We start from the raw sequence: 143403 nt of genomic DNA on the forward strand, positions 1-143403 counted from the left end.
CAAAGTAGGTTAAAACTATGCACTAGCTTTGACCATAGATCAAAGCTAGTGCGTAGGTAGATCAGAGCAATAACTTTGATCTATGGTCTTACTCACACTGGCCTTCTCTCTCTTTCTATCTTATCCGGTTTCTGAGTGTACAAATGTTTAAATTTGTCCCTTTGCCACCTGAGTAATCTGCTTTTTGTTTCATATTTCTATCTGCAACGATTGCAAAGATATTTGGTGGACGTACTAACGGACGAACAGACGAAGACACAAACACCGACAATTACAATACATCACCGCTTTGAAACGGGATGTAATAAAAGAAATATGGTTCAATTTATAATAAAAAGTAATTTTATTGACATTATTTTTTAGTCTATAACAGAAAAGTATTAAGTGCATCAGTCTGCCTACAATAAAAAAAATCCTTGTTTAAACTGTTAACATTTTTGACCAACTTATTGCACCATTGATTGACCAACTTATTGCACCAAAAATACAATTAAATAAAATCAATAAAAAAATTTAAAAAATTAATTCAGTAACATTAACTGAGGAGCATAATATATAAAACACCTTAACCTACAAAACAAAAATGAATAAAACAATTTGTTTGGACTTTTTCTTTCTTTTTCATCTCAATGAGGAAGTCAGGATTAAAGGCTACAATGAGCTTGTTTAGGCAGTTCAATACACCACTTTATATGATGCTAACAGAGCTCGCTGGTTTACTGAAGTAACATTCACAAAGTAGGATGATTGTTGGTAATATTTGGCACGTTTTCGGTGAAAAAACTCCAGCAGCTTAGCAGCGTGATTGGGGTGCAATGTCTTTAAATGACGACTTAATTTATTAGGCTTCATGCTGTCTGCTGCCAGTAAACACACACTGTAAACACACCGGCCTCTCCTTGTCTCCCACTGTAGTCACAGTGACGCCCATCGCTGTGACTCCCAACACATACCCGACAATGAGAGCCCACTGCTAACTACTGTAGTGGATGTGCAATTACACTTTATTCTAGTACGGCAAAAAAAAGCGTGTTCCCCAGGGTCACGCGCCCCCCCCTGGCATCGCACCGCATCCCACTATTTGAGAAATGCTGTGTTAGTGTAACACGTGTAACGTGTAACAGGTAGCACGTAGCTTATCTTTAGAGTGAAGGGAGAGGAGGAGGAGGGAGGAACTGTAGTCAGTAAGAGGCAGAGTTGTCATCAGAGAGATGGTCTGATGACAACTCACACACATACACACAAATACAATTTTCACTGGCCTTTTGCTTTATCATCCAGAGACAAGAACAAACGAGAACAGGATGGGTGGGGGTGGTGGGGTGTTGGAGATGCACAAATGCAGCGGTGCTGCTCAGGAGGGTTGTGGCAGAAAGAGGAACTGCAGTACAACAGTCGGACATGGCGCTGTGGGTTTGTTTCTGTCTCTGAAAGTTTGTGAGTCGAATGTTCGCAAGTTGAGGACTACCTGTACTTTGAAATATTGTGCTCCGCCACTGGTGCATTTCATTGAAGGAAGAATTCATATAAGTTGTGCTTGTAAACCAAAAGTCTTATTAATTGTATAATAGAATAAAAGTTCCATTTCCCACAAGGAATATGTAACAAAAAGCTCAAAATTCACATCAAAAGGCAGCTCTCAGAACATGGGAGATACATTTATGAAGATTTGTGGAAAATGTTTGAAGTGTCTGCCAGAATCCTTCTGCTGAGAACTCTCTCTCAGAGTGAGTAAAATTCAACTGGAAGTAAAGGACAAGAGAACCTAAAAAGCAAAAGGCACCATTTCAGTACTTGATTGTCGTGTGTACAATGTTTTTTTTAACACTGAAAGCAAAATTTGGCGATCAGACATATGAATGGATAGACAGAAGGAACAAATTTGTCCGGCCCTCTCCTTGTTTTGTTCCCAACAGGATGGGAGATTCACATTATGAATAAAACCAAGACGGTGGGTCTAGTTGGATGTATCAAACAAGGACATGAAAAGACCAACAATTTTGGCAGTTGTGAGAGAAGTCACTAAAAGTTTTCAGAGATTTGTCCAGTTTAGACAGGAGTGTTACAGGTCTTCCAGGAAAATGTTAGGCTTTTTTACATTAAAAGATACAGGATGTGCTCTTATAACTCACCATCTTACTGTTTGTGCCGATTTCAGTTTCATGTAGTGTGTTTTTGTTTTTTTGATGTGTCACCATATGTGCGTGTGTACAAAGCCTCAAACAGACAAAGCCACTTGTGCCCATGGCGTCTGGTAGAGCTTGTGACTGTGCCTGTTTAACTCTGCTACCAGAGTGCCGCTCCACAAAGCCCATCACGCAACTCACAGATGTCCGACAGGAAAACTGCTGCAACCAAGAAGAAGTAACAATACCCCCACCCCACAGCACCCCACCCCCCAGCCCACACACACACACACACACGCACACATACACACAAATACTGCATTGAATTGACAGAACTGAATTTTAAAAGTAGCTCCAACTGTGGTCAAAAATCTTCTCTTGAGTGACTCTAACAGAACCCTTATATACAGATATGGGTTTTGTGTGCGCACTACTTTTTAGATGTCCGTAAGTGGCATTTCCTAGAAAGTAATTCCAAGCTCAACTATAAATCATGAATTCAGTAATTAGCCTTGAGAGAGGGAGAAAATAATTTACTATTCTGTTGAAAGTTTTGAAATGGTCTTTTCGGTTAGACGACATGTATAAAAAGATGCCTTTGATCGTCTTTCTATCCAACTATTTTCTTTTGCCCATGTGGGGTCAAGTCGCAGTGGCAGCAGGCTAAAGAAAGGTATTCCAGATGTCTGTTACCCCAGCAATATTTTACAGCTCATACTGGGGTATCACAAGATGTTATTTTTCTTACAACCATTAATTTTCATTCCTACATTTCAGCAAAAATGTCTACACTTTGTGCTCCTTGTTTTTATCGCAACATACTTATGATTCACTTTTGTTTTATGATTTTCACATCATTGCAAGATTTACAAACTGGAAGATTGATTTCAACTTAAATGGAGAGGACCTTAACACAGAAAAGATGTGGATTACATATTTGCCAATCATAAAACATGTGAGAAGATGAAAGAGACATGAAATGTGCAAGAAACCCTCAGGGTAGCAGAGTTAGGAAGTTACCGTAGTTTGAGCCCAGCTTTGTCAAGCCCCATGGTTAAAGCCCTCATCACTAAATGCTTACTCACGGGCTCAGCTCCAATCCAAAGGACCCCCCCCCCCACACACACACACACACCTGGAATATCCTGGCGTTTATAAGATTTAAGTGATGATCCGGGAGGGCACGTTATCATTATGAGACAGGGAAATTATCATCATTTTGGAAACAAATTCTATTCCTTTCTGTGTGGAGTTTGTATTTTCTCAAGGTGTCTGTGTAGGTTCTCTCCAGGCTATCTGGCTTCCTCCCAGTAAGTAATGAATTATTATATTATTAGCTTAATCATCAAGACATAAAAATAATACATATTACAAAAAATACAGGTACAGGTCATTTTGAGTTAAGTCATTCTTAATTATACAATATGTCCATTTAAAAAAAAATACATGTAAAAATAAAAATCGGGTTTACATCATTTCTCTTGAACTATTTTTTTATGTCCTGTTATTGCTTCTGCTCCTTTCAGATTTCAAAGTGCAAAACTAATACCAAATTTCTTTGGGTTTCATACATTTCGTAACGTACAAAACAACTCTTCCACAAAAAGCCCTTGAACTATGTAGAATATAAACTCCATTGCAATAATTTTGCTTCACTGTGCTGTGCATCCTTAGAATTATCCATCATCAGTTTTTTAACAACTTTTGTCCAAAGAAAAGTAAGATAAACATCATGGTCCTCCTAAAAATTTAAAAATAGCACACTGACAAATCCAATTATGGGATGCACAACTTTAGATCCCCTACAAAGCAGGTATACGATTCCACCGAATTCTGCCAAGTGTTTTTTTGAGGTATTGATAGTCCATTCCTCACTATACATGAACATATATAGACAAAGGTAACTCCATACACCCCTATTTTTCTGTGCCACTAAAAAAACATTAACTGGCCACCGATTGGTCCTTGAGAGCATCTAGAGCAGTGGCTGTAACATTTAACAACAACGAATAAATAAAACACATTTTTCAAGAGAACACAGTGACTTTATTTGTCGGAAGCAGAGTTGAAATAAATCTTTGGTGTCTTTATGTTAACAGTTACTTTCAGGACTTGCCTGAGGCTGACAGGCAACACAGGCTCTGACTTCAAAGTCTTTTAAGAAAATATATAAATACAAGACCATTAGACTGCTTGTTTTCTTAAGTTAACATTTCAAACACACCACAGAGTGGATCATGTTTTCAGTGTCCTCTCTTTAACTTTGAATGTTGATGCTGTTTTTCTGATGGTCTTGGGGTAAACTGCAGTGCCACAGCTGGAAAGTCATACAGCGCCCTTATAAAATGGTTGCACAAACACACTGGAGTCAGGCAGAACGCAGCCACCTTTGTCCTGTGTGGACATCCCTGCCAGCTCCCCACTAGGATACAATTTGCATTTGGCCCTCAGGGCAGTAGAACCTCAACTATAGGCTTCAATGTCAGCAATGGAACATACACAAACACAGAGGTGGGAGCATCACAGAGGAAAGAGAACAGTAAAAATACATGGAAAAAATACACACATATAGTACATATCTGAAATACATCATTATTTGGGGTATACCATTCACCTGCACAGAGGAGCAGTGTAAGAGACATTTTTATTTGAGACACTAAGAAGTTTATAAACAGAGCCACTTGACACAGTGAACTTTGGATCCAAGGGTGATCCTCTATGTAGACAGATTACCACTTCATTAAACAAACCAAGGCCTCAAAGAGTAACAGGCCCTTGGACACGCATACCACAGCGAGAGAGCAACCCGGATTCTCCAGCCACATGAGACGGTAACAGGCTGTCTGTCCCAGAGGTTATTACAACTCCAAACATTTATTGGAAGGAAATCAAAAAGTGTGTGTCTTTTTTGTCTTTCCTTCTTACTCCTGCCCACAAAATTACATTTGAGCAATAAAAATGTTTATATGTTATGCATATAAATGCTTGGGAATAGCACTTTGCAGCTATTTTTGAACCTGCTCAGAGCTGAAATAACACCATAAAAAGACACTTGAATCAGTAAAAATAATGTTCAGAAGTAAAATAAAACCTTCTTCTGTTTCAAGTAGCTATTACAAAAACGCACATGCAGTCGTCGGGAGAACAATTCCACACTAGTCTCTGTTGCGCAAGTGAAACTGGAATAGTCTGTGTGTGGATTGTGAAACAAAACTTTTGCAGACTTCAGCAGCATGAAGGCATGCTTGACAAAATCCAGTGAAAGAAGATATTACATTATGGTTTGAACGGCTGACTTTAAGGGGGCAACGTATTCATCGGTAAAGGCATCAGTTGTTTTAAGTCTGAGCCATAAAGCATTATGAGATTAATAACATGTTGGGATGTAATCTCATTTACTCACTTTTTTAGTCAATATTTGGCCAGTTACATGTTAGCTTCGCCTAGCACAAGCCTGCTTTATGTAACTAAAGTTTATATATGAATATAAGGACTATTTTGTTCCAATAACATAAGAGCAAAACTCCATAAGAGTTTATGGAGGTTTTTACGTTAGACAATCGTGTCAGATAAATTATACTTATGCGTTTGCTTAAAGATGGTCCAACAGAAAATATTTTATTACGTATAATGTAATGAAAATGCTGTTTCTAGTCTTCATGCTAAGCTGAGCTAACCAACTATGGCACGTTTCCCAATATGCCAAAAATGCATCGAGGCTGAAGTGGAAAGAAAATGTTTTAAGAGTCCAGTCTTTTGGAAATCTTTGTTCTGAAGCAGGTTTTAGTTTAGTCCACGCAGTTTGGACACTAACTAAAAAATTAATCAGATTCAAACAGACAAAAAACAGATGAGCAGTGACACAGCGACACGGCTGCAGAGGAAAAACAGACCCATTCTCACTTCAAAGAGCCAAGTGGATGCTTTTAAAAATCACACCGGCAATAAACTACAACAGAAGTTCATCACTTTTCCACAACATGAAAGGGATTTTCAAAGTTACATCCCTTCAAGTAGTTTTGTCTGTCTGCCCAGACTCTACCCCTAAACAAAGTTCATATCAGACGAGGGCTGGTGCACGGTGCTGAGGCTGTTTAGATGGGAGAGGTTACCATGGGAGCGGTCAAATTATTTACATTTCAAAGACAGGGGATAATACACTGATATTTAATGCAAGGAAAGACGAGAGCCCTGGTCAACATCACTGTTCTTTTCACTTTGAACTAACGCCTTTTTTGTGTGTTGCTGCAATTTTTGTAAACCAGAAGTTAAATGAACTACATTAAACAAAACATCAATATATGTGATGACAGTAAAAATGGGAGTACAAGAAGACCTGAAATACTGGTCAAGATTATATCAAATACCAAGCAGGTTGAGGAATTGTCATCTGACAGCCTGCAGTTGATCGCTGTGACATAAGGTGGATCAGAATCCTGAGCAGTTGCAGCTCCCTCCTGAGGTAACTGTTTGAAACAGCATAGACGGTAACGCATCTTAAAGTTTCTGTTAAGTTCAGGAGTCAGGCTCAGCTGCAGCTGTTGATGGGGAATTGATGGGGAAAGACAAGCTCTTTCAGACAGTATTCTCCGGGTTTGCTGGTCATATGTTAGTGAGTGTGTGTACGTGTGTATGTGTGTATTGTGTGTGTGTCATAAATAAGTACTGTTACCTTGTGCAGAATTTAGGTTCACTTTTTAATGCTGACAGGCAGACTTATCATTCAACCATTTCACATTTTCCAAATCTCATACTACCTGCTGCAAACCAGTCCATTCCCTGATCCAAAGTGAACTCATTCTTGCTCGGGTGTAGAATGAGTAGCAGTGATGCCAGAGACCAGCAGTCTGAGCAACTGTCATTCTTTTTTTGTGTTCATTTTTACCCAAATGCATTCCACGGCTTCCTTTTGATTCCCTTTCTTCATATGTGGCACTCTTCCTGCGCTGAAAGAGAAATTAGAGGTAAAGATGACAAAAGCATTCTGAAAATTACAAGGCTTTGTGTTTACTATTCTGAGCTTGCACACGGCATTCTGTCCAGCAGCATGCTAGTTGCTTTTTGGCTTTTATTTTCCTTCAAAACAAAAAGGAGAAGAAAAAAAAAGAAAATACCACAGCCAACTGCAAATACAGAGTGAAAAAAGAAAGACCATAATTACAGCAGAGGATGAAGAGAGTGAGTCCCCATCAGGAACTCTCATCTGCTCATCTTCATTTGTCCCTCACATGAGAGCGTAGTACACTCTGGCCCTGTTTAGCGCAAGATGTCAACATTCATTCCTGTAATGAGTGTGTATGCTAATGTCAGAGAGGCTGAAGACTTTGGTCCACTCACGCAGGATGATTTAAACCAAACATGACTAGAATAGCTTTACAACACCATTGTTAGTGACTGAATCAACTAAAGAGTGGCCCTGGATCAGGGACCAAATGCAGCTTCAATATTTGCAACTGTTTGCATTTTTACGCATTCGAGAATGGATATTATCTGTGAATTTTTGAGATTTTTAGGTCTGCCATCTGGACCCAGATGAAAATGGACTGCCACATTTATTAATACTTATTTCAAAGATAAAAGCACATCGGCAGACAAAAAAGGAATGCAAGAATGAAAAAAATCCACTGTATCACATAGCAGACTCCCATCGATGATGTATGTATTGAATGATGAGCACAAAAAAACAATTTCTGCTGTTCTTTGATTCATGTGTTGTTAATATATTTCAACAAGTGAGTCCTGCTGGTAAGGTAGTATTCGCAAATGCATTTTTGTCTCAATTTCTCAAAGTATTCATCACCTTAAACATTATTGAGTTTGTACTGGCTTGCAGCTTTCACTCAGAAAAAAAAATTTTTTTCAAGTGAGTACAATCAGATAACACTTATTTATGTGCAAATTTAGATGAAAAAAAGAAAAGTGCTATTTAAGGGTATTTAATGGAAAAATTGGAAATGGAAAAGAACTACAAGTTAACTAAAAAAAAGTTAACTAAAAAATGTTAACTAGAAGAAGTCAGGGTAAAGACTTCTTCTACTTAACACACTATGTGGAGTTACGGAGTTAAACAAAAGTGATAGTCCCCATTTCAACCACTTTGTCAGTTAATTACTGTGCTTTTGTTGTATTTCCTTTTTTTGGGGAGACATTTTTTGTTTGTAGTTTAAAAAATGCACTAAATCATTTAAACAAATGCTGATGCTGCTGTTTTATATATCTTGCCTCTTTTGCTTGCAGAATGGCAGCTTGTGATGTAAAAACATGAACTAGACGTTGTTTATTCCGAAGTTTGTTTATTCGGTCTTTGTTACTTTTGTTGCCCCTGTGTGGGAAGAGCTTTTGTGCTAAGCAAAAAGCATTATATTTAATGGGCAGATATGTGAATGGTATTCATTTTCTTTATTAAGATGAAGCTCATAGACATATTTCTTCAAAAATTCCAATTCCAAAATTCTTAAAAGTATTGGTGGTCACAATAGCTCTTGCTTGGTTTCCGATACATACTTTCTTCAGTCATCACTGGGAGGAAGATTTAAGATGAAGATTTAACTAGCAGTGTCCCACAACTCTGGGACACTGGGTCTGGGTTCATGAGATTTGAATATCATTATGTCACAGCTTTGATCAGGAAGTTGTACCCGTGTTTCATTGACATCTGTCTTGTCTGTTTATCTGTGTGTGTGCAGACACATGCACACACATGCTAAGATGCCTGACCATCATTGTATTTCCCTTCAGGCTAAACCTCCTGCTCTCAAGTGGATATCAAAGGCCTGCATTTACAGTTATCTCTGCTTGGCTGCACCACGGAAGTAATCACTGCAGGTCAGGGGTCAGCGCTCTGGCCCAGGACAGAAACACAACTGACTGACATCGACTTCAAAGGAAAGGGATCCTCTGACAGACTGTTGTTTTAGCCGGGAACTCTGGATGTCATAATCAGGAGGGTGGAAATGGACACTAAGAAGAGAAAGAAAGGGGACTTATGTGTCAGAGGAGAACTGGAAGAGAGAATGATTACCTTTGAATAATTAGAGCGAACAAGATCAAAGAACAGGCTCGAGTTTGGTCTGCTTAACTTCTCTAACACAGCATCAACAACAACAAAAAAGCATCATTTTATTCTGTCCTGTTGTTATTCCTCTGGTTGGCGAAACCTAAAACCATGTCAAACATAATGGAAAGTATTTGAGGTCTTCTTGTTATTAACCAAGAACAGCTTTGATGGTTGATGTCTTTATTTGTTTTAGAAGAAGAAAGGGAAGGGGCGATATGGCATGCAAGCGATCATTTGGAGAGAACACACACACAAAAAATCAGAGGAATAAATGATTTGAGGGCAAACCATGCTTGTACATTCTACATAATCAATTAAACATCATTATCGGCTCTTTCAAGACGGCTGAGCTCAAAGACTGGAGGAAACGATCAAAGTGGCAGCATTTTGTTTGAGCACTAACCTTGGCTACTGAATCCTGCTCTCATGCTAGTCCACTGATGCTACGGTGGTGCTCTAATGAAGCAATGGAGTCCATGCTGTCATGATGCAGTGTGTTTTACCACCATCTACTGATGTTGCAAAAAAGATTAACACATATAATTCTTTAAATGCCCTATTGTATTTTCATGCAATCTGTACTTTGTTATTCCTTTGCATTGCAAAAGTTTAAATACTTGCTGAAATTTGGAAATTGTAAAATCAGGAAATCTGACAAACTGTCTTCAATAGCAACGACTCTCAGGAGGACATCAACTGGTCTTTTCTTGCAAACTTTCCTCTTAAATGTGATTTTCCCCATAAAACGAAAACATGAAAATACTCTCAACTTCGTTGCGGTGCAAATTTGTCTTTTTTAATCATTTAAATTTGATGTGCCCCACCTCTCACTGTACTCAGTTGGGAAAGGTTCCAGTAACCTGTATTTCAGATGGGCAGCCAAAAATTAGACAATTACAATTGTCTCATCTTCAAGATGACGAATGCATGAATGAATGAATGAATGAATGAATGAATGAATGAATGAATGAATGAATGAATGAATGAATGAATGAATGAATGAATGAATGAATGAATGAATGAATGAATGAATGAATTGTTATTTTCGGCTACTCAATAATAATGAGTACACTACAGCTACAGAAAGACTCTTACTATAAATGTCTATGAAGTTGGAAAATAAATTGGCTTTTGAGTGAGTTCATTTTGACTCATAGCTGTGGAAGAAGGTCCAAAGCAGCATTCCTTCTATCAAAGGCATGAACCACAAACCATCTTTGAGTCAATGTGTTCAACGGGACACTTCAAATGCACAGCAACGGCATGAAAAGGAGCCTCTTCAGCTTGCTTGGTGTGAAAACAGGTGGTGGGGGCAAGAGGGAGTCTTTCATGAACATCCTGTCAAGAGGGAAAGGCACGGGTGGAGCAGCATCACAGGGAGCATCAGACGTCAGCATTTCATGGTGGTCAGCTAGAGGGTGCAGGTCAGAGAAACAGTGAACTATTCTACACCAGGCCACACCATCCAGGTCTTATCACTGCATCCTTGTTGGCTTCCAGTTTCCTCACAGATGGGGGGGTTGCGGTGGGTACATGAGAACATCAACACATGGACTGCAGAGTAGTTTGCCATTGGTGTCAGGCTTCCTCATCACTAACTCACACTCTTTTTATTTAGTGCCCTTAGTTGACTGTGCTTTTCACTGGAAGATATCACTGGAAGATGACAGAGCAATGTCTTTTCAAAAGATTTCCAGTAAACAGAATGGTGCATTGTGGGACGGATCTGTTTCTATCATTCTTTGCATGTTTTAACAGAAGCCCAAACTTCTTTATTATTAAGGTACAATTTATTATCAGGGATCTTTGGTAAGAGGTTCATAAAATACTGAAACTACTGAAGCAACAATAATCAACGTGGAATGTTTTTTATATTGTCTCAAAGAGCACATGGTTACCTCAGTCAAACTACTGTACATGAATGTCGATTGGAGCAAACAATAAGACGAGAATTTTTAATAAATGTACGTAGGGACACATAATAATATAGTGACGTTTGAATCCTGTAATCATTTTTATTTTTTTATTAACTCTTAATAAACAGATTTTTTTAAAATAACGTTTTACATAGATTCATGACAGTGGTTCAGTTTGAGTTTTCTCTTTGTATAAATGGCTTTCACCTCAGCAAAGAAAATTAACATGTCTGTCCATTGATCTGTATATGTTTTTGTGCATGCAAGCCTCACCTGCTTTTACACACACATTAACTACGGGAAGTCATTAGACATTTTTACATTTTGAATTTTGTACAAAAAATTTTTTTGGTTTCTTTAAAATATTCTTTATGGCTGTCATAACCATTGAGAAGTTGTAATTCTATGCTGTATGCCAAATGATATTTGATTCAGATCTAGCCAAATAATCTGTTGTGTAAACCTGTCAAAATACAAGGAACAATGGTGCTTTATTACTTTATGTTGAAGCTTGCATATTTAAAGTGCTCAAGAGAGAAGACAGTTGATATACAGCTCAGCAGGTGGTCTGTTTTGTCTATAACAGTTCACACTAATACAGATTCATTCACAAATATTCTACTAATAATGTTTTTGAGAAATCACACCAAAAAGCCTGTTAGAATGGTGTCAAACTGACCAAAAGTGACTTCTCATCCAATGAGATTCACATGCTCCACACTCTTCCTGTACAAAAGGGCAGAACAACAATATTATGGTGTCCACTGAGTGCCTACCCCTAGTAAAAACATTTCAGTGAGAGTGGGCTTGACCTACGTCTTCTCTCGTATAAAAAAACAAAGCTGAGCATATTCCAACAGCTGGTGCCTGGGCGCCCAGTGGAGAACAGAAGGAGAGCTTTAAAGATCTTGACCTTCTGGAACAATAAAACGCAATCATCAAACACTCTCCTGAGACAGACTGCTGACCCACAGACCCAAGTGTCTGCTTGAGATGATTCATATTAAACTGTATGCATGTGCCTCTGCACATGTATGTGTGTCATGCTTGCAGGAATACATTAAAAATAGAACTGGTGCGTTCTGATGCTACTTATTGACAACACATGGAGAGAATTGCTTTATGAACATAACTGGCCACCGGCTGATAAAGTATTTACCCATTGATGCCATTTTTATTAACATATTACATTATATTCATTGGTGGACCGAGTTAGTTAGCCTTAACCCACTTAAACTCAAAGTTTAGGATTGATATTTAATCTTTAAAAAGTACACAAACAAACAAACAAACAAACAAACAAATAAATAAATATAAATGTAATATTTTGATATCAGTGCTATGTGAGCAGAAAATTTAGAAAATGATCTGAAGAAAGAAAAGTCTTTGATGCTGAAAATTTGTGATCCACCATCCTGAGGACGTGACGATGCTCGTATTCTGTCGGGTTTCACGCATTTGTGCTGAATGAGAAATGGGTTTCATTAAATACTACCAGTGGAATCCTCTTGTTCAGTCAAACATTGTATTAATTTCTCAAGGGATTATATATTATGTGAACATATTTTATAATAGTGCCTCTTTGTTTGTGTGTGCCTGCATGCATTACACAAGTTTTGAACATGGAAAAACATGACACTTCCTCACCAGTTTACCAACACAACAAAACTATTGATGCCATTCAGCCAAAAAGACTTTCTAAAAACCCATAAGAAAATATACTATGGCCATGAAGCTGAAAATTTGTCTTGAAGATATAAGCCATTCTACTGACTATAGAGTAAAAAGAATTAAATAGACATCTATGTTAGTTTAGACTAAAATCCTTAGGACCTGAATGTGTTAATTGTACTGTAGGTGAATTTGCCCACTCGGTGACTTTAGAAAAAGCCAAGCAAGTTGTTTACCCCTGTTTCAATTTTTTTTAGCTAGCTTCTGGCTGGTAGTGTCTTAATTCATGTACTAAATGTACGAAAACTAAATTAGCCTAACTGTTCTTTCAATGTTAAGAAGTTAGTAAAAAAAAATTAGCACAGATTAAAATTATTGTAGTATTGGCTTGATGACTCAAATTACACCCCTACCCCTACCCGTGATGCTAGACAGAGACCTTGTAGTGACTGTACTGAGAAAAAGATCAGAAGGGTTGAAGGTAATGTGGCTTCAAGGTCAAGGCAAGACCTCCTTCCCTTTGATGGCAACAGGAGGGACTGCTGCTATTTACCATCTCAGAAAATACACCAGGTGGCAGTTTTTAGTGCTAAGTAAAATAGAAACTCTGGATATTAGAGAAGATCAGAAACAACCCCACTGATGATGATGATGATGAAAATCATTTCACACATTTCTGATCGACAGCTTCAGGGTCTCTTGATGTCCACGCTAATTTCTAATCACAAGATACGAAAAAAAAGAAAAAAAAACGGATTGGAAACTTGGCAAAAGGCATTTGAGGGTAGAGATGCCAACTGGGTCCTCTTGTTTATCATGTAGGCCCCTTGTCTCAGTCCACATGTTAATCTTTACAGGGCATTCAAGGAAGTGGTGTTGACAGCCTAGATTTGAGGTCAGGGAGGGGCCAGGGGTCAAGCACTTCCTGCTGACATGAAAGCCCATCCAAAGCACACCTTTCTCTTGGTATCTGTCATCCGGCCCCCTGACCATCTGCACCTACATAATCTGGGGCTCATCGGGCCCAAACAAAAGCCATGTGTTAATTACCTTTGAAGGTGTAATGACTTCAGGGCCACAGCCGATCTTCATCTGGTTTCAAAGTGAGGGCTGGAGAGCAGGTTACGCTTCAGACCTCTACCTGCCCACCAAGGTTTCCATTTGAATTGTTCGCCGTTACTTTTAGTTTCCCCAATTCAAACCCTGTCCCGCATGAAGTCCAGAGGAACACAACCACTTCACTCTCGCCTTTGCACTCTTAAATGAGTAAATAATGGAGAAAGTTCTGACACGTGGGAATTAGGCCGACACCTGTCCACCAGATGTGAGCGCATTCATTTAGCTGGAATTTCAACTTATTCCCATGATGTTTGCCTTAATTGTGTTTGTAGCCCTCATTTTATGGATATTACTAAGACGGTAGCATTGGCTCTACTTCTTCCTTATTTATATCCTCCCTATTTTATTTCCAGACCTACAGTGAAGAGAAGAATGTGGACTTACTCATACATTACTGATTTATCTATATATAGTTCAAAATTATGGACTTACTCACTCCGTTTTGGGTAGTATTCAGTAGGAGCTCAATCCCTTGATTCGGGTGAACAGCACAGATCAGAACCAGATGAAAGTAGTGACAGGTGCTCACAATAATCTGTCCATTAGTCATCACAGAAAGGTGATGTGTCCAGATGATGGCTCTTTATGTATTCTTGATGAGTAAAGCCTGACTAACACTTTCTTTTCCCCACAAATGACCACCTTCCTGCCGCAGGAGAAAGGGAAGTGGGCGCCGCATATTCCCAAACAGATATGTTACCTTGTTTTGAATAAATGTTTCCACTGGCCGACCACAGGTGATCTCACAAGCAAAGAGGGGATCTTTGTGGGAAGACACCCAGATTTTTAAGGCTTACGGGGCTTTGTAGGAAGTAGTGCTGCAACTCTGTTAAACTGACTTCAGTATATCTCAGTCCGTGTTTCTAATTAGATCACATGATTATAATTATACACAGTGCTGTTTGTAAAAGGATATGCGCTGTATGCATCCGAATACATCAAAGAGCATTGCAGACTTAGAAGCCACATGAATTATGTACTGTCTATCCCACTTCAGCCTGTTGAAGATATGGAGTCATTCTCTACATCCTCTCTGCCCAGAGTAAACAAACACTCTAATCCTTTGAATTTTTTTCTGTTTAAAATCCCTAATTTTCCAGTCAGAGATTGCCGGTGGCACCGCAGACACCTCTTGATCCTCGAGGCATCTACAAAAGACTGTATGATGTGGGAAGAAGCCCCAGTCTGCTCCTGACCAACAGGTAAAAACGGGTGGTGTTCCCGTGAGGCTGACGCAGAGCAGAATGGCAAAGCCACCAGCCGGAGACGCTGGTTATAAATAAACCACCTCGCACGCTTCCTCCGAAAACAAACACTTCAAGTTCCGCCTAGTAATTTATCATTGCTGTCAACCACATGCGGGAAAATAAAGGCAGGGAAAATTTTTAATTGAAAGATAACATTGTGTACAGTTATTCTTATGTTCAATATGCTTTGGGCTGTCTCAACAAGTTGCCAATCAATTAATTTATTTAGGTTTATCGGAATTCTCGAACATCGATAAACACACTGTACTCAAGAATATTCACAGGAAGCAAACCAAGCTTGTCTTCATCATCTTGCAGAGCACCAATTGACAAATTCAAAGCTCAATTACTCAAAATAGTAAAAGTTAGCTGTGAATTCAAACACTGAATGTACGCCACATGGGCTTATGTGTGTGTTAGATGAGACTTCTATTTCGAGACCAAGGGTGTAAAGGCAGGGATGATGATTTCAGATTCCTGGGAGAAAATTCCCAGGCCTGGAAGAGTTCATGGAAAGTAATCACGTAGCACAGTGATGTCATGGTGATGAAAGGCATCTTGTCAGACAGTTGGCAAGTATGGGTGCTCTTTGGCAAGGGTGACAGCCCACTACACACCAAAATATGACATCAAAGCAGGTACCAAGCCAGACCAAGAAGCTGGCACGGATCATTGTCTTCTCTGATTACAGTAGCCTCATCTCCTTGCTTGGAGGATAAAAGAAAATGGTTGATGTTAAAAGAGTGTCAGAAATAATGAGGCACATACTCTGTGCCACTGGAATCCCAGTGGTTAATCTCAGTCTGAGAAACAAGTGCTAAGAATTATGACAGAAAATCTGATTCACAATCTCACAGCTTCATACATGTTTTTTTTCCATTTGATAGCCAATCAAAGCAAAAATATTCAAAAATAATAGCAATCGTCAACTATTCCTGCGTACCTTCTTTGAGGTCTCCAACCGCAGAAATTTTTCAAACACAGCCCTCACGTAATTGAATAATGACTGTGTTTTACTGCAGGGTGTGGATTTAAAAAAGAATTTCCCCAAAGAGACTACCAGGTTAAAGGATAGAAAATGAATAATGTGTTGTGGCTCCACTGTCATGACCTGTAATAAAGGCTTTGCCATGTCCTTTGGCAAATCTGTGGCATAAATAAACACTTCCGAGACAAAAGAGTGAGATTCTCCTTCTGTCTCGCTGGAGATGGGAATAAGCACAGTGGAAGGATGGCTGCCGCCTCTCTCATGGTAATAATAGCAGGTTTCAAATGGTAATTGGTCTCCTCTGTCTACCTGGCAGTGGACATTACACAGGGTGATTCAAGCATTAGGTATGAATGGAAAACTCCTGGAAGGAAGGCTGTAAACTCCTGTACTGCTATCTCAAAGCTGGATCCACCCCCTGTACAGCAAAACACATAGTCAGACATGCAAAAAAAATGTGTGTGCCCCCACCCTGATGGCTGAATAGTCATGTTTCCAGGTATGAATGACGTTACTAAACTGTTCACGTGCATGAGCAGCTACTTTGTGGACATCATTCAGATGAACAGTTGACCTACCAGTTGAACTTTTTGATTACCCTTTGGTGCCAGAGAGAGCCCTAATAAGAGTTGCTCTATCTTGAAAGAGTTCATTTTATCAAACAGGGCATCATCTGTAACTAATAGACTGCTTCATCTGATGAAATGAGAGCCTGTTCGACAGATGTCTCGTGCCTCTTATTCTCTCTCACTCCCCATTTACATCCACATCTTAGATGACACTTCTTGATTTGAGTAGAGATCAAGGTTGTTTACTGATTCTCTGGATAATATCAGTAACATGTGGTCAGGGCACATGAAAGGAACTCCGCAGTGTGTTAACACCTAAAACCTCTGTACATGTTTGTTTTGGATTTAAACAATGGTTTCAACATGAAATTAAGGGGGTCCTGCTTCCGGAGGTTTCACTCAAGGTGACACAGAACAGAAGCTGAAGTGTTTTTGCAGGGTTGGGTAGCTTGGAATGTCAAAGCTCAAAGCATTACAGTCAGATCAGAGTAATATGTACAATATTTCAACAGCAGAAAGAAACATTACCATAATATGCCTAAAACCTACGGAGCTTTCAACAACTTATGGATTAATTTGTAAACCTGAGCTGTGTCTTGTGTATTTCCACTTCCCTTCCTGTCCCAGGTTTTGACCGGTTTCCACATGTAAACACCTCGTGGCTACAATACTAAAAGATTTTGTCTCAGATTTTGTCATGACCTTCATGGGATTTTGCGTTACGCTTGAGTCCCACAATCTCTAACCTTATGCTGGTGCTGTGAAGTTTGCACGCTCTGTGTAGAGGAGGGTGGTAATTTTAAAAAAAAACCTCTTCTATGATATATAAAAGTTTTATAGATGGTGATCCCTCCTTTGTTCTTCCAATGAGGACCTCCACCTGTTTCTGATGATGTGAGCCAAAGCCTGTCCCTTTCAAGAGGCTGATCCCTCCTGATCTCTTTGATGTAACCTGACCTAACAGTTCCAAATAGCAGGATTTGATGATCACGGATGGACCCTCGACAACAGCATGTGCAAATCAAAACTAACAGGCACAGGGAGACGAACGATGAGGACGTGTGAGCAGAACTGGCATGCTGCACGGACAGGGAGCGCTCACAAAGCTATGATGTGTCTAAATGCCATGAAGCAACGGTCACATGATCAATGCTGCCAAGCGCAGACTTAAGCAGTAAAACCTGTGGATCTGTGAGGGCACATGCAACTGATCGGAGATGAAAGACAGGCTTTAACTTTCACAGGAGGCCTGGAGTCGAGGTGGGGGCTTCAGGGGCTACGGGGGCACTTATGAGGGACTGCCATCAGAACAGCTCGGTCATTTTCAAGTGACCTAAATCTAGGATTAATCCATTTGGACTTGCACGGTTAAATTTGTGTCTATGCTGCACACAGACGATGGGAGGCAAAGAAAATCAGTGAGTGAATTACCACTGAAAGCCTAAAAGGCTTAGTGACTGGAGTTCAAACAAGGTGTACAGTAAAGAACAAACCACCCCGCACCAACAGTAGCGAGGGACACCAGTGTTTGCAGCTCCGTCTCATACTGTTAGGTGAATTTAACAGGGAAACCTTCATGTTCACTCACTGGACCCGAACATTCCAATGGCTTGATGTTTCAGCATCTGCAGCTCATGCGTCTCACTCGCTTGGGTCAGAGGATGTCTTGATGCATGGCTGTGGCATCTCTTCATGGTGGTGTGTGTGTGTGTGTGTGTGTGTGTGTGTGTGTGTGTGTGTGTGTGTGTGTGTGTGTGTGTGTGTGTGTGTGTGTGTGTGTGTGTGTGTGTGTGTGTCAGAGGCCAGCGTCCATCTGAGAGTGATTTAAGGGTTACATTTTTGGGGATGATGTGTGATAAAACAAGGAGGTACAGGTCAATGTGGCTATAAGCTCGGTCTGTGTCAGATGCCTCTCCTCCTGGGCCCAACCACATGTTTCAATCTATATGAGCATTTGTTTGAAGTTCCCAATGAATACCATCAGTCAAACTGGTGACTTCTTGTCCATCTTACCTGTGTCATCCTTTAGACACATTGACCAATCACGGAAAAAAAGATTGCTTTGTAATTTAACAGTTGTAATGTGTTCTGGACACATGAAGGCATCCTCTGAAATGTCAAGTTTTTTCTATTCTAGATAGGATTGAAATACATTGAATGAATATTTTAATTATACTACATCAATAGTGAAAACTGTTCTTGAATTGATAATGGGTGCACTAATGAATAAGAATGCCTATAAATTGATGACATGCTTCTGCGATGTTCTCATGAATCCTATTGCTGTCCTACATAGAAAAAGCAGCCTTTAGTCACAAAGATGTTGCTTTTATTTCAGTATATGTAATTAGCCCGTTAAAATAGGCAAAAATACAAAGTTGATCATTTGTATTACAAAAACTGATAGCTATTCTTCCAACACCTGAAAGAGGAATCACAACATGGGTCTGTTTGATTTGGTAAGAGCGAGCTTAATCAAAGGCAAAGCACCAGCATGAAGCGTTAACTTGACGATTAATCACTTTGGGTCTGCAGGCTACACTTAGACTTAAATGTGTCTTTAAATGAGAGGTTGTTTGAGGGAAGCCTACATCAACCGTAACAAAGAATGCCTGTGTTAAAAAGCTGGTTTCCCATCAGGATGCTCTGCTTGACTTGAAATATACAGTAGACCAAGAAAGTTTGGAAGAGACTGAGGAGGGGAGGAGGGAAGCGAGACTGGGGGGTGGAGAAAGAGTGATGGTTACTTTGATCTTTGGAGGCCCCGTCTGGATTGGAAAAAAAAAAACAACAAAAAACAAGTGTCCAAGTTTGCTTTTTCAAAACCTAAAGAAAACACAAGGAACTGAACAGAATGAAGGACGATTCTGGAAAAAGAACTTTTCATGTTTTTGTGAGGGCTCATCATTTTAAGTGACATAAATACAAGCGAACTCTTCTTCTTCTACCACTTTGACAAATGGTAATAGTCATTCTAATACTAATAAAATAACTGTAATATTGTTCCTTTGTCTGCAAGGCAAACCCACTTTACATTCAAATTATTTGAACTATAATATTAGTTTTTGTTTTTTCCCACTAGTTTCAGACAAGTGTAACAAGATGCGTATTCTCACTTCATAAATTTGTGGTGGAATGGGAAATGGGCATTTCAAGGCCAATAAAAGCCACCACATCAAATAAAACTTCGTGGATCAAAAGAACCAACGCATGGACATTTTTTCCCCTCTATAAATTAAGGCGGGGAGTGGGAGGTGGGGTGTTGTCTGCCACGCTTGATCATGCCCCGAGTCCTGCCCCGCGTACGCGATTGGCTGGACGGACACACAAGGGGGGAAAGTTTGAATAAAATACAAGCGCATGGCACGGATGTTGTCGTCCGAGCTTGTGCGCTTCGTCCAGCAGCGCCTGAGTTGTGGTATCCATAGATCATTAGTATACATTCATACAAATACAAAGAATTGAGTGGATGACTGTGATATATATTAAAGGACCTTAAATTTAGTTGACATCTATGCGTTTCTTGGAGCGAGTGACAACTGTTGAGCCATTTCTTGCGTAATTGTAATTTTTCAGCTCCATCAGTCATTAAGCGTTTCCCCCGGCGAGGCGTTCTGTTTGGAGGAAGGACATCTGACGAGAGGATAACATGACAGCGATCAGAATGGTTTCATCAGTGCTGCTGCTGGTGCTGATGCAGTCCGGAGCTCTTTGCGCGCGGAGGTATCGGGGTGGCCGCAACTCACAATCGCGACGCGCACCAAATCCTCCTGTTTACAGGGCGGACCGAGGAGACACCACGGAGAGCTTCCCTCTGGATTTCACAGCCGTGGAGGAGAACATGGATAACTTCATGACACAAGTGAAGAACCTTGCGCAGTCCCTCTACCCGTGCTCAGCGCAGAAACTCGACCACGACATGAAGCTGAACTTTTTGGAGAATTCATCCGTCACCTGCAACGACGGAAGCGCAGCGGGGTACGTACCAACTGAGAACAGGCTACACGTGTACGGTGAGAGAAATCGAGATTCCCACATGGTCGGATCACTGACAGGTCGGATATTGTGCCATCAGCGGAGCAGTGCATCCTGATGCTGGCACGAACTGTGGGCGCACTCGATTCTGCCCTTCAACCTGCTGCCCACTGTAACCAACGTGTGAAGGCAGGTGGAGAAAGCGCGCAAAAGACCTTACCTTCAGGCTTATTTGTTGCAAATATGTTGCCGTAAAGTTCACGATCCCATTAAAAAAAATTTATATGCAGGAATGATAATTTAAAAATATGCACATGAAAAAAATAGATGTCGGTATTTCTAAAAGAGGAACACCGCACTGGCACACAATAAGGTTCGGGATCAGATGGACAGCTGCTTCGAGTCAATGGAGCGTGAAAATTTGCGGGTAGCCACATGGCCTACGTTTCATTTCCTTTGTTTCAAATCAGAATGCAGAATTTGCAGTGCGTAAAGTTAGGATATGTCAGTTTTCAGCCCCCCACCCCCCCATCTCTTTTACCACTGCAGCGAGCAGACGCACGGCTGAGCTGCCAATTTACAACCTTTATCTGAACATGATCTCTACTGCAAAATAATTTACTGACAAAAACTCCTCGTAATTTGTAGTTTATTTCTGGCCGAATTACCTCTAGCCTGATGTCCATGAGAGAAACAACCGATAACAACATACAAGCAGAAATCAATTTAGGAGTGATGGAGTCTGTCAATAGAAATGTAATAATGAACTGAAAGCATCTAAACATCAGTGATCTACTGCCGCTTCTATTGTATAATGTTTTGACTACAGACTGTGGACATTTATATTTCCTTTGACTGCAGGGAGTCAAATCGTGAGAACGTTTTTTTTTTTAATCAAATAAGTTGTAGCAGGTGGGCATGAATCCAGTAACAGACAGCTGTGAATACTGATATGATGGATAGTCCTCAAAACGACTGGGCCAGTGGATCAGGTGTGTCGCAATCATTTTACTTTTTATAGTACACGGTAAAGTGAGTAAATGAGTTTGAAAATATTATAAAAACTGCAACAAAGCGAGAAAAACACTTTAATGTCATGAATTAATCAGTGATAAGTCACTGTGGAATCAACACTAAGTACTGCATCCATTAGGCCCACTGCTTAGGGCGTCTGTGCACTATGGGGAGGGGGGGTGGCCGTCTATCATCAGCAATATGTTTTGCTATACATGTGTCTATGGGTTTTCTATCCCGTCTAATTCCCGTTAAACCCTAAAGTGGCAGACAGTGTGTCTGTTAGTGCCGTCTGTCGGTGCCGCTCACAGACGCAGCGTGAGGACGAGCGCATGGGGATCGTCACTGGCAGATGGCCGCTTCCATTCACTACTGTAGCTGCTGTCATTTCAGATGCTAATCCATGAGCTTCTAACCGTATTTTTTCAGAAAGGTGTCGCTACTCATCCAGATAAACAAGGATGCGATGTCCAACAGCTTTCACTCCAGGTGGGAAGGCAGTAATAGTGCGTGGGTTCGCGTTTTGGAGTTGTTCTTGTGAAGAGCGCCTTTCCCCTCTCGGCGTGTTCTGCCTTCACTTTGTTGCTTGGAATTAGGTAGATAATGGGCTGTCCTCAGCAGACATCCCTGGCTGTGGCTCTCAGTAATAGCACAAAGTCATTAACTGCAGCCAAAGTGTGATTCACGCACTCTGGACGCGTAAATCAGACCTTTAGCAAAGTCTGTTTTCCTTAAACTCCTTGAAAAGCTTTTGGCAATCTGTAGTTTAGTCACTGATAGGGGTAAATACTGTAGTGATTGATTGATTGATTGAGCTCTCGTCACATTTGGAGCACTTTGCTCACGAAGTTAATGGTAGTTTGCGCACCAGACACTTCTGATTACCAGCCTCATCTGTCATTGGTTTTTTTCCTTAATAAAAATTAAATGATGATGCATTCGACATTAGGAGAAGAATCATGATAGCATTGCCCTCTTCTGGACTGATAGAAGGCAGCACACATATAGAAAACATCCCCTTTTTCATTTCCAAGTCCAGACTATGCATATGGGGCTTTATTTTGGATATATGTGGGTATTATGCAGAAGACATTACACCGCAGAAACTGTTCTTTCATCATTTCTCTGCCTTGATTTGGCTGTGTTTGGTGAGGACACTGCTGAAGAACGATGACCTCAGACTCTAGAGACTATGACACCACATTAAACTTGACAAATACCCTCTACTGTCATGTACAGTACAAAAAGGATAGGGGACAAGATGCTTATCTCATTTACCCAACACACAAGTTGATTGTCCTCTGCCTCATGCTGTATTTTATCTTGATGGAATTTCATTTTATGCTGTTTTCTGTTACCTTTTAAAGATATGTATCAACAAAGAAACAGGTCACCCTTGTTCAAATGAAAGTGATGCTGCCATATGTGTTCATATTTCATAGTGGATACCATCATGTGATGATGGAAATATTTACCTCACCTGCCGGTAGAAAGAACACCATATCAAAATCATGTAATGTAGTTTATTGTTTTATGTTGCTATTCAAGTAGCATAAAATAAGCTCTGAAGAATTTAGAATCATAATCTACTCCAATTGTTTTCTGATTTTATTTGCATGCAAGTCAAGCATATGACGACGGGCTGACTTTATATTCTTTGGTCACTTTTAGGTACTATCTGAAAGAATCTCGAGGCAGCAGACGGTGGTTGATATTCTTAGAAGGTCAGTATTAAGGCCTGCTCTAACTTATTTTTAAATTTCCCCTTTCATTCCCAAACTAAGAATCACAGATAACTTCAATTCTTCTTCATGCAATCAATCTGTGTTCAGGCGGCTGGTACTGCTTCAACAAGGAGAACTGTGACAGTCGATATGAGACCATGAGGAGACTCATGAGCTCTTCCAAGTGGCCCAAAACTAAAACAGGTTAGTCATTCTTTATAATACAGCACACACCCATGAGCACCACTCCACCTGCAGTAAAAAAAAAAAGCTTCCTAACAGTGATTCCAATGCAATGCATCATAATTAAGAGGATCTGATGTATCTCTGAGTAACTGCGGTGTTATTGAATCCAACAACTTGCTGTGATGTCGCTGTAGTGTAGGGTTACCTGGCGCCCACTGCTGTAGGAACTGAGACACCTCCCTCTCTCACTACAGTGTAATAACTGTAATCCATGTAGTAATGATGATGAGGAAGGAGAGGATGTGTCTGGGAGTGCCGACATGGCTAATGATACATGTTGCTCCGTCTCTGCAGGCACAGGGATCCTGTCTCCTCTGCCGGAGGAAAACCCTCACTGGTGGAATGCCAACATGGTGTAAGTTAAATCATGTTTGAATGTTTATCTGCACTCAATTTGTATTACAATAAACTTGTGACTTTAACTTTGTGTTGGTTGTGCAGGTTCATCCCATACTGCTCAAGTGATGTGTGGAGTGGTGCTACAGCCAAAACAGAGCAGAGTAAGACATGACCGATTCATCAAAACATGAAACAACACATTTTAGGAAAATGTTATTCCAGCTTTCTGCTCTCTTTGCATTGTGCGTAGGTGGATATGCCTTTATGGGCTCATTGATTATTGAAGAAGTGGTGAAGGAGCTGCTGAACAAAGGTCTGGACAATGCCAAAGTTCTCCTACTAGCAGGAAGCAGGTATTTCCGCATGTCAACATTTTGATTGGGATTTCAAATTAAATATGTACATTTCACGTTCCAGCGTGGATGTTAAGGAAGTGTCACATTTTCTTCTGCAGTGCGGGTGGTACTGGGGTTCTTCTGAATGTTGATCATGTGGCAGAGCTGCTGGCAGGACTGGGTTACACTGGGATTCAAGTGCGTGGCTTGTCTGATTCTGGTTGGTTCCTGGACAACAAGCAGTACCATTGTACAGACTGCATAGACACTGTCAACTGCGCCCCTACTGAGACCATCAAGAGAGGCATTAAGTATGGGAGTCAATGGACTTTATAAGATATTTTTAGAGATGAACATCAGGTTGTTAAAATCAGTCCTTCTCAACTGCCCTATCAGGTACTGGGGAGGAGTGGTGCCAGAGAAGTGCAGGCAAACCCATGAAGGAGAGGAGTGGAACTGTTTCTTTGGATATAGAGTCTTCCCATCAATAAAAAGTGAGCCTGTAATCTCAAACCGCACTATGTAAAATGCACATTTTTAAATGTGTCCCCATCATAAAGTGTCAAAACGTGTGCGGTACATGTCTGAGTACAAAAAGACTGTAATCTCATATAAACTTTAATCCGCTCTCCAAATGCAGGTCCTGTGTTTGTAGTCCAGTGGCTGTTTGATGAGGCCCAGCTGACGGTGGACAACATCCAGCTAACAGGACAGCCTGTACAAGAGGGCCAGTGGCGCTACATCCAGAACCTGGGCATTGTGCTGAGGAACACACTCAAAGATGTTCCGTGAGTCTAATAACTACTTTACAGACAGAGAATTGAAGCAGGATTGTAGTATGTACTCAAAATGTATTTATTTTTTCTTATTTATCAATTTTTTTAGGGCCATGTTCGCACCAGCATGCCTATCCCATGAAATTATCACCAGAACGTGAGTATATTATGTAGTTTATCATTAAATGCGCACCAGCCTAAATGTGATTTATACTAACTTCCAACTTGTGAGCTGACAGCGCCCTCTTGTGTTGGGTTATAGTTACTGGACCGACGTGCAGGTGAAAGGGACTTCCTTGCCTAGAGCGTTGCACTGCTGGGATCGAAGTCTCCATGACAACAGGAACAACAAGGCTCCACCGAAAGGCTGCCCTGTACATCTGATTGACAGCTGCCCATGGCCACATTGCAATCCTACCTGCCCCACCATCCGAGACCAGTTCACAGGGCAAGAGATGAACGTCATTCAGTTCCTCATGCACATGGGATTCGACGTGCAGAAGATGGCACAGCAGCAGGGCATGGATCCCAGCAAACTACTGGGCATGCTCAGCAGCGGAAGCTAAAGTGAGACAATCCATGCACACACAGTCTCCAAGCTAAGCCTGAGCAGGGCTGGCTGGTCTCCCTGGCCAGTGTCCCATGCCTGATACCTCTAAGTACCTATTCACCTTCACAACCCATTCTACCTGTTTCTGATTTCCCTCTGACTTCCTGTTCAGTTTAGTCTTAGCCTAACATGGGCTTGAATTTGTCTCAAGTTCCCTTTTTTCACAACAGTGGTGACAGGTAGCGGTGCAAAATATCCCATATCCCCACAATAGACACCAATCTTTGCTACTACATTTACATTATCCTTTGTTCCATAATAGAAAAAAAATACTGAATGTAATCCAATTTTAAGGATGCTCATTGATGTTTTGTTGTATGATTTTCATCTTTCCATATAGATTTTATATACTGTAGTTTTTGTTAAGAAACACTTCAGTGACAAGGATGTTATAGTTCTCATAGAGACTACAAATTTGTTCAGACGATTGTGTTCTATTAACATCCACCACAAAAACCAGTAATTAATATAGCGAGGAAAGCACTGGATCAGGAAAGAAACTTTCTATTTATCTTTAAAGCAATTGTAATTACTGACACCAGAGCACCTCGAATCAAGGCCTTGCATGACACCAGATTTGATCAACACAGCCACTAAAATGAAAGCTTACATTAAAATATTAGCTGTTATTCCATGGAAATGAAAGAAATATTCAAAAAGGGCAAAAGACATCCATTTCATTTTATTGCTGTTATCATTGAAGATTAATACAAAATCCCTGTAGCAATAACTCCTTCCTGACATTGGTGACATCTTGCATATTTTAAGTTTTGACATCTTACATGTTGCCTGAACCTAACTGTGGTGCTTCTGTGATCCCACGAACATGTTTGTAAAGGTCAAACTATTTAAGGCCTATACATACACTGCATGCCATTGCATCTAGTGTATACCTCTTACTCACAGGCCACGTCCTCACAAGAGGACAAAGGGCACACATTCATGTTAAATAACCTCAGTAACTCAGCAATCCTCAGATCAATGCAATGAACATTTAAAGGGAGATTGTGTGATGTATATTTTTGTATAGGTTCCTTTAAGTGTTCACTAATGTAACTCCCTTCTTATATTTCATAGTAGAGATCAGGTTTTAATATAATGACCATGTTGTATGTAATGATGTCTTTATAAATTATGTTTTAAAGGACCTCTATTTAACATCACATCAGAGAAGGAAAGGTATTACTAATTGTAATTTTATTCTGTAACATATTTTTTAACAGAAGAAAAAACTCAAGCTACAATGGTAATTTTACATATTTATTTTGTATGTAAATCATATTTATAAGTGCTATTTTCACAGAGAAGTGATTCTTTGTAAATTGTAAATACATTTCTGTTTGTTTCTCTTTGTGTTCTTTGCATGTTTTGTATAAGATCTAAAAGAAAACACCACATTACATATATTACTTGGTAAATATTGCTGTATAGTTTTTTTTATTATATATATATATATATATGAAATATGAAATATATATATATATATATATATATATATCTTAGTGCAGCCATACAGGTCGATCTCTGTCAGCTGTGTCAGGTGGTCAGCTATCAACTCCAACCCTTTATCAGTAATTCTAACACACTGTCCAGTGTTGAGAGTCTTGAGTTCATGCATCTGTCGTACCATCCTGTTGATGCAGTCGTCACTGATATGGCAGGAGCAAAGCGAGAGGGACTTCAGCTTATACAACCCCTGGGCAATATACGCCAGCTGTATATATACACACACACATATATATATATACTGTATATATGAGAGGCACGGTGGCGTAGTGGGTAGTGCTGTCACCTCACAACACGGCTCCGCGGTGTACTGGGTCATGCCCAGAGTGTTCCCCGCATTGCGCCCTGTGCAAGCTGAGGTAGGCTCCAGCTCCCCGTGACCTGCTATGGTGGATGAAGCGGCAGAAAATGAATGAATGAATGATCATATACATGAGGCTCTGTGCGCACACACACTAACAGTCAACAATTTATCCAGCACCTCATATTATCTCAGCTTTTGTTAAATCTCAAATATTGTATCCAGTCCTTTAAAATGGTAAAATATGTTACCAGGTGACGTGTACTGTCAAATTGTTCTTTTTGATAAATGGCCCTAAACTTCAATTCAAGTCCATAATTGTTTGTTCTTTCATCACTAAAGCTCGACATTAAAATTGATTAAGCTCAAATGTGCTGAAATAACATAACAAAGAACATACCTCCTTCCAAACATAAGGTACGGATGCAGGGACAAAGGTAATCCTTTCTCCCTCATGGTGGGAGCATTGGGTTGGCCTTTATTGTGTGTTTTAGATAAAGCAGCTCCTGTGCAGCGTACACCTCTGAAGAGTGCAATAGCTCTTAGTTTGGCTCTCAAGACTCTCCATTGTGTCATAATTTCTTCAAAAATTAATGACATGTCATTACGTGCAAAAATTAGACAGAATTGTTGAAAAAAGTGGAAACGTTTAACATAACTAAATATGGAGAGGCACCTCTCCTTGTGAAAGGCATGTAGTGTTTTACAAAATGCAGCACAATTTTTTGAGTTATGTTTATGAAAATAAACATGAAGATGGATATACCCAAAAATACCAGCACAATATCCCCTTAATCAAACTTGTACCTCATTGGTTTTACTACAAATATTTCCACTTTCCGCAAAATTGTCCATGTTGGAAAAACTAAAGGAGCAAAGAAGTTGCTTTTTGACTTTTACCAGGAGTTCTGAAGTCTTACAGGGTACAAATCAATCAGTGAGGATGAATCACAATTCCGGTCCTTGCTGTCATCAAACTGAGAAGCCCTTGATTCTCCTGGAGAATATAGATCATGTGCTATGGATAGTTTATCTGTAGAATCATCTGAGGTCAGAAAAGCAACAGAGTGTCCTATGTCCCCCATCACAGCCCCAAACCTTAAACCTATAAAACCTTTGTTAGAGCTTGCTGGACCTAATCTAAGTTTGGTGAACTGGGACTTCAAAGGTGTTCTGTGATGATTTAGAATTGAAGCTGCATTATATTATCAAATTACTTTGAATAGTTCTTAAAGCAATGATAGAAATCAATATGAAAGAATCAGACATCTACTCTTTTTTATTGGACATCTTTCTCTTCCTCCATAAAATGTGCTACTTACATGCCCACAGAGAAACTCAGTCTCTAATAACAGCTGTGGGAGATTCGGTGTAGCTAATGATGAGCCTCACACCGCTTCAAAAGCAGAGATGAGGACCGGGCTGCAGAGGTCGATGAAGTAAATTGATTGCTTACTCTACAACTCTAGACTCTTCTCCTTTGAAACTAACTGTTCAGCACCAAGTGAGGCTGACTCGTATGACATCACCTGAGGCAATCGAACTTACCTGATGCAGCTCCCTCTGCAGCCATTGAAGAAAAACATTTCGTCCAGCAGTAAAGAACTGATTTTTTTCTAAATACCTTGCATTATGCAAATGATAAATCCCATCATACTAAATATCACAGGTTAAAGTATTTTCAGTACCTTCTAATTAATTTCCACATCCCTCTGGCATGCATGACTTGAAATCTGTCATCACCAATGCATAATCATCCCTCTGGATCTGTATGTTATTTCTGTCTCTGATGGGAGTCATAGACTCCCTCCCTGTCATTAAACTGCATATAAGTGCCAGTTTCTTTCTGAGGGAGCTCTGACTCAGGCTCTCTGGGTGCTCCCTAGAAATACGACTCCCATGCTGTCTGCCACATGCACCTTCCCACCCCTCTGTGGAATATATGCCCTCTATTTATAGAGCAGGCCAGGCCTGAAACCATGGGCTTGACACAAACGTTCATTTGAACAACCATCCCTTGCAATCCAGTGAGTGCACTCACTCTGACACACACTGGAGGGAGAGAGTGTGTATTTGTGTGTTTGAGATGAAGAGGGAGACCAAATCCAAGAGGCAACAGGAGACAGCCACTGCAAGACAAAGACCAAGAGGCAGAACTAACTGCCTGAATGATTTTTAAGGGCACTTAAGGGCCTACAGTGAAGAAATGACAAGGACTGAGTCAAGGAGCAATGGATCTTGACTGACAGGACACTGAATTAGTCCACCTGTTCAGCAAAGCGAGGGCTGTTGATGGAAGATCATTCTCAGGATATGACTAGTAGAGGACCTCACTTCACTTTGAACTGTCAATCATCTAATTGAAGACAGAAACCAGAGGAAAAGCAAGATTTTTGCGGACATGCACTACTGCTCAGAGTAAGCTCACAATGAAATTCTTTATTTATTAAGAAAATTTTTGTTTCACGTGACTTCGACAAAGTACTCTATTTACATTGTTCACAGACACAAGGCAAGTAGAGACATTACTTTAGAACAACATTTTAAGAATCTCCAATCAGGAAAATATATTTCAAGGTCTAAAAGGCTGTGGCACCATTGAGTGTCTAAATCTAACTCGCCCTTAAACACGCCAGTGTAATTACAAAGCAGGCTCAGGGAAAAATTACAGAGATTTGAACTTAAGGGCCTTCTATAAAAGGAAACCAAGGAAAGGGTGAGGTTTGTGGTGAGAGAAGAAGGACATCAGGACTGAGATCAAGAATACAGCTGCTTTAGGGGGAGACGACGTAAAACATGGATTCCTATGGAGAACACTACCTCAACAAAGAAGCTGTATTGTCACCTTTGGGTGCAGCTCGGATATGCCAGCTGCTGCTTGGTTGCACCATAATTGCCCTTGTTTCCCATAGCGCAGGCTACAGCGCTACCTATGGAACATTCTGCATGTTTGTGTGGTGCTTCTGCTTTGCTGTGACACTGGTTGTGTTCACCTTGGACATTACGCGGCTGCACAAGTGCATGCCCATATCCTGGGACAATTTCACTGTGGCCTTTGCAATGCTGGCAACTCTCATGTACATCACTGCCTCTGTGGTGTACCCTGTTTACTTTCTTCAAACAGAGTACCCTGATGAAGACCACGAAGTCCAAATGTACCGTATTGCTGTGACCGTCTGCTCCAGTGTTTGCTGCTTCCCTTATGGTGCAGAGGTGTTTCTGACTCGAGCCAAGCCGGGGGCTGTGGTGGGATATATGGCCACGGTGTCCGGCTTACTCAAGGTGGTCCAGGGTTTTGTGGCTTGCATTATTTTTGGGGCCCTTGCAAATGATAGTGAGTACAACATGTACATCGCCACACAGTACTGTGTGGTTGTGTACAGCCTGTGTTTCTCTGTCACTGTGATAGTAGTCATACTGACAGTTTCAGGGAGGACATCTGCCCTTCGGTTCCCTTTTGATCGGTTTGTGGTTGTCTACACCTTCTTTGCTGTGATCCTCTACCTCAGCACTGCACTGATCTGGCCGATCTTCAGCTTTGACAGGAAGTATGGTACCACGGCCCGTCCTGAGGACTGCCCACGTGGACAATGTCCCTGGGACAGTAAGTTGGTGGTCACAGTATTCACCAATGTCAACTTGATCCTCTATTTCGTTGATCTTGTCTACTCTCAGAGGATTCGATTTGTCAGCAGCTCTGCAACCTAAAAAAAAAACCCTCTCCAGTTGATGATCAGAGACGACTGAAGTCTGAGGCTATTAACCAGCCTCCATGAAGTACTTGCCATGGATAAATATATCCTCACAAATCATATGGATTTGTAACATTTTTTACCAATATTGTTTGTAATACATCTTGTAGGATGCATAAACTGACAGTATCACCCCAGACAACAAACTTGAAGGCCTTTCTCTAGTTCTGCAGTGAAAAACCAGGAGGAGTCTGCCAGGTTCTCAGCAAGTTTTTCCACATCGGACCCCAGGAAGCAACACATATGTCCATCTGCTTCAAATTCCTTTGGTGGTGCCACAGATGATGGATTTATGGGAGTATAAATAATGTGTATTTACAACAGTATTGTGGCCGGTAGTCTCTCGGGGACTGAATACAAGATAATAACAATGTGTTAAACTACGTATTGTGTATTAAAATGCTTGCAAAGTGAATGAAACATGTCTCATAGAGATGTATAGCATGAGATGAGTCTACAGTATGCACTGAAGCTTATATAGTGTTTGGTTGTTGCTCTTTGCTGCTTCCAATTTATAATCTTGCCCTCATATGCTTGAACAAAAATCTTCATATTTATAAGGCTTTTTCTATTTTATACTGACTATCAAACATATTTAGGTCATAAAATTTTGAAAGCTAAATTTCACAGTAATAACAGTATTAAATGTGGTATTTAGGATAAGCACAACCTTCTTTTGGTATGTTTGTATGACATATTCCATATTGAATAAAATATCAAAGAGTATGTGTTGTTGAGTTTTTATACTACTGTATAGCTTGTTATGTGTTCAATTGTTCTGAATTTCTATAAAAAACTTTACTCTTAAAATTTAGAGGATGTTCACAGAAAAAAAAATGATATTCAATCTGTGTAACCTAAAACTGTAATGGTGAACGTTGAAACCATAGGAAAAATGTTGTTAGTTTTTCTTTTTAAGATGTGCACACTTGAAAAATAAAGGTCAAATTATAAGATATTACCAAATATTGATCTGCTAAATCTTATTTACTTAGGCCTGTAGCCTCAAACCTGAGTTGAGCCAAGTGTATCATTTGACACATGAAAGGTATGCTCAGGGGATTTAAAAAACATCTTTTTATTTTTTTTGCCAGATTCCAGTAAAGCTTTTTAGAATTGGTTGTTCATTGCCACTTGTAGGTGGGTTTTATACTAATTGTCAATATAGGTTTGGTCACACTTGAGTGGTTTTGCAGCACTCTTGAATCTGAAAAAAAATTTAAAAGGCATGAGATGGTTCTGGACTTCTGGACTAGCCATCAATTATCCTTGACCTACACCGTACTGAAACCCTTTGAGGTTTGTTGAGTGAGACCGTATGGCAGCATTAACATCCTCCACAGACCAATTCTGAGGACTGAACAGTAGGCAGCAACCCCACCGGATGACATCTGGACACTGAACCAGTTCATGAAGTGCAAGAGTACTGCTGTAATCAATAGTAGGACTCATAGTTAATTGATTAACTACTTAATGCCGTCCTTCTTTTTAGTATTGGTTAATGCAGTGGCAGACACACGCCTGACCCACATCTTAGTGTGATCAAGTCCGTGGATGAAGCCAGGTAACGCTCATTTGCTGGATTGTTTCACGAATGAATATGGTTTTTAGAAAATGTGTGAATTAATGTATCCTAGTCTAATTTCCCGTTCATTTTTATAGAATTATCCACATTGCGAGGGCAGAGGTACCATCAACTGCACCGGCTGGCACAACTTCTGGGTACTTTTGCACAACCTACCACTGATTTTAGGCTGTTGTATGGTGCCAGTACCTACCGGGTGTTTTATACTGTGTGTCTCTAGGCTTGCCTCATTGACCTGCCCTGTAATTTTAGGTGTCAGACTTTTAATAGTTCTGCATGTTTTAATCAGTTAACTGATCATAATAAATTATAAATTCCTTTTTAACTTTTTTTGTTCTGGACACTGACCTGTGTATCCAGTGGGTAGTATTTATAGTTATAAAGACCACTTGTTCAATACTACATATGTTAAGAGTATCACAGACTTTAGGTTAGCTGTCTGTCAATACGTGTTAGCGTCCGTTTCCAGAAAATAGTCTGCATCTTGTCTTTGGGGCTTTTTGTTACCAGATCATAGCGTGGTACCTTTTTTTTTTTTTTTTTGATTCACGGGTATATTCATGTTAACACTACAAACTTGACATACTGTATATATAGCAAAAAATATGAACATACAAATAAAAAAAATCAGCTATGTATGCTACATTTTAAAAATTTTAGTCTCATCTTTCAAGGATCCGGTGTACATAAACATGAGTGGGGTCTTCAGAAGTTTGCTGATGTGAATAGAGAATTTGGCAAGTATGAATATTAAAAATCTTTATTCAAAATCATGGAAATTAAAAATCTGCGAATCTGATTAACTTTTCAGGCCTCAAGACATTTCCTGTTGCAAATAATAATTATAATGATAATTTTAAAAAAAAAACGATCTGATGCAATTGGATTTCTGGGTTTCCCAGAGCCCGCCTTATTCTATTATTTCCGTCCCTGTGATTGGTCGGTTCTTGAGAAACCTAGTTTTACGTAATGCGTAAACGCGCAAGCACATTGACTTCCACACGTGTCAATCTAATGTCCCTCGGGGTGTGCCGTAGACGACGGGGACACGTTGACGGTGTTGCAGCGGTTCTTTTCCTCAGTCCTCAGGAGTTAGGAAGTAAGTCGTGCTTTCTGGGTTTGTGTTTATTGTACAGCATCATGACTGCTGCTGCTGTGTGCTCACAGACGTTGTTTGTTTCATTTTGAGGATTGTTATAACCACTGTCAGCGTTCATAACCTCTAATGTGATCGAACACAGTTTTATTACCTGCATGTTGTCAGCAGGTCGAGTTTCAGCAGGTGTTGGTAACAGTGAGTGGGGATGGATCTTCAACAATGGAAATGTAACATGGGGAGGTTTCACGCATATTGAGTGGATTCTTGATCACTTTAATAGTTTCTTCAGAGGCCATTTTGTAGCATGTTTACAACTGAGTGAAACATGACAGACTTGCACGGAAAACATACCTGTACTGTGTTATAACACGATCCACAGCTCGATCCACACTATAATCCAGGTCTCGTAGATTAAATTATGTATTTAGAGTCAGTGTGTATTGGAGAGGTGTGGAGATTTGGCACAGTGTGTAGTGTAGATAATGTAGTGTAAATTCAGTCATTCAAATAGATTATGCATGTTAATCTAAAGCTAGTGCTTTGACCTATGCAAGTAGGTCAGGGTAAAATTTTGGATTCAGGGGTGTCGTGGGATGTTGGAGACTCTGACCACCTTGGTTGTAGTTTATAACTCGTAAACTACTGATGGTAGCTGTAGATTTCCAAATATTTGCAATGGTTTGTCTTGGATGCCACCAGACAGATTCCAGTAAAGCAACGATTTCCAACCAGTATTGTAGATGAATACAACAGCTGATAAGCGGCCTAGGCTACACTTATGAATGTCTGTCTTTGATGACAAACTTATGTGAATGCTATGTGAGTAAATTAAAGTTGTCAATGATGTACACACAGGTAGAATGAGTGTGGGTTTCATAGGAGCGGGCCAGCTGGCCCATGCCCTGGTGAGAGGCTTCACAGCGGCAGGTGAGTTCAGAATCTTACCTTGTAGGTAAGATTCATATTTGAATTTTGATGTTGATACATTTCAGCTGCAATCAGACTCAGAATCTATTTCCCTATTCAAGGCGTGATTGCCACTCACAGAATTACAGCCAGTTCCCCAGATACAGACCTTCCTACTGTACATGGACTGCGGGTTGGTAAATTATTAGGAATATCTATATTTAATATTTAATATGTTCAGCAATTTTGTGTAATTGTAAATATGCTTTTTTGTTGTTATAGGTTTATTTTATTGTTTTGCTAAGGTTTAATGAATTCCTATGTATGTTTCTGCATCCAGAAGCACTAAAATATATCATTTTTATAGAAATTGGGTGTCAACCTCACCACCAGCAACAAAGAGACAGTGACCAAAAGTGATGTTCTGTTCCTGGCTGTGAAACCACACATTATTCCCTTTGTACTGGATGAGATTGGACCAGATATTGAAGACCGTCACCTCATTGTATCCTGTGCTGCTGGTGTCACTATCAGCTCTATAGAGAAGGCGAGTCAGAAATAAGCATCACAGGTTATGCTGGAGTCCATCCCAGTTGACTGCGAGTGAGAGGCGGGGTACACGGTGGACGAGTCGCCAGTTAATCTCATGGCCACACATAGACACACACACACACACACACACACACACACACACACACACACACACACACACACACACACACACACACACACACACACACACACACACACACACACACACAGTCACACTCACCATAGATGCATGTTTCTGATGGTGGGAGGAAGCCAAGAACCTGGAGAGAACATCCAAACTCAGCAGTGCTACACAGTACACTGTCATGCCTCCAGTTACTGTTAATATTTATGGGGGAACAGGAGGATATTGAACAAAGCAAATAGTTCTTTGCACCAGGTAATGACATTATTTTTCTGAGTTGTGAGACAGTGACATAGTGTCTCAAGACAAAACCACATATAATTTGTATATAATACTCAAGAGGTGGATGAATTTGTTAATTTACAGCAGACATGACCGTTTTAATGCTTAAGAACCCTGTAACTTTATGCATTTAAAGATAGTCAGAGTCTTAGATGAGTTGTAGGATTAAACAATATAACCTGGTAGTCACGTTTTTTTCTTTTATGCCAGCCAGACAAAGGTGCTTTGTTTCAAGGTATATATGCGTTCTGATCTCCGTGTCCTCAGGCAAAACAGTCACATGTTGTGGCAGGATTTTGGTTAGCTGCTTTGACTTAAAGTGAAAGCATTTACTTTTAGTCCAGACATGGATATGTTGTCTCTACAAATCCAAATCGGACGTATTCTATTTCATTGACCACGTGTATAAACTTTTTCCATGCTATTTCTGTTAAAGCTCAATGCTGTTGATGGTCATCATCTAAGAACACATTTATTGTTGTATAATTTCAGGACAGTTGCTTCAGTGCATTATTTTTGCTTGCAGAAGCTCCAACAGCATCGCACTGCACCAAAGGTGATCCGGTGCATGACCAACACTCCTGTGGTGGTGCGTGAAGGAGCCACCGTCTACGCCACTGGCACCCATGCAGAAGTGGAGGATGGACGGCTTTTGGAGCAGCTTATGGCCAGTGTGGGCTTCTGCACCGAGGTGGAAGAGGACCTAATCGATGCTGTCACTGGCCTCAGCGGTAGTGGGCCAGCTTATGTGAGCTTTTTTCATATAATGATGAATGTGTTTAAGAATTTTATTGTAACAAAGGTGAATTGTAATTGTTATTGTGACCTTGCAGGCGTTTACAGCTGTAGACGCCCTTGCTGATGGTGGGGTGAAAATGGGCCTGCCCAGGAGACTAGCTGTACGCCTTGGAGCCCAAGCCCTGCTGGTATTTCCTTTATCCATGTGTGAAACCTTTAGGTGCCTTCTTGGAATGCTTTTTTTAATCCAATTTGCACTGCAACAAAAATGTGTAGTTTTAGTCACTTTTTTTTTTTAAAAACATTACTGTGTTGGATCTTTTCAAATCAGTTTTAGATGCTTTTTTCCTGCACACAGGCCCATTAAAATTTTATTGAAAGGGAATAACTTTGTCAGGGGCCAGTTTCAGTCTGTCTTGGTTAGGTCAAGACAGATATTTGATTTAGTTTCATCGGCAAATAAAAAATAAAGATGTGATACAAATTCTACTTTTTTTTTTTTTAAGCCCTAATGCTGATCTCACCTTGTGCTTCCATCAAGGGGGCGGCTCGCATGCTGTTAGACTCAGACGTACACCCTGGGCAGCTCAAAGACAACGTATGTTCACCAGGGGGCGCTACAATCCACGCCCTTCATGTAATGGAGAGTGGTGGCTTCCGGAGCCTTCTCATTAATGCTGTAGAAGCGTCCTGCGTTCGGACTAGGTGAGTTGATAAGACAACATGCTAGTTTACTGTCAAATAATTCACATAAGTTTATATTTAGAACATTAGATGGTGCTCTATTCAAACAGAATGGGGCTGATGTTTTGTCCTTGCATTGTTACTAATTACCTAATGATATTACTATAATTGTGCTGCACTATAAAATGCAATACTATGCTGTACAATATTACACTACACATACATGTGCCTGTGCTTTGCTATTAAAAGGGAACTCCAGTTTTTGGCAGATCAAGAGAAAATCTCCCCTGCTGCCATAAAGAAAACCACTCTGGACCAGGTGTTGCAGCAGCCAGGAGTGACTCCAGAAGCTGTTGTCGTGAAGCCTCATGGGATCAGCATGTTCGTCAACAGTAACCCAAGGCACAAGAAGAAGTGATCAATGTTTTGATTTGTTACATTTCACTGTTACCTAGATCACCAGTTCAGATGAGATTATAAACAATAACCCAAACAGCACTTGGAATGCAAACCTCCACCAAGGTGGCTCATTTTTCCCATCCGATTATTGTATTTTATGTCACAATTATTTTACCCTCATAATGTGACTCATTGACCATAACAACCTACCTCTGGAATTGTAATCACATTATTATAATTTGTAGTTTGATAATTATTCATAGACTGGTTCACAAGTTTCACAAGTTTTTAAGTACAATCTTAATTGCAAATTTAGGATTAGGAATTATTACCTCACAGAATCAAGTTTTACACAAACTATAATTTGAACAGCTATTACTTTTTATATCATACTATCCTGGAAACATCTGAGTGCTTCAGTATGTCTTTAACAGACATTTGCTACCAAGAGATGTTACACCTGAGCACAAGGTCCTGTTTCCCAATGTTCAAAAAAGGGTTAAAGTCTACACTCATACTCGAAAACCACATCAAAAATTAATTGACTCTTCCATGGACCAGTAGCCACCCCTGCATTAAATTACAGTAGAATTTGTGAACAGCTGTTTGATCAATCGTGCCAACAGTGAAAATCATGTCAACAAAAGCATTACTTCTTCAGTGGAGACAACAAAACAGAACTTCCTCAGTGGAGGTAGTAACCACTGTTCAAACATAAGATAGGCTTTATGTGAAAACATAAATCATTGTAATAAAAATATCTTCAGTACGTATATTGATATTTGGTATTTGTAGTTGATTACATTCCCATTTTCTGTTTTGTCACTCCTTCCCATCATGTTGAAAGTGGAAATGATGTGCCACAATACATGCACAAGTAAAACTTTCATAATGATATTCAATGTGTTTGTATGTGAGAACATTTTAAAGACATACTCTCATGGGAAAAACAGCTAAACGAATAGCTTGTATTTGAAATGTGTTATATTATTGGATGTAAAAAGGAATTGCAGAGCGCTGCTTCTAAACTGAGTGGAGCCACTGCTTTCAGGATCATTTAAAGTCGCTCATTGTCTGAAACACGTCAGTTTCATATCCGGTATCTGACAACTCCCACTTTCTTCCATGCGTGCTTGTCGCTGGCTTTAATACATCCGCAGGAGGGCATTGAAGAGTCAAACGTTTAGACTGCAAATCAAATGGTGACGTCAGAGGTTGTGATAAGTGCTTTGGAAATAAAAAGCGGCTGAAGTAGAGACAGAAGTGCGACTGGGGGTGGAGTGATTAAATATATCACAATTTATGACAGAAAGTAAATGTAAAAAAAAAAAAACAGAAATGTAAAAATGTTTTCAATAGAATGTGAAAGTTTTTCGATTACTCCGTTTGTTATCAACATGAATCACTTCAACGAAAGTTTTATTGCAATGGGAAAAACAAATTACAGTATGACAGCTTTAAACATTAAACAAATTAGTTGTCTTAAAATGGTAATATGTCATTACATGAAAAATATGACTTTATAAGAGATAAAAATTGCAACATCGTGCCCCGAGAAATATGTTGTTCGTATGAAGCAGTAGCTGCTGTACGGAAGCGCTCTTACCTGATAGATATAATTTATTATCGGTGATTAGTATTGGATTAATTAAGAACCTCTGTCAGTAGAGTGCAAGGTTATTCTTTCTCAAGAAAAAAAAAATCAGACCAAGCAGTGAAGTGCTTATCCATGCGCTATGGTATTACGGTTCAACTACTATTTAACATGTTTTTTTAACAACTTTACAATTTCGTATTTTATTTTTTTAAATAAATGTACGGAGCATTTTCAAAACCTTGTATTATGTCGTGAAATGGATTCACTGTATTCATATGCATTTGAAAAGCAGCGCTATTTTCCAATAACCTATTTAGCATAAGCAATAATAGTCGAACAATAATTTTGTACAATTTTTGAGTTAAATATTTGCGAGCAAAGAAAAGCCTTCATGAATGAAGACACGTGACAAAACACGATGACGTCTGTCTCCGTTACAAGAGAAAGAAAACAAGAAGGGAAGCACGAGCTGGAATTTGTAATCGCGGTGGCGCTTTTGACAGCGAAGCCGACGTCTCAGCGTCCCCGGGTTGAACTTGTCTGTCTGGCGGTGAAATAAGAGCTCATTAACATCGACAACTCCAGCGTCATTTTTAAGTCAGGTGGGTCTGGAAACCAAACAGAGTTATGTTATGCTGACTGTGCACGCATTCGGCTCACCGCCGACAAGCTCGCAGTTGCTAGCTTTTACGGGTTAGCATATCCTAGTTTACATCAAGCCAACCGGGAAGATACCGGAAATAGTTTTCAAATTAAGAGTGCTTTCTGAGGTTAACAATGCTGGGCATCTCGCGAGTGTTTGTTTTATTTTGAAAGCTGCTACCGGAAACACTCATGGTGTCATCGTTTAGCGAACAACGGTCGAGCTGCCATTATGTTGGGGTGTCACCTAATATTGTTTATTGTACACACATTAAACTCCATTATAACATGTCATTCAGCTTCAAATTTGGATATCGCGAGACGGGAAATGTCTCGTGCGTAAAACGTTTGAGGTTTGAGGAGCGGCGCGTGCCGCCGTCACGCTCCAGTCGTAGTGGGAAGGCTACACGGGGATTTCCTCGCCTGCTTGTTTTGTAGGCGGGGGAGTTGTTTGCCACTTTCGCGAGCAAGCGTTGAGAGATTGGATGCAAGAGTCGTGGAATGCCAGAACCGTGTTACTAAATTGTCATAGCGATAAGTAATTTAGCGAGGTGTCGCGTGCCCAGCGGATCGCTGCACTTCGCGCTGGTTTGTCAACTCATGCGCTTCTTGCTGCTCAAACCTGCTGCTTCATCACCTCGTTGTGAAAAGGAGCAAGAGCGAGCCGAGCCCACGGGTTTAGCGACATCAGGTTGGTTCCCAACATTTTTCTCATAGCATTTTTCTGTCAAAAAATGAAATGATTGCTAAATATGAACAATGTTGTTGCTTTTATGTGGCGTTGATGTCATGATTATATCTCATCTGTCTGGATGTGATTCCCAAACCATCGTTTTGGTAGTATTGAAATGCTTCACCTGAAGTGACAATTCATTTAACCACTGGTTAAAATATAACAATGGCAGAGGCGAACCTAAGACGCCGTCCTTGCCTCCAATATGAAATCCACGCAGTTAACAACAATATTGGTAGCTGTATTTTAATAATCGTGCTGAATCATCACAATGATGGATTTACTCGTTCTCAGAATCCACCCGAAATATGGCACCTCCGGACAAAGGTCTGCGCGGTGGATAAGGGTCGATGTTTATCACCTCGCCACCGTTAATAAGTAGATGAATCGAAATGGTGCTTCATCTGTCGTGCAAGTCAGTCATCAAGCCATGAGCATCAAGTGATGACTATCATGCATTAATCAATCGCCTCATCTACATTCAGCTGAGAATGTGCATTTTATTGCGGTGCTGTCACGGTGTACATCAACAAACAGGGTGCGAGTACATTTAGACTAAGTGCTTAAGTGTCAACTGCGATGTCAGATCCATTTTAAAAATGCATGATTAGCAATAAATTATGACCGTGTTGTTTTAATGGAGTCTTTCCATGAGTGGCTGTTTAAATTGGGTCATGTGTAATTATGGTATGTACGGGAAGTTGAAAATAGCGCTTATTACAGGTAGTAATTGTTATTTAATTGCGTGATAAATATTAAAGAGTTGACTTGCCTGTGACATTTTTTAATGTGGTATGCAGTACTGTACTTCATTTCTTTTGGAACGTGCTGGCAGATGCTCTTGTTTCCCCAATGTGTGACATGATGAAATTTGCTGCCTATTAGAGTGCAGTCTTATGGAGGGCAGGTAATGAATTATCCATGGAGAATCTCTAAGCAATTTGAAAAGTCACCTTGGAAACTGTTGAGCATATATAGGCAGGGCCAAACAGATAGAAGTTGCCCATTCTTGCTCTGATATTTAACTTATTTCATCATCTCTGTTCATGCGAGCAGGGCATTGAAGTGTGTTTAGCAGACAGGCCAGCCCGACATCAGAAACTCTACTTTGCAATAAAGTGTAATGCCCATCTCTGCCTTTCTCTGCAGGTAACCAGAACAGATGAGGGCCCATATAAGAGCCCGTTGAGACAGGGAGTGGTGGAGATCTCCACTGAGATTTATTGTCCATTGCACTGAAGTAGCGTAGATGAAATAAGGCAGGATACTGTAGAGGTGATCCATGTACACAACTCATGCCCAGTGGCATTGCTGAGAATGGGCAGGTGTTGGAGGGCAGAGGAGGATATTTGCGGTTGATGAAACACAAGGCAAGACTTTACACGGCAAAGAGCACAGCCTGGCTGCCGACACCTCTGCATGACCAATGCAGCTGTGCCTTGGGAGTAGTTACGGCTATTCAGGACAATTAATAGCCTCAAGAAAGGAACACAAATGTGGGATTTGTCCACAAAAGTGCTGTTTAAGCTGCACAGGGAAATAGGAATGCCTGGAAGGAAAGGAGAAAAAAGATCAATATAGTTTTTTTCCTCCTTTTTGCAGTCGGGAGGGAATGTTGGTGATGAAACCTCTTGCAAGTATGGTGAGGATTATGATTGCTTAGCATTGCGATATGCCCGCTCCACTTCTCAAAGTAATACTTTCATCTAGACAGAGTGGCAAGCGTGTTTGATGAATTTCTGTTTGGAACTTGAGTTAGACTTGGCATGTTCATTACTGCTGTTTGTGTGTTCGTAATTTAGATTAGCCAATATCAGACAGAACATGGGGAGCATAAGCATGGCACCCTACGCTAGCAGCTGTTTTTTCATGCAACCTACTTTTATCTTGGCTGATGAATGTTTGAGACACGTCAGTGGTGAACTGTCGCTAAAACAAGGGGTTTACCGATAAATGTGTGAGAAGTTACATCAAAATGAAACTAGTGAATGAGAGGAAAGGCATCAACATTTTCCATGAATTTTGGATAGTGTGACATATTGTCATTGTATGTTTTGTGTCACATAGGTAAAGCAGTTTTTTAAGAGGTTAAAGATAGACGTCCTTCTAAGATAAGCAGCATACTGTATAACCCACGCTAGAGAGTAGCTCAGGCACAGACATCAGTTCTATATGTGGACTAAATACTAATTTACAAAAGAGAAACCTCAGAAAAATAAAGGAAAAACTGTCCCTGGTATTCTCTATTGCTGAACATAACATTTAGTTATTTATTTCTATGCACATATTAATATATGCATGTATTTATTTGTATTTGTGTATTTATTGTAGATTTTACTGTAGTATGCTTGTGGCTCTTAGATATTTAAATATTTTTTGTCTGTACATTCTTTGTGTTTGATAAAATATGTAGTTTTCCATTAATTTAAGCTTAAGTTTGACACGAAATCTTTCCACATAATCTATATAATATAATCAGTGGCAGAAAGATGAGTTGTGATCGGTTTGTGTGGTTATTAATTTGGATTTTTTTTTTAACTAACAACTCCATCAAGTGTGAGGCTTCCATCAAGTGTCATGTAGACAGACATCATCACTCACTTGAACTGAGTGCTGGCAGTGTTATTAATAGAAATTAACATCTTTGTTTCAGCTCCTAACTGCTGCCCACTGACTGCGCTTGAATCAGAACACCTGACAGGAAAGTAAGACAAAAAAAACGAGACTTCGCTCCTTTTTTCCAAGCTGAGTGATGCTGCTCAGCTTCGTTTGTTTGATGGCTTTATCACAGGGTTGTGTTTCAACTGAAGAAAAATCACAGTTTTGCAGTGATACCAATCAAAGACAGGAATTAAACCAGTACGCTGTTGCTTTCAATAGCGTTAAATGTGTTGAATGCCTGTAATTTTTTTCATCTTTTGTTTTGCAAATGCCGTGTTGGAGATGTTAGGTCAATGCAGTATGCATTTACAATGAATGCAACCAGTGTAGTAAACCTCCTGGATATTATGCCAGTGTGTGGGATGCCTGCAACCCTTACTTCCTCTGCCAGTGCAAGGCCAAAGTATCAAGAGCTATTCTCTTCCTGTTTAATCAAGTCCTCCAGGCAGAAGCAGTGGAAGGCCAATGAAGTCTCTTATCCTGTCCTTCTGCTTGTACTAACAGAGCAGCTCTAAGAGTAAACAGCTCAGAAATATATTCTGTACGTATGGAAATATTTGTCAGTGCAAAACAGTCTAACTGGAGTCCCTTTAAATAAGCTTCATATTATCAGTGACTTCAGAAAATACAGAATCCCTCGAGGGTGGTGATTCATGCTTTCACTTAAAACCACATGAACTGGATGCAAATTACAGACATAAATGTACCACATGCTCTGCATGGTATAACCTACAATGTTCCATATGGGACTTTTTCACTGCCAGCATTTATTTTAGTGCATCTTATGGTGTCTATTTCCATGTTACGGTAAATCATCAGTGCTCAATCATGTATGTGGAAAGAAATATGTTCATTAAATGTGGAACACTGTGCACCAGAAAGCCAAATTACAGAATATCTGCAGATATTCAGCTTCTCTGCTTTCATTACAGGTTGTTTTCCCTCGCCTTGCAAATACGATAAATGTCTTAGGTATTTAAAAAAAAATGTTTTCACTATTATAAAGAATAGAATTACGACATATTTCATTAGCTCAAACCATTCAGAAAGGCGAGTCTAATTTGGGGAATGATGATAGTACTCACTATTTTAAATTTAAATCCCTCTCTTCCCACTTGCCTGGTTGAGCAAGTCGGTTTGAAATCTACTCTGCTGAAATCAATTTGCTCTTACCTTAAGCACATTCTTCTGTTGATTAGTGGTAATAACAATACAATAACACTAAACTTAATTATAATGTTTTGAAACCATATCACTCTAAAGGTTGTGGCAGACCTAATGCAAGGAGATTCATGCACATGCTGAAATGTCGACTAAAAGAAAGCATCACAATATGTATTTTATTGGAAGATCCAGGCTGACAGTTGTTACATTTTGTATTTTACATGAAATGGAACATTTGATTTTTTGTTGGTTAAACTGTATTACAGGTATGTACAATTAAAGGTATGTTGGCCACAAAAGTAGTGGACAAAGTTTAGGTACTAATAAAGTGACAGAACAATCATGTCTGTCCAGTCAACACATCTATATTTACAGTCTTTGATATTTATTATTATCAGGGCACTGACTTAATCTAGTGTGTGTTAGTTAAGTGTTATATTTTTTTGTTAAATTAGGGCAAGGGCACAGATTGCTGAAAAAAAAAGAAACTTCACCTTCAGTTATAGGCAGAAGATTTTGGTTAACTACAGTTTGTGCGTCACGGTACACCTCCAGTGGTCAGAAGTATTGACTTAGTATTTCCCCTCTACTACAAGCGTGTCACATTTCCCTCTGAAAGCTGCTGAATGATTTTCCCTCTCCCTCTTTTTGTCACTCTTATTTCACGCTCTGAATACTTAGTAGTTAATAGCTTCCCTCCCCTCTTCCCATTGTACCTTCCTCTCACACCGACACACCACAGTCTTCTCTCTGCCCAAGTTTGCATCAGTCTTCCAGTAACTCTTCCAGAGCTATTAGAGGAGTCAGAATTTTTTTATTTATTTGCAGTTAAATGTTGCTGAACACATGCAGTGTTCTTGATACTCTTAATTGACTTCAATCAGCTGAAGGGAGGAATGATTAAATCTGAATATCTATGTTTTTTTTTAAAATGAAATCTAGAAGGGAGAAAGGGTATATAGTCATTCTGGTTTGACATGTTCTTTTGAGAATTGGCTATTTCTGGTGACGATCTTTGTCGTCCCCTTCATTCTCTTTTCTGAACAATGTCTGTAATGATGAGCGAGAGGCTCATAAATAATTGATCAGAGAGGTTGTAAAGATGATCATAGTGACTTGACATTTAGCTCTCTCGTGTTATATTAATTATCTAATCCTGGCAAAAACAATGGATTGAGAATAACTCTGTGGCCTGGTTCCATTTTGGCCAGAGCTCCCGTGTGTCTTCTCTCGGCTGCTCGAGCCTCGAGCAGCGGTCTGGACATAGCAGGACATGTCAAATCTGTGAGCGAAATGAGGATCACTTTTGTTACTCTTTTGGAGAGAAATGCATTATTTTGGCATGAGAGGCTGTTCAACTGTTTCACAGAACTGGCTAGCCGTTGTTGGATGCTGCCTGTGCTTTTCCTGAAAACAGTCTTTCATCAGCATGCTCCTCTGATGTTTAGTTTTATTCACTTCATTAGCAAGCTGCCAGTGCCAAGTGCTTGGATGCTTCTTCTCTAGAATTGGCCATGACAGGTTAAATTTACATCTGCTTGTGTGGTTTTGGTAATCTGTTTCACTATGGTGTAGATGCACTTGTGATTATTTACGTGATGTCAGATCTTAGTAAAGCCTGTGCCCTGTTAGTCCTCCCCAGCCGTGTTTAGTATTCAGAGAGCAGGTCCTGTCGTAATCTGGATTCTGAGGCAGGTTGCTGGGGTTTTTGTTTGCTCTTATGGCCCTGATAATCTTGTTACACTGCTGTCAAGTGGAGCTGGCTCTCCCTACAGTCCTGAACCACCATGCATGCCACCTCCAGTACCAGAAATCTACCCCCCACCGTCCGCCCACACCAGCCCACCGCCATTTTGAGACAGCCTTTGATGGAAGAGCCTTGGATGTATCCTTGAAGAATCACCTCCTGAGCATCTTTATTCAGCCTCCCAACCCAGCCCCATGTCTCCCACCCCCACCTTAGGCAGCAAACGACAGTGATAAATATTCATCAGCAGAAGCAATGCATGGATGCTGTAGCCTCTGTTCCCCCCTCAACAAAGGGTCCCCTAGCTAATGGTGTCCATCCTTGGCAGCCCCTCTCCAGAGATCCTGTGCAGGGGGATGAGATCATTAAAGCATGACATGGGCTCAAGGCCGGACCCATCATTTCACATCAGCATTTATGCCACCAGTGCGTTCCCTTCTAGTCTCAACCCAAGCCAGCGCCACCTTCACCAGCTGCCCTCTGTAGATGGAGATGAACAAAGACATCTTTTGATAGTTGGCTGGGTTGCTGGCATCGTGTTAGTTCATCTTCACAACTTCCTAATTGGCACCTTGGTTTTGGTCCTTGCTGAGATCAGTATTTTTTTTTCCACGCAACCTGTTCTTCTCAAGCTGCTTCAAATGTGTTGAGACTGCATTTTTCACAAGGCTTTTTGCTCTCTCCCTCTCTCTCTCCTCTTATGTCACCCTCTTTTTACCTCTCTTTCTCTGTCGGTCTCTCTCTCAGCATCCCCTCCTTCGATTTCTCTGGGTGACCACACTCAGCGATTTCTATTTCCTGTGGGTGTGATGTCTCTCCTCCACAAGCAATCAGCTCTGATTTGTCAGCGTTCTTCCAGGCGATTCATAAAAATTCAGCAAGCACCTACAAAAGACGTCTATGTCCCTGTGCTTGTTCCTTACCTCTGCAGCCTGTGTGCTCCAAACGGCAGGTTTCACCTCCTGCTCCTGTCACGCACAAAAAGCTGTCACTAATAGCAGGCGATACACGTGTGCACAGAAGATGTCTATGTCTGTCGTCCTCATGTGGAACTGTTCAGAAGATAAACTTCTCAAATACAGAGAAAGTCTTTTGAAAATCGGTGAAGCAATTCTGAAATCTCCAGTCGGATTTTGGGGAAAAATTACAAGTGTATTTTTCTATTTCTTTCCCTCCCGGTGTGTTTGTTAGAGGGAGCCTCTTTGTCTCAGAGGTATGACATGCCTGGTAGTGGAGGGGAGCAGCTGTGCGTTGGACCTTGTCAGTGTTGAGCTGCCATACCCTGTCATTGCTAGCCGTCTGTTGGCGGCGGCCTGTGCTGGAGGGTTGCAGCCCGGGTCTAATCCTTACACAGTGTCATATGGTGAGCTTTCAGCCATGCCTTCTATGTTACTCTACACAGCTGTGTGACCAAATTTGCCTCTTCAATCTGGATGATGTGCCATCACTCTGCATTTTCAAGATTCCAACTGTTTATTGAACAATATTGGGCCTAGACTGCTGAGTGGAAAATTGTCAGCTTGTATGAAATTTGGAAGAAACAGTCTTTTTTTGTTACGCTCTCATCCCAGTAGCTATTAGTGGAGTAGTTTCCTGTCTATTTGTCCATTATCTGTGCATCATCAGGCAGACCATTATCCCATTATGTTTTGCATCTGTGGTCCAAATGCTTACTGGAAATGAGTCACCACAAAGGCTGGTGAAAAAAGTAGGTGTTACTATCAGTCGGCTATTCATAGCCGGCGCAACAGGAATGAAAGTATCACGTTTAAAATGTCTTCCACAAAAAGCAAATGTCCTTTTTTTTACATAGCATCTGCACCACAGGCCGACGGCGCCTTTTTATGAGTAGCCTGAGAATTTTATGAAGTGAAATCATCAAGAATGCGTGTCACAATCCGACCTTATGTTCTGTCCCCAACTTGATTGATAATGTTGTATTCAGGTCATTTTTAACAAGTATCTGTCTCTCCCTGTTTGGCTCAGGTGATCGGTCCACCTGTAGCACCCTTTTGTTGCCATGGAAATATCCTGGCCAGCTTGGTGCACTTCAAAAGTATGTCTCATCTCTCTTCTTTTTCCCCTTCCCTCTCTGAGCATCTCTGCACACATCAGACATGATTACCAGCTTAGTGGGCGTGTAAGCTGCAAACACATGCACATGCTTGACAGTAGTTCTTTGTCGGGTTTTGGGTTTTTTTTTAGTGTAAGTATGTTGTTTTCAGTTTTGATGCTTAAAACTTGTAAGAGCCCACATGCATTTTTTTAATGTGCTCAGCACAAAGACTGCTGGGCAGTGTAAATCAGCTTACAGAGGCAATGTGCTGGCCGGGCTCACCGTGGTGGGTGCCTATGTCGCTGACACAGCATTTAGCATGTGTAGCGTAAAGCAACCAGAGTCACAACTCTGTGTGTGTGTGTGTGTGTGTGTGCGTGCGTGCGTGCGTGCGTGCGTGCGCGCGCATGCATGCATGTTCTACAATGAGTGATTTGTCTATTAATATATTCTGCATATGCAATGTCTTCATGCCAATCAACAGTTATCCATGCAGAAATCGTAGCTACTGAGTTATAAACCTATCGGCTGAAAAAAGAGGAAGGGAAAACAACACTCTTCAATTAAATTTCATGTTAGGACTCATTTTTTATTTTAGATATGTTTTCTTTAAAACCAAAACAATATGCATTGTTTATGCCACCTCCTAGCGAGGCAAATATGTAGGATTACTGTTTTCCCCATTTTTGTTCATACATATACAAATGTTCTGTTCTGTCCTCAAAAAACACAGAAAGACTTGGATCAAGTGAAGTTTGAATTAATGATCAAAAATAATGGACACATGTGTGTGTGTGTGTATATGTATGTGTGTGTGTATATACATACATATGTGTGTGTACATATACACACACATATATATTATCCAATTTTTTTCTGTATTTATGTCTCTGTTATTATTCCGTTACTATTCTGCTATGATAGAGATTATCAGATTATCATGCATGTGGACCTAAGATTTTGTTCAGGCGTTGAGTAGTGACAAAAACATGATGTGTTATTTCTGTGGGGTTTTTCTGCTTACTACCAGGAACAGGCACAGCCATACAAACTGAATCGTCTTTGTAAAAACTGTATTGTGTATGAATTGATTTCAGTCTCAGGTAAATTCACTTGAGAATTTTGAGGATATGTGGTCTACCTTCACCTACCTGGGGCTATCTGAATGTGCTGTGGCCCCGAGGAACTGTTGCAGGACCTCATGTACATATCAGACTGGGATGGTATCAGATTGCACTGATTGCTCAGAAATCATCTGGACTGTCTTGTTCCATTGGTATACAGTGGTACCTCTACATACGAAATTAATTGGTTCTGGAAGAAATTACGTAAGTAGAAAATTTCGTAAGTAGAGACATTCGTAAGTAGAGGTACCACTGTAGTAGGTTTTAAACTAAAAATGGCACACTGTGGACGACTGGCCTTTTGAGGGAATTTTTGTATTTTTTGAAAACCAGTACTCAGATTTATCATAATATAGAGAACAGTACAGAGTTTTAAATGACTGTTTTTAACGCTACATGTTCTTACTGTAAATGGAAAAATATGATTGATGCTCATTGTACTGACTTACTCACCAAGTAGACCTCTTAATCATGCAACAGACCACTTGCTGTCATTGAGCCCTTAACACTTAACCTCTGTATCAAATTGGATTAATATATATTTTTTGTAAATGTATATTTTACTCACCTTTCCTCCATTCATTAATGTCTAGATGGTTTTGTCTTATTTAAAAAGCATAAATGTCTATATGGAATGTATTTAATTTGGGCTATAATGTATGTTATTGACCTCTCTCAATTGATAAATACTGTAACAGCTGATTGTGCTAATGTCAAATGTCATTTGTCGTTGTCATTTCATTGAAAAAACAAAAACATTCTGGGTGTTGGAGAACTTGGCCAAAGCCACCAAACCCTGTGTCTGTCTTGACACCAGTAGATTAGGTTTCCTCCCTTCACGGCATCTCTCGATGACATGACAGACTATTGTGCTGTTCCTCAGGACTGGAGCTGGAGCTCTGCAGTAGTTACAGAATATCCCTCTTTCAATGATTTATTGGATTATATTTGCACACCAGCCAAATCTAGACAGGTGTGACCGTCTAGACTGGATCGCTCAGAGAGTAGACGAAGGCCTGTCCTCTATGCCTCCTGTGAATGTAATTTAGCAGAGGTTGTATGTACAGTAGAGAGGCTTTCAAGCCTTTTTCAGTCCATCCACGTCCTCCGCTGTTTCTGCTCTGAGGCCGCAATTAACGAAAGTGACTTGATGTTGTTTTCCAAGAAATCATGGTGAATTGCAAAGGGCCAACTAAATGTCATCCTCCTTGTGACTCGCCCAGCAACAGTTTGAATGTAATGTCGGGTTCCAGGGAGGGACCGGTGTTGGAGAGGAGATACATCCCTCTAGGTTATTTGCTCACAGTGACAGGTGGAGGAATAGTCCATGTACGCGACATGGCATCAATTATCACCAAGTGTTAAGTCCTTGACCCACTTTGCACCTCATTTAAGCTGTAGTGTGTATACCAGAAAATGGTCAATTTTGTGTTTCACGGAAATGCCCGTACACTAGGTTTTTTTTGTGGTTGTTATAAATACTGACATCAAATTTTCTCTCCACAGAAAAACTAGCAGTGCAGGTGGAAACAGCTCTTGTGGCATGACTACCACAAACAAGGGAAACAAGGCCTTGAAGGTAATTGGTGAATTAACTATACAAACAATGATTTTTTTTTTTAATCTGTAATGTTTAATGATAAGAAGATCAACAATAACTAATCCCCATCTTCAGGTGAAGCGGGAGCCAGGAGAAAATGGCACCAGCCTGACTGATGATGAGCTGGTGACGATGACGGTACGGGAGCTGAACCAGCATCTACGAGGCCTGACAAAGGAGGAGATCCTGCAGCTGAAGCAGCGGCGGCGTACCCTGAAGAACCGTGGTTACGCCGCCAGCTGCCGCGTGAAGCGCGTCACCCAGAAAGAGGAGTTGGAGAAGCAGAAGGCTCAACTGCAACAGGAAGTGGACAAGTTAGCCACAGAGAATGCCAGCATGAAGGTGGAGCTGGATGCTCTACGTTCAAAGTACGAGGCTCTGCAGAGCTTCGCCAGGACTGTGGCCCGCAGCCCCGTCACCTCAACCAGAGGACCTATGACCTCCGTCATAGGGCCCCTCATCCCGGGTAAAGTAGGTGCCACCAGCGTCATCACCATCGTCAAATCCAAAACGGAGGCTAGATCGTAGTAGCAGAAAAGCGCGAGAGGAAGATGTTCATGACTAAATTGCAGTCAGTGCATTGTAACACAGCGCAGGAACGGATGTGTAAGTTCTCTCTTTTAAACCTCATCACTAACGCAAACATCATGCTTCCAGAATTCAGTCATGAAGTACGGCTCAGCGGTCTACACCTGTTGTGTGCTTTTACTACGGCACAATCATCGTGTCTGGCATAGGTCTGTTTTTATGTATCGTAACATATTGGCAATACCCGATCATTTAAACAGCAAATTCTGGTTCCAAATATTCAACAAGGCAATACTATGTGACAATTCAGAAGTACAAAATGTGTCAAATTCAGACTGCTGCTTGGTTGTTGTGAGAAGGTACAGTATGTGATGGGCATATTTCAGACTGATTGCTTCTTCTTTTTTTTTTCAAATTGGGAGTTGTGTTCTCACAACCTATAAGACAATAAATTCCATTTCCATTCCGGAATCAGCTGAAAGAAGAGCCAGCAGACAGTATTTTTCAACCCCTTTGCCTGTTATTATGCACTGACTTAAATCAGAATGAATCGCGAACAGTCACGAACTCCCAGTTTGGATGCTACAGATGTCTTTGAAACAGCTTGACAAACCCAAAACTAGTAAATTAGTCTAATTTGGGATTTTGTTGATCAACTGTCAATATTATAAGCATGAAATAATGCTCAAAAATTTAGCATTTATTTCTGTTTATGTGTCTGTGACAGGCTTTAATGAACTCGTCATTATCAATATGACTGGTAGATGCAATAATATATGTATGCACTGAAAATACAAAGAGATCTTGCATATTTATGGTTAAATGGAGATGTTAAAAATGATCAGCAGTTCCTCGTGACATTGTTATAGAGAAGAGTGCCATTCCAACATGACAAGATTCTTCTATGATATCTGAAAACCTGAATGTTATAACAGTAATACCCTTGTGTTTCTCTGGGGAACCGTAAAATCCACAAACATTTTGAAACCTAATTTTTGCTTATAGAAATGATGTGTTTGAGTTGTTTTGTTCAAAGGATATATATTGCATTTTTTTGTAATTACTTGTTGACAGGACAGTCAGATATTTCCAAAAGAAAATCTTTAAACAAGCTTTACTGTTTAAATTGTTAAGGTGTAGAAATTTTTGTCTGATGTTGACCTCTTGGTTTTTATTACTAGGTAGATGACCTTCCATTGTTTATAGAAATACAAATACAGAAAACCTAAAAAAAATCCTGTGACATCTTTTTTGCAATTGTACCAAAAGTGGCTTACTATTAAAGTCTGATAGCTTTTTTTCTAGTGACTAGGCGCGTACTGTGGGGTAGCGCGTGATGTGATGTGTAAGTGACAAGTTGGCAGTGTCGTTCACTGTATAGATGTCAATGCTGTGCTATTTAAAACAACTCTGTAGAGCTAAACTAGGTGGTGTAAACAAGGTCAGTTGTCTTTGTGCGTATTGGCATCTGTGATATCCTCCACTTCCTTGGTGTTAGTCACAAATCATGTTGTCATTGAGAGTTGACTCCATCTGAGCCATGTGAAATAGAATGGGGTGAAATGGCATTAGTGAAATGTAACTCACAACACTTTACCTGACACACAGAGTGATGCTGTCTTTGTGGAATTCGAACAATGGCTGCACCTGATGCTGGTTTTCCTCTGAATACATCCTCTGCAGTCTAAGAGTGTAAGACTTGATTGAAAAGAGGAGGAAGATTTCATCATCGCATGCATTCCACACAGCAGGAATTGAAAGATTTGAAAATATTTTTTTGCTTTTGACACACTAAATTTATTGCGATGATGCAAATTTTTTTATTTTCTTGTAGATGTGTTTTTTTTACTCAACATTACAAGGAAAATAATGTGTTGAAAAACTTAAAGGGTATCCTCAAATTCGTGCAGCGTTATTCGTGTATAAATTTAACCACCAAATTTCAGATCGTCAGATTTAAAAGTGGTAGGGTTTGTATGCACTAAGCTCTTGCTTGTTTTGCTCAGGACAAAACAGGTCACTCTAAAAATGAACAAACTGTTCCAGATAAGAAGAATGGAGACACGGATGGCAGCTCTGTTCACTTTTCCCCTCTTTCTTTGTAATAAGCATGTCATAAAGGGCTTCAATTCACACACAAAGAGACACAGCACGACCACACAGAGTTACAATCAACAGCAGCTGCCAGCAGCGCTCCCTCTGTGCCAAGTGTCGCATCACTCTCCTGGTTCTCCAAATTTTACAGTGAAGGAGTTTTACACCTCAAGGTGAAAGCAGTCGTGTTACGACATTAACGGAATGCGCTTCCTCCAGATCTCACCCTGCTGCCGGTCAGAATGTCTTGTAATGTCGGCAAAGCGTTTGCGCCGCTGTCGCTCTCAAACTCCATACCAGAGATTTGGGTGCTGATCACACTGCCTGTGTGCTGGTGTCCCATCCTCACTTTGTCAACATGCTTAGCTATCTACATTGACTGGTAAACTGTGGGAAAAAATGTATATTTGACTCTTGACATAGCCCAGTATTGGTGTTGGCGTCCTTATTGCTGTGGCAGTCTTGTGGAGTGAATCTTTTTTTTTTCTCGTGTCAAGTGTCTTTAAAGGTGTTCAAGTGGCACCGTCGACCAATCTGTCAGTCTCTGTGGAGATGACCAATCTCTCTCTCTCTCTCTCTCTCTCTCTCTCTCTCTCTCTCTCTCTCTCTCTCTCTCTCTCTCTCTCTCTCTCTCTCTCACTCTCACTCTCACTCTCACTCTCACTCTCACTCTCTGTCTCTCTCTCTCTCATACACACACAGACACATACAGGTGTATAATATGTAGCTACAGTAGGTATTAATGACCATTGTGAAAAAGTGACCCTTAATATGCAACTCAGTGGAAAGGTGTGAAAGAGTAGATGTAAGAGTAATCAATATTGTCAAGGTGACTATGGTCTGTTATTTAGTAAGTTTTGCTGTTTTGTATTATTTTTTGTAAAGTAATTTTATTTTTCCCTCATACTTTTTAACCCCTAACTCAGTAAAGCAATTGACTCTTGTTTATAGTGGCTGACATGTTAAAACTATAATAGTGTGCAGCAGTGGGAAGGAAACGTGGGATAGTTGCAGTCGAGCCTTACTCACTTATTACTCTGGTCCTAAATTCACTTAAAACTACCAGATCCATGAATTAGATGTAGACCTCTGACTGAAACATACTGCTATTACATAAATGTTTGTGCACTGAGTGAAATGGATCCTACCATAGATTCTGTCACAGGGGCCACTTGCAATATTTTATTGTTTTTCTTTGGTGTGTGTGTGCGTGCGTGCGTGCGTGTTTTGTACATTTGAGGTTGCTCTGCTGCTACACCTGTCATTAGTTCTCATTGTTTGCTGTAGCACCACCCACGTGTTTCTGTTCACATTTATGTGTCGGCTGTATTTGAAATTGATCTTAACACTGTAATTTGTTCTGCAGATTTTTAACTCTGTATGGCTTTGTTTCTTGTTTGTTTTTGTGTTTGTTTGTTTGTTAGTTGTTTTTATGAGCAACATGTCGGAGAGGATAATTAACAGCACTTCTGTGACAGTTGAATTTAATAGTTCTCAAGACATTGGCTTTCTTCATGATATAATGCTTTGTAAACAATTGACTGTGCAGGTTTTTTTCCTCTTACTCCATGGGGTCGTGTGTTTCAAAGGTATAAAAATCTGACTAAAGCGAGTAATACGAAGTTAATCTGTTTTTGTTATTTTTCTGTATGGGTTGTTATAAAATACTGCAGTACTTTGTATGAAAACAGACAATAGTTAATTGTAACTATTTATAAATTAAATTATTGTACTTTTTGCAATCTGTAGATAAGTACTATGTATTCATATATACAGTAACAACTGTGGATTTAAATGTGATTCTCTGAGGTGTCTAAGTTATTGATGTATATATTGTATGTTTGTTGATACAGCTTACTTTATTTTCTATAAGACCAATAAAAATGTTTTGAAAAAGGATATGAATTGTTGCCGTTATATCGTTGGTGACTTTTAAACACTGTTAAAATGGGATTTGTTATATTCTGTGGTGTCATTGACCTACTTTGGTACTTGATAAAAAAAATAATAAATGGGGGGAAAGCGCTTTTTTCCCATCCAGAGTGGGTTTGAAAAGACTGCGATCATTTAGATGGCATGATTTCTTTTGCTGTGATCCAAAAAAAGCTGTCGGATGACCCACTTTGGCTAACCTCGGTGGACATATTTTTGGCCTGACACAAGTAAAACATTAGAGTCATGAAGGATGTCTAGGTGTGCTTGTCCTAGATTAGGAGGAGTAGTGAGTTAGTCATCTGTGGTCCCTGTGGGCTTCTAAACCCCCTCTGTCTCAGCGCACCTCATCAAGCATCACCCTCCTCACCAGCATATTCAAAACATATCCCCTGAGAGAACACACAGAGACAAAGAGACAGAGGGCTGAAGACGGGCTGCATCTTCCCGCTCCGTCCTCTGGGGCAGATCTAACCCGCAGCGCTGCCACACTTGCAGCGTGGGTTTTGTTCTCTTAAATGAAGAGGCCCCCACAGGTCTGCGTGACCTGTGCCTTAAAACAGGCTCCTCTCTCCCTCCTTAGATGCCTGCCCCAGACGAATCACATGCCCTCTGACGTCTTGATTAATTTGGTGGTTTAGGTTTAAGGTGAGCTGGTGGGCAATCTAGGACAGCATTCTTCATCTTCACCCGTTTCTGCAGCAGGTGCCTGCCCCATTTCTTTTGACCACGGCCCTGCTGTGCAATTAATGTCACCATCCCCATCAGCAAGGCTGTTCATTCAGCATATCTGATGATGATAAAGTTTGGCATGGGGCACCACCCTCCAAATGTCACAGCATTTGCATGCTTGTTTAGAAGAGATGCTGCGTTAGTGGAGACGTGTTCACATCAGCACTTATTTGAGTAACTTTAAGCCAGTGTGATGATGTATATGAACATAAACCCTCATGCTCATTCAGGCTCTACTGTTTTTCAGAGACCAGTGCTGTTGTGGGAATAAGAAGAAGCCAAATGTACATTTCTGTTTAATAGTAGAGTTGAGACAAAACTGCAGATGTCAGGATATCAAATATTTCTGGTCATAAATCTTACCTTGCTTCATGTGATCAATTTGTGGAGCTGGGTGTCCCTCTGCTGGTACTTGTGTGTAAGGATCAGATCATTTATTCTATTTAACCAGTGGTGAAAAAGCATTCCCATATATCACTGAGCATCGAACATAGAGGCACAGATGCTTTACACATACAGTTCAAATCTACAAAGAAGGTCTCATTTTCCAGAATGGTTATTGATAAAATCTTCATTTTAATAATGCAGCTGGTACAGTTAATCAAATTGCTTTATCATTGCTGGGATTCTCATAATATTTATATCCATTAATTGAAGCTTGATAAATATTTTAGATTAATTAATTCAGTCAGATACACGGGTAGTTTTATGTTTTTCAAGTTTAAAATATGTTTTAAAATGTCAAAAAATGGGAATACTGAAGTAAATAATTCAAACTGTTGCTGAAAATATATAATCAGGTAAATGTTTGGTAGTTATAATAATAGTAAAGGATAATTTACTACAAACTTACAGTGGTTTTCTTTCATCACTATCTTTTAAATTTCCTAGTTTGCGATAAATATAGTATATCAATTTATCTATCTAATGCACCAGCACAATCTAATGCAAACCAGTAACTAGTAACTAGTGACGGTGATACAGAGTTCAGGTTTTGTTGACGTTTTCTGGGGGTCAGTGCTTTTATATCTGTGGATCAAATTATTGAACAATTAGACTTAAACGCATTTTATTCTTGGCTGTGAGATTGAAAGTGCCAAATCTTTAATCGCCATATATTTTGTCAACGCAGTTTTGTCTTCTGTATGTGTTCATGTTCATTTTGCATTCTGTACATATTTAACCTCGTACCTAGCCTCGTTTTTTTAAAAATTCATTTTTCCCCATTGCATAAATGCAACATTCATTGATAAAATATTCAGCAGGGAGAACAATTAAATAGCACGAACAGTGCTTTTTCTTATTTTGATCAGCGCAGCTATTCAAAAGAGATACATTTCATGAAAAGATTAAGGACATGTATAAACAGGGATTTCATCAAAGACGGTTTTATTATTACAGATATCGTCACGTGACAGTGGATAAAGCCGCTATTATGTAACAACATGTCGGCTGAGCTCAGGACCTTCATCGTACGATCCAGCGTGCGTCAAGCTGAACGGAGGAAATGGATAGCTTCCTGTTTGACCTTTCAAAATAAAATCATTAACAACAAATTGACATGGCGTGGATTTATTTATGTCGCTTTTGCTTTCTTTGTTCCGTCCTTGATTTCTGTGGTAGAATTGACGTAAAGGGGCGTCTTGCGTCGTGCGTCGCCTGCCCGGCAGAGGCGTTGGCGCACCGCACACTGACTGCCGCTTGCGCTGACATAGAAACCGGCTGTCCTGCGGCTGGACGCGTCAACGCCGCGGACCGTGACACCCCGATATCTGTCTGATTTGGAGGAAGACCCTCTTTGACTGCTGTTGCCTTTTTTTTCTTTTTTTTTTCCATTTCTCGACAGGTCACGTCACCAGCGTTCAGAATGATCAAGAACGGACATCACCACCCTCAAGTGAGCCCAGCTGCCAGGAAAGAGGCAGGGACGACCCCCTGTCCTGATACCTGCAGTCCCGAGAAGAGAAGGCGAGGAGTCCGAGTGTGGTGCGATGGATGGTGAGCACTAACTGATTCACCGTGTGATGCAGATCCTATCACATTCATTCACCATCGATATCATCGATGGTGAGTGAATGTCACCTCCCGCATCAGGGGACAGGCCCGCAGGTTGCAGCGCTCATGCAGACCTGCTGTGTTCATTCATTCATGATGAACACTGAAGTTTTCATTGGACGTCTTCGTTTTATTTATGAATTTAGAGCTTTTACTCACGTCACCTGTATTTCTTCACCTTGTTTTGGTGTGAGCATCAATCAATCACCTCCTCAGTGTTCTAGAAACACTTACATAATAACTTCATGTCAATGTATATAGTCATGATTCACTGTCCTGCTGAGGGAGTCTCGTTACTTGGAGTTTTGACTGCGTTTTGTAAACACTGGTGATTGTGAAACGCCCTCCCGTAACGTATTTGAAACATTCAGAATCACCAGGTAACAAAGCAATGACATGATATTTCTTCACATGCTGCTGCTTTGTGTGACTCACTTTTCAAACCATAATATCATTATTTTAAAGACATCAGTTTGAAGACATGCATGACAGGCAGGGGTTTGCAGTCACTGACTCAACATTCCCACAGGTGTCAGCTTGTCAGCCCTGCGATGACCTGATGACGTCAGGTTCTATCCTAACCCTAACCCACAGTCAGCTGGGTTGGGCCTGAATAAGTGCTGATAAAAAATAAATGCCTGTATCGGTTATCAAGATAGTATCACTTTGAGTTTACTTTTTTTTTTCTTCCTTTAGATGTTCTCATTTTTATTGTGTTTGGGCGGCAGTGGCTCAGAGGTAGAGCAGGCCGTCCAATGATCCAAGATCGACGGTTCGATTCCCGCTCCGGCCCAGTCGTTTCGGAGTGTGAGCTGACAGTGGGAGGTGTCAGCTCACACTCCAAAACGAGCACAGCCAAATGCCCTTGAGCAAGGTGTGTGTGTGTATGTGTGTGTGTGTGTGTGTGAGTGTCTGTCTGTCTGTCTGCCTTACAAGGACTGTCAGCCCTTGTAAGTTTCCATTGCACTATATATTAATGTGCATGATTAACCAACCGTGTGCGAGAGTGAGCTTCTAATTTCCCTTCGGGGATTATTAAAGTATACAGAACAGAATTAATTGCTCTCATTGAATGAATGAGTGAAAAGGTAATTAATGTTTGCAGTGTTAATTTTAGCACTACTAACATATTTTGCTCCGTTGCACACATGCATCTATTATAATCGTTCCACCATGCAGATTTTTTCCTCTTTTTCGGATGACTTGCTTGCTTTGTTCTCTCACCACTGCTGTGACAGTACACTGCTCCCCGTTGTGGGATGTGTGAAAGATTCAATTTTGTGCACAGCGTAATTTAGCTAAGCTTATCTGATCATTTTCTGTTGTTTTATCTGATCTGATTAGATGTCATCTGGTCTAAGTCTAAGTTTATTTAAGCTTACCACTAGTCATTTCCATATTGCATTGAATAACTTCGCATATACATAGAAAATTTGACTTTTTCCTTCTTAAGTCATGAGCTGAAGTTTTTTTATTCAGTTGTTGACAATGATGATTTTAATCTTTGAATTCAAGTCAAACTGAAATTCTCTCTGAATTCAGCAGTAATTTATTTGCTAAGTAAATGTGATTTTTAAATCATCATTCCTTCATTTCACAAAATGGTCACTAATGACATATATTAATTACACTTTAATAATATAATAATTATACTTCAGTGTGATAACTTTCCCTTACCTGTCTGCTTACATAATGGGAGAGGATGCATCCATCAGATGCACTTTGCTTTGCACTATTTCTCTAAATGATGATGAACCACAAGCATGAATACACCACACATGCATACAGGCTTTTTTGAGGAAGAAGAGGAAGGACAAAAATCTGTCTTCATATTCAAACACAAAACAAATCAGACTCAGACTGATTGACAGCCACGCCCTTCTGATTTATTTCATCATGCCATAAATGCATGTCTCTGAACACACACTGCATGATGTAATGGATTTCAGATCGACTTTGACTTCAATTACATTACGGAACAATACTTTTATTTTTAGGACTTTGAATTGAGCACAAATACTGTATTTTAAACTTCCGTGTTTAAATTCCAGGAATATTTTTGGCCTTCTCCGGTAGATGTGGCTGTGTGTCTCTGTTGTGACGTAATGTTGCTGAATATTTGGGATTCCAGAATATTTAGTGGTGGGGTGAGCAAAGACTGCCAATGTCGACAGAGCAAATGTCATTAACTGCAGTAACCTTTCCAGCAGACTCTACTTGTGCATCCATTTCCCATCACATGAACAACCTCTCGTTGACATCTAGCCATGTCAGCAACACAAGAGGAAAATTCTGAGGAAAGAAAACAGTTTTAACCAATTTTACTCCATGAAACATTTCTTATTGGTCATCCTGGGAAGAGCCAAAGGTCAGTGGCCAAAGAAGCGTCACCAGGCCGGGGTTTATAGTCCACCTCCACTGTTGAGGTTGTGCATTCATGCATGAATATGTGAATACTATTTGAAACCTCCGCAGAGTGTGTTCCCACGCAGACTATTGGTATTCTGAGCATTAAACATTAAACAAATATTCACTACAAAACACAGTCCAGTTAAACATTATACTATAGCACAGAATGCAATGGAAACTTCACCAAAATGTCAACATTTTTATTTTTGTACACATTGTTCTTACATCTAGTTGTGTTCTTACACTTGTGCACAGATATCAGGTGGGGTTTTTCCTCTTGAGAAGCTTTGTGCTGTTCGGGTGTCCACTAACAAGCTACAGCATTAATATTTCATCAACCTATGAGGATGGCATCATGATCTGCGGCTGATAAAAAATACAACAGGAATAAGGTGACACGTGCACGGTCGCCTCATCAGGAAAACTCTCTCAAAAGCAGCCTTCTGGTCTTACATAACTCTGGGTCCTCTTTTCAGTCACATTGAGATCCCCCCCTGCTTTACTACCTCCTTCTGGGCCTGCACTATTGCTTCTGCACATGTTGAACCCATACTGACCAATTGGCAGTCCAGTACAGGCCTACATGTAGTTTATTAGAGTTGTTGACAAGAAGTCCAGGTTGTGCATAATGATTCTTGCACCCAGGAACACGTATTTTCTTTAATTTGTTAAAAACCACACGGGACTGTGTTACTGGAGCTACGTACGTGCTGGGGTTCAGGCAGTGATCATCAGCTTTCTAATTGATTGCTGCTATTCATAGCACTACTATCTCACACCTGACTCACGAGGGTGCTGACGTGTGGAATACTGTTCTGAGGAGGACATCATTATGCTGGTTTAAATGTGTGCTAACCATTGTTAACGTCAGCCAGATTTGTAATTTCTGCAGGTTAATTGCTGGCACTGAATTATCGATGCTTATAGTCCCTACTTCACTGAATGAAGTAGGGACTATAAGCATCGATAATTCAGGTCTCTATGTCAGTGAGACCTGCAGTTGCTTCCATCTGTGAGAGCACCTTCCTCTCTATTGGTGAGTCTTACACATCAATATCGTGTTCAAATGGGCCGGAAAGGCAGCGAATGAGACTGAGGTCTGGTAGCAGTGATAGTGATAGAAGGCTAACTAACATCTGTTCTCTATTACAATGCTAGATTAGCCTATTACAATCTCCATGCTAATCTAATTATCTCCAGATGGCCACATAACCAGGGCTGAGAAAAACAGGAAGAAACACTCGGTGATGTTGACTTTTGTTATGTTGAGACCTGGAGCAGATGTCTGGGAGACCTCGTGTAGGGTGAGAAGGTGGGCCATACCATCATGAACACAGAAAGTATAGAAACATTGCTTTGTGGTTCATGTTGTAACCCATAAACTTAAAAAAAAATCGTCTTTTCCACAGTTACTTAATTACCTCCATGGTGTGCTGATGACACGTCTAGAGTGTACCCTGCCTCTTGCCCCTAGTCAGCTGGGATTGACACCAGCAACACTTGTGACTCATAGATAGATCCTTCTTCCTCCTGGGATTTTTTTTTTCAAAATTTTCCTACAATTATTGTTCCACACTTAAGTTTTCTAAATATTCATTGTGATTCTTTTCCTTGTGTCTTCCAGCTATGATATGGTCCACTATGGCCACTCCAACCAGCTGCGACAGGCCAAGGCTTTGGGTGATTACCTCATAGTTGGAGTGCACACAGACAGTAAGGACCATTAACAGCACTAACACAGTTCCTCCCACACCTGATTTTCTCCCTTTGTAGGTAAAATAGCAATAATGTCACCAAAGACTACATCAATCATCAAAAGGATTAATATGAAACCCTACAATGGAAAAATATCGAAAGTTGTAATTCACTGACTTCATTGATTTTTAAAAAAAAAATATGTATTGATTCTGAATTTTTCTGGAGCAACACATTTCAAAAAGGTGGTGTGGGATGGCAAAAGACTGAGGACATGTTGTGATGAATCAAAAACACTATGTTGAACAGTTACACAGGTGAAGGTGTTCATTGGTAACATGTGACAGTATATGTTAATGATTAATGATAAAGAGACATATCCCAGAGGCTCAGGTGTCACAAGCAAAGATGGGGAGAGTTTCACTCTGCCTGTTAAATAGTTATAAACAGTAATAAACAGTTTTGGAAACTTTGTGAAACCCGAAACACTGTTGTTAAAGAAGTAGTGAATTTCTCAACACACAGACCATGATATCAATCAAGAATCAGAGAAATTATCTGCATGTAAGCAACACTGGTGAACCCTAACACTGGAGGATCTCTAATCTCTCAGATCGTCCATTAAAATCTAGTTAGGATCCTTTCTTTTGAAACCCGATGTCAGTAAACACAATTTTTCACTGAATATATAAATGTGAAATAAGACTGCCGTGCAAAACACTTAATGAACTTTATATGGACAACATGCAGAAATGTTACTGACTTCTCTGTACCAGATCTCACTGGGAATGGATTGATGTATAACGCACGACGAGTCCACGTTTATAAAGAGTTTTTGGAAATGATTGGTTTTACCATGCAGGCATGATTGAGACCAGACCTGCTGGACCTGGGTCTGTGTCAACTGTAGCCTCTGTTTATTTGTCTTGTCACTTCATAATAAGCCAGGCACCAACTGTGACTTACAGTCTGGAGGGTTGTTTTTTTTTTAATTTTAGATTTTGACACTTCCCAGCGTTCAATTTTCACGCGATTATACTTGTATAACCAGTATGCCAATAAACAATTTGAAATGACTCACCTTACCTTCCCATGAAACACTTAGAGCGTTCTGACTTCATCTTAAACAGGAATAACCTCAACATCAGTGTCAGTACCTACTACTATAATATATCAACAACCTCTTCCTGTGCTGTGGGTCAAACATATCTAGATGTTGGTGGCTGCATATCAGAATGTCCTGCTCCTGGAGATCCCTCTCCTCATTTTCGTGATTTAAGTTCTTATTATGCAAGTGTGCCAACAGTATGGCTTGAGTGGATGTGTCTTGTTTTTAAGGTGAGATTGCAAAGCACAAGGGCCCACCGGTTTTCACTCAGGACGAAAGATACAAGATGGTGCGAGCTATAAAATGGGTGGATGAGGTTGTGGAAGGAGCGCCTTATGTCACCACCCTCGGGACCCTCGACAAGTACAACTGTGACTTCTGTGTGCATGGAGGTGCAGTAAATCACTAATTTATGTCCTTTTTTAGACACACTAGTAGGTTAGCACCTCACATGGTGCTGATCATGTGCAAATATATGATAGATGTCAGATGGGTTATGAGCTGAGGTCAGCAGTATGTCATGTGCTGTTGTTTCAGATGATATAACACTAACAGTCGATGGGAAGGACACCTATGAGGAGGTGAAGAGGTCAGGGCGGTACAGGTGAGTTTCTTTTAACCATGCAGAAGATACTAGTGTTGTGGGCGGCTGTAATATACATTGGGTAATTGCAGGGAGTGTAAGAGAACCCAGGGAGTGTCCACCACAGACCTGGTGGGCAGGATGCTATTAATGACCAAAGCACACCACAGCAACATTGTGAGTACATCCTCATTCTCTGTGTCTTCCCTCAAAACACAGAACTAGCCCTGATTTAATCTTGTCTTCTCTCTCCAGGACAGTTCAGACTATCAGCAACACACAGACAACTTTGGAAAGGTAGACACCCAAACATTTTAAGAGGATTTAATTCTTTGTTTGTCATCTTGTCAACATGAAACCCGCAGCTTACTGCCAAAAGTGCCACCGTTGCCATGCAGGATGATGCAGATGGTCCATGATTAAACCGAAGGCTTTACTGTGGATCTGCTCTATAAGCAGAGCCTGTTAGTAAAGAGTGAATATTACTTAGGACACAACAGAGGTCAAAGCAGTGTGACAGTATCATTTGTAATAGTGAATTAAGCAAACAGGTTCAAGTTCACGGTGGCCCAAATAGTAACTCCTTGTTACTATTTAAGCCACTAGATGGCGATGATGCATCGCTGTCCTTTGCACTGATGACGTCTATGCTGAGGTTCATCTGATTTGAAGCTCCTATGTCATTTACCCACTCATTTTGCCTGTTTCTCTACTATGGGGGTCACATGGCCAGAAGGGCCACAGTCCTTGGACAGGAGTGTCTCAGTTCCTTCAGACTTCACAGAAGATCATCCAGTTTGCCTCAGGACAGGAGCCTCAGCCTGGAGACACAATCATCTACGTAGCAGGAGCTTTTGACCTCTTCCGTATCCTTTTACGGTCAATAACACTTTTTAAAATTGTATACACAGTTCAGTAAACAGAGGAACTTCTTCCTATGCCATTAGCGCTCTAGTCTGCTTTTCTTTATGAGTCTGTCAGACATTGGCCATGTGGACTTCCTGGAAGCAGTGCACAAACTAGCAGACAAGCCATACGTAATAGTGGGATTGCACTTTGATCAGGTGAGTCTTCTTTGTGCCATTTCTTTATCAATATGAGACATTCTCAGCCCCCTTGAGTTCATTATGTCTTTTACTACAGAATTCATTGTTTCTTGTCATATTTTTCAGGAAGTGAACCGTTACAAAGGTAAAAACTACCCTATCATGAACGTCCACGAGAGAACACTCAGCGTCCTAGCCTGCCGAGTAGGTTCTTCCTTCGATTTTTACTCATCAATGCAGTATTTATATTATTGACTCATGGATTTTCAGGGTTATTTTAGTAGGACTTAAGATGATCTTGTTTTGTTTTTCATAGTATGTTTCAGAAGTGGTGATCGGTGCACCATTTGTGGTCACAAAATATTTGCTGGACCATTTCAAGGTAAGTAGTTATCTCTCACCACTAGATAGTCAATGCGGTTAAAAATGAATACAATAACACATTTTTGTAATACAAAGGTGGATCTTGTATGTCATGGAAAGACAGAAATATATCCTGACAAAGATGGGTCGGACCCGTACGCTGTAAGGCTCTTGACATTCTCCACATCTGTGAAAGGCTGGTTCTCTCAGAAACAATGAAACTCATTCATCTGGACATGTTTTTTGCACATCCAGGAGCCGAGGAGGAAAGGAATCCTGCGTACCATTGACAGTGGGAACAGTCTCACTACAGATGCCATTGTGCAGAGGATAATCAAAAATCGGTAAAAACGGGGGGAAAAAGGAGGGGGGGGGGTGACAGAATTCCTGTCAACAAGAAAAATCCTGAAATATAACATTGGGAAAATGAAGTTTCTATTAATCTAAATAAAGTGAAATGTATTATGTTTTTGGTGTAATATGTTTTGTATTCACTTGGTGCTTGATATCTTTGTTTGTCTGACTTAGGTTACTTTTTGAAGCGAGGAACCAGAAGAAAGAGGCCAAAGAGATTGCTGTGATCCAGGCCATGAAACGACGAGAGGAGGAAAATGGCCCCAAACAAGCACCATCAGCCATATGTCATCTTAACCCTGACAAGTTCAGTTAATCTTAACACACGTACAGTTAAAAAAAGAAGAAGAAAAAAACAAGAAAACAACCTTTTTTATAAACGTTATAACAACCTCCACACACGAGCCTGGTTAATTACAGTAATCTATGACTGTCTGTTAATTACCAGGATTGCTTAGTCTGCTGTGGTATCATCAGGTATACTCTGTGTGTGTGTATGTGTGTGTGTGTGTGTGTGTGTGTGTGTGTGTGTGTGTGTGTGTGTGTGTGTGTGTGTGTGTGCGTGCGTGTGTGTGTATTCTACAATGAGTGATTTGTCTATTAATATATTCTGCATATGCAATGTCTTCATGCCAATCAACAGTTATCCATGCAGAAATCTTAGCTACTGAGTTATGGACCTATCGGCTGCAAAAAGAGGAAGGAAAACAACACTCTTCACTTAAATTAAATTAGGACTCACTTTTGATTTTAGATATGTTTTCTTTAACACCAAAACAATATGCATTTTTTATGCCACCTCCTAGCGAGGCAAATATGTGGGATTACTGTTTTCCCCATTTTTGTTCATACATATACAAATGTTCTGTTCTCTCCTCAAAAAACACAGACTTGGACCGTTACTATTCTGCTATGATAGAGATTATCAGGACCGTCATGTTGTTCAGGTGTTGAGTAGTGACAAGAACATGATGTGTTATTTCTGTGGGGGTTTTCTGCTTACTGCCAGCAACAGGCACGGCCCTACAAACTGAATCGTCTTTGTAAAAACTGTATTGTGTATGAATTGATTTCAGTCTCAGTTAAAATCACTTGAGAATTTTGAGGAAATGTGGTCTACCTTCACCTACCTGGGGCTATCTGAATGTGCTGTGGCCCCGAGGAACTGTTGCAGGACCTCATGTACATATCAGACTGGGATGCTATCAGATTGCACTGATTGCTCAGAAATCATCTGAACTATCTTGTTCCATTGGTATAGTAGGTTTTAAACTAAAAATGGCACACTGTGGACGACTGGCCTTTTGAGGGAATTTTTGTATTTTTTGAAAACCAGTACTCAGATTTATCATAATATAGAGAACAGTACAGAGTTTTAAATGACTGTTTTTAACGTTACATGTTCTTACTGTAAATGGAAAAATATGATTGATGCTCATTGTACTGACTTACTCACCAAGTAGACCTCTTAATCATGCAACAGACCACTTGCTGTCATTGAGCCCTTAACACTTAACCTCTGTATCAAATTGGATTAATATATATTTTTTGTAAATGTATATTTTACTCACCTTCCCTCCATTCATTAATGTCTATTTAAAAAGCATAAATGTCTATATGGAATGTATTTAATTTGGGCTATAATGTATGTTATTGACCTCTCCCAATTGATAAATACTGTAACAGCTGATTGTGCTACAGTATTCCATCGCTGATAATAATAAGATTTTAATGTCAAATGTCATTTGTCGTTGTCATTTCATTGAAAAAACAAAAACGTTCTAGGTGTTGGAGAACTCATCCAAAAGCGACAGGAAATTATCTGCAGGTTACAGTAAAATAATGAAGCTCAATAAATGAAAGAAATCAAGAATTAATCATAAACAAAGTAAAACCTTTCAAGTGGTGCTTTCAAGGGAAAATTTGTGGTCATGAAATTTTGAAGTTTTGACAACTCACTGTGTCAAATAGGAAGTGGAGGGTGAAGTTATGATTAAAATGACCAAAACCACAATATAACAATACTTTATTAATATATGTCTGGACTATACAGGCATCGTTATGTTCATTATTTACAGAAGTCAAATAAACGGAACAAATTGCAGAAACAGTATTATCCCTCCCAAATAAAATTAATTGTACATTTACCACATTGATCACATCTTCCACTACAACATTCAGTAAATGTCTGAAATTATGAATGAAATAGGTTTCCATACACCCTATATATGACGTCACTGCTCGAGCCCTACTGACAAACCGATTGGAAGCGGCGCACGTGTCACACATCAAACGGTTTAAAGTCGTCGTCGGTGATTTTTTTTTTTGCTGACGTTGCTGTTGTGTCGGCTGTAACCGAACGCCACCGACCTGCAGAGCGAACGGAACGGAGATGTTCTGCTGCTTGAATCTACTGCCAGCCTCGCTGCAGGTACCACCGTCACCTCACAAACATTCTGACCTGCTTTTAGGATGTCAGTGTTTCATTTCCGGTTACATCACATGTGAGTGAAACCATCTGGAATTGAATATTTTATTGATGTTTAGTGTAAATTAATGCATAATAATCATTTGGAAGTTTTTTTTAATTTATTTTCAGACCACTTCATTTAAAAAAATCTAATTAAGTCAGTTAACGTACAAAGAATTCATCAATGCTGCTTCATATTGTCAGAATATTGAAAATGTTAGATTCACTTTTCATTACCTACAGTAGTTTATGTTACTATAGAAGAACTCGTTGTTCATGCTGAAGAGGAATAAACCATCTGCAAGTGCTTTTCCAGAAAAGATCGTATCATTCCCAATATTTGTCTTGTGTTCCCCCTCAGGCGTGCATGAGGACGTGTCTCCACCCAGATGTCACTGAAGAGAGTAAAAAGGCCAAACTCCAGAGCTGTAAAATAGAACAGGACCTTCATGAACAGGCCAGGACTGAGAGGAACGTGGTGAAAATTCTCCTGCTTGGTTAGCTAAACTACAATAATGTTCGTTTTAGAAGAAGAAATAAAGTCCACATTTTTGTCCCTCAAAAGGGGACATTATCTTTTTACACTCTACACTTGCATGCAGTTACATATGGGTTAGTGATGCATACACACATAGTTGAATAAGGCCCCTGAACACAACACAACACACTAGAGGCCTGTAGGCATGCAATTAGTGACATCACACACAAAGAACAGTAGGAGGAGGTAGAGAGTGACGGGTCTCGCATTGGGGGATCGCGCCCCATACGAGCGTCTTGTAGGGGGGACGGCGCCTTGCTCAAGGGAGCCTTGGCAGTGGCTGGGAGGTGAAGCTGACACCTCCCACCGTCAGCTCACACTCCGATGGATGTCCTGGCGGGAGCGGGGCTCGAACCACCGATGGCTGGGCGATCTGTCTTCAAGACATCTGCTCTACCGCTGAGCCATTGTCGCACCATAAGGTTTATTTATAAGATTTATTTGATAAAAAATTTTTTTAAGTGATTTTTCTTATATCAGGAGCTGCAGAGAGTGGAAAGACCACCCTGATTAAACAGATTAAGATGATCCACAGTCATGGATTCTCCAAACAGGAACTCCTCAGTTTCAAGGTATTGGATGCAGGAAATGGAATGATGGAATGGAGTTTGTGTTCTGTCTTCCTACTTGTTGCAGCTATCTGACACCCAGCAGCACAGCATGTGAATTACGTGACAAAAACACCGGATGTCCTTCCCTCCACAGCCGGCCATACTAGACAACCTGCTGACCTCTATGAAGTTTGTTCTTCAAGGAATGGGGATACTAAGAATTAACCTTGCCAACAAGAAGAACAAGGTGAAGAGACATCATCCAGATTCTAGCTTTGATTAAAATGAAGTCTATCTGAAGTCGAAGTGGTCACGATATATGAACGCAATGTAATTTTTAGAACTATACCATTTTAAATCCAAAATGTGCATAATTTAAAATGAAGTTGAGCGAAAGTACAGCTGAAGTCTTTATGAATGAAGATGGTGAGTATCGTTTAGTTCCAAAACAAGAGTATCAACCACACAAATATGAAGGTTTTCACTTTTTTACTGTCTTTTTCATAATATTTATTTGGAAATGATTGAGGTTTGTAAGATGAGATGGACAAAGCAAACATAGTAAAGGTGTCTTGGGATTTATGTGATGCAAATTCTCACTCATGGTAGAGCAGTTCTGATACTTTCTCACGTTGAACGTAGATACACGCCCGCTCTATCCTGTCCTGCAGTCAGTGCATCGGAGAAGACCAGGAGCTGCTTCCCTTTGTGGCTCATGCGTTATGCGCCCTCTGGGCCGACCACGGGGTGCGAACAGCTGCTGCCAGAGGCTTCGAATTTGAGCTGAATGACTCTGCACTCTAGTGAGTAGACTGACATTAATAAATTTTTGCTCCACAATGTTCTCAAACTATGATATCCATAGGGGGAGATTTCTGTGAAATGTGTGAAATGGATGGCTTAATTTGGACCAATATGTAAAAGAACCACTTGCAGTTATCTTGAAGGTGAGAACCAGGATGGAGCAGATGTTACACACGTGATTTAAGTCCTTTGTTAAGAACTCATTCTATAGTGCATATAAAGCTGTAAATTAACGTGAATTCTGTATGAGGGTGACATTAAACTCAAGCTATACATTATCTGTACTTTTTTATAACACAACTTGCTGAAACACAACTTATTAGAATGCAGTAACTTTGGTTTCCCCCATATGTTTTATGTGGAATATTTTTTTATTTATGCGGATACAACTGTTTTTTTAAGCTGTCCTCCAGCAGTTGTGCCCTTTTGAAAACACTGCTCTGCGTTGATCTGTTGTGTGTTGCATCATTAAGACAAGTGTTGAATGCATTTTGTAAAATGTCATTATTCTTTTGCTTCATGCCAGCTATGAAATGACCAAACCCTTTTGTGATTATGTGAAGTAAAAGTATTTGTCTCAAAGTCTTTAAAGTAAAGCAAAATCAAGAGTATTCATTAAAGTAGATACCAAATAACTGGAAAATCAGGTCATCAGACCTTTTGAAAACCACTAGTTGGAGATATTTTTATTTTCATGCTTGTCCCTCTTTACAGGGAACTCTATTGAAACAAGTGGAAATTTAAAACTTAGACCTTATTTCCTATTGGAGGACATTTCCGTTATAACATTTTTTAAAAATGCTTCAATGACATTTAAAAATATCAAATGGGCAAAAATGGTCACTTGACCTATAGAGGGTTGAGAATGTATTGCTGGTGTCTTCCACAAAATACGTGTCCACTGCTGGCATCTGCGTATCGCCTTTTAAAGAAACAGTTTGACTTTAAAGTGTTTAAAGCCAGTTTATTGTATTATTCCACGTATTTCCACTAGTAGTTTACATTTGACTGTTGCTATAAATTATGACTTTTTTTTTCTAATAAATGGAATGAGTCCTCATCTCAGAGGGATATCTGTCAAATTTAAATGTACTCCAGCTGACCAGACCGTCAAAATGAAGATGTGACCACTTCCATACGGTTTTGAGTTGCGAGGCGATATGAAAGTTGCTCTCTTCTAGTGTTCCACACCACATTGGATTCTCCTTCTAGAAATACTGGTTGAGACTTGAGTCGTGACACACTTGACTTCTCCAGGAAATAAAAGGCCTCAGTTTGTAAAATGTTTTTTCAGATATTCGCTTTGGGGTGGTTTGAGCTTTGATGCACATGTTTGTGTGTTGTGTGTTTCTGAACACTCATCCATTGCCATAAAAAGCCAACTTCTTGACAGCTGGTTTGTCAATATTGTGATAAAGCATCATGATCAGAGCACTGGCGTGCTGCAGACTGGTGCAAGTAATTGACCCCTCTTGAGTTTGGGGTTTACCTTTAGAATAATGAAAGTATTTAGTTCCTAAAGACTTTTTCATTTTCCTCAATACTAAATTTCTCCAAATGTATCTTTCATCATATTAACTGACAGTAAAAAAAAGTTGATAAAAAGGATGAAAAGAGTTGATTTTCATACCATTTAAATGGAAAATGTATCACAAATTCCTTTAAAAACCTCAAGCATTGACTGTTTCAGCCTAATTTTATTTTTTATGGAGCATTATACTGACTAAATCTAATATTTACTGACAACTGACTAAAGTTCTGTCTTCCTATTCGCCCTCCAGTTTCTTCGAGAACTTAAGTCGAATCATCGCTCCCAATTACTTTCCCAATGAGGCGGATGTTCTGAGAGTAAGAGTGAGAACCTGTGGAATCATTGAAACACAGTTTCAAGTAAATGGAAAACAATTTCGGTAAGATTCCATAAATCTAGAAGTACAAACTTCAGAGATTACAACAGGATACAGGTGCATCTAAAACAATTAGGATGGCATTAAAAATTTAGATTTTTCACAATTTTTCACTCAACTGATGAAACTTTCATTTCTTAAAGTAATCTATTAAACATAAATTGAAATATTTCAAGCATATTTTTGTATTTGTTTGATTTTGACTTGCAGCTCATGAAAAAAACCTGGTACCTCAAAATATTATGTTACATAACATGAGTTTAAAAAAAAACATAACACAGACATGTCAGACTTTTGGAAAGTGGTCACAAAACACCATATAACTTGACAAAGATCAAGCAAGGCGAACTGTGCCCTTGAAAGCAGCTGCAATATTTGAAGAGTTGCACAGTATTTGATGCCCAGGTGCTGGTCTGAAGGAGAGCATGTCGCACCAATCAGGAATTAGGAATGGAACCAGGAAGTGGAAGGAGTAAGGCCCTTAACCTATTCCACTTGATCTCCACTGAAACATTAGGCAAATGGGAGGGTATTGGATACTAGAGCATTAAATAATACAATTTAGATTGCTGTTAATGGAAGGTATATGCACTTTAACATGCTTTTGGTTTTGAAAGCTGCTTATTGAATCTCTGGAGATGTGGCCTCACCAGCTCTTCAAGTGTCTCTGATGAGCAATGACTTCCTCAAGATGACGGAAGCAGCTGCCTGGACATCACTCAGACATGAAATATTGATGGAGTCACTCCTCCTGGTTATTCCAGGAATAAAAATAATGCTAAAATTGATGTAAGGCAATGCAATGAAACACTGAAGCTGTACAGTTCCACTCTCCTGAATATGTTTTTAGAGTAAACAGACATTGGTAATGCTCCTTGCCTCCTATCCCTGAACTATGATGACATTTGGTGCACAAGACATGATAAGAAATAGAATTTTTGCAGACCAGGGCTTTATAAATATTGCATGTAGTGTGACTTTGAGGTTAGAATCCTACCCCTGTGTATCACTTCATGAAATTTTAAAAACTGGACATGTTTACAGCATGTGTGGATGATTCACAGTCCAAAATACATCAAACTTTTATCAACTTTCTGCAAGCGGAAAAAGCGGTAAGGAAAATGAATGAAGGTATGTCGGAGAAAATGTAGTTTACTTTCAGAACAGTTCATGTGGCCAATTTTTACTTTTGATGAAGGCCATGTTTTTGGTTGAGTTGGTCCGTATGTTTGTCAGCAAGATTAAGGGAAACAAAAGTAGTGTGCTTTTCATAAATCATGATGGGTTATGTCAAAGAAATTTCCATGGTCTTTGAGTAGATCCAAATCACTGTTGGATCTTCACCGAATGAGCCGGTTACACTGGGCAATCGGAGACTTACAGTACAGTTAGAATTTCAACAACACTTGGATTTCATATGTCATCAATTTATCAGGATTGCAGTACAGTATTCCTATTTTGAATGTGGTAAAAAAAACAAAAACTGATGCTGAATACGAATGTGGCTGAAATTATTTGTTGAATGAAAATATTGACTTACTAACTCAGCATTGTGGCAATTTTTCTCAGTGTTGTAGCTTTATTTGGAGCCATGGCTCAACGAGTCTGAATCACTGACAGCAACTCCATGTGTTTTCTTCATCATAAACTTGCGAAAGTGATGTCATTTTGAAAAACGTGAATAACATGAGTGACTTTATATGACTCCTATTTATTTTAGAGTTTATATGTTCTTGAAAGCATATATAACACGATTCTAATGAGTGGGTTTGAAACCAGTCTTCTGTTTCTTCTGCTGAATCCTTACTTTAAACTTGTTAGTTGTAACCTTTTGCAGGTGAGGTATTGTTCCGCCAGTGAGCCTGAAATAACAAGAAAAGCCTTCTTGCTGTCATGCTTTTCTTTTTCTGCAGCACAGAAGCTACCACTGTTACAAACACCACAGTTAAGACTTATTGTCCCCCAGCTTGTTAAAACTGACACTTGACCCAGAGCATAAATGCTTCATTGCCTCTGAGTAGCGCAATCAAGCACTTGAAGATTGTCTGGTCCAAAAGGGAACTCATTACCTGTGTCGCAAAGACCCCTCGGTATATGTTGGTGTTAGAACCATAATAAAATGAAAAAATTGGTTTGAGTGTTTCAGTGTATTGCTATTTCTATTTTAAAGCTGTGTTGCCTACAAATAGGACAGCTTATCCCGACTGAAACAAAAAGGTTGTAACTGCTATACTTTAAGGGTATTTTTTTAAAACTTCTTTTCCTAAAATATCACAAAATGAAGAATCATTTACTGAGTACAAGTTGTGACTTAAGGAGAAGCTCTTGCACAGTTAATTTTTTTCTTTGAACTGGTTTGAGCAACTCATTGAAGGATTAAAGTGTGAACAGATCTTGTTTGGCTGACAGGTTGCTTGACGTCGGAGGCCAGCGGACTGAGAGGAGGAAGTGGCTGAGCTGCTTCGACTGCATTCAGGCTGTGTTGTTTGTGGTGGCCCTCAGCAGCTATGACACGGTCCGGATGGAGGCACCTTCAGTGGTAAGTCATAAAGACTAATTCAGTTACAATCATTCTTGGATGAATGTCTGAATTTTAACTGCATTTATATATTTTTCATATTTATTTTTAGAATCAACTGCAGGAAAGCCTTAAACTTTTTACATCCATCTGCACAAACAAAAGCTTCATGAAGGCGTCACTGGTAAATCTATTTGCACTTTTTTTTAAAACGACATTCTCACCAATTTAGCACTTTGCAGTCTTGTTTCTACGGACTTTGTCTTGCTGATTTGTAATTCAGACCGTTTGAATTACTGGAGCACTTTTTTTTTTCTAAATGATTCTCCATGCCCAGCGGTCAGGACACAAACGATAATTGTGTCGGAGAAACTTAATTGGCTTGCAAAGTCAGAGTGGTGTGGTAAAATAGATCATTTCTGTTTAAGTTGGATGTGAATACGTTTTACAAAATACAATTAGTTTAAAGGTTTTTCTTTTCTAATTGCGTGGTGCATTTACATGGTATGAACATAAATTAGTAATGTTTTTAGAAGTATTAAACTGAGTGATCTTATCTTTCAGTTTCTTTATGTAGAATTTTTCAAAGATTGAATTTTTTTTTTTCTCTTTGAAACATTTTGTAGAAATGGAAGACCCGAGAGTCCTTTAAAAACCATGGACTAGTTTCTGATTTTAAATGAATGATATTAGTTCTTGAAGGCAAGGCTCTGAGAAGTATTCACACTAACGGAGGCCTCAATCTATTTCTTAAAGGTCAATAGGGCTTCCTTCTTTCCATTATATGAAGCAGCATTACATGATTGCACTGCAAGGTATCTAATATCTAATTTTTAAAAAAATAATTCATCTTCTGCAAAACCTCAGCAAATTGCACCAGGAAGCCATTAGTAGCTTTCCCCCCCTCTTCAAATTTTTTTTTATTTTTAAGATGCTCTATTACTAACTCAATCTCGACACTACTGCTGACTCAACGTCTGTCTCATCTTACAGATTCTGCTCATGAACAAATCCGACCTTTTCCGGGACAAGATCCGACACTCTGGAAGACACTTGAGATTTTATCTTTCTACCTATAAAGGCAGGTTTGGAGAAGTATGAATTGTATTCGATTTCAGTTTGTGTTAACTAATATTGTCGCTGCCCAACTGTTAGAGCTTTTGAGCAAGTGTTCCTGTTCTTGCAACTCCAGACCCCACAGCTCTAAGCTTGGAGATAGTTGAAACTCCATGAAAATTGTTTTTTCTCTGTATTCCACAGGGAAATCAGAATTCCTTCTGGCCAGAAACAGTTTTCACGTTCAGTCTGTGTGTATTTTATTCTGCTTAGAACATGGTCCTGCATATTTCAGACTTATTTTACAGCATCTGAATACTCAGTCATGTTTTGTGTATTTGTAGTATGAGAAGTAACCCACATGTACAGATTCTCAAAGGAAGCCTGTGTCCTGTTCCATAAATTTTTCATCATTGGATTGGACTGGAGTTCCTTTGTCTCTGTACAGGAGCTGATGCTGATGTGGATGCTGCAGCCCACCACATCACTGCCATGTTTTCATCATGTAACATTGGACTTCACAGACCTGTGTACCACCACTTCACCACTGCCACAGACACCGCTAACATACAGATAGTGTTCGATGTAGTCATAGACCAGATTATTCAGGAGAACCTCACAGCAGTCCATCTTCTCTGAAACACTCCCGAAGTCTGTGGAATCTGCCAAAACTGGAAGAATGATTTCTCTTTTTACCATCTTATTTCAGCAGCTAACCAGGTTGATATAATTTTTTTAAAGCTGTACTTTCAATTTATTTTTAAGACATTTTAAATAAAGCATTTAATAATTAGTACACCTAGTTCTTTTATATTGTATAAAAGTTTACATGTTAAATAAACTTATTGAACAAACTGCTGCATACGTATTTTTGTATGTTAACCTTTTAGCCTTGAATAAAGTATATGTTTAGCTACTTGATTGGGATATTCAGCCTATGTTTTGACTAAATGTATTAAAATTTATGTGGCTGCGAGGTGTTTTATAACAAATATTTTGGGTTTTATTAGAACAACTGACAGGATATCATGCAGGACCGAAGTCCTGTTGCGCTCTCTACTCCAAAGTAGCATTGCCGTTTTTTTTTAAGTTTTTTTTTTAGGTTATTGTGATACATTTAAGGTTCAAATTATACAACTGAATTATACTTGTTCAAATGGCAAAAAACTTGACTCATCTCTGGTGTTGATTAAAACGATCTTCACACTAATAGTTTGCATTAAGTAGCTTGATGAGCTTCAATGAATCCTTTATTGATGAAAACTCAGAATTGTACACGAATACTTTACCACTTTCACCAAGCATCAATTTTTAAAGACGAGTTATCATAGAACCAAACTGATGAAATGATGAATGAAAAGTAGCATATACAGTATCCCATCACGTGCAAGGCCGATGTTAGTCTCGGCTTTATACAGTTTTCAACAAGTAGTCTTCATCCTCCAGCCCGGCTCAGTCTCTTGCACAGAGCGATGGATCCAGAGAGAGGAAGACATCTGCTTTACACTTGAAGGAACCCTTGAGTTCCTGGAAGAGTTCACAGCTCTGCAGGTTTGGTGTAATGTCTTTAATACAGACGGGCTGTTTGGAGAGAAAGAGAAACAGACCAATTATGCAGTGACATTAGAACATGTTCAAACAACCATCTCTACAGGGAGCTGCACTAATATGACATGTAAACTCATGTTAATCGTTAACCTCCTGGTGCGTCATGACGCCAGTGCATATATTCAGGTGCTGTAGTCTAAACAGGTGTTAGTATTTCTATTACACGCTTCTGGGGTGCATGCGATCAACAAAAACACTTCAATGCATCGTCAACAACGAATATAGCAGGATTTAAGAGTTGTAGTCCGCTACATGCGTATTTTTTGACATTTTGAATGTTAACCCTTTAACCTTGGATAAACTTGGATATGAAAAGCCTCATTCAGCCTATATTTTGCCTAAACGTATTAAAATTTAACACGTTCACTATCAACATTTAAAAAAAAAAAAAAAGCTATTAAAATTATAAAACCACAAAGTTACGCACAAAGTGGATGGAGTGGTTTTGCGTCACGCGTACTGACCCATCCACCCCATAATTTTCTTAAAATGAGCACTGACCATAGTTTTAAAGATGAAACCCTGCGGAGTCGATTCAGAAATCACGTTGTTGGCGGACTCCTCGCTATCTGACGGATTCGGTTCGGTTTCCCGGACGTACGGAGACCTCCGGATGCCGGACAGCAGCCCGGACGCCCGGCCGACAGAGTAGTAGTTGGGCCCGGTGATCTGCTTGTACCACGCCTCCGTCGGACTGCAGGAGACCAGGACGAGCACAACGGGGAACAGGAGTTTAACGAGCATCTCCATGTCGCACACTGCAGCTGGATCCTCGTTGGAACTACCTGTCTGCTCGCCTTCACTTATACAAACCCGTCGTCATCCTCACCGTGTCGTCAGTAGTGCGAGGAGAGAAATCCACGCCTCCTGCCTAGTTGTTGATTAGATTGGAGAAATTTACAGTAAATTGATGGCTGGTTAAATGATGGTTCTGAAATTGACAGAGGAAAGGTAGGGTAGGTTACTGGCAACAACAAATAAATAAAAATAAAATCAGTGAACTTTTAAATATTTCCAATAATGGTTGATGAGTATATAGAGTCTAATGCAAAAATGTTTGGTTGTTATAAATCCATTTCCTATAAATTTTAGTTATAGGACTGATTGGACCAAAAAGAGCTGGTACTTGGTGGATGTACAGTATGTCTTCTACTGAATGCAATCCTTATTCTTCTTCCTTAAATTTCACATATCTGTACAAATTTATCAGCAAATATTGCATTACTACAACGTAATGAAGAATACTGAAGCATCTTACCCATAAAAAGTATGACTTTTTATGTCCAGAATCCATCATGATAAATGTGATGCATATTTTGGCATCAAAAAATACCCTGATTTAGAAAAAAACATTCTGTCCAGGTAATAAATGTTTTGTTAATGATTTTAATGCTGCTGTAATAATTCTATTGACTGAGCATTCAGAAACCTTTGCTGTGTGGATTGTGGCTATTTTGTTGTTATCTTATTACAGCGTTCAAACAGGACGAAGTCTGCAGACAACCAGAATGGATGTCAGGCGATCAAACATATGAGATGTTATCAAAGAGAGATCAATCTGACCCATATTTGTCATGTGTGAGTTTGTCTGTCTTCCGATATATAGAAGCTTGGTGTTTTCTAATTATGTATGCTCCTGTCTTGAAGATTTCCCATGGTGACAGTTGAAGGGCTTCCTGTGGGCTTTACTTATTGTATTCTCAGCAGTGGTCTAAAATTCTGATTGGAAATCTACAGCACAGACGAAAAAGTATCAGAAAAATGGGATACTAATAAAAGTATATGAGAAATAAGACACTAGACATATATTCTTTTTATATTCTTGAAATCATCCTCCTTCATTTGCAGAAATTACCCAGCATGCAATAGTCAGATCAGAGATCCATATGTATGATTTTTACATTACATTTCATGATAATATGTTTTCATGACTACAGCACTGGACATTGAAACTACATTACCTTTCTGACAATATACTCTGACTATATGTGACACTATTTTGCTCACAAGTCTTTCTTGTTTTAACTTAATTTTTTTTCAACCAGATCTGCTGTGTCCTCCAGGGCTTCAGTGATGGATGTGGGTGAGAAAGTTCACCTGCATATTTTATATGCAACATTCATCACCAATACAGGGTACCTGCCAATCGGGAAAAAGCTCTTATTTGCAGCCACTGGCAAAATTCACTTACTCATTTATCTTCTTGAAAAAGAGACGATCATAATTGTCTGACCATCATTTGAGTAAAATCAACTTGTGTTCTTCGTTTTATTCATGCTGTGTGGTGACTGCATGAGTCTGCGCCCGACACTTCTGACCTATGGAAGTTACCATGGAAATAAATAGAAAAGGAAGCTATAAAACTTCCTATAAAACCAGTCATGGGTAATTGAGCAAGATATTTTCTTCCTATATGACTGCAGGACCCACGTGTGAAACCCGTTACTGTAGAGAGATTTTCAATAATATTATTTTAAACAGTAAGAACAACACAAATTGCACCCTCCTACGCTGCTATACACCGATCAGCAATAACGGTATGACCACCGACAGGTGAAGTGAACAACACTGATTATTATTATAGTTAGTGGGTAGGATATGTTAGACAGCAGACTGAACATTTTGTTCTCAAAATGGTTGTGATGGAAGCAGGAAAATGGTAAAGTGTATTGATTTGAATGACGTTGACAAGGGTCACACCATGATAGGCTTAATTGCTGGGTCAAAGCACCTCAGAATCTGAGCGCTTGTTTGGTGTTCCCAGTCTGCAGTGGTCAGTGTCCATCATGTGTGGGTAAGCAGTGAACCAGCAACAGGGTCATTGGAGGTCAAAGGTCACTGATGCAGAAAGCAAAGACTGCCTGAGCGGTCCGATCTAACAGCAAAGCCACTTTAGCTCAAATTACTAAATAATCTAATGCTGCTTGTGTTTGAAAGGTGTGACAATACACAATGCACCACCGTTTATTGGTTGTGGAGCTACATACTTGCAGACAATGTAAGCCTGAATTATAACAAGTCATATTCATGATCGATGATCCAACTTCCAGGCCTGCGAGGATCTGCAGCTGTCTTCAGAGGATTCCACAGCACGACTTCAGAGTTCTAGTGGAGTCCATCCCTCAACAGGTCAGCTCTGTTTGGGGTGCAACAGAGGGAGCAAAACAACATTGGGAGGGTGGTCATTATGTTATGGCTGATTCATGTACGGTTAAACTAATGTCTGTCCTCTGCAGACAATTTGATGGCATAGCATCCTAACAGAAGTTTGACGATCTTGCCATACACAACTCTCCTTAATGGATGGGTGGGTGTCAGGGGGAAACAGTAGAAAGACACATGTTTAAAACTGATTAAAGGTCATTGAACAGGAATCAGCCAGTATAACAGTAGACATTTGAAGACAAGGCTTGTTGACTTCACTGAGGGATTACAGAAGCAGGGCAGCATCCAACTACGCTATTCTGTTTGAATGAACTTAAATGAGGTGCACTTTAACAGCTTTGTTAAATGTATTAATTGTTTAGAACCTTGAGCCTCTCGTAAACTAACCTGTTCTGAAGGCTACAGCAACAGTCTCATAACATACTGTAATTCTACACACTATTAAACTTTTGGTCTCGTAAACCATAATTCAGCTCTTCAAGCCATCTTAACCCTGTGAAGGAAAGGTTTCTTGTCCCTACACATAGTCTTTACATCTTTCAGGAGGCTTCACCACCCAGCCGCTGTAGCACTATTCCCTGACAAGGTTCTGGGTTCTCAGGCTTCCTCCCTGCTCCAAAAACATGCAATTTAGGTGAATTGGTCACACAAAATTGTCTGTAGGTTTAAGTGTGACCGTGTTTGTGTGTGTGTTTTTCTTTTTTTGGTGGTGGCTCCACAATCTCATCCGGGGTATACCTTGCCTTTTGACTGCAGCCAGCCAGAGATAGGCTCTTTGGCATTTTAATATTCCTGACTGAATAAAGTTTATAAATCAGACTTAATGAGGAAATTGTAAAGAGGACAGAACTATTTTTGTCATGCCTTTATCAAATAATTACACTTGACATAGGGAGCACTTTACACATACTCCCTCCAGATGAATAAGATCATCGATTACATAATCCACACACTTGGAGCAACCGGTAACCATGGGGACGTGCTGCTCCACTCTTGTGAAAAGTGACAACCTAAAAAAATAAACAAGCTTCACAAAGGAGGGGACACATTTTTAAGTGATGTACTGCTGCACAAAAAGGAGGTGAAGAATCCAATAGCCCCCCAAAAAGGCAGGTATACTATTTTTTAGACAGTACAGCCAGTACTTGAATAAGTACCAGATGACTATCTCTCGCACATCTTCAAACTGCCCTGGACTTCTCCATAATGCACTGGTGTCACCCGTGATCCAGGGTGAAGTCCTCCGAGATGGTTGACATTTCGTGCTGCCACTACACCCTCAGGTTTGAATCTAATTGTAGGACAGAAACAGACTTTCAAACTGTATGTATCACAGCATTTCCTGGCAACTTGCCAGTAAGAATCTGGGGGGGAAAAAAGGGTTGTAAAAATGTAGAAAATGAAATTATGCTGTCCGTAACAGTGACTATCAACCAATCAGGCTTTGCAAGGGGGGAACCTTAATTTTCACATGAAAACTTGCTTCATAAAACCTGCTTGTCTGTTTGCAGACAAGCTCAGTCAACTAGAAGCTTTATTACAAGCCTATTTTACTATTTGGAGTACGAAGTTCTATGAACATTTATCTTTTGGAGGGAAGGCCTGGATTTGGAACTATTTTAAGAAACATTTCAGAATAATAATAACTCTTAAAGTGGGAGAAGCAAACCTCTCGTTTTCTCTTTCAGCACTTTTCATGCTGAATTTATTTAATATCATGACATTTATCAATAGTATTTATCAACAGCACTGAGTATCCTTTTTAATTTTTTATTTTTTTAAATTTTCCCACACTGCAAACGGACTCATGATCTCAGTCTACGCCCTTTTCTGACAAATCGAAACTTGAGGGAACACGCGGAACTACGGTGACCAGCGCAGGTTCAGCAGGAATGACGTGATGACGTCACGCTCTTTGCAAACGAGAGGAGAGGAGACCGTAGACGGCCCAGGTGGGGCAGAGGGGGGGTAATTACTGACAGCTGCTTCTAAAACGTCACACCTTACGAGCCGACAGAACTCGAACAAACCCATCCGGGTGGCAGGTAGAGCCGTCAGCTTCCACGCCGTCGCAGACGGGACCCTTTTGAGTGAGTCTGGTTTGAAGTTCACACACTTGTTTTTGCTCACGTATGTTTTATGAAAGTGGCATTTTGTTTAATCTTTATTATGTGGTGAGTCTGAAAGGGGCAATTGGATACAAATAACGTTTCGTTTACTAACGCAGTTTACTGCACCAGCTGGTTACAGCCACTATTAGCTTACTGGCACATTTTGTAACGCAAATATTTGTTAAATTTTTTTACAAAAGTGTTCTGTGTTCTGTATACATTGTCAATAATGGTAGCCATGAGGTTATTAGGCTGAAATGGAAACAGGAAGTAAAAAGGAAAATACTTTCACGAGCAAATGCGTGATTGGCTAAGTCGTGCTTTCAAAGATGTCATCATTAAGAGGAGGAATTACTTGTCTTGAAAAACTTTATCTCTTTGTCTGTCTGCTAAATCTGCACACGTGCAATCACTTGCAGTTAACTCTGCTCATTATATCAACACGAACATGAGTTATATTATCCTTCTCGGAGAGTTTCTGTGATACTAAAATTGGTTGTAAAAAATGGTTGAGTGTCTAGCTTCACGGCAGGAGGCTTGTGGGTTTGTGTCCAGGCCTTTCTTTTATGTTATACCATCTCTCACTCAGTATTACCCATTAACGAGAGGCTGAAGCATCCCCTACTCAACTAGGCAGTGGACCAGTGGCCATAAAATTAATACTGTATAAATGGGGTTGCAATATAACTTCTGTTGATGCATGATTTAACAGTTTCTAATCGCAATGATCATTTACATTGTTTCCTGAAACGAAGTGCTTCAGCTTTCTGCCATTGTCTATCTTCTATCTATACAGCCAGACAGCAATAATAAATCCTGGTTTGTAAATTGCACTGCGTGATCTATTTTGTGACCTTTGTACCCAGAGAAAGGAAAACTACATACAGTATATGACGGATAGACAAGCTAAAATAAATTTCTCTCTTGTATGAAAGTGTACAGTACTTGGTTTTTCTCTATTAGTAAGTACAGTACTGTATTCGTTGTCTTTCTAATGCTTAGTGAGATCTCTTCTTTTTCCCCCCTCTTTGATATTTGCTGATCCGCGCGGGCCCCTTCTCCATCACCTAACAAGATGTCTATCTGTCAGGTTTTCGAGCTTGACTTCCAAAGAAAAACAACGTTTTTCTAAGCGTTTGATGTGTTGCGCAACCACTTCTCTTTGATTGTCTCTTGGACTCGGTTGGTGATATCGAAACTGAAAGTACTTGAATTATTTTACGACTGAATTAAACCTGTTGCACCATTTTGCAGGGCAGTCTGATGATGAGGTGTCCAGGCTGTAGCCACCGAATTTTGGAGAGGACAGCCAAGTTCTGCAGTCAGTGCGGCCTGAAGCTGTCTGACCAACCTGCGGACACACAGGGTTAGTAGAATACTTTACAAATGGATCTGAATGTCTTGTATTTACCTGCCTCACGTCACTGGCACAGTATAAATTATCTTTAATCCACAATACAAGTTTGACTACACAAGACACACATCATATGAAATTGTCTTTTTTTTTTGTTCATGGTGACAACAAACAAACTTGCTTTAAAAAAAAAGAGAGATGGTAATCAAATCTCCCAAAATATATGAAACATGGAAACCCCAACACCCTGTATGTCAGGGGTGGGCAATTAATATTTACAAGGGGCCACACAAGAAACTGAATTGTGCCAGAGGGCCACACCAATGATAACTTGAACTTAATTCTGCTCAACTGTCTTCCATTGTAAAATGTACTAAATTAAATATTTAATAGCTTGTACTGATAATCAGAAGGCTATTTGAAATAGTTCTGTTTAATTTATGTAATTTTTGTAATTGTGTACGTAATTCATGATTGGCAGGACATGGACGTACAAAAAGATTTCTAGTTCTCAGATATTTTGTTCTAAGTCATACTTGTGGAGCATCAGAGGGAAGTGAATAATCTGATCCTCCCCGACACACAGATCAGAAGAAAGTCCCCCAACAAAAAAATTGTGTAGTTTTAATTAGTTGAGGTCCACACAGCTCCAACACAAATACCTCCATCCTGCTTGCTTTCCTTGCCTCTTCTGTCACCTACGTAGCGCGGTTTACTAAAATGTCCAGTGTATGTTAGATAAATGTTCTATTTTTTATCCTGATCATGTGGGTGTCATTAAATATATCGGATTTCACAAAAATGCTAGTTGTGTGTCTAACGCTTTGTTCAGAGTCTCTTCAAAGGATCAGCTGTAACAGTTTCCAGCTGTACAAGGTGGAATTAGTTCGAATAAAGCAGCTGCTAGAGCCAAAAACTTTTCTTGTTGATTACAAATGTTGGTGTGGCCTTATCACCGTGTGTAATAATCCATATCTTCATGGTGGTTACGGAACTACCCAGTTAGCATCTTGTTTATTTGTTTTGCTGATACATGTGCTGATTGTTTATCTGTAGTTCCAAGGTGTGTCAAGGGAACTAAAATTCTATCTATCCACCCCCTACTCCCATTAGGGAACAGTTTCTTTTAAAAATAACAAAGTGTGTCATATTTTCAAAACCTTTGATTGTGTCTGTAGTCTCATGTCTTGAATGTATGAGTCAGGTGTTCTTTTCTTTTCCTCACCTCAAGATGGCAGCATCTCTGCATTATCTGTGTTTTGAGCCACTGGTAATCAATGCTTTAGAGTGACACTTGTTAAGCGATAAAGAACCTAGGGGGACATTTTAGATTTAAGTCATGTAATAAAATGACTTTACAGTAGTTTAAATCAAATCAACTTTATAGACGACTTTTCATACAAAATGCAACACAAAGTGCTTTACAGAATTGAAAAAACAAAGATCTACCCCTCTTCCATCCTGCATACCAGATACACAATCACAATGTTTACGGCAGGTAAGTGGATTAGAACAAAACTCAGCTGAGACATCCAGAGGGCAACACATCTGTGGCTTTTTTCATGTTATGACTTAATCATTTGAAAATTGTCACTATATTTTTTTGCATTTTAGATTTGGTTATCATTGGTTATTAATTGTGACAGTGGATTTCATGCAGCACATGTCTGTGCAATTTCATTTTTATATGTGCATATCTTCAATTTAGATGCAAATGTTCAGACCAAATCCGTGCTCTCAGACTCTGAGAGTACCCCTGAGAAAATGGTGGAATCGCATAAATCCTCCAAAAAGCTGAGTGATGACGGCATCAGACACCAGAAGAAAAAGGTGAGTGTAATGGTTTCTGTGTTGAATAACATTTAAAACCCCTTAAACCCTCAATTCTCATGCTCAGATTACCATTGTGGAACTTCAAAACAATTTATTTGTCGCTGCAATTGATGCACTGTGTTTTTTTTCATTAGCAAGAATCAATAGCTATCAAGATTAAAATGATATACATGCTTAAACGTGGTCTGTGCATGTCCATACAAAATATTTTCAGCATATTTTAGTTTCCCATATTGCCCGAAGTGAGAAAAAAGAAATAGACTTAATCCATCATTATAATACGGTAGCAAGAATAAAATAAGTGAATGTCAGTAATACTGGCAACATTCGACCTGTTTTGTTTAAACATCACCTAAATATAGAACAAATATATTGACAATCAAACCATTTGCACCTGTGATCCTCTATATTCTGGTCTTTATAGAAAAAGAAGAAAAACAAAAGGAAAAAAGATGGCAGCTCATCTAACAAAGAAGAAAGCCAGCCTGACCTGTCCCATGTTTCCTCTGGCAACAGCCAGGAAGCTGAAAGAATGCACTCTGTCAGTGAAACCTCAGACAATGCAAAGTCACCCCAGGATTTGCTGTCCTCTGAAGACAGCCAGCCAAGCACCTCAACAGCGAAAGCTTCTGCATCACTATATGAAGACACGCATGTCTTTCACAGTGGTAAGATTGATGGTTCCTCAGAGGAAAAAGGCTCCAAGGAAGAACCAGGTAATCCTGAGGGGGAAGATGCATCAAGATTATCTCTGGATCAAACACTTCAGACAGGATCAACTGATAGCAGCAGAACAACTTCTCAGGCAGGATCACATGAGGGATCAGTGGTCATAAATCCAGAGGACCAACAGATCGATAAGAACAACTCAAACAAGGTTGACACCACCACCACAAAACAGCCTGCACAAAACCGGAATGACAACACTGAGCCAAATGTGAAATGGACTGAACAAACCAAATTGAAGGGAACTAATCAGGAGAGTCAGAAAAACGAGCCACTTCCTGCAACTGAACAACTGATGGAGGTTTCTACTGAAATATCAGCAAAGGTAATAGTGATGAAAATCTAAGGAAAAGTAATTTTAATTATGAAAAGCAATTTGTTCTTTTAACAGAGAAAGTTATTTCACGAGCTGAATTTAATATACTTGGACAGGTTGACAGCTTGGACTCCAGTGTGGAACCAGAGGGCACAGCAGAGTCACTGGGGCTTCAGAAAGAAGCCACTGCCATGAAGGAACCTGCTAACACAGAGCCAAAGGAGAACAGGGCAGAACAGACCAAACAGAGGGGAAAGAATCAGCAGGGCAGGAAACAGAAACGGTCTCCTACGTCTGAACCAGAGATGGGTTTTGGCCGCCAAACACCACCAGCGGTAATGCTTCCTAAAATATGTGAAAAACAATTGTGTGTTGTTTCCTTTCAGAGAGGAGGAGTCACACTTTGTTATTTTTTTTCTGTAGTCTGACAGAGCAGGCACCAGCAGAGACCGGAGAGAGACAGTAGAGGACATGGGGCCCCTGAAGTGTGACAGTGGGGACTCTACATCAGCACACACTTCAGACTCTGAGAAGGGTGGTAACATTGGCAAAGAATCTAGCTGCCCAACAGTCCTGTCTCCTAAAAGGTGATGAAGCATCCTCAGATGCTGTGCACATCTGGTTTAGGGCTCTGTTCACACTTTCATGTGTGGATGATTGACTGCTGTATGTTTTTGTTTTTTAGGCTGACAAGGAAGAAGACTATTGCAGCATCTGATAGAGTCAACATTTATTTCCATGCAGTTCTCTCAAAGGATTTCAAATTTGATCCAAAAGAGGATCAGATCTTCATCAGAGCCGGTTCCCCCATTGGGAATTGGGATGAAGATACAGTTGAGCTATATGCTACCAGGTATTTATTTTTTAAATTTTTTTACAGTCTATGGCAGTTTCGAAAAATCAATCTATCCTGTTTTATCCAGGCATGTGGAAGAACACGGTTTTCTGGTTGAGGGCAGCCTGCCAGCAATAAGAAGTGAAGTAGAGTCTGTTCCGATACCGTACAAATACCTTGTGTATAACAACAAAAAGGACAAATACGAATATGAGTTCATTTACAAAATGGATTCACAACAGACTACCAACAGATGCTTAGTAGTGAAACTGTCCCTCAGTGATAACGGTAATGTAAACCCTAATATTTCCCACTGTACAATGCCCGCATGCTCATGCCATACCATTTATAAAAGTATACTTGCACTGTATTATAAAATTCATTTCTATTTTGTGAAGGGGACTGGCATCAATATGATGACATCATCTGTGCTGAGCCATCCAAGAGCATGCTCAAGCGCTTCAAGGACACAATTAAAGATGTTCTGCTTTGGCCAGAACAAAGAAACAGTCTGATTGAAGGCAGAGAGATTGCAGGAAACTTAATGCTGGATACTATATTTGATCTTCTCAGGAGCTGGACTGATGTAAATATAAGAAATTTTCAGATGCAGTTAAGTCAGTTCTGTCAGGTTTATGGGGATCCTTGTGTATATGAAGAAACTCAACAGAGATGGTACTCCTTAAACTACGGCCATGACGATGTGAGTTTACATCTATTTGTCAAAAGTCTTGATGAACCCAGATAAATAAACCAACTTACCTTTGCTGTGTTTCCGGGGTAACTTCTTAGGTTAGGAGGATGCTAAAAGAATTCATGCTGACAAAGGTGATTCCTCAGTTGCTGAAGGATGGAGAGGGGGAAATGGTCTATGTGCAGGATCCATTGAAAGCTGCTGTGGTCATGATTTATGTTTGGAGACAGCAACGGCTCAGACTGGACAATGATGAGCTCCTTCGGCTCTGTACCACGCTCTGTTTACCCAAACTAGACAAGGACAACTTCTTCCAATACTGGGCTCAGTTTTCTCAGGATGTTGACGATTTCAAAGAGTGGGTATCAAATTCTCTAATTGAACATTTAGTGCTATAGTTGTAATTTAGGACAGACATGCTTATATAATCATTTTGTAGTCTGCCAGAAAGGTTGGTGTTTCTGATGAATGCTGTGAAAAAAGCGGGAATTCCCAACTGGATTCTGGTTCTACCATTACTCCACCTTCTCAAACGCACCACAAAACCCTTTGCAGCAACTATTTCTAGAAACATGAACTATGGATTGTCCTGGGCAGGTTTGCAAGACATCGAAATGGATGGTATGAGTAGTCAAGATATGAGGTAAGAATATTTGTTTACTTGGCTAAAATAGCAGCTTATATAAGTGATCGTGAACAACATTTAGAAATATAGCAATAGCCTTGGTCACATTTTAATTCCCCTTTTTATTACTATGTTTTCAGGGCATTGGTGAATTTGATGAAAAACCGCAGCTACTTGATGGAGGTGGATCAACTTTTAGTGCGATCCTACTTATATGTAATGTCTTTTGATGAACTGTTGGAGTGTGTCATCAGCGCTCACACTGAGCTTTTGGATACGCTTCACATTTTCACCAATAAGTCTCCTCAAGATATTGACTACAGCAACTTTCAGGTGACGTGGAATTAAAAACGGTATACATTTTTTTGAAATTGTGTATTTCATTATAGGGACTGATTTTCTTTGATTTGTTTGGCAGATGGTGACGGATGTTCTTTCCCATATCCAACAGCAACTTATTGAAGTAAAATACAGGTATTAGCCAATACAACACAATTTCTCTTTGATTAAATTGTAAGTGCATAGTAAAGTCAGTTATTCACTTGGTCATAGAAAAGTTGATTTTGGAAGATTTGGAAATGAGGAAGCTTCATGGTTGGACTTGGTGCACAGTTGGCATCCTATTAATGTACTGTCCTTCGCTGGAATTCACAGGCTCCTTAAAGCGAGCCAGTCGTGCACAAATATTGGTAGAAGTAGACCATGGAACACCAGAACACCTCAATTAAATGATTTGGATAGTTGACTAAATACTTTTGGCATTATAATGTGTGACACTTCTGTTTACGTTTCGTTCAGACCTTTTACAGCGGCTTACAGGAAAGCATGCCTTGAAGCAGCAGTGAAAATGTTGGAGAAGATCTGCAAAGGAGTCAATCCAGCATCATATAGCCAGAACTACCCAGATATTCCTGTAGCTTGTATGAATCTGGTGGCATCAGTAGCAGACTTTGTTCATTGTGGTGACCAACAGGTTTGTGAAATGATTCCAATTAGGCCAGCTTTTGGCATCTCAGACTTCAGTAACGCTGAAAACTTGGGTATTGATTCTTGTTTAGGAGACTCAAAAAGGGGGAAGGTACCTACAATCCACAAAAGAGTTGATCATTCAGGCCATGGTCACCATGAGAGACTGGATCAGTTGTTCTTTCAGACAGTCTTTTCTCAGAGGTCTGACGAGCCAAGTTGAGGGGACAATGGAGATTCAAGTGAGTCTTTAAATATTATAACATGTATGTATATATATATATATATTTCTGTATATAAATTGTTTGTGTTGTGTTCAAAATAAGTCTCATCATTAGCAAGATAAGTCACTTTTTGTGAGAATTTCGACTTCTACACTGCAAGAAAGTTCCTACAAGGTTTAGTAAAGGTATAGAAAACCAACAGGCATGATGTGTACATGACTGTTTCTGTGAAACGGAGTCATTAACTAAAAGGGGTGTGTTAAAGAAATAGCAGTGCTGACTTCAAGAAGTGCCACCTCTTTTTTCCCCCACATAATCACTAGTGTCACCAATTGAAGGATCAAAGCTACTGACGCTATATATGGTGGCTGTGCACTTGTCCTTTGAAAACAAAGAGGTTATTCATTACATTGCTCAAAAGAAGTGTTCTTTAAGAAGTTAAAAATAGGGAAAAACCTGTAAAGGAGTACAGAAAATGGCAACTTTTCAGCGGAAATGATATCAAATGCTTTAAAATGGCAGCTAAATCTAGAAAGGGTGAGGAAGAAAAAGACTATTCGAATGGATTGGAGAATATCCAAAATGGTGAGGACTCAGCCTGTGATCAGCTCCAGGAGGGTCACCGGAGATCTATGGTTGTTTTTTGAGAACTGTAACAGATCACGTCTGTGTAGCCAAGCTACCAGCAAGAAGCCCCCTCAAAGTCTCATTGTTAAAAAAAAAGACAATTTCCAAAAAACACTTTTTTCCAAAAAGAAATGGCATAATATGTGGAATGATCAGTCAGGTGGTTCCTTTTGGGTCAAAGGGCCACTGTTTGTCAGGTAATCTGCAAACACTGAATTCAAGCTACAGTACTCGGTGAAGACTGACTCATGGGGGTGTAAGCGTAGTGAAATGGGCATGTTTCTCATACCATAGTGTTGGTCCTATTTATTGCATACCAGGGATCATGGATCAGTTTGAGTCCATCAGAATACAGGATGTAGTCATGTTTCCTTATGCTGAAGAGATGCCCTTGAAATGGATGTTTTAACACGACACCAGCGAGCGACGACATGGTTCAAGACAAACTTAAATCAAGTAACAGTCACCAGCACAATCCCTGGACCTTAATCCCATAGGGTACTTTTAGGCTGAAATCCAAAATGCTATCCATGAGTCTGTCTCTCTCCCCAATATACATGCAGTTATGTTCGTAATGATAGCTGTGTGTCCAAAAATGTGAGTAAACTTCCAAATTCTTAAAAGAATTTTTACTTTAATGCATAAAAATGCATTGGACACTTCATTGTATCTTAAAGCAAGAAAAGTGGGAAAAGTCATTGAATATATTTTACAGAAAGTCAACAATGTTAAATAGCAGTGTTTTATGCATGTACTGCATAAAACTAAGAAATGCTTGAAGATTCAACTTTCCTGAGAATCTTGAACTAACATTTAGTTGGATAACCACAGTTTCTGATAGCTGCTTCACCTTTGTGCTGCATGGAGCTGACCAACTTCTGGCACCGGTTAACAGGCACTCCAGCCCACGACAATTGTACTAGGTTCCACAATTGCTCTCCGTTTCTTGGTTTTGCATCATGAACAGCATTTTTTATCGGCCTACAAGTTTTCTATGGGATTGAGGTCCGGGGATTGTGCTGGCAACTCCATTAGTTGGACGCTGCTTGTCTGGATCCATGACTTTGCTCATTTGCAGGTGTGTTTGGGGTCATTGTCTTGTTGAAACGTTGATTTAGATTTCCTCTTCAGCATACAGCAACATGACTACTTCCAGTATTCTGATACTCAAACTGATCCATGATCCCTGGTATGCGATAAATACGACTAACACCATAGTCTGAGAAACATCCCTATATCATGACGCTTGCAACCACCATGCCCATGTGAGTTTCTCGTCACAAGATCACAACATAACGGTGATTTAAGGGTTCGAAATTTAAGTGGAGAAATGGAAAAATTGTGAATATGAATTGTGAATGGCAGTGCATTTAAAACTTGTGTCCCACGCTGTCTGACCATCGTGCGTCCCTGTGGGGAAAAAATGTGGGTCAAGGACGCACACAAACAAGACGATATGTGTGTGTATTAAAAAAATGTGAACATGTATTTGTGGTTGCTTCACAGATGTGGAACAACATAATGTCTATCCATTTCCAAGATAAAGATTCCACAAATGAGTGGAGAACGATTTTCACAATGGATTTTGAGGGCAAGTACAAGAAGGTATGAGAATGACCTTTTTTCTCATCTCTGTAAAGGTGTTTTTTTGTTTTGGTTAAACATTAATTTTTAGAATAAAACATTGTTCAATGCTGACATGTTTGTCTGCTTTCAGGAACCTGCTCTCGATCAAATTGAATTCTATTGCACAAAGATGGAGGAACTCCATGAAACTCGTTCACTTGTTGCTGCTAGTGTTGAGAAGTGTGCTCTTGAGGCTGTTACATCCTTGTGCCATGTATGAAAACTTGCCAATAACTTTAAAAATGTATATTAACAGTAGTAATAGAAAAGCTTGTAGGAACCTCGACCATAGACTAGAATAACTGAAGAAAAATTTAAATGGGCTAATTTTTTTATATTGACAGATTTCCTGCTTGTCTTCAAAATATTTAAAATTTTAGCCTGATTTGTTTATGTCCTCATATGCAGAGCAAGTCTGAGGGGCAGCTCTTTGCAAGATTCAAGATAAATGGAAAGTTTGGGAAACTCATCTCAGTCATTGTTCAGAAATCGTGGCCAAGGGACCAACAAGGAAGTTATCAGGAAGATAAAGAAATCGTTCTTCAGCACGTCCTCTCCTGGTCTTCCTCCAAAAACGTTTTCCAACTACATGGTATCTACTTTCTATAAGCTGAACCATTTCAGAAACATCCTTCAAATTTACTCGGCTTATCCTTGTCAGTTTAATTCAAATAGTTTTTCAGATTATTTTATGTTCTTCTATGTATTAGTTTTTATAATTGTTATATGCATAATTGAAAATTTTTGCAAAGGTGAAAAATTAGTTTTTAAAAAACATTTTTTTAACAAGTAATCATTTGTGTAACCGGCTTCTCAGGAGAACACAAGTCAAAATGTTAGAACAATCCAAAACATATTTTATCTCTGCAGGTGAGGAAAAGCTGATTGAGAAGCTCACTCAGGAGGCCAGTGACAGAATTGCTGTAGCAATATCAACATTCACAACAATCAAAAATCAACTGATCCGTGGAGATATTAAGATCAGCCAGCTCAAAATTATTTTGGACAAGAGAGATGTGTTCTTAGATCTGCTGAAGATTGGTAAGAAGCTCGTCCCTTTAGATCTTTCAAAAAGCATTTGAGTGCTTATTTGTCTTTGTATGTTTGTGTTTGTGATATTAATAGATTGCCTATCTCAAAATGAGCGACACAAGGATAATGCCATGATGCAAAGGCTATTACAATGCAGACAAGATGAAGTGGCATCTGTTTACCATGAGAAGGAGCTGGTGGATCTCTTATTAACAATGGGCCACATGCTTGGGAAAGACATGACAGGTATGATGGTTACAATAGGAGAAGGAACAGGTTTGGTTTAATCATGAAGCTGCAGGAATTTTAATCTTTGTTTAATCTCTTGTATAGTTTATCTTGCAGTCATTGAAGAAAAACGTCAAGTCAACATTGAAGCCATGCCTCTGAACTATTTTATGGAGGTTCAGCAATTAGGCTTGAAGCCCTCTGACATGACTGGTGTTGTCACGTACTTCAGTCTGGATGAAGGAATCAGAAAAAAAGCTGAGGTCCTGTACATGTTCAGAGACAGTCATGTATTTAAAATGTGTTGGGAGGAACAAGTCAAACTCATTGCTGCTGAGGAAATGGAAGATGAAATCTCTGATCCAAACAAAGATCCTGAAATGGCAACAAAACCAGAAATTATATTTGGTGGTGTCTTTGAGCCTTGCTATACTTATTACAAAAGCATCTACGCTAGTCTAAAAGATGGTAGCATAACGCTCGAGGAGGTAAACCTTTATTTTGGTGATTACAAGGGAAAGTACGAAGAGCTTGCAAAGGACCTGGAAATTATGTGCAGAGTTGATAAATCGGATGACAGACGGTGGATCCACAGTCGGGTTCAACAGATTGAGCAGTATCACGAGCTTCATCTGGCGGTGGCATCAGCACAGATCATCATGATGGTGAAAGAAACTCTTTGTCTTCAAGGGGACTTCAAGGTTATGGAGACGCTAACAGAAGTTGTAAGTGTTAACGTTTCAAATCAAATATATTTCACCCCAAAACATTGTTGTGTGATAATCATTCAGGTTAAAAACCTACCCTGTGAATGTTGTGCATGAAGTAACTAGAGTAAAAGTAAGCAGAATGTGACGTGATGAGTGTGTTGTAAAAGGTTTAGTCCTTGCTGCAGCTGGTCAACAACTTATTACTAGTATATGGTACATATGCAGATGATCAAACAGTGCTCCCCATGTGTCCCATGTTTCAAAGGTTAACCTGTTTTGCATCTTCAGAATCATGAAGACTTTAAGAAAGAGCAGCTTAATCGGATCGACAAAGACTTGATGCAGGCAAAGAAAATACTGGTTGACATCACTGAGCCCCGCAGACTGTGCTTGCAGGAGCTGGGCCTCAGGAAGAACTTTGTAAAATGGGTGACAGATGCGCTTGAAGGTAAAAATAGCCGTTATCTAGTGTAGTCATAACACTCATATATTTTACTTATCAAGGTAAACTTCTAATGCAAATTTTTTCTTCACAGATATAAATGAATTGAAAGTGTTTGTTGACCTAGCGTCGATCTCTGCGGGGGAGAATGACATGGATGTTGATCGTGTGGCTTGCTTTCACGATTCAGTCCTTGGATACTCTTCATTGCTGTATGAGCTTAAACCACACTCAGGTTTTCAAGATTTGAAAGAACTGCTCAAAAAGCTCTGGAGAGCTTTGGAGAATGACTGCAATTTACCAAAAAAACTAGTAAGTTGTGAATACTCTTCAATGCAATATTGGAATCAAACAAAACGATGTCTGCATTTCTTGGTTTTGCATCATGTATATAGCCTAACTTGAATGTAGTGGTAGTTAAGAGTTTACAAAAGGGGAAACATGTATTGCACTGAAAATGATTGTAGATATTAAGTTAACTACAAACTCTGCCTATCAACACACAGCCAGGTGCATGGGTTATTTTGAAAGTTGTGAAGTTAGTAAGTTTTTCTTTTTTTCTAGCGAGACAGTGCACGCCATTTGGAATGGCTGAAGACTGTGAAGGACAGTCATGGGTCAGTGGAGCTGTCATCTCTCTCTTTAGCGTCGTCCATCAACAGCAAGGGGACATACCTGATCAGCGCAAAAAATGTGACCAAGGTAAGTATCAAAGAAGGATAAATGGCAACAAAGATGTCTGACAGTCAAGTCCCTACCAGTGGATGTGAAAGTATTTTTCTTCCAATCCAGTTGAGTGTTGACACAGTCCTGAAACTGACGATTACAGAGGAGCATGATGATGGGCAGCAGATGCGTGGTTATTCCCTTGAGGACCTGCGGGACCTGCAGAACAAACTCATGCTCATGTCAGGGAAAGGGGATCAAGGCCAAAATGAAGTTGATCACTTTGGAGAGGTACATGAAAACAAGTCTTTCATGAGCATACTTTGTTCTTTTTGTTTGGCATTGGAGCTGAAACGACAACAGCAGTTGCTATTGCTACCAGTACCTCCTGCTCAATGTACTGTTGATCTCAATTATTTTAATCAAGACATAATCAAGATTTTTTTTCAGTTAAATTGAGACTGACTGAAACCACTGACAATAATTAAATTACTGAGTATTGTCCATTTTTATCAGAATGGGAAGGGTATGTTTTCAATTTGAAATGACACTGGGATGTACTGAGTCAGTGATGACTTGGTTGTCTTGAACGGTGCTCTCAATATGGAATAATGCTCAAATTTCACTAATCAATTTCTAAATTTCTAAAGAAAGATTGATGTTTGCATTGAACTTGTGTGTTTTTATTTTCCCAGATCTTTTCCAATGTTCAAAGACTAGCAGAGGCATTCATTGCACTACACACTGCTGGAAATCCCTTGTTCAGACACTGGGAAGCACAAATTAATTGCCGCTCAAGAAGTGAAGAATCCAGCATTTCAATGGACTTCTACCTGGGCAAGATTTGCAGTGTTGTCAATGTGAAGGGCAGCATTGAGGAGCATCTTCCCGAATTCTGTAGGAAAATGGAGAAATGCCTGGACTATTGGGTGGATTTTGTGGATAAACAGAGATCTCTATATTACTATCTGAATTACTACACTGCTGAGCAGATTGTCTACCTGTGCAGCAAGCTGACAAAGAAACATGTAATCTGTTTTGAGGATCAAGCACTTATGATGTTGTCCTTTGTTAAGCCAAATTGCACAGCCTCAAACTTGAGGGCTGTCTGGACTGCATTCCAAAAAGAACTTCTCACCAAGCCAGAGGAGAGAAATGAGGATATTGACTTCCAGACTTTCACTGTGGTGTCAACAAGCGACCTTGCAGCCCCAGACTTCAAAAGTGCATTAGATGCCCTGCCCAGTCATTTGGGGGCAAATTCTTTGCAAAAATTTGATCTGATATGGAATTCTTATATGAAAGACATGAGAAATTTCCTTCCAAATGTTCTTGATATAAAAAGTCTAGGAAGACTGTTGGAAATGTTGGCCAATGATGAAATTAACAAAGTCGTAAACAGGGAGCTTCCTAGCGGTCTGATTGCTGGAAAGCCAAATCTCATTGTTTCGCCAAGCAACAGGGTCTTGGTATCTTGCATCTCCCTCTACATGCATAGTGAAGATGAGACACTTCCTACCTATGATGAGGTCCTCCTATGCAACTCCTCAACTCCATATGAACAGGTGGAGCTATTCCTCAGGCGCTGCTTTAGCCCGGGCTATCCAGGACAGAAAATATACTCCTTACTGTATGGAGACCTGCTCACTTATGATGTGAGCTCTAAAGTTGAGAACTTTTTTCAGCGAATGAAACTGCAGAGCAGGAAAGACTACAAACTTGTTATCATCTGCAGCTTAGAACGAGAACATGCTTACCTTCCCTCAGCCTTCAGCCAATACAGATTGCTCATGGTTCCACAGACGCCATTAATGGGGATCCAACAGTACCTCCACAAACATTTTGTTGTCCCAGCCAATCGATCCAGTGCTGCAGCTGTATTCAAAGACCGACTGCGTGTTGGTCTCATCTTATCCAAAAGGGCTGGTGTTGGTGTGTATATTTAAGTTACTACACTACAGTGCCCCCTCATTCCTCACAGTGTTCCAGGAACCACACGCGAGTCACTAATTTCACGATATAGCGACAAACTATCTTATTTACAGTAATTTAAACGTAAATTAACCCTCCCCATACTGATATTAAACAACCTACCTGCATTACCTTTTCCCACTCTTATTGATTGTTTAAAGCACTTTTGTGTCTCACGGAAGTCCGGGACTCATGGAACGTAGCACACTTCCGGATGCCGTCACTTAATAGAATGCGCAATACGGTATCACTTGGCTACCAAAAATCCATGAGTGTTGATGAGCAAATGCACAAGGGCATACTGTATTTCAAATTTCTAATATGGTTGATGCTTATACTATACTGAAATTATACTAAACATGTTTTTTTTGATTCAAAACTGCAGGTAAATCCCTTTACATCAAGAGACTGCATGAGAAGCTGAAGCACTTGACTGGAAAGTCATTGCAAGTGAATTGCATTCGCTTGATAGACCGTAATGTTGATGAGGATGCCATCCTTCAATCTCTGTTGGACATCAGAAACAGAAAAGAAGTCTTGATGGTCCACTTTGACGTCACATCATCGGTAATCAGTCAAGTTAATGCTAAGTTTAAGTAGTGTCACTCTATGTAATTTAAGGAACTATGTTAAAACCAGTCGAAGTGGACAACTCAAATAGAAGTGGCCTTATTGGACATGTGGTGCAGAAATGAACCATTATGGGTAATGTTGACTATTTCTAATCTTAATTGTTATTTGACTTCTAAATATCACCTTTTAGCCATAAGATTGCTGTCTTGCAAACCCTGTATTGGCAACCCTGGTTTCTTAACCAGTAATAACTAAATTTCAGTTCAATGTTTAAAATATCTTAAGTTTACAATTTTTTAGTGGCTTTGTTTTTGTGAACAGCCAGTTGGATGTGGTGTCTTGTTCAGGTTTGACTGTCGAATTTTTTGAACCCACTTGCATATAACATTCACTGATTCATGTCATTGCAAAAAGGTGCAGAAAGGCCTCCACGAGTTCCTCTTCAAGTTATTGATTTTGCGCTATTTGGTGGACTCTAAAGGGAAAATGTGGAAATGCAGTGACAACCAACTATATCTCATAGAGATGTTGGAACCAACTGCCAAACAAAAGAGAATTCCGTTATTTCAGGTATGATTTAACAATTTCTTGTGTATTCATAAACCGCTATTTATCCGTATGTTGTTTTAATCACCATTTTCTTCACAGGATCTTCATAGAACTGTGCACAACTTCACAAATCTGTTTCCAATTGTTTTCTGCCGACCACCCACAGAGGTGTTGATGCTAGAGAGAAGACGGGAAGAGCCCACAGTACGAGGCACAGATGATCCACTGATGGATGACATAAAATTTAGGAGTTCAGTCTTCCAGCGCCCATACCAGTATCTCTCAAGGTTTCGTAACCGCATTGCTCTTGATAATTTCACATATCACGATGTGGAAGGGTCCCACGTGGAATGCCTTGAAGTGCTTCTCTTATACTGCGGAATCTCTGATCCATCCTGGGCAGAACTCAGAAATTTTGCATGGTTCCTTAACCTTCAGCTACAAGACTGTGAGACATCCGTGTTTTGCAATGCTGCTTTCACTGGAGACACCCTAAAGGGTTTCAAAACTTTTGTGGTAAACTTCATGATTTTGATGGCCAAGGATTTTGCTTCTCCGTCACTCAGCATCTCTGACGAGAGTCCTGGCATACTGAAGACCAGCCACACTGATATCCAAGATCAGGATTTGGCCCCTTTTCTGATGAGAAAGAAATGGGAAATGGAACCACACCCATACATCTTCTTTAATGATGACCATGAGTCTATGACCTTCATTGGTTTCCATCTTAAGCCCAATGGAATGAACTATGTCGATGCGATTGACCCTGCCTCTGGAAAGGTGATAAGATCAAATGTTATGACAAGGTCATTGTATGAAGGCCTGAAACTACAAAGAGTCCCTTTCAACATCAACTTTGATCGCCTTCCAAGAAGTGAGAAGATAGATCGAATCTGTAGGGTTCTTGGGATCCAGTGGCCTCTTGATCCTGATGGAACGTATGAACTTACAACTGACAACATACTCAAGATACTGGCAATCCATATGCGATTCAGATGTGGCATCCCAGTCATTGTCATGGGAGAGACGGGGTGTGGTAAGACGAGGCTCATCAAATTTCTTTGTGAACTGCGACGAAGTGGCGTGGCTGCTGAAAACATGAAACTGGTCAAGGTGCATGGAGGAACAACTTCAGAAATGATTTACGCTAAAGTCAGAGAAGCAGAACACCTTGCCTTAATCAACAAACAACGTTATGGATTTGATTCTGTTCTCTTCTTTGATGAAGCCAACACGACTGAGGCCATTAATAGTATTAAGGAGGTCCTCTGTGACAAGACAATGATGGGGCATTGTTTGACGCCAAACAGCGGTTTGCAGATTATTGCAGCATGCAACCCTTATCGAAAGCACACAGACGAGATGATTAAGAGGCTAGAATCTGCTGGCCTTGGGTACAGAGTTCAAGCAGAAGAGACGGATGAAAAACTTGGGTCTATTCCTCTTCGCCAGTTAGTCTATAGAGTTCAAGCATTGCCTCCAAGCATGATCCCGCTGGTGTGGGATTTTGGACAATTAAATGATCAAACAGAAAAAATATACATCCAGCAGATTGTTCAAAGAGTGGCTGAAATTAAAGCTGTCCATAAACTTTACATCACGTGTATCACTGATGTTCTTTCCGCATCCCAGAAGTACATGAGGAAAAGATCGGATGAATGTAGCTTTGTAAGCTTGAGAGATGTGGAACGTTGCATGCAGTGTTTTGTTTGGTTCTATGACAACCACATCAAGTTTTTTGCAGAGCTAGATGCATTTGAGCAGAAACTGAGGGCCAAGAACAATGAACAGCGCCATACACCTAATATCAGAAACCCCGTGCTCTGGTCTCTAGTCATGGCCATAGGTGTGTGCTACCACGCATGCCTAGAAGATAAGAGTAAATACAGACAGAAAGTCAGCAAATGTCTACGAACTTCATACACACCAGCAAAATTGTTGCAGGAAATCACAGTCATGCAAGATTTACTTCTGAGTGGTGTGCCAATGGGGGATACTATAGCTAGAAACAGTGCCCTTAAAGAGAATATCTTCATGATGGTTGTCTGCATTGAGCTAAGAATCCCTCTATTCTTAGTTGGAAAACCTGGGAGTTCAAAATCTCTGTCTAAAACACTTGTGGCAGATGCAATGCAGGGCCAAGCTGCTCATTCTGACCTCTACAAAACGCTTAAACAGGTGCATTTGGTGTCCTTCCAGTGTAGCCCTCATTCAACACCAGAAGGCATCATTAATACATTCAAGCAATGTGGTCGCTTCCAAGAAGGAAAGAATCTAGATGAGTACATTTCAGTTGTGGTTCTTGATGAGATTGGGCTTGCTGAGGACTCTCCAAAGATGCCACTGAAAACTCTTCATCCTCTCCTAGAGGAGGGATGTATTGATGATGACCCACTACCACACAAAAAAGTTGGATTCATTGGAATCTCAAATTGGGCTTTAGATCCAGCAAAGATGAACAGAGGCATTTTTGTCTCTCGAGGTGACCCAGATGAGAAGGAACTCATAGAGAGCGCTAAAGGCATTTGTAGATCTGATGCAATGGTTTTAGAGAAAATCAGAGATTTCTTCAAACCATTTGCAAGAGCCTACTTGCACATCTGCCATAAGCAAGGCAAAGGATTCTTTGGCCTACGTGACTACTACAGCTTAATTAAAATGATTTTTGCAGTCTCCAAGGCTAATCAACAGAAACCCACAGCGGAGGAAACTGTAAAGGCTGTGTTGAGAAATTTCAGTGGCAAAGATGATGTTGATGCAGTTGGTGTTTTTACCAAAAGACTGCAGATGGTACCAAACTTGGAGAACATCAATGCTATCGAGTTTGTGAGAGAAAACATCCAGGCTGTTGGGCAGGAGGAGGAATGTCGGTACCTGCTGGTGCTAACAAAAAACTATGCAGCCCTACGGATCTTGCAGCAAACCTTCTTTACAGAAAGTGGGCAGCCTGAGATAATCTTTGGATCCAGTTTCCCAAAAGACCAAGAGTATACTCAAGTCTGCCGCAACATCAACAGAATCAAGATCTGCATGGAAACGGGTCAGACAGTTGTGCTCCTCAACTTGCAGAACCTTTATGAAAGTCTCTATGATGCCCTAAACCAATATTATGTCTACTTGGGAGGACAAAAATATGTGGACCTTGGATTGGGAACCCACCGTGTGAAATGCAGAGTGCACAAAGATTTTCGGCTTATTGTCATTGAGGAGAGAGAGGTGGTCTACAGACAGTTCCCGATACCGCTAATCAATCGGCTGGAAAAACACTACCTTGACATCCACACTGTCCTTAAAACTGACCAGAAGAGGATGGTGGATGAATTGGAGAGATGGGTGACACTTTTTGTGTCTCTGAACAGTCAGAATACAGTCATATCTCAGACTTATAAGTACCAGCCACCAGACGTCTTCATTGGATACCACTCAGACACATGTGCGTCTGTGATACTTCAAGTTATAGAAAAGCAAAAGAGCAACTTGGAGATGAGGGATTCTGAGACGAGGGTCCTGGATGAGGCCAAACTCACACTGCTCAGATGTGCCACACCAGACTCAGTGGTGCGATTGGAGTGCACGGGTCTTCCCAAGGTGGAAAGTGAATTTCTTTCAGAGATCTACTTTAAAGAACAAACTAGCTCTCTGGCTGACTTCATTGGTGCTCACACATTGCAAGAAGTGCAAGGCTGCTCGTCTTTCACAGAGGTACCCTTAAAGTTTTGAAAACCACTCCTTGGAAAAAATATATTTTGTGTGTGTGTAAAGCAAAATCAATGGCTTTGGGTGATAAAAATCTTCTTGCACAAACGTTTTAATTTTAATTGCATACTTGCTGGTATTAGAGTAATTTAAGTGACCTAATTTTTTTCTGGAAGTGTAATACAAGTTTCAAATTACATTCACTAAAGTTGTTTGTCTGTATAAGGCATTAATAGTTGTAATGTTCAACCACAGGTAACAACATTTTCCAGACTACTAACAGCCTCAGACTTGGAACCCTTTCAACAAATGTTTTCCAGTGTCGAGCTTCTCTCACTACAGCAGTTTGACACGGAGCATTCTTTCCTGAAAAAGATCAGGTTGGTTGATAATGTGCATAGGGTAACGTATTGTTTTAGGCTTGGTAATGGTTTATTGTCCATTAAGCAGAATATTATTGATGTTCTTGTACACAGAAGGACGGTAAATGGAGCATAAGGCAAATGGTTTCTATTAATAGATATACATACTGTATTGGTAATTTTAAATATGTATTGAGACATTTGTTGAACTTTCAAAAAATTATCTTCTACAGTGTGCATTTATGATCTATGATGTGATTGTTGTACCAGGAAAATAACACATCCCTGTTTTTATGTAGGAACTTTCTCACTGCTGGAAATTGTAATACAACATCCTGCAACAAGATCCTCCTCATTCAGAGTGATTTCAATGAAGCCTGTCATCATGCTAATCTCATTGCATCTGCAAAGTAAGTCCAAAATTTGCTGTTATGTTTTTACCTCTGTAAGCTTTCTCTCTAATGACACATCCCGTACACTTTCAGGTATTCATCCATGAATGAAATCAACAAGATAATTCAAAGTACGGGCAGCAAGGTGTTTGTCTACTTTATTACCAGACTGCCACGAATGGAAGGAGGGACTTCTTACATTGGCTTTCATGGAGGTCAAGTTACTGCTGCATTATATGTAATTATACTTTTATCTTGCTCAAAGACTAATCTGAGATTTTAATATTTATAGGCCCCTGGAGATCGGCACACATCGATGACCTCAGACAGTCAAAAGTCATTGTTTCAGACATCAAAGCCTTAAAAAACATGACGATGGGTCAGATATTTGAAGCAAAGATGAGTCAGCTTCATGGTAATTGATTGATGAGCGATTGCAAATTACAGCTTTGTTTCTTTTGTGGAATTAAGTTGCATATTTTTTGCAGCCATGGAAGTGGATCCCACTGAGGAGGAAGTAGAGCTAGACGTGAGTACAGACAAAAGTCAATCATGTTTAATACTATCGACCTGGCGGGAAAATGTTTACTCTTATCCCTCCAGGCACCGCTTTCAGACAGAAGTGCCATTTAATTGTACTCTGGGTCATTTGTGACAGTGAACTTTTTAACCTTTGGCCCCCATTGTAGGACTGCAATGACATTCTTGACACGACAACACTGTTGCGGAGCTGTGTACAAAGTGCAGTAGGCATGCTGAGAGACCAGTTGGAAAGTGGATCCCGCAGTACTCGGAGAGTTGAGATCCTGCTGACGCTCCTTAGTGACTATGACAAAATGAAAAGTAATAACCATATTAGTACTTAGTACTAACTAGTAATGTCTGTTGCAGTGTTTATCCTATTTTTTGCTTGACAGGAAAGTTTGTTCAAACTGTGAAAAAGCATATTCACTCATTGCTGGCACTTCAGGATCAAAACATCTTCTCATCCATCAAAAGCAAATGGGTCATTAAGGAAGCCTTAAACTTTGATGACCTGCAAGAAGGAGGCACCTTCAGGTGAGTAGTTAGGCAATGGGATGTCTGTTTGCTCAAATATTCTTGGAACAGCAATAACAGCTTTTTGGGGTTTATGACAGGTGCACATTATGGAAGCATGCTCAGACTGTGGTAACTCCCCTATTGGCACAACTGGTTTCAGTAATTGACTGTGACCAAAACTTGGATATTCTGCTTGATCTAAACTGTGGTGAATCTGTCAAGAAACTATGGTTAGATATCTTTGGTGATGATAAGCTACTTGAAATCCCAAATCTGCAAGTGGATCACGGGTAAGTCGTGGTAATATTGCGTTGATAATTCCTGTAGCAATATTTACTAACAAGATTACTCAACAAATGAATTTTTTTTTTTTTAAAAGCTCACAGAAAACAATCCTTGTTCAAAACTACATTGCCCGAGACAGAAACATGAGCTGCAGTATGCCTTTTAGTTGGAGAATCAAGAACTACCTGGAAGAACTCTGGGTTCATGCACTTCAAAATGAATGTAATGACTTGTGGGGTGCACTCCATTATTATCACTTCTGTAATGCTGTCATTACATTTTACATTAAATTTGTATGTCAGGTCAATCCCAGTCTGAGTTTGAGAAGTTCTTTTGGAAGACACCGCTTGGAAGATGTATTGCAAAAGCAGACCCAGAGATGCAGACAGAATTTTTTCACCGCTACCTTCAGGATTTCATCAGTACGACAATGAATGTGACTTGTCCTGAAGATCTACAGGTTGTTTTCCAGCAGATGTCCTTAAAATTTAAACTAAGGCTATAAAATTTTGTGCATTTATGGTGTAATCAATACCTTGCCTTTTTAGCTCCTGTGTAGTGCGTTGAATTGTGGAGTTAGTGAGCTGCGATTGCAGCAGGGTTCCGTGGATAGAGTGCCATCCCTTCCATGGATCCATGCTGCGTATCATGAATTCAAGAATCGACTGCAGAATCTTTCCAGATTGATCTGCATTGAGCCCCGGGTGGTGCAGCATCTCTTAGGAAACCAACAATCCAGGGATAGGGCTGAAATGGTTTGCCTCTATATTCTATTTAAATGATTTGTTTGTCATTCAAGGTTCTTGAATTGCATGTATGATGTTGAAATTGCCCTTTTAGTAGCCGGTTATATGTAGTGATCTTATTTTCTTTTTACAAGGTACTTGATGTGTATGCTGCCTTTGCATGTGTGGAATACCTGGAGCCTAGGGATCTGGAAACAGATGCCCAAAGACAAGCCTGGCTCAGAAAGGTCAAGGCACTCCAGGTCCCAATTGAGTTGATCTGCTCGGAGGAAAGTCTGAAACGCTATAGTGAGGGAAGCAAGTCCATGGTCTGTAGAGTCCAGTAAGTTAAATAAAAATATAAGTGAAAACACTTTCCTTTTGAGGTTTTTCATAAATGTACTCTCATTTGAGGTGCATTAGTATTGTATTTTTTTTCTCAGAGCTGGATGGAATCGGATATTTTCTCTATCTCTATTTGTGGAGCACATGCTGTTGGGCATTGAGAAAGTAGAGAAGAATCTAGTACCTTTAGCTTTGGAGTACACAAGACGTCTTGGTCAGGTAAAATAAGGTTCTTTTTACCTAGTTGGCTTTTGTAAATGGGTCAATTTATCATAAAATCTCATCCACAGTACCAGTAAGTCCTCCATCATAAAATTTATACTATCTGCTCTCATCAAGGTACTGGAGAAAAACTCAGACCTCAAAGCTCTCCAGGCTTTCGAAGACGTTATTTCACTGCTGAAATCCTGTAAAGATGGAGCCATTGAACGCATCTTCAGGTTGGTATTCAGTTTGCGGTCTCTTGCGTTTTTGGATAAGTCTACCCTATTGTGCTGACACCCAGTTTACTTTCCTATTAATTACGTGTTATCCAGATTTGGTCTACCAACATGTCCAGTGTGCATGGGAGACCCCCAAGAGCCACTTTGCCTACCATGTGATCACATCTTCTGTGTGGCCTGTATCAAACGGTGGTTGTGCCCTGGTCAGATGTATTGTCCTCTCTGCATGGTGACAGTTAAAGATGACTTCCCCATGATTCCTTCAGATACCATAAGGTTGGTCACTTTTTGTTTTTTTACTGAGTAAATCTGGTTTGTAATTAATAGCTTGGTCTTTTGCTCTGTGTAGGACCCATGTCAACCAACATGCCTGGTTCAGGAGGCAGTCCAATGCTTTCTTCATTGACCTGGTTTCCACTTTGTGCTTCAAGGACAACTCTCCCCCCTGTTCAGATATCATCGTCCATTTGCTGTCCTTGCTTATGGTGGAGGTCAAAACTGTTCCCATTCTCGGAGGTAGGAGAATCTTTTAACCCTTAGACCCCTGAACTATTTTGGCCATTTTTTGGTACATTTGATACTTGTCTCTATATACCACATTAAAAATGATTTTAACATACCCATGCTTGGTATGTTTATCCTCAGCACAACGTCAGCTATATGACGAGATAGTTATTATTTCCCAATAACTTACTGTATTGACATACTGGGGAAAAATAGTCAAATTCGGAAATGGAATAATTACATTTTATTGCACATAAAAACCAAAAACATGCTCATCAAACTGATTTTGAGCTCCAAAAAGGTTGCCATAGTCTTCAAACATAACTATGTACAGTTTGTGTCACTTGTGCCACAAAATATTTTTCAAAATAAGAACAGTGCGACGTGAAAAACTCGAATCCCGAGGCATGTTGGCATAACGTGACAAAATACACCAATCACGGGACATGTTGGGATCACTTGACAAAATGCACGAATCGGAAGACATGTTCGAATCACATGAATACATGCTTCACCGTTTCTACGATGGCAACTATATGTACAGAAATACGGTGCCTGCCATCAAAAGCCATTTGAACCGCTTGTCTTGGATCAAATTTAAACGATCATATCTCCAGTTTTCTGGGGTCAATCAGCTCCAAATAAAAACTGAAAGACAGTTTCACGTCTATACTTTCGCGTCACCATGCGCACAGGAATCGACGTGACAGACTTTATTTTTTACAAATGGCTTAAAAACGTGATCATAGGGCTGTAAGGGTTAACCATGTTCACTTGTGTGGAAAACCATCTGTTTTTAATGTTAATCTGTAAGGGTCTTTTTTTATTTAGCAGGTGATCGAAAAATGTTGACAAAGGCACTTTCCCCTTTCAATGACTCTGTGGATAAAAATCCAGTGGTTCGGTCAGTAGTGCTCAAACTCCTGCTGAAGTATAGGTGAGGCTTTATGGTTGCTCATTGCCTGTTGTGCCTACTTATGTATAGTTTTAACATTTTGTAGCAGTGTTTCAAATGTTTCACTAAATTGTATTGTTACTGAAGCTTCGACAAGGTTAAAGATTACCTGCAGCAGCATCTGGTGGCAGTCGAACAGAGCGATGTCCTGGAAAAGACGGACAAAACCGAACTCTACTTATTGTACATTCACTGCATGGAGGTACACATACATTCAAATTCTGTAGTATGTTTGAATATCTGCTGTGTAATTGCATGTTAAAGCTTTCATATTGTATAGCAGTACTGTATTTCTTTTACAAATCTAACATGTACTGTGTGGGTATTTTCATCGCTCCAGGATTCCATGTTTGAGAGATTCCAGTTCAGGTCTTTTACAGACCAGCAATTGTGTTTACGGGATGAAAGTGCTTTCCTGACTGACTACCTGCAGTTACAGTCTGCTGCAATACCCACTGTGGAGATGTTACAGCAAGTGGCCAGAGTGCGCATGGGTCTAAATGTAGCTGCCAATCTCATTGTGGAATCGCAAAGAATCACAGGTGGGAAATTAAATGGCATGCAGCTTCTGATTTGTTGTACCTGTACATACCAACTATGAACCAGCAGCTGAAAGATGGGTTTGAGTCAGTCTTAATCATTTGTGATTATAATAGTAATTCCACTATGTCACTAAATTGTTTTCTATTTTAACCATGTCAGAGGTTCCAAAGAGTGCTGATTGTGAGACTACAGTCTTCATGACCAGCGTGAAAAACCTGTGTACGCAGAGTAAAAATGACTGGTATCGTGTCTACTTAATTCGTAAGCTGTGCAGCCATTGTGGAGTAGAATTTATCCAGCAGCTTCTCAAAATTGACACAATGCACTGGGTCTTTCCGGAAGAAGTTCTGAAGAAGGTGTGTTTATTTTCACTGTCCCGTGCCAGTTTGAAATCATGTTTGTATTCTAAAGTAGTGCGTTTCTGTTGACATTACACCCAGAGTAAACAAGCAAGACCAGCAGACCAGTATCTTGTCTGTGGGAAACTTTACGACACAATCAAAAAGACAGTTGCAAGTGAAGTTGTCTTTTGCCACCTTGAGAGGTTGGAATTCATTTGTGAGGTAATATTAAATCACTTGTTTCAGTATCAGGACACTGGGAACACTTTATCACTCAGTATGAAGACTTCTTTTGTGGAGTTGTGCATTCAGTGTATTACACTGACTTGCTGACTGACCCTTACAACCATGCATGATGCAGTTACACTGCTTTTACTTTTTTTTTTTTACGAGGTATGTTGTTGCTCTGCTTCTGTCTTTGTAGACCCTTGGATGTTTACCACAGCAGACAACTGTGTATATCCTGTTAGCGCTGTTCAGAGAGGTGACCACTCTTTACAGAGATTCCAATGTTGCCTTCCATCCACAACCTTGGGTATGCCTTCCTTAAAGATATGCTCAAATGTATTTTTTGTCACTCGATACTGACAATCGATAAATGTTTGTCCCTCACTGATAGGAACATGCAGTCCTTTATTAATCAAACAATGTGGCTGTTTGCATTGTTACAGCAGTAGAATATAAACTATATAAAGGGGGCAAGTAGTTGTAATAATTTTCTTTATTGCTGTTTATTTGTACTTGATGTTAAGACCTAAAAGGTTAACATTAGTGATGACATATGAGGTTTCTGATCTTGCCTGCCAGTTTGCCCCACTGTGTTTGTTCAAGGTGCAACTTGAGTCAATTCCACGAGTAGTGCTTATTTTTCTCCTGACAGATCGTTATTCTTATCTGACAACATAACGAAGAAAAGAGAACAACAGTTTTCTTATAGACATAAAATGATTTTTGTCTCTTGTGAAAATTGAGTTGTTGCTTCGTGGGAATTGTCAGAATCAGCTAAATCCTGAAACGAGTCACCTGTTACCAGATTGAGAGTCTCACTTAACGCGAGGTGTTGTATTATAAAACAAAGGGGTCTCATTGTTGAATAACAGACAATCTCAATAAGAATCTTTTCCATCACTGCGTGAGAGGCTCGCCTTGGCAAAAACATGTGCCCTGAGTGGATTTAAATGTGATGCCCAGAGTTACCACAAAGGATTGCATTGCAGCCATGATGCAGCTGCTGGCTGAGATGATTTGCTGGACCACTTCCAAAGCTTTTGTAGAGGATGACTTGACGTGTTTTCTTTAACTACTTAATAAGGTGCTGTTATATAATGAGCCATATTTAAAGTTGGTTTCAGATCACATTTTGCTTTCAGTTACATAAAAAATCTGCCAGATAAGACGTGTAGTTCTATGCTGGACACATTTCTGCCAGTAAACAAAAAATTGAATATATTAACGTATCTTTCTCCTTATCGACTTACAGCAACTGAAAGTTCTCCTCGCCTATATCCAGACTTCCAAATTTTTACCCAGCCCAGAGGTGAAGGCCTTTGCCAAAGCTCTTGTGACCAACCAACTTGGACCGTTGGGCCTTAATTCTGGGACGACTTGCACCAAATATTTATTGGTGGCCTTAAGTGTTCACTTGGCTGCTGTACTGCTCTGTGGAAACCAGGGGATCTTGGCTCCTCTGCAGCAACTGGCAGCGGCACCAGCCAACATGCAGGTAAATGGATGAATTATCAGCTGCTTTATTATTTAAACCGCTTCATCCTTTAGGAACTGAAAGGATTTTGTCTGTTGCTACAGGCATCCTTCTTGCCTACTATGGCAAATGACATGTTAGCCATGGCTGAGCAGGCTCTTGGTTCAATGCACTGGTACTGTAAGTCAAAGACCAGAGATGGTGTCTTTAAGTATCTCAATTTTGGTTTTGTTCAAGAGTGTTTGACATCTCAATAACAATTTCTGATTGATCTTTACAATAGATTGTGCAAATGGCCATCCCTGCACAATTGGAGAGGTATGATATTAATTATGGTCTTTTTTGAGTGTTCTTTATATTCCATTAAATCTCTCATCCTCTTTGTAGTGTGGACAGCCCATGGAAAAAAGTTACTGTATGGATTGTGGAGTTCTGATTGGAGGAAAAAAACACTGGCCTGTGAGGGGATTTCAACCTTTTCTACTTGAGTGAGTCTGTGATTGTATTAGGGGAGAATGTTAATGTGGAAGAAAGTTAGTTGGCGTAGGTTTTATTTTAATTTCTATTCATAGAACTGATTTCCTTTGAACAGGGGTGATCGTACTCGGGCAGGCCACATCCTTGGTGACCCCAATCGAAGAGACAATCCAGACATGTTGGACACGAAGAATATTTCACCTGTTCCCTTCACCGTTGTCCGTATGTTCACTCACATGGCCATGCTACTTGGTGCAGTCAACCACCAACAGGTAGTTGTGGCAGAAAAACTTGTTTTCCTCCAGTAATATATTCCAGTTATTCTTGTGACCAACCAAGAATAACTTGGTCATCAAATTTGTGTTTGTAGTCCATCTCTACCATCATCAAGCCTCCAGTTGTGGACCCAGGTGTATTTCTACTAGCTCACCTGCGAAAGGACTTGAAACACCTTATCAGATTTCTTGGTAAGGGGATGGATGACACAATCAGTGTGGCTCACCTCCTCATCAACAGCCTCTTGGAACCCCGCCAGAAAAAATGTAAGGAACAAGTTGCGCCAAACCTGTTGTAAATTATTTTGTGAGGTTTTTTTCCAGGAGGAAATAATACTGAAAGCGTGTTAAGTTTTTGTTACATTGTGACTGCATTTTGGCCAGATACAACATAAAATAAGAAGGCTGACTAGTGCCCTCTTGTGGTAGAAAATGGGAGTTACAAATGTAAAGGTGAGGTTTTACAATGCATTATAACTGGGTTTTTTTCAAAGTAATTGAAAGTCTTAAACTAGTTTGGCCTGAATGATCTTCACATTGTTATCTACCTTTCCAAATGGACTAGGATGATATAACAAAATTAGTTTGGTAATCCCCTTGAGTTACTTCACAAAGCTAAACTCCCAAAAACTTCACCTATTAAGCAGAACTGGTCTGTACTTCCAGGTCCTGTTCCTTATGACGACTTGCTCTCGACCAAAGAAGCTAGAAATGCATGGGAGATGGAATTTAGCAACACCATCATCTCCCCTCAGCTGAAGGTAGACAATATATTTGATCTGAAAGAACAAATGAAGCACATAAATTCAGACTAATTTCAACATTGTAGCAAGAAATATGTACATAACATGTTGCTTTCTTCTGTCATCTTCTCCCCCACAGCATTTGGACAGAAAACTCAAGGAAGTGAATGCATTTATCCGGGATTCCTCCCGCATCAATACCAATCCAATCACTCGGCTTGTGTTTAGCGATCCCAGTTCCTTTTGCGACTCACTTCCACGACGTTTTCTGATCCATTGTTCTGCAGTGTGGAGCTGCAAGGAGAAGGTTTCTCTGCTTAGCCTCACCCATATTGTAGAACAGAATGATGGCAAAGACACCTTGCCTGTCCTGTGGAGGTTTCTGCATAAGGTAAAAAAATCATCCTAATTAAATGTATACGGTTCGAAGGATTTACCTATGCCGAGTGTCTGACTCGTAGGGAATACTCCATTGTTGCCTATGAGTCTAGTACCATATAGGATCCTGCCTGAAATTATGCTAAAACTGATTACCAATCAGAGTTCTTTAAGATGGAATTTTTTTTTTTTCCGTATAAACATTTTGCTATCTGGTTGTTGCATTAAAGTGCAACAATATATGCACTTCAATTTATAAACTCTTTTAGCTATAACTTTTTCCAAATTATGGAAAGAATAACCATGTGAAGAACTTCTTGTGTAGCTGAATTTATTTTGACAAAAATGTATTCATGCTCTTCAGATAGCAAAATCCCCGACTTTATTATGTAATAATTAAAAAGAATCTATTACAGGACAGAGCTTTTAGTAGTTGATTATCGAACAACTATTTCATTTATTTTCTAGGAATCAGAGATCAGACTGGTGAAGGACCTTCCTAACATCCTGACACTTCAGTGCGATCTGGTCAAGAAGTTTCAAAATGTCTCTGACGTGACTTACGGCACCATCGATGAATTCCTCCAGAGTCAGAAAACAGGTACTGAAACTGACTGTCTTCACCCGTGGTTCTCTTAACTTTTTCAACTGTATGACTCACTCACACAAGAGATGCAATGTTCCACGCATTTCCTAATTACCTCTTTCTTGGAAATGTCACAGTAAAATAGCTGGCAATGTACAGTTTAAAAGCCTGCTTGCCAAGGCATGAGTTGTTTTAACCTGGAAGGAGACAATGATTGAGTACTCTTAAAAGAACAAAATGTCTTCCACACGTGAGTGAGACTGTGTATGCTTTGGATTCAGTTTTCATTTTCCTCTTGTGTACAGTCGCGCTGAAAGTCTGGTATGAGAAATACGTCAAAATCTTCCTGGCAACTTGGAATCAGCTCAGAGAGTCTTTGGCAACTCACGGTAAAGTCGCTGTACATAAAAGCCAGTTTGTATTTTAAATCGGGATCTAACTTCAATTGAAACGTTTTATTGCTCAGGTGAGATTAAGATCCCACATGAGTTCTGCCAGAAAGACCTGAACATCAGCAGTGAGTTCGAAGTGCTGTTGCCACGGCGACGAGGACTGGGCCTGTGCTCTACAGCACTTGTCAGCTACCTCATTGCCCTGCACAACGACATGGTCTACTGTGTGGATAAACACACCGGAGAGGAGACCAGGTGGGGGCGCTCACGACACATGTTTACTCCCTTTTTCTGTCTTTTATCAACTTTTGTATGCCAATGCAGATTTGTGTATTTCAAGGAGATTATACTTAAATCAAGAAAATAAAAAAGGCAACAGCTAGAATGCAGGAAAAAAGACAAGCAGCAAGTTGGCATATATCTTCTATAATGCAGACACACTGTTTGTTGGTCCTCCCCTCAGCTACAAAGTGAGCCCTGCAGACCTGACCGACCTGCATGTGATTCGATACGAACTGGGGAAGGACCTGATGCCTCTGGTTCTGTCGAACACCCAGTACAGCATTGAGAGAGGCCAGGAGACTCTTTACGAGTACGACCTGCCAAAGATCCAGCAGCAGATCATCTCTCGCTTCTTATTGGGAAAACCTATCATCGCTGTCAACGTGAGATAAGACTCGAAAAGCTTTAACTTCAAAATTATTTATTTATGTAATGTAGTTTTCAAAAATATTTTCACCTAACTTACTACTAAACACACATTTTCCATGTGCTTAAGACTTTTCTAAATTTTAATGCTCAGGAATCAAATCAGGAATTAATCAGGAAAATAACCTACTGGGGAAAAATGTTTGTACAGATGTGTTTGGAGGACGTAGCACTAAACAGCATATTTGAACATGTTAAAATGTATTTCCTGTTCTTTTCTACAGGGCATTCCAACACTCGTGAGCAGACATGACCGCAACTATGAGATTATCCTGAAGGATGTAAAAGCAAAAGTACATCAAGTAAGTTTTGATGTCCTATACAGTAGGAACACCCAGCGGGGCAGCTCATCACACACAGTACATTAAAGTTCTTCTGGCCTCATGAGAGTATTTGACTGTCTGCCTGCCAACAGGAGGCTCTCCAGACCCTCACTGTGTTTGCAGTGACTGGGGAGCTGCACTCCTACAGTGAAGTGTGTGAGGCCTTGTCCACGCTGGAAGTGGCACTTGGCTTCCTTGCCAAGACAGGGGGAGACCCTCACATGCAGCTGTCTTCCTACCTGGAGGAGGTGCTGCAGATGCAAAACCAGGTGGCTCCTCATATCTTCAAGGTCAGCCTATCTGAGACACCGGTTATTTTATCCTGTTGCACATTTCTCATTTCCACAGTATAAACTGGAACAAATATTGTATCTTTGTATAAAAAAAGTGGCTGTGTCCCTGAGAGGAAGGATTCAACTTGAGTTGAACTGACTTGAGTGTTGGATTTAGTAAACAAGGATTTAATTGGTGTGGATTTTTTTTAAGTTGTATGTATTCTGTTTTGCCTACAGACCCTGAGCATGTGCTATCTAAAGCATTGTGTGGCTCTTTGGCAGCTGCTGGCCTCACTCAAATCAGAAAATATGCTTCGACTCAGGAGGGTAAAGCATCACAGTGCTTCTATTATACAGACACAGATGTGGAAATAACACTATTAATAATCATAGCAGCAAGATTACAGATGACTGAATAAATAGCTGCCTGTGTATTTTGCCTGTTCCATGTGTTCCCTTTGTTTTTCAGGACCCCTTTGTGGGAGTCTCGGAGCAGTACAAACAGTCCCTGGACGAGGACAAGCGCAGACTCCTGACTGCCTTCTTTTCTAAGAACAGCGCTGACAGTTTCCTCCTGGAGATGCACGAGTTCCTGGTGCTGACCCTTAAAACGCCCAAAGCACCTGATACTTACAGGCCTGACTGGAGGTAACATAAGTTTGATTTGTCTGCAACAGTTGTCCTCATTTAAATCTTTCTATGAGTAAGGCTTCATGTTACTCTGCGTCTTTTTTTTGAACTGAAGACATGTAAAAATCTATTTTTCAAAATGTTTTAATGATTGGATGTCTGGTTGTAGTGGAAACAAAGTGCATGTTTCTCCATTTCTCACTGAGTCACCTCTGTGGAATTTAGCATATTGCATGCAAACAGATCTGAGTCCATGTTCACAAACACTCTGAATACGGTCAGATCTTAACTTAGCCTTCAAACTTCCAGCAACTGGTCGAGTTGTAGGAGTGATCATGAAACGGAAACCAAAAAAAAATATTTTTGTCAGATGTACAGTTTTACAAGTATTCAGGGAAATGCACCCAAAACTCATCCTGTAGTGTTTTATGTTTGAACTTTGGTATAAATTTTCTGTAGTTACAAAGTTGAACCTCTGCATGACAGTGAATTCTGTTTAATTGAATAACAGGGACTTTATATCAGCATGGCTTGATTTCCATGAAACTTAATGGAGGCAAGTCACACAATCAGGAAGTTGTCACCAGTTTAAAGGGAAAGTGAATCAATGGGCACCTAGACTGTTTTCACTGGCAGTTGGATTCAGATGCATGATGGCCAACAGTTCTGACCTGAGAGCACAGGTCAGAACTGACCTGTGGACAAGTGAACTTATAAAGAATTAGAAGCGTTAATGACGGAAACCATGAAAGTGATGCAAGTGCTGTGTTCTTCAGTAAAAATAAACAAGCCTGTAGCTCTTGATGAGATCAATGGGTTAATACGACAGCTGTGTACCCTGGTCACGGTTGATTTTGGTATTTCTATTTCTTAAATGTATACCTCAAGTCAACCTGTGTGTGCCATCTGTTAGAGTTTGTGTTTTGTGTCTTTAAAGCCTGAAGGACACACTGGTGTCTTACATGGAACGCAAAAACATGGACATCCCACCTGATGTGGAACAGTTCTTTCCAGCGGAGATCCTCCTGTGCCACTATGTTGAAACCTGGAAGTTCATCGTAGCCTTCAAACAGGAGCGTCAGAGGCAGTGAGGACTACAAGAAGTTTATTATTTCTGCCTTCGATTGATATCTCTGATCGTATGTTTACAATCATGGTGAAGCGACAGTGTTCTAACAATGTTATTTTTCTAAAAGCTGCTGTTAAACCCACTTATACAGAGGAGGCGCACCACAATCATTACTGACGTGCTGAAAGTTAGCCCTTCAGTAAAGTCAACCTGCTGCAAAATGTGAACTAGGAAATAGTTTTTCTGTAATTGTTCCAGTTAGATGCATCAAAATAGTTCGTCTTGTTCCAAAGTGAACTCGGGTAAAATAATATCATTGAATTACGGACTTGAAGTCATGCTGACCAAGCTCTGTTTATCATGTCAATTGTTGTACGTGTCACTTTTAATTTATTTTTGTGTATGTGTTGTATATTAAGTTCTGTTTTCTGCTGGTACACCTCACTGGTGGTAAATTAATCACATTACCAGTGTGTGTGTTTGTCGTGTGTCTCCCTTCATTAGTGTTATGGTGTTGGTGCTGCCGCCTCCTTTTGTGATAACTGTATTATCTTGCATTTTTCAGTGTACTGCAACAATAAAGTTATGAATCTTTCCATACACTGTTGAAGACAAGATTTTTACTGTCAGCAAAAATTTAATCTATTTCTATTTATAATTAGGCTTTGTTTTGACAAATTCTGTTGCCATACCTACAGTCAGAATAAAGGAAATGACATTTTTGGTACTAACAATTGTCCAAAATAAATTGCTAGTGATAGTTAAATAATCTTACAGCCACAGCTGTGGTTTCATGGTGTAAACTAAAGTTTACGCTTGTAAGGTCTCAACTGTGCTTCTACTGTATGTAAAAATGTAAACTGATCCTTATTTACATCACTGCCAAAAGCCAGTAGAGGCTGCCCATGATGGAACGCTCAGGAAATGGCTGCCAGCCTGAGGTTATGTGACTTTTTGACCCTGTGTTGGTGGGAACTCAATGTGTTTCTGATCAGTCTGATGAAAATGATAAAGACAAGACAGCCACAAGACTGCAGCTGGATCGCTCCTTGATTCAATTTCCTCCTCACTAAAGCAGTGTTGAGCATAGCAATGACAAATGGAAGCATGCGTCTGTAAGTAAACTATGTCGCTGACCACCCTCTGGGAGTCTTGACTCAAATGAGTCTGTATGCTAGAAAGTGGAAGGATTTCCAGATTTCATCCAAATGCTCATTAGATCTTTTAATGTCATGTATGATTCATGAAATGGCTGAAACCCAGTTGACAGACCAACCAGAATGAGAGCCAGTGGATTCCTACAGTCTTAGATGAGCTGTTAGAGCCAAGTCCTGGCCGTTCATTAGCAAACCCCAATGTGGCGGTGCTGTTCATGGGGATACCAACACACCCGCATTTGGGTCATGAGGTGCGATTTGCCCAAATTGTCCTGCAGAACGAGCCTCGCTGAGCAAGTTCAATCACTTCCACTTCTGTGGGCTTGAAAGCCACCAAAATGCAAATGGAAGGACACAAAGGGACCAAATTATATTTCCTGCTCTGCGCTTCTGGTCTTTGTCTTTGGATAATTTGCTGTTCAGTCACAAACTGGAGGTTATGATCAACAAGGCTGGATTATTCGGGCTGAAATTGTTTGTGGTTTGACTGAACTTTCAGTGCTTTTGTGAAAAAATGGATTCAAACCCTAAAGTGCGTTATTTGTTTTGACTGACATCCATTTAAACCTCTAATGCCTCAATCCAAATGATGAGCATTTAAGCTTTTGTTTCCAAATTAATGGTCATTACATTAAATGATTTCATGACAAAATAGAAATGGAAAATACTTCATCAGTATTCAGTTCCAGAAAGATGAAATTTGACCTTTTTAAAAATGATCCGATCAATCAAAATGAAATTGTCCTGGTGGTCCAGAGGGTCAACTGTTGCTCGATTGTGTTCAATTTCCCTTATTGCGTGTAATCCCAAACTCTCCACATATGTTGCGCATACTTAAAATGCAACGACGTTAAATCCAGGTCAGCCAGCAAGATTAATCAATTTTCTCCTTGATGCTTGTCTTCAATTACCCCCATCTATATTTTACTCCTCAGAAATGCCCTATGAACTCCTGCAATCCTGTTACAATAATATCAAGTTCAGCCTTGAATCATCACCAGGTCTGAATCTGTGAAGGAGCTTCAAATTTAACCCTTTGCAAAACAGCCTCGGATATGAGTTGAGTTTACACCTTAGGGATCCAATATCATTTGCAGGCGCCGTCGCCAGTCAGGCTGCTCTCAGCCATAAGTTAGCTAAGATTTTAATGATTGTGGTATGAAATCAGTTCCCTGAAATACCCATGGGACCCCCAGAAAGCACACCAACGGGCTACTGTATTCGCCATAGGGCATTACAAACACTTTACTGGTGGTCTGAGAAAATGTTTTCTTTGAATCAACCCTGCTGCTGTTATTGCATTATTATCAAATTAGTGTATTTTAATTACTACGTCATCCAAAATGTATGCGTCAGGTCACAGTGGGGTGAGAGCAGAAACCGTGTCCAAACTCTGGGGTCGCCCAGCTCACTTTGCAATGCTGAAATGAGGGAGCGAGAAACAAACCTCAGCGGGCACATCTGTGAATTATATTAGCTAATTGTGTGCACTTCTCTTTGCACTCAACACTTGAGTTGTCCTCCAAGCAGAAGGAAGAAATTAAGAGCACTGCTGCCATGTTGTTTTATTAAATACGTGAAGAGAAAATACAATTACTGGTTAAGTGGGAACATACCACATGGGATTATGAGAGGCAAAGCATTTCAGAACTTCAGTGAGTAAATTTTTTGCCGTGGACGTGAACATGTTTCTAGCAACAGCTGTGCATACAAATATATATATAGAAGAAGACAGCTGTGTTGTAGAGGACTGCTTAGAATCTCCCTCTGTAAAAACTATTTGGATCCACTATTTTTTTTTAAAATAGAGAAAAAGCAGTGAAGCATGTAGTCTCCTTTCACTATTTGCACTTGAATCTATTTTTTAGGTTTGTGTGAAAATACAGACGGACTAAGAAGCAGTAACCTGCAAAATGATGGGAAATGTAGTTTTTGTTTCGAGTCTTCTTCCAGTCTAAGATAACTTCATTCATCACTTCAATTTGAATGTCAATACACTGCAGGCAGACTGCACATTCTGAATCAGACTGGGGTAAGATGAGAGCATGTTTGAGGCGGGGCAGGAACTAGACATGTCAACTTATGTGTCATGTACGAGATGGAAGCCGTATTTTCTTCATAGATGTATTTTTATAGTGGGGAAACAATTTCCAGCATTGTTTCAAAACTGGGGAACACATGTACTGATGTCTCAGAAATGTGTCTCATCCAGAAATTAACCACCAAAACAAGTGGATTATGAATAAAGGTGATTCCATCATCCAGCTGCTGGCTCTGATACCATGATGATCCACTAAAGGAAGTTTGACAAATCGGATTGGAAAAAAGCCAACAGGAACAGATTGACATTCTTGTTTTTGCTGACCTCTTGTGGTTGAAGTCCTCCTGTTGTTAAAGTGATTCTCAGGGTGAGGTCAGCGAACTGTTAGGGGTGTGGCTATAGTTAGTTACTTCTGACCACGCTCTTATTTATTTATATACTGTTATTATCCCCAAAGGGAAATTAGTGGCACAATGTGCAATGTGTTAGTCAATGGCATGCATATATATTAGTGTGTACACACACACACACACACACACACACACACACACACACACACACACACACACACACACAAGGGCCCTGTAGGCATGCAGTGGGAGGTAAAGAGGCGGGCAGCTCTTTTCTGGTGCGTCCCACATGAGCAACTTGTAAAGGGGGACAGTGTCTTGCTCAAGGGCGCCTCGGCAGTGCTCGGTAGGTGAGCTGACACCTCACACTGTCAGCTCACACTCCGGGGTGGCTGGGCGGGAGCAGGAATCCAACCTAACGTCTTCCATCCTGTTTTCCCTCATGTAACACTGAAATGAGACATCCTGGTGATGCTAGTCTTGAGGAGACACTCACCTTCTCCTAGCTTCCCGTTTGATAGTGAATGAGGAATTATCATAAGACTTTCCCCTTTTTAGGAGGTGCTCAGCACCTCAAACATTGCAACCATGACCCTATGTGACTGAAGGGGCTTTTGCAGACCTGTCGGGTTCCTACTGTGATCATGTTGTTTGTCCATAAAAGCCTGAGCCAAGCCACATTTCTGTTTTTTCCCCGGTAGCGGATGTCTGCCATCTGCACAAAGATTTCACAGACTTAATACATAAATACCACTAAATTATTATTATATAAGCTTTTCAAAAATTTTGCAGGGTAAAGTTTTTATTTCTGAAAGGATTTTGGATTAAGTAACACAAATTCAACCACAGGATATCAATTTACACCAAGACTGAGAAACAACTGGAGTTCCTCCAACAGACAACTATTCTTTGAAAGAGAAAGCAGTTGCTGTCTGGCACACAGCAACGAGTGTTATATAATGCAATTAAAAATCATTCTCTCGTCTCTTTGTCCCTTTGTTTTTTTGCCCCTTTACTTTCTCTTGTACTCTCCTATCTCCTTCAATTTGTTCTCTTCTCCCTGATGTTCTTTGTGATCTGACGGCGTTTGGCTGTGAATAGATAATGACTGAGCGAGAGGTTTTGTTTACCATGGATACCAAAGGATTAGAGTGATTACAAGTGGTGCCACTGCTGTAAATAGCCAGAGAATCCATCCAGGGTGTATGGAGGCGCTGACAGTTACTTTGTAAAAGATTACAGAACTTGTATTATGGGAGCTTTTTCCTGAACACTGTGATGAGAGACTTGAAGAAAGGCTGAATGTTACAGTATTAAGCTGCAGTAGAACGAGGCTCTACGTTTGTAATGGTTTCTTGTTCGTCCTTCGGTTGTGTTGGTTTTAAGCCACACCATGCAGCCTTGGCTGTGGAAATGACATCACGTTCCACCTTGACCCCTCGCTCTGCTATTCCCTGATGCTTTTGGTGTCCCATGGAGAAATATGGATCCTCTGCTTCCAACTAAGCTCTCCTGTGGTCAGGGATCAAGTTGGTGTTCAGTTTCACAGTTTCTTGGCCCCAGCACAAATACACAACACCCTCTCCAATTGCACTTGATAATATTTATCCTCAATTATAATTCCACAGATATGGATTCTAGAGTGGAGTACAGTGGCAACAGACAAAGCGGAGTGGCCTTGAGCCCTCAGCCAGGCCTCGCTGAAGTGGGTTCCTGCATGAATCCCAGACAAATCATGTTCTCAGCAGTGGGGCAGAATAAACAATGGAGCCATTAAGGGCTCCAACGCAATAGAGAAACACTTGGATGTATATTTGTCCTTGTGATGAGTGCATGCATTGCTATAGTGAAATGTGAGACCAGCTATAAAACACTGTGTCACTTATGAGGGCTGGGCACAGTTTAAATAAATGAATCCAGCATCTCGTGAGCTGCAGCCTCAACAGAGTTAACTCCCCAAACCAGGTAAAGTCAAAGATAAGAGTATTTATGGCTTTAGTTGAGCAGCACACCCCGGAACAAGAAACCGTAAATCGGTCAAAGAAAGTATGAGAAACACGCCTGTGTGGAGAGACTGTTTTCTAAATCACTTAACATAAGATGATTAAGAAAAAAACAGATGAATAATTATTTCTATAATAGAAACAACAGTTGCTTTGTTGGTTTTGAAAAAAAAAAAAGAGTGAGGAAGGGACTCAGTGTTCAGAAAAGGTCTGTTGTCATGGATATAACAAAGAAGTGTCAGCTGATCATCAATTCACACAGTGATTTTCAAAGAATTTCTCAGTATCAATTATAAATTTATTTCCAATGACTGTTTTTTTAAATTATTATTATCGTGACTGGAAACTCCTGGTGAAAAAGACCTTGAGTTTGACACATGTGGTGTAGGAATACGAGATTTCATTTGAAGCAGACAGATATCAATCAGATGAGTGACCATAAAAAGTCATGTCAATACAACTTGGTATCGCAAAACCGCTGCCATGGTTTTCAGAGTTATTGTAAAAAAAAAAATACAAACAAGCGACCAAGCAAGCAAGGATAGATCTCGTTTTAAAGGCTAGGGTGGAAATGCAAAATAGTAACAGCACATTTAACGTTTAATGCACAGCATCATCTGGTTGGCAGGGTTTGCTTGGTTCTTGACAAAACTACCAACCAACCACTATTACCAAGGAGCAAGGAACTAAGGATAGATTATGTGTCAATGCCTTTCAGCTGTAGACCAAAATGTAAAACATCTAACTTAATTGAATAAACTGCAAGGAAAGGTCTGAAGCAAGCTAAACACCAGGCCACCCACTCTGGATGGTCAGGCAAATAATTTACAGATAATGAGCAAAATAAACCCCTCAGCTTAAAGCAACCGGGCTAGGAGTCACGTGACCCACTGTTGTTATAAAAACGTAATTACAGCCAGTATAAGGGTCAGAATTTTTTAAGAAAACAATTCATTTGTCAAATAAAACAATGAACATTGAATTTACAACGTTCAACTCACTGACCCAAAAATCCATATTAGTGAGCTTTTCTTTCTTACATCAGACTGACCTGTAATTGCAAAGACTCCTAACATTGTAAGTATTATGGGTAAAAATCCAAATCCTGTACATAAGGAGCAATATTTAACTTGGCCAATCAGCGTGAACATGAATCCCAATTATCACTGGAATTTATTGCCTCACATTGCGGCATCCAATACATCATTAGATCATCTGTCTTCTTTCTGATTGGCCTCAATTCACTGTAAGCTGGAGAATCAGCCTCACTGAGGATCAGCCTGTGATTTGTTGATTGTCTTGACTATTAGAATGGCATCAGAGAATTGAGGATTTTCTAGTAGGGGAAGTAGATGAAAATAATGAGGGGAAGCAATCGCTGCCAACCCTTGCTTTTTTAACCTGCACACGCATCTAAGATCTGTAATGTTGTTATTACTGGCAGGGACTATTTTGGGCAAGTCAGTGCTTCCCTATGATGCCCAAGAACGACATGCATGTAATTTCCTGCCAGGGTTAGTCAATTGGTTATTACTGCTGCTCAATGGCAGCTCGCTCATGTTCTCTCTCTGACTTCCAAAATGTAACTTGTATATTTTCCTTTTGTCAACAGCAGCAATATTTCCAGGCAAATCAAGATTGTGGTCCGAAAAAGGGTTGAGTTCTCAGAAAAGTTGAGTTTATAATAAAAGGTATGAAATGTTTGAATCAGACCATTTATAAATATGCTACAGAAGTGCTCTGGGCTTTTTGAAAAATAGCCTATTTACTCTACCTTGTAATATCCTATAGGATGGATTTCCCAACTGTATATATAAAGCTTGCACAAACAATACAAAGTAATTACAGCATATCTTGAATTACATGATGTTTAGCTGCTGATAACAGGAAGGTCACAGTAGTTAAATGTTATTAATGAGCATACTGACCAAAATGAATGTTGTTTAAACACCCAGCATCTAAAATGAATGAGCTTGGACTTTCATTTCTGACAGTGATGTCTTGATTATAACGGCCTGTTGGAGCCGATGTCGGCGTAGATTATAATTTACTATTAAACACAGAAATATGGTTCATGGGAACACCAGAAATAACTTTGAAGTAAATTCACAGTGACAGTGATAGATTCAGCAAAGTAGCTTTAAATGGTTTCATTCGCTCCAAAAAATATTCCAGTGATGTGTAAAACAAATGCAACATTTTTTAAAATATTCGTGTCATATGTCTAGTTTGAAAATGCAACATAATGGTTTCCAAAGAAACAGCAAAAAACTGGAAAAGATCAAAAGTTGAAAAAATACTGTCATCCCTGAATAATGTGTCATTCTTGACTTATTTCACTCAGTTTACTGGTGATTAATTTATTGTTAATTTGGTTCCACACTGGCAATTCAAAGTAATTTCAAAAAATTCTCCGAGTGAGATCAATAAAGTACTTTTCTTCTTTCTTTTTCTTCTTCTAACATCAACATCTCCTGGGGTCGATATTGAGAACATGAAGTATACACATGTTTCCATATACATGGACATGAATACATTCTATCACTCTCATGAAAACTATAAACATTTCAAAACTAAATACGTATTCCTACCATGTGCAACTTGTATTTCTTGCCATGTATGTAAAAAAATATTCAATATGCATACTCAACCCCACGCTTATACATACATACTGTACATACGTGTGTCTATTCGCACACATACTTATTTTCGCAAAATTCAAGTTAATTTTCATATCTATGAGGGGACAAAAACAAAATAAAAAACCCAACAGCAGTCTTTTCAGCTGTGTATCTTCTTGTTACTTGAGTGATGCAATAATCTTAAATTGTTCTCCCACTATTACCAAACTATAAAAGCCTGGGACAAAAAGCCTCGATGCTTTGAGCAGCTCACCCGTACAGGGCCCCCACAGCTGAGCATCAGTATTCCTGAGCCATCAGCGTGTTGGCCTGGCTGATAGCACAGCTGGTGTTATGGGCTGTTAGCCAAGAGAACACTAATAGCTGAATTAATGGCTACAAGCAGCTGGGCCCATCAAACCATAGACAAGACTACAAGAAGGGTATATGTGTTTGAACTTTCAAAATCATGATGATGGAACAATTGGTGTCTTTCTGTGCCATAACTGAATTAGGGCCCGTTGTGAAAGAAGACATTTAGACACATTTGGAGGACAGCCCTGAGATGTCAGATTACACCCTGCTCTAAAGGGGAGGGAGGATCAACCTAACCTCTTCACCTCGTGTGTTTCAGGCCACGCCTGAGAGCCTCTGCTTTGGATAACAAAATGAGCTTATTAGCAAAAAAGATACCATGCTTAATGTTATAGCAATGAATGAATATCTCATGAATTCTGCAGCTTCTGCAGGTTACGCTCTTCTTTTTTTTTTTTTTGTGATTAAGTGCCATCGCTGTAGCAACTTTGAATCGTGCATTTCACTGATTAAACAAGCAAAACACTCCTGATGAAACAAACTGCACACAGGTGAGAGCTGTGAGCTATCTCAAAGCAGACGGAAGCACGAGTCACACTGGTGATTGTGTTTTTACCCCCCCCTTGGTAAATGTAACAGACTTTTATCAGTCGTTCCGGCGCCCTATGAAAACTTCTGGATATGTAGCGGAGGAGCAGTAGCGGAGGAGGATGTGCTGGTGATAACCTGGGATGACCTCGTTCCTACGGAGATGTCGCTTACAGCAGCATCTCCTTACTGTCAGATTACCAAGGTCACCTCAGTTTGACGAAGACAGTGAGCTTTTTAAGAACTTGTTGTTGTAACCAACTTAACAACTTTTGATGAGTGTTAATTGTGATTGATTATCATGTTGTGATTTATTCAGGTTAGCATTTCCACTAAAGATATGCTGCTGTTTTCCTTTGGTACATGATGTAGTTATAATTGTACTCTAAGACAAATATAATCATCAGATCAACATTTGATTGTGATTAAAATCAGTTATTTATAATCTATTAAAAGGTCGGACATGAGTTTGTCAGCTGAAGGATATTCAGGTACACCATCTTTTTCAGTCCCCTGGGTTGAACTAATGGAGCCAAGTGCATAATGTCAGACTTCTGCACCGCACCGACATCTGATGACATTGTAAATCTCTTGCATAAATTATGCCGACACTGTTAAGAATAACACTAATACAATAAATCTGGTAATTCGCAGTAAGAAAGGAAAGAAGAGAAAATGAAATAAGTGTCTCATTTCTTTTTGAACTTGGGGGGAAGTATATCTGCTATCTACCTTCTTAACTTGGAATCATTCACCTGCTGGTCTTTGCAGCCAATCAGGGATCAGAGTTCACTCCAGAACAGCATTTAACATGCTGTTACCTGACTACAGAGCCAAAGCCATTTAATCACCTAAGACAGAGGGATGGGCCAACCTCATTCACTTTGGGTCATTACCGGATTTGTGGCCCTCGGTTCTGTTGATCTTTTTTTTACCATGTAAATCCTTCACTTCAAAAAGAACGACGAGATCTTAATAATTCAACAGAATGTTCTCCGAGTTCAGATAGGAGGAGGGGATACCCAGGATTTATCCCCCTTAATATCCATACATCTCCTCTCTGAACTCCTTCTGCTCTTCGTTTGTAACTGCAGACAGTTTATCTCCCCGTTTCTCACCGCTGACGGGACCCATTCCTCCAGAAACATTAAATAAACCCTGCAGCTCTGTGAAGTGTCTGAAACTCATGTGAAAATAAACCGAGGCTATGAGTTTTATTTATGTTACTTCTAGTCATGTTTGTTGATTTCCTTGTTCGCTTTGAGACTCTCTGAGGAGCCAAATGAAACACAATGTTAGCTTGAACAGAAAGAAAGCTATCTTTGGTATATTGTAAGCATACAACCATACACAATATTGTCCAATGGTTAAATCATGCTTTAGACATACCTAAAGTCTTATAATATTTTATGGACACATTCGAATGTAATCATTTTCTGCTTTTACAAAATATATTAAACTAAATTGAATACTGTAAATAATACAGTATAATATTTTAACCGATGACTAAATCCATTGTAGTTTATTATAATGCTTAAATCAAATTATATAAAGTTTTTGAGTCTACTGCTACCACATAAAACACTCAAGCAGCACACACTCACACAGAAAGACAAAACAGCAGCAATATCCATTCACTCTCTCACACACACGGACACACTCGCTTTGTCATTCCCACCCACTAGCTCATATTCCAGTATTAAACTTCCATTAACAAACAAAGAAATATTTTCTCTTGCTTTTTTACAGCCCTTTGTCCAGTATTCTGCAGAGATGTGGACAGGTTGTTGATGCTAACGCTTTACGACAGAGCCTTCCGATGTGCTGCTGATGGACTGTTTGCTTAGACAGTTCTGCTGTGATTGAGAGGTGATGACGGTCAGAGGGAAGCTGTCAGTCAGAGCGGGCCGGTGCTGCCGGTGCTAACAGGTGTGAACGTGTCACCATCTCCACGTCTGCTGGAGCTGCGTAGAAATGCACATGTTCTACTGCTGCAGGTATTTGTGTGTGCATGTGTGTGTGTGTGCGTGTGTGTGTGTGTGTGTGTTTGTGTGTATAAATGTATCCCCATGTTGGGGTAGTGGGATTATTCTCTGAGGAAAGAAGCCCCTGAACCCTCTCCCTCTATTTTTTGGGAGTCTGTCAGCATCGCAGATCTTCATGGTGTCAGTGCTCCAGTAGAGTGGATCAATGTGTGGCTATATCCTGCTCCTCAGTGCTCAGGTTATGGAATCCAGGGAGCAGCAGGAAGTCAGAATGCCAGTCTTAAGCTGTTGTCCCCCCCATTAGAAAAGACACCAGAAAGAAACCTGTGCTGTTGGATGTGTCAGGCTGTTGGGAAAACCAAATAAGGCAAGCTAAGCCTGTTAGCCTGATGTCCATCAAGGTCATGTGCAGGCTGATTGTAAAGAGTAGAAAGAAATAAAGTTGGAAATGCATGTTTAAGACCAAATAAGTTCAAACTACTAATAACATAACATTATTATTATTATTATTATTATTATTATTATTATTATTATTATTATTATTATTATTATTATTATTATTATTATTATTATTTTATTTGTTTGCAATGAATTCATTATTTCATATTGCATCATACAGCAGACAGAGAGTGATCTCAGGTCAATGAATGTAGCAACAATTTACAAGCCTGTTGGATGTCTGTCCAGAGACGCTGATCTTCCTCATCATCAAGTATAAGGAAGGATGATGTTCCTGCTGTGACAGCACGATGTAATCTTTACCCAGTGGAACTTTGTGTGCTCCAGAGGCACTATTTTTATTCACTATTTTGTCATTTTCCAAGTTCTCTATCCATGAAATCAATACTGCGATTTCCCTTTGATTCCACAAATGCTAGATTTGATTTTCAAATTTACTGCAATAATGTGTACATTAGGATTTGTCACACCCAAGAAAGCTAGAAAACACAAACTATATATTTTTGGCTTCTTAAAATAAGTCTGTTTGATGGAATATAACATTTATCCAGTTTCATAACATAATGATCTGCCAAAGCCAGATCATTACACTGAATGGAATAATCTACACTTGAATCTCACTTGAAAACTATTCATGTATGTCATGATTTTACTTTCTATAGTCTATGAAATCTCAGACTTTTTTGTCACTAAAAACTATGTAGTTATCCTTGGTGAAAGCATTTGACGTACATTCAGCCACTAATTCTCTATTTTCTAATGAGGATGATGACCTGTACAAACTAAATGTTTTTTACTCAGCTAATGAAATTAGAACATTGTTAAAGCTTCAGTTAGAATCAAACGTATTTTTTGTCACCAAGATGGGAAAAAAAATAAAAGAATGTAGGAAATTGGGCCTTGGGTGCACTGCAAACTGCAATTCGTCCGATTCATCCACAGGTTAAAGAAGCCAAACATCTTTATTGTACTCAAATCTCTAGGAAATAATTCAGGCTCTCTGAAATGGCAGCTGGCATATATTGTAAAAGAGAAACACTAGTTCAACATCATAATTCTGACTTGTAGCAGGAAAAGCACCCAGACTTGATAACAGCAACAGTGGCTTGGTTCCATTAAATGTGCCGGTAATAATGACGGTAAACCAGCAGGCCCTGTAGCAGATGGTTTAAGTAGGGCTGTTAAAGTACAAAAAACACACACATGGGAGTTTATATTTGTAATGTCCATACGTTCACAAATGATTTCCCTCACATTTTTAATTGAGAAGTACATAAATGGAATTCCATGCAAAAGTTACAAATCAATATTATGCACAGTCAGCACAAGGTTTATGCTTAATGAGCTTGTTTTTTTTTTACCTTTTATTAGAATCTAGATTGGACCTAATCACATGTATAAAGCACCCCAGAAATGACATTAAGTCAGTTTCTGATGGATAATGGAACTAAAATGTGACTCTTTCTTGCCGACCAGATTGTGAAGGTGTGATTTTAATGATGGCTAAATGTGAGCTTTACAGCCTTGTTGCACCTTAAAAAAAAAAAAACAATCGTCATTTTTGTTCTCCTGTAGTACCTTTGCTCATCTAGTGATGGCAATCTGGCTCCATTCAAACAGGTACACCCAAGCTGCTTGATAAGTTTTTAAATGGGCTTCTGTCCCAGCATGTTAAGTCCAGGAAAAGGAGAATTACAATAAGTTATTAAGATTTATTGACACCAGATGTGTCTTGCCCCTGTTCTCGAAACGGAGCAGAGAGGTGCTGTGAGACTCTCTGACCAGCCAACATGGTTCACTGGCATTTAATTAACACATGCACAAATGAATACATACATACAGAGCATATATGCAGAGCTGTAGACTTGTGCTTGCAAGTTTAATTGATAACAACACAGTAGTAGGTAACACAATAACTGGAACAATGCAGAAAATATACATTCATATAAAAAATATCCAATATATGATACATACACATGAATTTTGAAGTTCTTATTGCACCCATGGCAATAAGAACTTCAACAACAATGAATTGCTACATTTGACACACACACACACACACACACACACACACACACACACACACACACACACACACACACACACACACACACACACACACACACACACACACACACACACACACACACACACACACACACACACACACACACACACACACACACACCCACGCACACATACACACACTCACACAAACCGTCTGTTTCTATAACTGACGGGGTTGCGGGTCCAGAGGTTATCAGCAGTCCTCCCTCTCAGATGATGTCACTGATAGTCACCAACAGGCTGAGTGCAGTCGCCTCAACACAAACAAACTGAAAACAAATTTGCCTGCCATGACATGCAGTTAAACATTTCTCCAGGCCGTTTATGTACATCTGCCACACGCGTTTGTGTTTGGAGCTGTGTCATTATGTTTACAGGTTACTGGGTTCATCCGTCACACTACAGAGTGTCGTCAAATCCAGCTTGAGAGCCTGAGATAGATAACCCTAACCCTCTTCTCCAAACTGTCTGACCTTTCAGGTCAAAACCCTTTAATGTGCTGGAACTGTAACTGTGCTGCAGTTGTAAACTGTACTGGAAACACACAAATGATCAGTACATATCTGACTTTGATCAACTGACTGAACACCACACCTTAGAGTAGATTGTGTGTACAGCTTCCCTCATGTTTCGAACTGAAGGGAGACAATTACTGTACCTTGTTTCTTTGGCTAACAAAAAAAAAACTTCAGGCAAATTTTTTAATTAACAACTTCAAAAGGTTGAAGACACACAAACTTGGGCCTGCAAAGTTGTCCACTGTGTTTTTTTTTAAATTTGACCAGTTTTGTGTTTTGATTCTAAAGTATAATCCTTTGAACAGAGGATTTGAGTTGCAGAAACTGTAAATGTTCTGTATAGAAGAAGAGAAAGTACACTGGATGATTTACTGATTCTGCATGTTTGTTAACTAATAAAACAATTACTGCATTTTACATTTGCTTTATTTTTGAAATATTACCACATAATTTGATAATCTCTTGAACCCCTGAAGAAGTGGTGTGATTTGTAAAAAAAAAAAACCCAACTCTTACCATTCCATAGAATCTACTCCTGTGCATGAACACAGCATCCAGGACACTCAGCAGGACATCGTTTTATTGCTCGTAATATGGGCTAAAATCATTTGTTCAATTGTTGCTGAACCCTCCTTTGCTTCTAGCAGACAGGAGGGGGCTGAGGACTTGGCTAGGGTTGAAACAGCAATGTGGGCCCAAGGTGCCATTAGTTGCTGTGGAGCAGCTGGAAGTGATTCCAAAAACATGGCGAGAGGGAGGCAGATAAAAACCACATAGTTTCAACTGGTTTTCACACTGTTCTCGTTAATTTACAGCTAATAGCTTCACGTAGCCTCGATGGGACTTTGTGTTCAACAAGGGTGACTGAAATAAAGATGTGCAACAGTAGCTGAATGCACAGCGCAAGTGCATGGCTACTGTGTCCAAGGTGTTAATGGGCTTGTAGAGGGTATATGATCCTGCATGGGGAGTGAAGGCAGGCCATCTGCTTCCTGTCTTTGACGTACAGCCAGTTTGTTTTGGGTATCCAAAAGTGCTGCCTTCATTTTGTTGATGTAGCAAAAGCAGGTTTTCTTTAAGATGTGAGCTAGAAAGGATGCGTTTTTGCCAACCTTCAAGTTTCTAATAAATCAACAGATTTCCAGAAAAGTTTAATATGCACATCATGTTTTGATAAAGCATAATCATACCTCAAATATTTGCAGTCAAACAAACTGATTTCAGTCAACTAATAGGATTCTTCAGGTCAATCTCAAGTTTCGTACAGGTGGAAAACACCTAAACTGGCTCTTATTTCAATTCTTTTGTGCTCTGATTATCTCCCCTGTAGTACAGCAGATAGTCAGGTCTTTTGGAGACGACCACCTGAATAAACTTCCTGTGCTATCTTCCGTAATTATGGGATTATCCTTTGGGAATTCTTATGATTTAAGCAGTACACTGAAATACACATGTAGATAGAGGAACAGACACATTTGCATGCACATTATTACTGTTAGTTTTGCTTGGAATTTGTAATAAATTGTTGTAGCAGTAGGTATTATATCTAATTATAACGGTTTTACTTGTAGGTGCAGAGAAAGTGATTAAAATTAGAAGGTATAAGAAGGTATTTTAATTTGTTATTCAAAAGAGCAGCATGTCTGAACAGTCCATACTATGAAATGGAAAATAAGTTACTCATACTTTAAACTACTATGCCCAACCTTTGAATGCACCCCAGTCTGCTGGTCAAAACTAAATGACCATTATTCAGTGTTAAATTCACCAGACCTAATAGGCTATGAGGTAGATGGAATTTATCAGATTTACAATGTTATTATCCAATCTAAAGAAAGAATATTTTCCTCTCAGTATGGCCCAACACACAGGCCCTCACTGTGGGTTTAAACGAGGGTGGTGCGCTGTCAGCCTAATCAGCTTGTTGTTTCCATCTCTTTGAAAATAAATGGTCCTAATAGCACATAAACGTACCCTGTTTTGTTAATAGCCGAATCGGCCATTTCATCCACAGATCAGAGGAGTTTGTTCACTATCTCTGCGATGTCTATCTTGAACGATTGCAGTCTATTTGTACAGTTATAGTGTTATTCAGGGTTGTACTTTTTAAACATTGTTCTCTTGAACCGAATTGCTTAAATCATGCCGGCGACTGTGTCACTGGCTATAATTATCAGATCTTTGACTCTAAACACTTTAGCGAATACTTTAGTGATTTCAATGAAGTCCTTCAGGCTGTTAAATCCATTAGGTAATGATTTTAAAACATGCAAAATGTCTGTTGTTTTGGCATTGTTTTTGGCATTAGTTTTATGGGCTGCTCATATAACAAACAAATGTACTTAATTATTTGATTACACACAGTTTTTATGGTTCATTTCTTCCAGTGCTTGGTCCACTGTGAACACTTCATCTCCTCCGAGGGTTTTTTTTTAATGCAATCAAATGGGTGTGATGCTTGTGCTTCTGTAAGAACAACATTTAAAACTCTGACAGTCATCATCAAACTGAAGACAAGATCCATTTCAGGAAGCATTTCTCTGCCACATTACCTCAGACCTTCATCTAACACCGGACTGTCTTACTGCTGACCTGTTGTCCTGAAGACTTATTTTTGCTGCTGCCTGACGTGTTTTGCTGCTGCCAAGACTGGCCCTTAGAGGCCCCTGTTATAACCAGATGTGTATATTTCTTTCTCAGAAAAAGCCATGCTGATATACATTTATCGACCATGGCAGCCCTACTGTATAAAATCCCACTGCATCAGTAAAAAAACAGTTCTTTAAATGTGCGAATGTTTTGTCAATTCATTTATTGTGTCGCTATCAGCATGTAAGAAAAACGAAGCACATGTAAGATCTTCTCGTAAAAGCTGATGTAATTTTAATGGCGTAAAATTAATAAGATATTTCATTTGATTAATGTATTTACACTCTTTATATGTTTCATACCTGGAACAAATACTTACATTAAAAGCAGTAATATGCAATAAATTGTGGGGTTTTGCTAACCGGACTTAGATTTATAAAGCCCCTTTCCACTTTAGAGGCTCTTCAAATGCTGCTTTTTAATACTTTAACACACATATTCATAAGCTAACACATCTGCTCCTCAGGAACAAACCAACACTATCTGTGTGAAGCACCACACAATACTCGAGCTTCCACACATACACTCACACTGACCAGCCATCAAGGAATTTAGCATGTTGCCCAAGGACACTTCGGTATGCAGCCAGAGCGGGGGATGAAGCCGCAGACCTTGCTGCCCGTGGCGGCTGCAGCTCAACTTCCTGAGTCGCAGCCAGCTAGGTGGGAGAAACGTTTCAAGGTGTTCTGCACCCAAATTAAAATTGTGTTTCATCTTATCAACACAAACAGATAATTTGTATTTTGCCAGGGGTCAGCTGTGTCATATGAATGTACCTGTTGATTATTTTCCAGTTTAAATGTAATTTTCAATATCACATTTGATTCCATGTTTTGAAATTGTTACTGCTGAAAAGTACTTTTAATATACTAAGCACCAAAGGTGCAACCAAACTGAATGCTGGCTTGTAAATTAAGGACACTGTGTGTTTACGCTGTGTCCGACTCTGATATAAACATTTGAGGTTAAAATACAGTATTCCCGAAATTGACTTTAATTTCCCTACGTTGCATGTAACCCACCTGAGGAGCCTGATGACCAAAGGTGGAGGTCTTTAGCTGGTGGCAAAGAGGTGTGTGTGTGTGTGTGTGTGTGTGTGTGTGTGTGTGTGTGTGTGTGTGTGTGTGTGTGTGTGTGTGTGTGTGTGTGTGTGTGTGTGTGTGTGTGTGTGTGTGTGTGTGTGCGTGTGTATGAGGAGGAGGGGACAAGTGTAAGATATGTTTGTCATGCTGGCAGTTTCCTGGCCATGACTAGTGTCTCCACCACCAGAGGATGATGGGATATTTACAGAGCGTGTGGTGAAGGTGGAATGAGACTATAAGGTGGCCAGGCATCCCACACACATGTGCTGGAACTTCTGTATTTTTAACATGTGATGTGTTTTGGGGGAGCGTGTGCACATCCAAATATTTTCCTCGCTGATTTTCTGTCCGCAGCCTTTTCCAAATTGTGTGTCAGATTTATTCTATCATGGATGAAAGAGTCCTTTCAGTGAAGTGCAGGTCAGTCTTGACCGATCCGACCAACCACGAACACCGAAGACTTCTTACCTGAACTTCGCTGATTCTTATGTTAACGCTTTGCCAGATGGTTTACACATAATGTTTCAGTTGCAATCAAACCTACACTAGACTGACATCATTCACTCCAGCGTTAATGCTGGCTGGTGAACACATGGCCAGCATTTAGGCCGATGTCATTTATCTTGCATTAGATGGAAGTGCTTGTTGGGTGTGGGAAGTGCAAAATCAGACATGTAGATGAATTTCACTTCGAGTTTCTCCACAGACGGTTGCTGCCGGCCTCAGGTATGTTGTTGCTCCACTTTCACAGTCTGATAATATACAAGATAAGAAATAGTGTCTTGGCAGAGACCATATGGTGTATGAAATATATGAGCTGTTAAAAGTGACACATTGACAGATATTTTTATTTTTTTGAATTTTATTTAACAGTCAAGATCATTGTTTGTCTTTATAATATAATGTAAAAAATCTTATGTATGTTACAGTGATTCAAAGTATTCAACTTCTCTCGAAAGAAATTTTTAGTTTTTTAAAAGATAACTTTTGGACATATTGTTTTTTAAAACGGTAAATATTTCTGACAATGGGAAGCCAAGTTGGGATTTTTCAAATTAGTTGATGTGGTGATTTGCTTAGCAAATGTAACGTGTTTTCAAATTAAATATTAGGAAAGATCAGTTTTAGAATTTTAAAATGTTCTTTGTATTAATAAGTTATTCTGACTATTTAAGCTTTTCCAAACTGTCGTCACATAAATATATAAATAATGTGTGAAATGAGCAAACTTTACACAATGGCTTCTTTCAGCCTTGAAAGCTCCAATTTACCCCCCCAAGATGTTCCCAAGCAAAAAGAAACAAACAATATATTGTGTTTCCTCCTGAGTAAAACATTTTACAAGTGTTTAGAAGTCGGTAAATGATTCTGTTGGGCTAACCTGGAAATCTGTTTTTATTTTTCAATAGGAGAGAGGTGTTCCAAAAGTTGGCGCTGGGAAAATGATCCCATGTGCTGTTAAGTTGAACACAGAGATGCTAGTTGGACCGCTGGTTTAATGTGAGGGCACGCATGTCACCTGCTGTCCAGGATTATTAGCCGGGACGCTGAGTAGTGAATGTAGCAATTGACGCCCAGTAGGCTGGTGTTGTCAATGTTATGAGGTGGGTGACATGAGGCAGACCATGACTATAACAGGTGTAAACAAAGGTCGGAAGGGAGCAGGTCTCTGGAAGAGGCCCATTATCGAACATATAGAGTGGGAAAGGAAATTCAATTTCCCGGCTGGCCCTGTTAAACTTACTTGCTACTTGCACAGTAGCCAGAAATGATTAAACTACCACAAGTTTGAGCTAATTCTGCAACAGCACAGATTGCAACCCCCTTCAATCCATAGATTCTGTTGTATATTAGTTGATAACTAAATCCGTGTTACAGGAGGCTATAATATAGAGCTGGTCTTCACATGCAGGGCTCTTTTATCCATTATGTAAGCTGTGGTCCTGCCCTGCGTGTCTAGACTGAGGAAAAGGAAGAAATATCTGCCAGCATGTACTGTACTGTAAAAGGAGTCATTCTGGAGGGAGGTTAATTACGTTTCCTTCCTGATAACCTCTTATTAATTCTGACATTTTACCCTCCCTTGCTAAATATTAAAACTGCACACGCTGAGTAAATACCTCTTGGAAAATAAAACAATCGTGGGGCAAATTTAGCCAATAAAGATTTTTGTCATCATGCCACATCGACAGTGGGCATATAAATTTACTAAGCTCAGTTGTTTTAAATCAAGACTCATTTGCTTTGGTTTATGGCAAACGAAGGTACTAGATGTTAATATTTTAGCCAATAGAATTTTTTTTATGTGTTTGGTGGAGGAAGTCCTTCTTTTGCACTAACTTAGACAATAAAAGACAAAGAAACGCGTTACATCATCAAACTGTGGTCTCAACATGTTGATTGATTGATATTGATTGACAAATAAATTTGGAATAAAAAGCCCAAATCCTAACTGATACACTGCATTAACCCTGAACTTATGTGATCTGAATGCATCAGTGTTTCCTCCATCGCTGTTCAGAAGCATACAACTGGCTTGGTCCAGCTAGACAGATTAACTTTCATTCATTAGAGCATTTAGATGACTGACAGACTGAGAAGACCTTGTCCTGCTGCCTCCCTCCAGCTCCCAGGCTACTGAGCATCCTGTCACCAGGCCTCATAGTGTAAAACCACCGGCTCAGCCAGCACCACGACTGGCAGTGGAGAAAAAATAAACAGCACTGGATTATGATAATTGGTTGGTCAGCTCCAGCTCGACTGCTGCTTAAAAGACATGCTCAATTAATCAACTGTTCTGTTGAAACCTTTTATAACCAAGACAACAATAACTTCTTAACAGATGGAAATCATTTTCTTTAATTAAAAACTGAAATAAATACTGCCTTGTTACAACAAAATCACTGGTCGTTACACACACTCCAGCTATTGCCTGGAGATTTTTCGAGTTGATCCGGGGGTAATCAAGCCAATTGCAGTGTGAATGTCTTTTTATGACCTTGAGCCTGTTATCTTAATCGGACCTCTCATGGCTGTGCCTTAAAAATGCACTGACACACATAAGAAACATTATCCTCAAAAAAACAAGTTTTTTAAAATTCAATGCTGTTATATTACTGAAGCATTTACTCTAAATAATCAATTTTCTGCTGATACAAAAGTGATGACATCGTTATACTATCTTGAATTGCTCTCATCTGATTACGTATATTTAGCATAGCAGTGTAGGCTGAGCAGAAAGTATAGTATAATTTTATTAGGCAATAATTAAATAAATCATCAGATTCACCTCCAAGATTATTTGATTCTGTGATCACATATGGTTGGTATTGTTGGTATGTTTGCTTTGTCCAGAAATGAAATGTTTACATTTTTGGTCTGTAGGAATCCCTGATTTTTCTATAAAACACTTTCAATACTGAACGAAAACTAGTCGTTATGTTTCCAGTAGGTTTACTTATGTTTTGAATTTCCTTCTAATTAAGCAAATATTAATACACTAAATCAGTACTGTCTTGAATGGTGAAAACATCTGTTAAACAATACCATGTTAGTATTTAACCAAAGCTGTACGGTCACCGCAGACTCTCTGAGTACTGCATCCACCATATAGACAGCAACATACTGTTCGCTCAATCTGAGGAATTCTAAATATTGTGCTGATAATTGTCATGAATCCCACTGCCACTGACACATCCTTATCCTCACCCTCTTTTAATTCTTTTCGTTCCTCTCTCAAATGACCTCTCCTCCTCCTGTGGTCCAATGAAAAAGGAAAAGCAGCTGCTTTGAAACCACATTCAGCCAGACGGACTGTAGAGCTTGTTTAAAAGGACCTTTCAATGAGTCTATTTCTCTTCGGAGTGACCTGGGCTGCTGGCGCTGGGCTAGGTAAGAGCAGACTTTGGGAGGAGACACAGCGTAATCTCAGCCTTAATCCATTTTAATCAACAATAACACACTACCTCCAGTCCCAGGGTGAAGCCAGGGAGTATTTTCTGTGCTGCAGATTTACATCCCGGCGAGGCAACACTGATATATGGGTTTGATTTATTTGGGTTTTATTTGGCTCAAATTGTTTGAGTTACAGATCCCACAGCTCAGTCCTTTTCCCCCCAAGAATTAATAGAAAGCGCTTTGAGCTGTTTTTAATTGCAAAAGAACGATGATGTCATTGGGGCATTTCATTAATGAGCTCCTATGGCCACATCCGTTTATATAAATACACTGTTTCGTACTAATTTCAGCAAGCAAGTATAAAGGAATTAATAGACATCTACATACTTAAGTGATAGCTCAGAAGCCTCAGCTGACCGCTCTGGTGTGCCAATTCATTAATTTATTTGATTCAACTATCCAAATCTGTAATTTAATATTTCTGGTCATTTTATGTATTTTCAAAGAAAAGGTTTAAGATTTAATGTATAAAAATAAAACCGAAAAGCCGTGTGATTCCATTTTTACCTCACTTAAAATTAAAAATACACATCTTTCCTCTTACCTGTAATGTTCCTCAGCCATTGCTGTTTTTTACTGAGAGCTGACAAGATATTCTTGCCTTCTATTGAACATAATGGACCTTCATGGCTCTTGTACTGCTAAAAGCGGCATAACAAAACAAACAAAAAAATTGGCAGGAGGCTGCCACTTCTCCTGGAGGGGAGGCAAGCTAACTTAGCTCACTAAGCTATCTTATGTTCTAGCTCAGCCGACATAAATGTTTATATCCTGCCTTGTCATGAGCACGAGCCTCATGTCTATGCTATATTTTTCCTCCTGCACAGTAATACCATGTGGCTCAGCTGAAAGAAAAATCTTTCCTACATTTAACTGCTCACAAGGTCTGGAGGTTCTTTCTAGTAACTGGGCAATGATTTTTTTTTTTTTATAGAGAAGTCACAGGTGAGATATTCAAACGTATTTTTGCACCACAAGCAATTTGTGCTTTCCACACTTTATTATTTTACAACTTTCTTTCAAAACATGTCAGAATCCCAATCACAGAGGCATTCACTGAACTGTGGAAAGCAAATCACCCTGAGATGTGGTTGCACTTTCCAAAAAAATGCTATAAGGGGACCTTTAGTCAATTTATGCCTATAAATTGAAAACAAATAAAAGCTGGCGTACTGTAAGTCCTCATCTTAGTTACTGTGACACATCAGCGTATTTTTAGACCAGACACAGCAGGACTCCTTCAAAGGTACACAGGGTAACCTACACTTGCAGAAGTTGTATCCATCCTCATTATGCCTTAATTAAAGGTTCCATCAAATCCTGACAGGTGCCATCTTTGTTCAATAAGTCACAAGTGACAGTATGTGTTAATATAATTTGCTTGATTGGCTGTGATAAGTTTTGCTCATTACCAATATTTTGTCTCATACATTCAAGTTTTTGGCAAAATTCTCTGCTGATCCCAGCTACCTCTGAATCGGTGCTTTTGTCCGTCTGTGCAGACCTAAATCTTCGAGGCTGAATCTGTGCCCTCGTGCGCTGTCATGATGGGAATGGTGACTGGGGCTGCCGGCAGATCGGCTATTTGCTTTGGCTGGAAATCAAAGCACACGTGGAGGCGGGGGTGCATGGGGTAAAAGGGGGGGGGGTGACTTGACGTGGGATGCTAGAGGTGATACAGTGTCTGAGGTACACCGTAGCTTTGTGCCCCTAAACAGGAAGCCACATTCAGAGGTCGTCCCTGAGGGGAGGGATCAGATTTTCCCGACCACCTCTGCCTTGTCATCAACTTAATGTGCTCCTCCTGATCCTGACAAGATCTGCATGTGTCACGACCAACAACATGACCCCACCCCCTGCTAATCCGGCCATATCCCTGTCCTGGAATTAGTTTACTTTTTGTGTGCGTAACTGAGCTACTTGGAAACAGATACGACATGCTGGTTTGAATGTGACAATATAAACCCCCCAATCAATAATACTCCTGTTCGCAGCCCATCGACTCAGCAGATCGTGTTTCATGACTGCAGCAAAATTTTGACAGGTAAGCTTTTGTTATGGTAAAGACGGCTAACCCCCACTGAAGCAACAGACTATTACATCCCAGAAAACCACACTGTTGCTCTTTTATTCTTCACAGGATTACAGGGAGATTTTTTTTATAGCAAGTCACTCATGTGCGGATTTATGAGGTACTACATCATACAAATAAAGATATCTTGTTTTGTAATTTTTTTGAGCACAAAATTCATATTCGATGCACAAGGCCATTTATCAATGTCAGAGCCACGAATCACTTAAAGCCACTACGCCATAAGAAATCTCTGTTTTGACAGGCGTTCTGGAGGCAGGCGCAGTTGAGGTTGGAAAAGGCGCTGTAGGGGGTTTTCTGGCATACACTGTTTTGACGTCCCCAGGCCCTCTCACATTCAGGTGTAAAACCCCTGGAGCAGCACGGCCAGGCTAACCTTCCCTGCAACTTTGCAGCGCCACAGTGTCTGCTGCAGCCCTGCCTGCTTCTAAAATAGACACAACCTCATACCAAGACATGGCTTCACATTGAGCAAAAATCTGAATATTCAAAGGATTCGCAGCTCATCCATCACTTTTCCATAATGAAATTTGGCTTTTGATTTGGCTTTTTTGCTGTAGGTCTTCTTGTGGCTTTGGTTCTGATTTTAAAATTGTGTGAATTGCAGTGCCATTAGCAAACTAAAAAAAATACTTACAATAACACAATATTTATATTCCAAATGTACATGATATCTTTATGTTTGGATGCATCCATTCTGTTGGTGAAGGTTGTCGCAAAATTGTAGTAAGTCAGGATTGTTGGTATGATACTGACAGTGTTTTCCTCTTCAGCAGCTAAAGACATATCCATCTAGTATGTCAAATGTTCCTTTTTCACATGCTGTAAAGCTGTTACATCAAGGCTTTCCTCTGGGGAATAGGTAACGCCCTTCTGGGCCCAATATCCCAGATGATCAACAGATGAGTCCACATGCCATTCACCTTTGTTTCCTGTTCAGCAGCAAAGCAGATATCAAAACCACACATGTTCCTTTCGTGTTCTAGATTCCCTGTCTGGGAATAACCCCCTGAGGGTCAAACCTTGGCTTCTTCTTCTTCTTCCTGCTATTTGTGGGTCAAAGGCGATGGCCTGTCAGTGCGGCTTTTCCCAACTACCTCTCATCTGGATTCACACGGAAATCTCCAAGAAGGAGACAACAACAGCAACTTCTATCCATCTGAAGACAACAATGCTGGTTAAATGTTGTTAGGATAAAACCATGGTAAGGAAGTAGGTTTTACCAAAGCCAGAGAAGAAAAAGTAGGGAATTGCCTGAAGCAAGTGAGTTTGTGTAAACAGGAATGAAGCAACGTGTGAGGGAAAGCAGTAAGATCTGTCTTTTCGTACCCTAATAGAAGTTGCAACTTACAACAGATATGTCACATGATGGTTGTTATATGACATTTTAAAAAATCCCTTCAATAGATTGATTGACAATTGAAATCAAAAACAAACAAAAAAATCATCTGACCTGATGGAATATTATGCATAAAGAGAATTTGAATGGATCTCAGGGCTTTTTCTTGGGCCTCATTAGTGTCATGGCTGATTTCCTCTTCAATATTGAGGTCGGGTCTCCTTGAGGGACCCCTGTACCATGGAAGCGGATCTGTCAAGTGGAGTGATGATGATGGGAACCTTTTGACACGTGTGCTTCTACAGTGAGAGGACATGCATAATGCATGTGACTTTAACCAAACATCCAGCACCCGACTCTGCTTGGGTTGTTATCTGGTGTGTGACTTGGGCTCTCTTCCTGTGTTGGACGGTGGATCAAATTCTTGGGAGGCCCTGCTTCCCCCAGCGTACACATGTAAATACTCATAGGTTACAAAGCATGTCCACGCAAACACTGCTGAAAAACACATGGAATCACACACCTCCCAGCTGATTGTCACCAGCAGCAGATGTTGTGTTGCAACATTCACATTCTGAGTTGAAGTCAAGAAAGAGAATATCTGCACATGCAGTGCAAGTGTTTTTCTGACAAAAGGGACAAAGGACACTAATAAGAAGTTCATGATAAATTAGTTCTTCGTAGAGGTACCATCTGAGAGACTGGTGTATAGCACACACATGAAATCTTCATAGAAGATAAGAACAAAGACTGTAATGGAAGGAAGAAGTTTCTCTGCTCTGGTTGTAACACAGCCATGTCTGGCCTCTCTCCTGGGCTCCAGTAGAGGATGTGTAGGCTAACTCTAAGACATCTGGCATGTTAGAGTAAGTCTGCATTGGTATGTTAGTTTGCAGATACAAACACATTAAGAACCAGGCTTAATGTTGTTGTCATCCACCGTAAACTCCACAGTCCCTGACACAGAGGAGCGTCCATGAATTTAAATGTTATGTTATTAAGTCAAGCAGCTGTTGGAAGTGAATTATTTGACTTTCTGTCCCATGCAATGTTCCAGATGTAAGGTGTGCGATGAGGCAGTTTAAGTGTCTTTGTTAATAGTCTTTTATTACTTTTGGTTGCTTCATTTTCTACTTCATGCAATGACAGCCATGAGCTCAAACACTATTTTAAAGGTTATCATCACCTCAAACATGATCAACTGTTGTTGACCTTATCTTAACAGTGAAGAACTTTGTAGCTGATGTATTGATTACATGAGTAGGAGGTTATAACTGTTTAATCTCAGTGTTTGTTGCTGTAGCAAGACCAGGTTACCCCACGGCTGTCCTGATTAAGAGTGACCACAGAAGATCTCTAACCTTTAGCTGAAAGAAAATCATAACCAGGGTGCCTTCCAGGGCCCATTTGACTGGGTTTTACACTCTAAGTGTGTTATATGACTGCTTTGTGGTTTCAGTGAACTGTGAGTCTCCCCTGAAAATGAACCTCTGGCTTCAAGGAGCTGTATTTTTAGTTCTGTCAGACCAGACTCAGACTCAGCGCTGTGACCGAGGCCATTCTGATCTAAACATATTAATACTTCACTGGAGGCAACCCAAATATGCATCTGAATAAGTTTTGACTGTTCTGAAGATTGTAATGTTCATATTCTTTGTAAGAGGTACTAAATCTGATCAGTTATATACAAAATAATTAAATTGCCATTTCTTTAGTAACTGACATACATGACATCACAGATATCATTTTAAAATTACAATTGACTTCTTTTAATTACTTACATTAGCCATAGCATGTACTAAGCACAATGGTTTGGATGGGTAATACTGAGTTCTGAGCTAATGAAGGAGGACCCAACGCCTAGTGTGTGATTTGCATATCTAACATACAGTATAGTGATGTCAGCGCTGCATTAATTCATAGATGGTGATAGATTACATGTGACAGAAGTTACATAGTCAACTGTAAAAATTGTGTATTTAAATTACACTGTCAGTGATTATTTAATTATATTTTCATCTTAAATGTGAATTTACTACAACATTTTGCTAAAATAATAGGATTTGTATCAAAGTAAATTACTTGTGTAATGAAGACTCTGTTGAGTTCTGCTTTGATTTCTTCAGTTTATTATGATTGGAGTTTGAATTAAAATTAAAGACAAACATTTTGATCAAGTTGATATATTAAAGATTAAACATACAAAAAATACAGCATCACATATGATGTAGAACGCTACACCTGTGGCTTGTGTCTAAGTTTTTTGTAAGGGTGGTTCAAGTGGACAGTTTAATTTTCATAAATCTAAAAGTATTAAAGTATTCTGAAAAAACGGCATTGATTGCAATCAATTTGATTGCATTGCAGTTGACAAAAATCCTCTTTTAATTACACTCAGTAAC

The 143403-nt window shown here is 39.8% G+C and overlaps 8 protein-coding genes across 12 annotated transcripts; 7 read left to right on the forward strand and 1 right to left on the reverse strand.

The window, feature by feature from the left end:
• The first annotated feature begins 20101 nt into the window (after positions 1 to 20101).
• On the forward strand, positions 20102 to 26998 carry notum1a (notum, palmitoleoyl-protein carboxylesterase a). The gene is made up of 11 exons (XM_068337241.1): positions 20102 to 20671; positions 23354 to 23406; positions 23515 to 23610; positions 23947 to 24007; positions 24094 to 24152; positions 24242 to 24344; positions 24446 to 24637; positions 24723 to 24820; positions 24967 to 25114; positions 25212 to 25259; positions 25365 to 26998. Exons 1-11 carry the CDS (start codon positions 20343 to 20345, stop codon positions 25666 to 25668), a joined length of 1491 nt encoding a protein of 496 aa, XP_068193342.1. The 5' UTR covers positions 20102 to 20342; the 3' UTR covers positions 25669 to 26998.
• A 2544-nt stretch (positions 26999 to 29542) lies between these two features.
• Positions 29543 to 32017, forward strand: LOC137610022 (myeloid-associated differentiation marker-like protein 2). Its single transcript, XM_068337423.1, has one exon. The coding sequence runs from the start codon at positions 30316 to 30318 to the stop codon at positions 31225 to 31227; it is 912 nt and encodes a 303-aa protein (XP_068193524.1). The 5' UTR covers positions 29543 to 30315; the 3' UTR covers positions 31228 to 32017.
• A 1855-nt stretch (positions 32018 to 33872) lies between these two features.
• On the forward strand, positions 33873 to 39449 carry pycr1a (pyrroline-5-carboxylate reductase 1a). Of its 2 annotated transcripts, none has more exons than XM_068336647.1 (8): positions 33873 to 33955; positions 34811 to 34882; positions 34984 to 35054; positions 35229 to 35408; positions 36346 to 36567; positions 36653 to 36745; positions 37099 to 37262; positions 37491 to 39449. In XM_068336647.1, the coding sequence occupies exons 2-8, from the start codon at positions 34816 to 34818 to the stop codon at positions 37657 to 37659; spliced, it is 966 nt and encodes a 321-aa protein (XP_068192748.1). In that variant the 5' UTR covers positions 33873 to 33955; positions 34811 to 34815; the 3' UTR covers positions 37660 to 39449. The 2 variants fall into 2 exon arrangements, with proteins under 2 accessions (XP_068192748.1, XP_068192749.1); XM_068336648.1 differs by having other exon boundaries at positions 33928 to 33955; positions 34790 to 34882.
• A 241-nt stretch (positions 39450 to 39690) lies between these two features.
• LOC137609683 (transcription factor MafG) lies at positions 39691 to 55478 on the forward strand. Of its 3 annotated transcripts, XM_068336881.1 has the most exons (4): positions 39691 to 39839; positions 43266 to 43317; positions 50871 to 50943; positions 51040 to 55478. In XM_068336881.1, the coding sequence occupies exons 3-4, from the start codon at positions 50908 to 50910 to the stop codon at positions 51490 to 51492; spliced, it is 489 nt and encodes a 162-aa protein (XP_068192982.1). In that variant the 5' UTR covers positions 39691 to 39839; positions 43266 to 43317; positions 50871 to 50907; the 3' UTR covers positions 51493 to 55478. The 3 variants fall into 3 exon arrangements, with proteins under 3 accessions (XP_068192982.1, XP_068192980.1, XP_068192981.1); XM_068336879.1 differs by lacking the exon at positions 43266 to 43317; XM_068336880.1 differs by lacking the exons at positions 39691 to 39839; positions 43266 to 43317 and adding an exon at positions 40144 to 40570.
• Positions 55479 to 57916: 2438 nt separating this feature from the next.
• LOC137609682 (ethanolamine-phosphate cytidylyltransferase-like) lies at positions 57917 to 67602 on the forward strand. 2 transcript variants are annotated; one of them, XM_068336878.1, is made up of 13 exons: positions 57917 to 58248; positions 62339 to 62427; positions 63748 to 63909; positions 64055 to 64121; positions 64193 to 64277; positions 64356 to 64397; positions 64834 to 64966; positions 65082 to 65164; positions 65273 to 65350; positions 65463 to 65528; positions 65606 to 65671; positions 65765 to 65853; positions 66038 to 67602. In XM_068336878.1, exons 1-13 carry the CDS (start codon positions 58118 to 58120, stop codon positions 66177 to 66179), a joined length of 1233 nt encoding a protein of 410 aa, XP_068192979.1. In that variant the 5' UTR covers positions 57917 to 58117; the 3' UTR covers positions 66180 to 67602. The 2 variants fall into 2 exon arrangements, with proteins under 2 accessions (XP_068192979.1, XP_068192978.1); XM_068336877.1 differs by having other exon boundaries at positions 64356 to 64396; positions 64818 to 64966.
• Positions 67603 to 68178: 576 nt separating this feature from the next.
• On the forward strand, positions 68179 to 76412 carry LOC137609920 (guanine nucleotide-binding protein G(o) subunit alpha-like). Its single transcript, XM_068337280.1, has 10 exons — positions 68179 to 68294; positions 68695 to 68830; positions 69352 to 69443; positions 69577 to 69669; positions 70065 to 70225; positions 72008 to 72136; positions 74543 to 74672; positions 74764 to 74835; positions 75645 to 75732; positions 76156 to 76412. The coding sequence occupies exons 1-10, from the start codon at positions 68256 to 68258 to the stop codon at positions 76344 to 76346; spliced, it is 1131 nt and encodes a 376-aa protein (XP_068193381.1). The 5' UTR covers positions 68179 to 68255; the 3' UTR covers positions 76347 to 76412.
• A 578-nt stretch (positions 76413 to 76990) lies between these two features.
• Positions 76991 to 78150, reverse strand: LOC137609921 (neuropeptide B-like). Its single transcript, XM_068337281.1, has 2 exons — positions 77817 to 78150; positions 76991 to 77288 (listed from the first exon to the last, which is right to left on the reverse strand). The coding sequence occupies exons 1-2, from the start codon at positions 78063 to 78065 to the stop codon at positions 77160 to 77162; spliced, it is 378 nt and encodes a 125-aa protein (XP_068193382.1). The 5' UTR covers positions 78066 to 78150; the 3' UTR covers positions 76991 to 77159.
• An 8099-nt stretch (positions 78151 to 86249) lies between these two features.
• On the forward strand, positions 86250 to 116378 carry rnf213a (ring finger protein 213a). Its single transcript, XM_068336699.1, has 65 exons — positions 86250 to 86829; positions 86937 to 87155; positions 87244 to 87407; positions 87506 to 87673; positions 87744 to 87943; positions 88054 to 88358; positions 88448 to 88707; positions 88789 to 88992; positions 89115 to 89307; positions 89393 to 89448; positions 89773 to 89947; positions 90033 to 90182; positions 92298 to 92396; positions 92509 to 92631; positions 92826 to 93009; positions 93288 to 93458; positions 93543 to 93695; positions 93783 to 94402; positions 94676 to 94835; positions 94924 to 95141; positions 95394 to 95531; positions 95622 to 95786; positions 96191 to 97427; positions 97852 to 98033; positions 98454 to 98609; positions 98688 to 102290; positions 102540 to 102664; positions 102946 to 103056; positions 103132 to 103253; positions 103331 to 103453; positions 103527 to 103567; positions 103728 to 103881; positions 103956 to 104097; positions 104178 to 104369; positions 104459 to 104586; positions 104667 to 104824; positions 104913 to 105119; positions 105245 to 105432; positions 105533 to 105653; positions 105774 to 105874; positions 105971 to 106153; positions 106227 to 106393; positions 107213 to 107318; positions 107424 to 107538; positions 107677 to 107878; positions 108039 to 108235; positions 108320 to 108442; positions 108645 to 108755; positions 109701 to 109943; positions 110027 to 110102; positions 110206 to 110240; positions 110310 to 110410; positions 110515 to 110671; positions 110770 to 110941; positions 111341 to 111435; positions 111557 to 111808; positions 112264 to 112396; positions 112687 to 112770; positions 112848 to 113028; positions 113237 to 113438; positions 113706 to 113783; positions 113897 to 114094; positions 114317 to 114406; positions 114549 to 114727; positions 115647 to 116378. Exons 1-65 carry the CDS (start codon positions 86311 to 86313, stop codon positions 115798 to 115800), a joined length of 15369 nt encoding a protein of 5122 aa, XP_068192800.1. The 5' UTR covers positions 86250 to 86310; the 3' UTR covers positions 115801 to 116378.
• The last annotated feature ends 27025 nt before the right edge of the window (positions 116379 to 143403 follow it).

The sequence above is a fragment of the Antennarius striatus genome, chromosome 16 (genome assembly GCF_040054535.1).
Source record: "Antennarius striatus isolate MH-2024 chromosome 16, ASM4005453v1, whole genome shotgun sequence".
Classification (NCBI taxonomy): Eukaryota; Metazoa; Chordata; class Actinopteri; order Lophiiformes; family Antennariidae; genus Antennarius; species Antennarius striatus.

Coding starts and splice junctions, on each gene's coding strand:
- notum1a (XM_068337241.1), top strand. CDS start 20,343: ATGACAGCGATCAGAATGGTTTCATCAGTGCTGCTGCTGGTGCTGATG. Junction 24,008..24,093: donor TGGTGGAATGCCAACATGGT/GTAAGTTAAATC, acceptor TTGGTTGTGCAG/GTTCATCCCATACTGCTCAA. Junction 24,638..24,722: donor ACCATCAAGAGAGGCATTAA/GTATGGGAGTCA, acceptor CTGCCCTATCAG/GTACTGGGGAGGAGTGGTGC.
- pycr1a (XM_068336647.1), top strand. CDS start 34,816: ATGAGTGTGGGTTTCATAGGAGCGGGCCAGCTGGCCCATGCCCTGGTG. Junction 35,055..35,228: donor CTACTGTACATGGACTGCGG/GTTGGTAAATTA, acceptor TCATTTTTATAG/AAATTGGGTGTCAACCTCAC. Junction 36,568..36,652: donor GCGGTAGTGGGCCAGCTTAT/GTGAGCTTTTTT, acceptor GTGACCTTGCAG/GCGTTTACAGCTGTAGACGC.
- LOC137609683 (XM_068336881.1), top strand. CDS start 50,908: ATGACTACCACAAACAAGGGAAACAAGGCCTTGAAG. Junction 50,944..51,039: donor AGGGAAACAAGGCCTTGAAG/GTAATTGGTGAA, acceptor CCCCATCTTCAG/GTGAAGCGGGAGCCAGGAGA.
- rnf213a (XM_068336699.1), top strand. CDS start 86,311: ATGCACTCTGTCAGTGAAACCTCAGACAATGCAAAGTCACCCCAGGAT. Junction 89,948..90,032: donor TTCATTGTGGTGACCAACAG/GTTTGTGAAATG, acceptor ATTCTTGTTTAG/GAGACTCAAAAAGGGGGAAG. Junction 108,756..109,700: donor CCTTCCATCCACAACCTTGG/GTATGCCTTCCT, acceptor ATCGACTTACAG/CAACTGAAAGTTCTCCTCGC.
- LOC137609682 (XM_068336877.1), top strand. CDS start 58,118: ATGATCAAGAACGGACATCACCACCCTCAAGTGAGCCCAGCTGCCAGG. Junction 58,249..62,338: donor CGAGTGTGGTGCGATGGATG/GTGAGCACTAAC, acceptor TGTGTCTTCCAG/CTATGATATGGTCCACTATG. Junction 65,351..65,462: donor TCAGCGTCCTAGCCTGCCGA/GTAGGTTCTTCC, acceptor TGTTTTTCATAG/TATGTTTCAGAAGTGGTGAT.
- LOC137609920 (XM_068337280.1), top strand. CDS start 68,256: ATGTTCTGCTGCTTGAATCTACTGCCAGCCTCGCTGCAG. Junction 68,295..68,694: donor TACTGCCAGCCTCGCTGCAG/GTACCACCGTCA, acceptor GTTCCCCCTCAG/GCGTGCATGAGGACGTGTCT. Junction 75,733..76,155: donor TTATCTTTCTACCTATAAAG/GCAGGTTTGGAG, acceptor GTCTCTGTACAG/GAGCTGATGCTGATGTGGAT.
- LOC137609921 (XM_068337281.1), bottom strand. CDS start 78,065: ATGGAGATGCTCGTTAAACTCCTGTTCCCCGTTGTGCTCGTCCTGGTC. Junction 77,289..77,816: donor GTTTCATCTTTAAAACTATG/GTCAGTGCTCAT, acceptor CTCTCCAAACAG/CCCGTCTGTATTAAAGACAT.
- LOC137610022 (XM_068337423.1), top strand. CDS start 30,316: ATGGATTCCTATGGAGAACACTACCTCAACAAAGAAGCTGTATTGTCA.